Here is a 144,179-nt window from a genome sequence, read left to right as displayed (position 1 = left end):
ATGAAATCATCATCATGTATTGATCACATCTTTCCTAATGCTGCAGAAATTAGCTTGAAAGCAGTATCCAGATCCATCGGATGTAGTGATCACAATATAGTAGCCATATCTAGGAAAATCAAAGTTCCAAAGGCTGGGCCCAAAATAGTGTACAAGAGGTCATACAATACGTTTCTAGAGATTCCTATGTTGTTGCTGTAAAGAATATTTGTTGGTCCGTGATGTGTAATGAGGAGCAAACAGACATACAGACAAACCATACTAGTCTGAACTCAAAACCCCAACATAGAAAAACCCACATAGACTGCCCACCCCAACTCACGCCCTGACCATACTAAATAAAGACAAAACAAAGGAAATAAAGGTCAGAACGTGACATATATTGTGGATAAAGAGTTCCCTGCCTAACAGAACACAGAGTGTTTTTTAATGGAAACCTCTCCAACATAATCCAGGTAGAATCAGGAATTTCCCAGGGCAGCTGTTTAGGACCCTTACGTTTTTCAAGCTTTACTAACGACATGCCATTGGGTTTGAGTATCGGCAGTGAGTCTATGTATGCGGATGACTCAACACTATACACATCAGCTAAAAAAAAGCGATTGAAATGACTGCAACACTTAACAAAGAGATGCAGTTTGTTTCAGAGTGGATGGCAAGGAATAAGTTAGTCCTAAATATTGCTAAAACTAAAAGCATTGTATTTGGGACAAATCATTCACTCTACCCTAAACCTCAACTAAATATTGTAATAAATCATGTGGAAATGGAGCATGTTGAGCAACTGTCATGGTCAAAACATATTGTTACAACAGTAGGCCAGATGGGAGGATGTCTGTACATAATAAAGCGCAATTCTACCTTCTCAACAACACTATCAACAAGGCAGGATCTATAGGCCCTAGTTTTGTCCTACCTGGACTACTCTTCAGTCGTGTGGTCAGGTGCCACAAAAAGGGACTTAGGAAAATTGACTTCATCACTACTTATATTTATGAGAGGTGTTGACATGTTGAATGCACCGAGCTGTCTGTTTGAACTACTGGCGCACAGCTCGGACACCCATGCACACCCCACAAGAAATGCCACCAGAGGTCTCTTCACAATCCCCAAGTCCAGAACAGACTTTTAGAGGTGCACAGTACAACATAGAGCCATGACTACATGGAACTCTATTCCACATCAAGTAACTGATGCAAGCAGTAAAATGTCATTTAAAAAACAGATAAAAATACACCTTATGGAACAGCAGGGACTGTGAAGAAACACATAGGCAAAGACACATGCATACACACACAATAACAAACGCACTATACACCCACGTGCACATGGATTTTGTATTGTAGAAATGTGGTAGTGGTGGAGTAGGGAACTGAGGGCACACAGTCTGTTGTGAAATCTGTGAAAGTATTGTAATGTTTTTACAATTGTATAACTGCCTTAATTTAGCTGGACCCCAGGAAGAGTAACTGCTGCTTTGGGAGCAGATGATGGGGATCCATTTTTAACACATCGACTGTTTTAGACTTTTTTTAACCACGCAAATAAATAAACATTCAAACAGTACTGAGTGAAACTACAACAAAAACCTTTTGGAGTGAAAGCTGTCATCACCAGTCTCTCTATTTATTTGAAGATCCCTGGTTTGCTTACCGGAGGGGACATTTTGACCATTCTCTTCTGTGTATAGACACACACACACTGGCGTGCACATGCACGGTGTGTGCTTATTTTCATTTATTATGTGTCCCTTAAAAGAGCCTTTGGGTTCGTTGGGTACTAGTGCGGGCGTCTTGCTACTACGGGGGAAGGTACAGTGGAAGTGTTTAAATTATACATCTTTCCTACAATGGGCGAAGATGTAACATGCTTTTCCAAAAACACCATGCAAAGGTAACGGTCTCTAACTGCGTTGTTGTAGCATGTGTCAATACTGATAGGATCGAAAGAAAGTAAGCGCTGCTCTCAGCTAAGCTTTCTCCATTCAAATCTTTCTTTAACATTAGCTTACACATCAGACAGTAGCCTACAGACAGTAGCCTACAAGTAGCAAAATAGAACATGAAATACTGTATATTTCAATATGATTGAAATTGGCCTATAGCTTACTGTTTATATTTTAATGCAGTCGTTTAGGTTTTCATTTATACGTTGCTTATTTGTATCAATTGCAAAGACATTGGCACCTTTGTATGTGAGTCAACTTTGTTCTGAAGTTATCACATTCACAGACGGATAAACCATGTGATTCTATGTTTAGTAGAGATCTTCTGTGTATAGCTCCCATCTGTTTTCATAGTTATGCTGCCATTTCTAAAATGTGGGAATCTGTGTATAGCATTACTGGGACCATTTGTAAAGGATTTCGAGCACCTATCCATCAGATTTGTAAATACACTACATGACCAAAAGTATTTGGACACCTGCTCGTCAAGCATCTCATTCCAAAACCATGGGCATTAATATGGAGTTGCCACAAGAGCGTTATTGAGGTAGGGCACTGATGTTGGGCGATTAGGCCTGGCTCGCATTCGGCATTCCAATTCATCCTAAAGGTGTTCAGAGGATGTTGAAGTCAGAGCTCTGTGCAGGCCAGTCAAGTTCTTTCACACAATCCAGAGAGGATTTAGTACTGAGGAGAAACATAGCACTAGCAATTTCCCTGGATTGAATATTCAAACAGTTCTTTTTTGTTTTGCTTTGGGGAGGGTTCAGTGATTTTCTGGGGGGGGGGGGCAGAGAAGGGTAATGAGTTTTTTCCCTGGTTTACATTTGCTCTTGTGCTCGTCTTTTCTCTATAAACAACAGTTTGACTTCCAATATAATTTTTTACATTTAACTAGGCAAGTCAGTTAAGAACAAATTCTTATTTACAATGACAGCCTACCCCAGCCAAACCCTAAACTGGACTATACTGGGCCAATTGTGTACCGCCCTATGGGTCTCCCAATCACGGCTAGATGTGATACAGCCTGGAATTGAACCAGGGTCTGTAGGATGCCTAGCACTGAGATGCAGTGCCTTTGACCGCTGCGCCACTCGGGAGCTCCTAGTACATTTTAGAAAAATTTGTAAAGGTTTGGTATGGTGTGGCTATTTTTAAGCTTTAGTTACTGCAAGCCTTTGAGATGAAGGCGCTCCAACTGCCTCCGACAGTTGAACAATAGGTGAGGAAGATTGTTTCAGGCCTACCATAATTACTCATATAATCTAACGTTATAATGCTTATGTTTTATTTTTTTAAATTGTTTTTTAGGGGGTAGATCAGCTTTCATATTGCAGATAGATTGTAGCTTCAATCAATGTAATTGTCTGCATCACTTCCAATCCCCCATATATAAAAAAAAAATAATAATAATAATACATATATATATATATATATATATATATACATACACACACTTGTACATACATACACATACATACATATAAGTACATACGGTTGAAGTCGGAAGTTTATGAGCAACAAAGTATGTTCACCTCTAGGAGACAGAATGCGTCTCCTCCCTGAGCGGTATGACGGCTGCGTGGTCCCATGATGTTTATACTTGCGTACTATTGTTTGTACAGATGAGTGTGGTACCTTCAGGTGTTTGGAAATTGCTCCCAAGGAGGAGCCAGACTTGTGGAGGTCTATAATTTTTTTTCTGGGGTCTTGGCTGATTTCTTTTGATTTTCCCATGATGTCAATTAAAGAGGCACCGAGTTTGAAGGTAGGCCTTGAAATACATCCACAGGTACACCTCCAATTGACTCAAATGATGTTAGCCTATCAGAAGCTTCTAAAGCCATGACATCGTTTTCTGGAATTTTCCAATCTGTTTAAAGGCACAAACAACTTAGTGTATGTAAACTTCTGACCCACTGGATTTGTGATAAAGTGAATTATAAGTGAAATAATCTGTCTGTAAACAATTGTTGGAAAAATTACTTGTGCCATGCACAAAATAGGTGTCGTGTCTGACTTGCAAAAACTATAGTTTGTTAACAAGAAATTTGTGGAGTGGTTGAAAAACAAGTTTTAATGACTCCAACCTAAGTGTATGTAAACTTCCAACTGAAAACTGTGTGATGATAAAGAAACAATAAAACTGTCCTTCTTTAGACTAGTTGAGTGTCTTGAGCATCAGCATTTGTGGGTTCGATTACAGACTCAAAATGGCTAGAGACTATCTTCTGAAACTCGTCAGTCTGTTCTTGTTCTGCTACCAGCTCCGCCAGGGTGGTCCCTCCAGTCCTCTTATATACTGCTACCCAAAAAACCTACATAGGTGTGGTTCATAGTGTTTGTTCCTGCACGGCTGTTATCGTGCAGGCTACATTTCCCAAGAAACTGAGTAATGTCTCCTATCTTAACTTCTAGAACATATTCTGGGTATTCTGCCAATTGGTCTGATGAGGCGGTCACAGTCACATGATCGATTGAGAGGAGATGCCTACTGTGTGCAATTCAAGGCTATGTCTTCAGAAAATAAAATGTTCCCTTACAATGTCTCCAAGGTAGAGCTGCTTTCAATTGTCACACTTCTGATGCATTTCATTGGTTTCATACAGCAGGTCAGTGAACCAGGCCATGGTGCCTGGAGGATACTATTAGACTAGAGAGGAATGAATGAAACCACGTTGATAAGCTTTGGGAGGAATAGAGAGAACTCCAGTGTCGGCTTTGCCGCTTTAATACAGGCCATTTAGACCTGCATCCTCACACAGACACACTTACAGCCTCTTTCTTGTCTTTATATTGGTCAGGGCCAAATGTAACCTTTATTTAACTGGGCAAGCCAGTTAGGAACAAATTCTTATTTTTTTGACAGCCTACCCCTTCCAAACCCAGACAACACTGGGCCAATTGTGTACCAGCCAATTGTCTGGATGTGATACAGCCTGGATTTGAACCATGTACTGTAGTGACACATTTTTCACTGAGATGCAAGGCCTTAGACCACTGCGCCACTCGGAACCCCAAAGAGCTGTTATTGGGTAAGGGCAGTGATTCATGTATACATGAGGAATCATTATGGGAATATTTGATTAAAGGCTGGATTCATCTCCTAAACTGGATTAGGTAATAAAAGAGCCAGTGTCTCTGACTCCTCTCTCTCTCTCTCTACGGCCCACATCAATGGTCTCTCACTCGCTTGCTTGCTTGCGCTTCTCTCTTTCTGCAGCCCACATCAATGTGCTGATTCAGAGCATGCCACTCACACACACACACACACACACACACACACTAACAAGCAAACTACCCAGCATGCTTCATTCCGCAGCTGTGTCTCATCTGTACTGAGTGGGCAATTTGGGCCTGTCAGAAAATGTTTCCCTAATACAGGTAGAAGATGTTTGTGAGTGTTATCCAGACTGTATTTGAGCATTAATTAGCTGTATATCATGTTTTTGTTACCGTGAATGAAGTCACTTGAAAGTTGCATGCTTGAAAGAACCGAAACATTGACATAGTAGGAGTAGGAGGCCATAGGTAAAACTTATTCTAGAAATCATTAAACATGTCTCAACAATCAGGTTAAGTACACATCATTATTCCTAGTCTCATTCATTATGTTTCCAAGCCTTTGCATTGTTGCAATGTGAACCATCATGCAGTACCGTATGACCATGAGCTCATTCCACTCTTTCCTATTCAGAGGTATGGTCAGTCTATGGTCTGTCTGTTCTCCTGGGTGTCCTTTGGGCCTGCTCACAGTCATTCAGCATCTGCTTGTTGCGAGGGCAATGTACTGAATTTCTCTTTTCTCTCTGGCTGGAAATGGACCTGACTGGCTGCTGGAGTAAAAGCAAAGGCATTATCTCAAAAAACCTTAAAACTTCTTCTTCTTCTTCTTCTTCACATCATTCCACAACATGAGCATCACATGAGGAAGCCCGGAGATTCACCAGAGATGATTCCCTATCAGAGAAGTACAACCATATCTGCAGCACTCCAACAATCAGGCCTTTTATGGTAGAGTGGCCAGACGGAAGCAACTCCTAAGTAAACTGAACAGATCAAACCAAGATTTAACTATTTGGCCTGAATGCCAAGCTTCACGTCTGGAGGAAACCTGGCACCATCCCTACGGTGAAGCACAGTGGTGACAATATCATGTTGTGGGGATGTTTCTCAGTGGCAGGGACAGGGAGACTAGTCAGGATTGAGGGAATGATGAACGGAGCAAAGTGTAGCGAGATCTGCTACAGAGCGCTCAGACTCGGGTGAAGGTTCACATTCCAACAGGACAACAACCTTAAGCACACTGCAAAGACAACGCAGGAGTGACTTCGGGACATGTCTATGAATGTCCTTTATTGGCCCTTCCAGAGTCTGGACTTGAACCAGATCGAACATCTCTGGAGAGACCTGAAAAAAAGCTGTGCAGCGACGCTCTCCATCCAACCTGACAGATCTTGAGAGGATCTGCAGAGAAGAACAGGAGAAACTCCCCAAATACAGTTGTGCCAAGCTTGTAGCATCATACCCAAGAATTCTTGAGGCTGTAATCGCTGCCAAAGGTGCTTCAACAAAGTACTGAGTAAAGAGTCTGGAAAGTTATGTAAAATTTGATATTTCAGTTTTTGCTTTGTAATTGTGAGGCTTTGTGTGTAGATTGATGAGGGGGGGAAATATTGAATACATTTTAGAATAAGACTGCAATGTAACAAACTGTGTCAAAAGTGAAGGCGTCTGAATGCTTTCCGAATGTACTGTGTATGAGCACCTCCCCCCACCACCACCACCCCAACATGCCCATTTAGCATATTTGCTACTCTCTTCTTTTGATGATGATAAGAAACACGTCATGAGAAGGAAATAGATATTATATTAGTTAACTATTGATAAAAAAACGATAAATGCTTCCTTGTGGTCAGGGGTGTATATAAGTGTGCCCCATTCTCCAACAGAACAGAGCCTACCAGAGATTCATTACACAACAGGTAAGTCCACTATAGTCACCTCCGCCTACGTTCTAAAGTACTCAGTCTGACGCTGAATTTGTCTTAAGTCTCTCTCTCTCTTTCTCTCTATTTTTCTCAGGAGAGTATCACCATGACGATGTTGACCATATTTCTGCTTCTGAGCGCTGCCTTTGCTCTGGGTGATGCAAGTAAGAGGGATACACCTCATAGTTTCCACCATATTTTAAGTGTACTCCTTTTAGTTACAGCGCAGATAAGAGGTGTTTAATGATGTGTAGGTAGTAGAGGTATTCTTATCAATGGTTTGATTACCTGTTCACTCATCAGATGCAGTTTGATTATATCATTCTACACTTTAAAGAGCACATGAGTATGAATCTTTCCTCTGTTTTTGTCTCTCTTTGTTGTAGGAGATCTGAATGACACAGAGAATCAAATTATTGAGAATCTGATACGCAACCTGCCAATCGGTAAAATGCCTTCCTCAATCCCATATCAACAAGATTTCTGAAACCTGCAGAAAGCTATAATATCGTGTTGGTTTGCTAATGTTAATGGACTGATAACGCACAGATAGCTGTGGTGCTGTGTTCAGTAACATCACTGTTGGAACGCACTTTTGACTATTCAGATTGTGTTGATGGAACTAATCATTTCATCAGGATATTGCATGTTATCTCTTCCCCCTTACAGAGTCTGAGGAGATGGGAGCGAAGGAGAAGCGGGAACTACAAACCAGGAGTTCATCATGCCCACCTGGTTGGCACAGATATGGGACACACTGCTATCACTACGTCCCCATCATGGCCAAATGGCCAGAGGCAGAGGTACCTGTAAATGTCAATATTTAGGGCCAGATTTACTCATTCTAAACATCATAGAATTAGCTTGTTTAACCGGGTTGCTAAACTACAACTTGACATGCTATTTCTTCTCTTTATCTTAAAATTCAGAAACTAATGCAGAAACTTCCTATCTATCATCATTAATTCAATTTATACTTACAAATGACCAAACCCGGTCTCAGACTTGGATAACACTGGAGGCCCCTAAGGTCTCCACAGAGTTGGATAAAACTGACTTTAGTTTGTTTGTGCTCTTCATGTGGAACACCTTACGGAGCTCTCTGAAATTACATGTCCTGGTCCCACTTGGTCAGTTCAGAGTAAATATTGGAGACATCTATGTTGATAAATGTGTCTGTTGTTCATATGTTTTATAATGTATATTGTAGGTGTTTGATAGTATTTATGCAGGGCTCATCTGTAAAAGAAATCCCAGTCTCAGTATGACTTACCTGTCAAAATAAAGGTTATAAAAATAAAAAATATTCTACCTTTGTGTGATTCTCTCTCTCTGTCTCTTTTCAGCATTACTGTTTGCTATTGGGAGGTAACCTGGCGTCAGTGCACAGCCTCTCCCAGTATAACTTCCTTCGAACAGTCATCCTAAGTAGTGCCAATGGAGCCCAGCGCACCTGGATTGGAGCCAACGATGCCATCAAGGTCAGAAACACTCTGTTTAACACTCCTGAAACCTATACAGTAAGATGCATTGATTCATTTAGAATATAATTATAAATGCCTAGTGGTGCCTTACCCGAAATATAAGCTTGTTTTACTCCATTGTTTGTAAACAATGTAATTGTAAACAAACACTGTCGCTTCAAAACGTGGTTAAATCATTTTTATATAATGTATAGTGTCTGCTGGTTACACATCTGCTTGTATGCTCTTTAGGAGGGTCTTTGGCTGTGGAGCGATGGGTCCAGGTTTAGCTACCAGAACTGGGGCAAGGGGCAACCCGATAACTACAACTATGTTGCTGGGAACGACAACACGAATGGCCGTGAGCATTGTATGGAGATGAACCATGGAGGTACGATGCTGTCGCCAGAGCACTCTCCCTCACATTATTCATCAAACATTTTGATAGATGTAAAAATAAATTTTAAAGGTAATGTGTTTCCTTTCAAGCTACTTTAAAAAAAAAAAAAAAATCTTTCTCTGTATTACCCTCTTTCCCAGATGACTTCGGGCAGAATGATGCAGCCTGCTGGACGCAACTTCCATTCATGTGTTCCAGAAAGCTGTAATATCGACCGATTGGGAGAAAATTCATGTTCTAACGTTACTCCCCTGGTTAGTCTGTCATCATGTTTCGTGTACTTTTAGATTCTTGCTGATTTCATTCAGGTGATTGTATTGCCTTATCTTGATGATTGATGATTACTGATTATGTGAAGTGACTTTGGGTGTCTAAAAAGCGCTTAAAATAAAATGTATTATTACATCTGATATGATGTTTTTTATTGAATTCACAATGTTTGTCTCTCACGTGTACATTTCTGCCCAATAAAAACCAAGGATGTGCTGCTACCTTTTCAGATGAACCTCAGCGTTCTAAAATCAGTCGAGCAACTAGGTTTCTGCGCAACATTAGCAGCTTGCTAGTAGAAAGCCTGCAGATTTAGCTAGCTAGCTAACACCATTGGATGAGAAGCGAAAAAAAAAAACTAGCTAGGTATATTTCGCTATGGAAGGTTTTCATATGGCTGAATACAGTCATCTGTGCAAACTGCTGACCTGGACACTTGTGCGTAATCAGAGAACAAACAAATAATCTAGCGAACACCCTTGGCTGCTATTATAGCCAGTTAGAAACACCGAACTTTGGGGAAACTGCCATACTGCTAATTATAATACATGCACACACCAGTCAGACGCATTGCTGTTAGAAGATCCAGAGAAAATTCTAGTCCTTACCTTATGCATTAATTCAGTTTATTCCCTCCTCTGTCAATTACATTTTCTTCTTGTCGTTACAATCCAAATGTATGCTGAACTATTGACACTGTGTCAGGTTACTTTTCAACGTGTTCCTGAAAACCTCTCTATCCACAAGTAAAACGTAGCAGGGGTGCAAGTTGCACAGGAAGCATCCAGGTAAAACAACAACATCATAATGATCATTGCTTTCTTGCATGACGTGTGCGTCAAAAAGAAAACGCCATGCTTGCTAACACATTCCTGTAAAGCTTAGAGAGGATCTCATGTTAAATACTGTTGAAGTATTATGGCTACAGGTTCATCTGCCTCACCTAAAGCCCATTCTTGTGGGACGCTGCTATAGACCACCAAGTGCTAACAGTCACCATCTGGATAACGTGTGAAATTCTTGATAATGTATGTGATATCAACAGGGAGGTATATTTTCTGGGTGAATTAAATATTGACTGGCTTTCATTCAGCTGCCCACTCAAGAAAAAGCTTCAAACTGTAACCAGTGCCTGCGACCTGGTTCAGGTTAGCAGTCAACCTACCAAGGTAGTTACAAACAGCACAGGAATGAAATCATCATCATGTATTGATCGCATCTTTACTAATGCTGCAGAAATGAGCTTGAAAGCAGTATCCAGATCCATCGGATGTAGTAGCCATATGTAGGAAAATCAAAGTTCCAAATGCTGGGCCCAATATAGTCTATATGAGGTCATACAATAAGTTTTGTTGTGATTCCTATGTTGTTTATGTAATAATGTAATATTGTTTATGTAATAACATTTGTTGTTCCGTTGTATGTCATGAGGAGCAAACAGACGCTGCACTTGGCACATTTATGAAATAGCTTATTCCAGTTACCAATAAGCCTGCACTCAGTAAGAAAACGACTGTAAAAACTATTAAACTCTTTGTAAGTGTCTTATGTGTAACTGGTGTAGCGAGTCAGGCACAGGACAGCAAATATGAGTCATCAACATACTTTTACTAACAACAAATGAACAAAGTAACAGCACGAGCACACCATGACGGACCAAAAATACAAGAAACAATCACTCACAAATACAGCATGGAGAACAGGGGGTTAAATAATAAACAAGTAATTGATTGAGTGAAACCAGGTGTGATAAGACAAAGACAGAACAAATGGAAAATGAAAAGTGGATCGGCGGTGGCTAGAAAGCCGGTGACGCCGAACGCCACCCGAACAAGGAGAGGGACCGACTTCGGCGGAAGTGGATTGATGAGCAATTGAAGAATTGCATGGTTGAGAGGGATGACGCAAAAGGAATGGCAAATAAATCTGGCTGCACAACCAATTGGCAAAAGTATTGCAAGTTCAGTAATCGTGACTAAACTGAATGAAAAGAAGAAGCTACACTATCAAATAAAGATAAATGACATCAAGAATGATAGTAGATAGGAGAATGATAGAAGCACCTTAAATGAAATTTGTGGGAAAAAGGCAAACTCAGCTCAATCACTAATTGAATCAGATGGCTCATTCATCACAAAACCGACTGATCTCGCCAACTACTTTAATGATTTTTTTCATTGCCAATATTAGCAAACTTAGGCATGACATGCCAGCAACAAATGTTGACACTACATATCCAAGTATATCTGACCAAATGATGAAAGCCAAGCATTGTCATTTTTACGGCTGCTGTCCTTGTACAGGGATCAACATCAGCAGAAATTCAGAGTGACAACTAATAGTACTCAATAAAACTCAAACTTTCATTAAAACACACATGCAGGGTACTCAATTAAAGCTACACTCGTTGTGAATCTAGCCAACATGTCAGATATTTAAAATGCTTTTCGGCGAAAGCATGAGAAGCTATTATCTGATAGCATGCAACACCCCAAAATACCCAAAGGGGACGTAAACAGAATAATTTGCGTAGCCGGCGCTACACAAAACGCAGAAATAAAATATAAAACATTCATTACCTTTGACGAGCTTCTTTGTTGGCACTCCTATATGTCCCATAAACATCACAATTGGGTATTTTTTTCGATTAAATCGGTCCATGTATACCCAAAATGTCCATTTATGAAGCCCGTCTGATCCATGGAAAAGCACCGCTCCAAAACGCGACGTCATTTTTTTTAATTAAAAAAGTTGCCTATAAACTTTGACAAAACACTTCAAACTACTTTTGTAATCCAACTTTAGGTATTAGTAAACGTTAATAACCGATCAAATTGATCACGGGGCGATCTGTATTCAATAGCAGCACGTTTGGAAATGATGCTCCATTTTCTGTCTCTCCAAACATCCGCTTGCATGGTCGATAACAGGAAGTGCCTATTTGTCATCTGACCAAGGATTAACTTCAATGTAAATGCCAGTACTGGCGACATCGTGTGGAAGCTGTAGGCATTGTAAACAGGGTCCTATCTATTTTCTATCTAATACAGAGACTGGCGGAGTAATATTTTTGGTGAAAAGTTTTCCTTGGGATTTTGCATGCTAAACACGTTCTGTTATAGTCACAGACGTGATTTAACCAGTTTTATAAACTTCAGAGTGTTTTCTATCCACACATACTAATCATATGCATATACTATATTCCTGGCATGAGTAGCACAACGTTTAAATTTTGCGCGAGTTAAAAAAAAAACTGCCCGAATTCGCAGCCTCCTTAACAGGTTTGAGTGTGGAAGAAGTCTATCAATAATGACAAGCCACTGGGGTCTGACAACTTGGATGGAAAATTACTGAGGATAATAGCGGATGATATTGCCACTCCTATTTGCCATATTTTAAATGAAGCCTACTAGAAAGTACAGTATGTGCCCCCGGCCTGGAGGGAAGCAAAAGTAATCCACAACCTAAGAATAGTAAAGCCTCCTTTACTGGCTCAAATAGCCAACTAATCAACCTGTTACCAACCCTTAGTAAACTTTTGGAAAGAATTGTGTTTGACCAGATACAATGCTATTTTACAGTAAACAAATTGACAACAGATTTTCAGCACGCTTATAGGAAGGACATTCAACAAGCACAGCACTTACACAAATGACTGATGATTGGCTGAGAGGAATTGACTTCAGTGTGGCTTTTGACATTTTCGTTCATAGTCTGCCGCTGGAAAAACATTTATGTTATGGCTTTACACCCCCTGCTCTATTGTTGATAGAGAGTTACCTGCCTCACAGAACACAGATGGTGTTCTTTAACTTCTTGGTTACAGGGGGCAGTATTTTCACTTCCGGATTAAATGCATGCCCAAATTCAACTGCCTCCTACTCATCCCCAGAAGATAAGATATACATATTATTAGTAGATTTGGATAGAAAGCACTCTGACGTTTCTAAAACTGTTTGAATCATGTCTGTGAGTATAACAGAACTCATATGGCAGGTGAAAACCTGAGAAAAATCCACCAGGAAGTGGGACATCTGAGGTTTGTAGTTTTTCAAAGCTTTGCCTACTGAGTACACATTGAGATATGGATGATGTTGCACTTCCTAGGGCTTCCACTAGATGTCAACTGTCTTTTGAAAGTTGAATGAGGATTCTACTATAAAGGAGAGGCTCATGAGACCTGTTTGAGTCAGTGGTCTGGCATAGTGCCTCGGTCTTATGACGCGCGCTCCCGACAGAGTTCATTCCACACCTCTCATTCCAGTGCCTTTTCTGAAGACAAAGGAGTTCTCCGGTTGGAACATTATTGATGTTTTATGTTAAAAACATCCTAACAATTGATTCCATACATCGTTTGACATGTTTCTAAAGGACTGTAACGGAACTTTTCGAGTTTTTGTCTGGATGAAATGCTCGTGCCTCATGAAGATGGATTACTGGGCTGAACACGCTAACAACAAGTGGCTTTTTGGACATAAATGATGGAACTTTATGGAACAAATCAGTCATTTATTGTCGAACTGGGATTCCTGGGAGTGTCTTCTGATGAAGATCATCAAAGGTAAGTGAATATTTATGGTGTTGTTTCTAACTTTGATGATTCCAAAATGGCGGCTATTCCTCTGGCTGTTTTGGGTTCTGAGCGCCGTTCTCAGATCATGCTTTTTCCGTAAAGTAAAAAAAAAAAATCTCACACAGCCTTTGCATTAAGGAGAAGTCTATCTTTAATTCTGTGAAAAACACTAGTATCGTCACGTTCTGACCTTAGTTCTTTTATTATGTCTTTGTTTTAGTATGGTCAGGGCGTGAGTTGGGTGGGTTGTCTATGTTATTTTTTCTATTGATTTGGGATTGCTGTGTTCGGCCTGGTATGGTTCTCAATCAGAGGCAGCTGTCAATCGTTGTCCCTGATTGAGAATCATACTTGGGGAGCCTAGTTTCACTTTTGAGTTGTGGGTGTTTATTTTCTGTGTTAGTGTTGGTGCCACACGGGACTGTTTCGGTTTGATTACTTCACGTTTATTGTTTTGTTCATTATTTTATTAAAAAACATGAACACTTACCACGCTGCGCTTTGGTCCTCACCTTCTTCCATCACAGATGATCGCTACAAGTATCTTTTATCAATGTTTATTATGAGTATTTCTGCTAAAATCACTAGATGTTTTGGAATCAAAACATTACTGCACGTAAGGCGCCAATGTAAACTGATATTTTTGGATATAAATATGCACATTATCGGCCAAAACATACATGTATTGTGTAACATGATGTCCTATGAGTGTCATCTGATGAAGATCATCAAAGGTTAGTGATTAATTTTTATCTATATTTCTGCGTTTTGTGACTCCTTTCTTTGGCTGGGAAAATGGATGTGTGTTTTTTCGACTTGGCGGTGATCTAACATAATCATATGTTGAGCTTTAACTGTAAAGCATTTTTTAAATCAGACACGATGGGTAGATTAACAAGATGTTTATCTTTCATTTGCTGTATTTGCTGTATTTCCTGTTAATGTGTGAAAGTTACATATTTCAAAAAAATATTTTTGAATTTCGCACGCTGCCTTTTCAGCGGAATGTTGTCGAGGTGTTCCGCTAGCGGAACCCCTGCGCTAGAAAGGTTAAACCATTTTCCGGATCTTCTTGGGTGTCCCGACTCTCCTGTGAGGATCCAAAATATCAGGTTACAGTGGATCAGCTCTATAGAGCTCTTTATCTCCCGTAGAGGGAGAGAGGAATGGATGTGGGGGTTTTATGACACCTCACGTCGACCATAAACCATAGGCTGCAGACGATTCTTTTTGGGGCCTAGTTTGGGTGATCAGAATGTCTTTGTGTCTTATGGAGAGAATTGGACAACCAGAGACTTACATCGAACTACTCCCCATAGACCAGGCCTGGGCAAGGGCCGGCCCGGGGGCCATATGCGACCAGCGAACTGATTGAATACTTTCCGCGGAATCATGCTCAGATCACATAAAGAATTTGCAATAGTCAAGTTTTGAAAAATGTATTTGTTATTCAAATTAAAAGCCCAATGAATACTCACAGATGTGTAATGATTTAACTCCCACCGCTTGTGGGACATTTATTTTGAAGGCACGTATAAATAACAACTGCACGAGGACAGACATTGACTGACAGGCTGACACACACATCACAGTTACAAATAGTAGGTAGTTAGAAATTGCGCAAAAAAAATAGTTTTCAAAGATTTCAAAGAAAAGGAAAGTAGACAATGAATGTAAGGTGTTCTAGCAAGAGTGGACATCAACATTTTTATTTATTGAGGTATCAGAGAAAGCTGTGTGCTTAGTGTGCAAAGAGAGCATCGCTGTCTTGAAAGACTACAACTTGTCCCGACACTTCCAGGCGAAGCATGCAGAGAAATATAGGAATACATTAATGCTGACACAGGGATCTAACCAAAGAAACAGACAGATATAGGAGGGGCAATCAACATAGTGATGGAGTCCATGTGGGTCCAATGAAGATGCAGGTGCGCATAACGATGGTGACAGGTGTGCGTAATGATAGGCAGTCTGGCGCCCTCGAGCTCCAGAGAGGGAGAGTGGGAGCACAGGCAGTTTGTCTTACTGTTGGAAGAGACAGAGTCGGGTGTTGCAGATCTCCCCTACCACACAAACGTGAGATGGCTGTGTTTGGGGAAGGTGTTTAAAAGGGTGTGGGACCTGAAGTCAGAGATTGCTGAGTTTTTGCAAATGAAACGAAAACATGTTGATTTCCCTCAACTGCAAGATAAAGAATGGTTGGCTGATTTTGTCTTCACTGGGGACATCATGGCCCTCATGAATGAACTGAATTCCAAATGACAAGGGAAGGGCCTTTTTGCACATCAGATGTACAGCCTTGTCAAAGCCTTCAAGGGAAAATAACTCCTCCTGACCCGCCAAGTAGAAGACAACAATCTCACCCACTTTCCGACACTACTAGTCTGTTCCCTATCAGATGACCAGCGGGAGAAGTATACCTCGCTGCTGCGTGCTTTGAACGGTGAGATTTCTCATCGTTTTGAGGATTTCAAAGTGTTTCAAATTTACATGCAGTTGGTTTCCTCTCCTTTCACCTTCAATGTGGATAACGCTCTCATTGGCCTGCAAGTTGAGCTTATCCATCTTCAGTCTGATGCAGTGATTGGAGAACTATTCAGAAGGATGACACTGACGAGGTTCTATGCATCTCTCAGAAATCCTGTGCATTGCGACGTCAAAAACTATACCTGACTTCACTGCTTTAGTCCATGCCCATCAGTCTTCACTCCTCACACTGATTAAGTCGTTTAAATGTAATGTTGAGCTTTCTCTCTTTCTTGTGTTTTTGTGCATACCCTTTAACAAGAGTTCTGTCCGTGGTGCTGAATGCACTGTACTTTTCCCTCCGTGTAGTTCATTGCATGTTTAATAATGAAAATACCTACCAAAAGGAGAACATGGATGTGGTTTATGTCTTTGCACATTAAAAAAATAGTAAAATAAGTTGCATATCTGGACGTGATTTACAGTAGATATATCTGTCAACACAGTCATACACATGATGTATAATCCTGCGATATGATTCTAGCCCACGATGGAAAAAATATATTCTAATGTGGGCCTCCATGGAAAATAATTGCCCAGGCCTGGAGGAAAGGGTCTGAACACTTATGTAAATGTGATATTTCAGTTTTGTATTTTTAATAAATTTGCACAAAAAAAATGCTTTGACATTATAGGGTATTTATTGTGTGTAAACAACAATTTAGGCTGTAAAGTAACAAAATGTGGAAAAAGTCAAGGGGTCTGAATACTTCCCGAATGCACTGTATAATATTTACATTTACAAACTGTACTATATCCAATGAATACGTTTTATTGTAAATGTCATAGTTTGTAATAACTCACTGTAATAACTCATTGTTTATAGGTAAAGTAGTTTTAGGCCTTTCTTCAGTAAACTTTAAAGCACATTTTCATGTCTTTAGTTAATGGGTACAAATGAACTATTTGAAAGTACTTTAAGCTAGGCTGTTTGAGAATGTTTGAATCCTAAGCAACAGACCAACATAGCTACTGTAGTAGGTCAAAGCTGTGTGCTGGAAAACCTTGGTAGAGCATTGGTGAAGTACGCAATGTGGGTGTCATGTGACTTTTTTGTCTTCAGACCAATGCCTACTTCTCACTTAAAACATAGTATTTTGTTTGTAATATAAGTACATTGACTGATTGAATGTATTCAGAGGCATGGGATGTCTATTAAGTACACATATTTATGTCTTTGAGAAATGGGACGAACACTTCAAAGCAGAGAGGAGCTTTTGATTTGTCAGGATTTAGAGAAAGGCAACCCCTAACTGACATGATCAAATGTACTTTACACCATCATCTCTAGTGGAGGTTGAAAGGCAGAGCAGTAGGTAAGAGGCAAGGGGCAATCACATCTCTCATATTTACACTACTGAAATGGGTACAATGTTTTCAAACACATGAATTTATCAGGAACACATTAAATCCAGTGTCAGGTGTAAATGGACCATCTTTAGAGCTTTTTGAGACTCACTACGAAACAAAAGGCAGTTCCTTGTGAGCCACATGCAGAGATTGCCTGTTGGTATATTCTCTTTGTTGACTTGTCAAATACGTTTACCACACAATGACAGATTGAAGTTGTGACATCAGGGACCTACTATATTACCCAAGGGCCTTTTGTATTCTGAGGTCTCACGACTATGAAAAGCTTTCCATCGATTGGCAACAAACTAGCAGAGAGGATTTAGCACTGTAGAGAAATACAGCACAAGCCATTTCCCTGGATTGAACATTCAAACAGTTGGAAATTCACTGGGGGGATTGGTGGTCCAAAATAGGGGAGGGTTGTCCAACTTTTTTCTTTCCTTTGGGAAGAGTTCTGTGGTTTTCTGGGGTGCACAGGGAAGGGTTGTGGCTTTTTCCCTGGTTTACATTTACTCTTCTGCTCGTATTTTCCCTACAAAAATGGCTTTACTTACTTTTGATATAACCCTAATAAATTTTTGAAAATGTTTGTAAAGGTTTGGTATGGTGTGGCTATTATTAAGCTTTAGTTACTGCAAGCCTTTGATATGAAGGCAGTACACCCCGGCGCTCCAACAGACTCCAACAGTTGAAGACTGTTTCAGGCCTACCATAGTTACTCATAATCTAATGTTATAACGATTTACCCTCTTTCTGTACGTCTATATCTGTACAGCAGACACTGTAGCCATCTGACATAAAGTAATTCATGTCGGTGTCGTAGCAAGCGACTGGCATATATCTATCTCATGATAGCTTTTGAAGCTAAGCAGGGTTGGTCCTGGTCAGTCCCTGGATGGGAGACCAGATGCTGCTGGAAGTGGTGTTGGAGGGCCTGTAGGAGGCAGTCTTTCCTCTGGTCTAAAAAAAATATCCCAATGCCCCAGAGCAGTGATTGGGGACATTGCCGTGTGTAGGGTGTCGTCTTTTGGATGGGACGTTAAACGGGTGTCCTGACTCTCTGAGCTCATTAAAGATCCCATGGCACTTATCGTAAGAGTAGTGGAGTTAATCCTGGCTAAATTCCCAATCTGACCCTCAACCATCACGGTCACCTAATAATCCCCAGTTTACAATTGGCTCATTCATCCCCCTCCTCTCCCCTGTAACTATTCCCTAGTACGTTGCTGCAAATGAGAACGTGTTCTCAGTCAACTTACCTGGTAAAATAACGAATAAATAAATATCTCTCTGGGGCTAGGCCAAAGCTTCGCTTCCTTTAAGTTGGCTTTATACACAATATATACAAAAGTATATGGACACCCCTTCAAATTAGTGCATTCGGCTATTTCAGCCACACCCGTTGTTGACAGGTGTATCAAATCGAGCACACAGCTATGCAATCTCCATAGACAAACATTAGCAGTAGAATGGCTCGTACTGAAGAGATCAGTGACTTTCAACGCGACACCGTCATAGGATGCCACCTTTCTAACATGTCAGTTTGTCAAATTTCTGCCCTGCCAGAGCTTCCGCAGTCAACTGTAAGTGCTGTTATTGTGAAGTGTAAACTTCTAGGAGCAACAATGGCTCAGCCACGAAGGGGTAGGTCACACAAGCTCACAGAATGGTTGCAAGTTCAAATCCCCGAGCTGACAAGGTATAATCTGTCGTTCTGCCCCTGAACAAGGCAGTTAACCCACTGTTCCTAGGCCGTCATTGAAAATAAGAATTTGTTCTTGAACCTCCTCATCTTATTCCAGTGTGACCAGAGGGAGACCATAGTCACACAGTGGTAGGTGAACCTCCTCATCTTATTCCAGGGAGACCAGAGGGAGACCATAGTCACACAGTGGTAGTTGAACCTCCTCATCTTATTCCAGTGTGACCAGAGGGAGACCATAGTCACACAGTGGTAGGTGAACCTCCTCATCTTATTCCAGTGTGACCAGAGGGAGACCATAGTCACACAGTGGTAGGTGAACCTCCTCATCTTATTCCAGTGTGACCAGAGGGAGACCATAGTCACACAGTGGTAGGTGAACCTCCTCATCTTATTCCAGTGCGACCAGAGGGAGACCATAGTCACACAGTGGTAGTTGAACCTCCTCATCTTATTCCAGTGTGACCAGAGGGAGACCATAGTCACACAGTGGTAGGTGAACCTCCTCATCTTATTCCAGTGTGACCAGAGGGAGACCATAGTCACACAGTGGTAGGTGAACCTCCTCATCTTATTCCAGTGCGACCAGAGGGAGACCATAGTCACACAGTGGTAGGTGAACCTCCTCATCTTATTCCAGTGCGACCAGAGGGAGACCATAGTCAGTAAGCTGTCCTTCTCACCAGCCTTATTATCAGTTAAACATGGATTTAGAGGCCCCTAGTGTATGCTTCAGACACACATCCTCAGCCACTGTACAGAATACTGAACCCTGAGTGTGACTTTCAATATGGCCTCCATGAGAGTATCACCTATAGACGATATTTGAGTGTGAGCTATTAACCAGTGTGAGCTATTACTGCGTCCAACATCATCCATACCACACCATTCATTCCCATCCATTCATTCCCATTGTGTGTGTGTGTGTGTGTGTGTGTGTGTGTGTGTGTGTGTGTGTGTGTGTGTGTGTGTGTGTGTGTGTGTGTGTGTGTAAGCGTTTCAACCATGTTTGAAGACCGAAGGGATCCCCTCCAGCAGCCCAGCCTAGTCCCTGTGGGGAGTGTGGTCAGCAACCATGTTCCAGTGATATTATTGAGTTGATTTATATGTTGGGAAACACTGTGCACCCCCCCTAATAGAGCTTTAAGACAGGATGATGGAGAGCTCTTCTGGATAGACTGCGTTGTTGCATTTCTCCACCATTAAAAGCAGCTGGATTTATTGTCGCTCTGATGTGATGAATTAAGCGCTCAGGCAAATTTCGCTTGTGACCTTTTTCATTCTAATCAGCAAAGCAGGCGACCAAGTACGTATATCCACACTGATTCTGCAGAACAGGTGTGTTTGGTTCGATACAAGAGGCAAATCAACATCGGGCTTGGGTCACAGTTCCACATTTCACCTCTTTGAGAAAGCCATACTGAAAGCAATCAATGAAGCTATGGGACACTGTAGCCTGCCAAACAACATTCTGGTGATTTTAAGCCAATTAAGAACCCAAAATCAGCTCAGTCTATTTGCATATGGTCCACATGTACAATGCCGCAGATTGGCTGGGAGATCATTGGACCTGTCACGTTCTGACCTCTATTTCCGTTGTTTTGTATTTATTTAGTATGGTCAGGGCGTGAGTTGGGTGGGCAGTCTATGTTTTGGGGCATTTCTATGTTTTCGGCCTAGTATGGTTCTCAATCAGAGGCAGGTGTCATTAGTTGTCTCTGACTGAGAATCATACTTAGGTAGCCTGGGTTTCACTGTGTGTTTGTGGGTGATTGTTCCTGTCTCTGTGTTTGTTGTCACAGGATAGGCTGTATAGGTTTTCACGTTCCGTTTGTTGTTTTCTAGATTTAAGTTATTTCATGTATCGTTCAGTTTTCCATTAAAGAACATGAGTAACCACCACGCTGCTTTTGGGTCCGCTTCTCCTCCTACAGACGAACGTCGTTACAGAATCACCCACCACAACAGGACCAAGCGGCGTGGTAATGGGCAACGGAAAAAGCAGCAGCAGGAGCAGCAGCAGCAGCAGTGGGAGAGGCTGCACTATTTGGAGAGATGGACTTGGGAGGAGATTCTAGACGGGAAAGGACCCTGGGCAGAGCCAGGAGAATATTGCCGCCCAAAGGCCGAGCTGGAGGCAGCAAAAGCAGAGAGGCGGCATTATGAGGAACTAGCACGGCAGAGCGGATGGAAGCCCGAGAGTCAGCCCCAAAAATTTCTTGGGGGGGGGGCTCACAGGGAGTATGGCTACGCCAGGTAGGAGACCTGAGCCAACTTCCTGTGGTTACCGGGGGGCTAGAGAGACCGGGCAGGCACCATGTTATGCTGTGGAGCGCACGGTGTCCCCAGTGCGGGTGCACAGCCCGGTGCGGTACATTCCAGCTCCGCGTATCGGCCGGGCTAGAGTGGGTATCGAGCCAAGTGCCATGAAGCCGGCTCTACGCCTCTGGTCTCCAGTGCGTCTCCTTGGGCCGGCTTACATGGCACCAGCCTTGCGCACGGTGTCCCCGGTTCGCCTGCATAGCCCTGTGCGGGCTATTCCACCTCGCCGCACTGGCAGGGCGACCGGGACCATTCAACCGGGTAAGGTTGGGCAGGCTCGGTGCTCAAGAGCTCCAGTGCGCCTGCACGGCCCGGTCTATCCGTCACCACCTCCACGCACCAGCCCTCCGGTGGCAGCCCCCCGTACCAGGCTGTCTCTCCGGCCCATCCTTACAGGGGCTTCCTCCTCTCCAGCGCTGCCGGAGTCTCCCGCCTGTTCGGTGCTACGAGAGCTACTCAGTCCGGCGCTTCCAGAGCCTTCCTCCTCTCCAGCGCCACCAGTGCCGCTCGTCTGCCCAGCGCCGCCAGTACCGCCCGTCTGCCCAGCGCCGCCAGTGCCGCCCGTCTGCCCAGCGCCGCCAGTGCCGCCCGTCTGCCCAGCGCCGCCAGTGCCGCCCGTCTGCCCAGCGCCGCCAGTGCCGCCCGTCTGCCCAGCGCCGCCAGTGCCGCCCGTCTGCCCAGCGCCGCCCGTCTGCCCAGCGCCGCCCGTCTGCCCAGCACCGCCAGTGCCGCCCGTCTGCCCAGCGCCGCCAGTGCCGCCCGTCTGCCAGGAGCCGCCAGTGCCGCCCGTCGGCCAGGAGCCGCTAGTGCCGCCCGTCGGCCAGGAGCCGCCAGTGCCGCCCGTCAGCCAGGGGCCGCCAGTGCCGCCAGTCAGCCAGGGGCCGCCAGAGCCCCTCCGCCCAGAGGCGCCGCTGCCCCTCTGTCCCGAGCAGCTGCCCCTCTGTCCCGAGCAGCTGCCCCTCTGTCCCGAGCAGCTGTCCCTCTGTCCCGAGCAGCTGCACCTCTGTCCCGAGCAGCTGCCCCTCTGTCCCGAGCAGCTGCCCCTCTGTCCCGAGCAGCGGTCCCTCTGTCCCGAGCAGTTGTCCCTCTGTCCCGAGCAGCTGCTTCACCTCTGTCCCGAGCTGCCCCTCTATCCCAAGCAGCCCCTCTGTCCAGTGGGGTCATTGAGAGGGGTGGGCATGGTGAGTAAGCCACGGAGGCGGACAATAAGGCGGACTAAGACAATGGTGAAGTGGGGTCCGCGTCCCGCGCCAGAGCCGCCACCGCGGACAGACGCCCACCCAGACCCTCCCCTATAGGTCAAGGTTTTGCGGCCGGAGTCCGCACCTTTGGGGGGGGGTACTGTCACGTTCTGACCTCTATTTCCGTTGTTTTGTATTTATTTAGTATGGTCAGGGCGTGAGTTGGGTGGGCAGTCTATGTTTGTTTTTCTATGTTTTGGGGCATTTCTATGTTTTCGGCCTAGTATGGTTCTCAATCAGAGGCAGGTGTCATTAGTTGTCTCTGACTGAGAATCATACTTAGGTAGCCTGAGTTTCACTGTGTGTTTGTGGGTGATTGTTCCTGTCTCTGTGTTTGTTGTGACAGGATAGGCTGTATAGGTTTTCACGTTCCGTTTGTTGTTTTCTAGATTTAAGTTATTTCATGTATCGTTCAGTTTTCCATTAAAGAACATGAGTAACCACCACGCTGCTTTTTGGTCCGCTTCTCCTCCTACAGACGAACGTCGTTACAGGACCCCCTCAGCCAGATGACAACAGACTGATTGACCTGCGTTGACATTCTCGACAATGTCGGACTGAGCCCTCCACCCGCTTAAAGCCAATCAGCCAGAGATATGCACAGGCACATCTGAAGGATCTTGAGAGTTGAGACTGTAAGGGAGGGGTTCAGCTGCCCTAACAGGTCACCCCGTCTTGATCTGAAAACCAGCCACTCTGTAGAAGAGATGCGCCGGAGAGCACAGCCATGGCTCATTTCGAGAATTAAATTGCTTTCACTTAAAAAGGCCAGACAGTGTTACGAACCAAGCCCCTCGCAGTGTGAGATAAATTCATTTAGTCTATCCCAAAAAATGCAATAGAGTGATTACCTGGTTTGCGGCAAAACTTTTTGGGCCCCCATCGCTCCCCTACCGTCTGCACTTTTCCTGCTTTAAACCAAATATCTTGTTTGTCAATATTGTTCTGGCTCTCACCTTGCAGCCCTTGTGGGTACAACGATAAAACTGGAAATAAAATCGGAGTCCTGTTGTCACACTCTCCCTCTCTTAGAGTTTCTCTGAGTGAAGGGGCCTCTTGCCACTCTCAGGGTCTTCGGAGCTGGTCTGTGCCACAGGGATCGGATTTCTTATTTGTTGCATCAGTGGTTCGGGATGAGCTGAGAGTAGAGGCGTAGGAGGAAAGGAGAGGAGAGGAGGGGAGGACAGGGGACCTCCAGGACTAGCAGTGTCCCTGACCTTCAGGAACTTTATTGGCTTTCACAAATGGCTCTGCAGGGTGTCGTCTCCAGCAAGCCTCAGCCACTACTGGCCCGATGCCACCTCCACCACCACCACTAACCCCTTTAATGATTACAGCTATAGGCCCGGATTGTCATATCTGAAGCGGAGATGAGGCCTTTATAATGTGGACGCAGCACTTTTCTGTCGCATCTTGACTTTATCAAGACTTTACGTCTTGTTAAAACAATTCAAACACTTTGTTTTCAGCCTTCATATGAACCTGCTGGGTCTGGAGAGGCCTCCAATTCATTATTCTTTTTTTTACACATAATGACCTGAGAATTGCTGTTACTTTGACTACTACAGGTACAAATAGCTAGTCTTCTGGATGAAAGCCAGCCTTCTGTACAGCAGCAGAGAAAAACTAATATAGATTACTTTATCATTTTTGCCTGGTGACCTTTCTGGCTCCCCCCCCCCCCCCCCCCCCCCCCCCCCCCCTCTACTTCTCTCCTCTCCATGCCTTCTCTTCCACCTCTACCTCTCCTCACAATCTGTGTGGTTCTATTATTACCCATTATCTACCTCTCTCCCTGTCTTTGTCTACATCCCTTTCTCTCTCCTCTTTCTTCCTCCCTTTGTTTCTCTCACTCCTTCTCTCTAGTTTTCCCTCTCTCCATCTCTCCCACACTATCACTCCCCCTCCTTCCCTCTATCCCCTCCTTCTTCCTCTCCCTCTCTATCGCTCCCTCCCTTTCTCTCCCTCTCTCCCTCCCTCTCTCAGGAGAATTATTCATAGAGGCACTCTGAATAGGGTTTCAAGGTTAAGTGCCAGTGCGTTCGGCGGTCGTGGTGAGTTGTGTTCCCTGTGTCTGATCGCTGTACCATTGGGGGGGGGGGGTGTTGGATGGGAGACAGCCTATCACATCGTCGCACTACAAACAGGGAGGCCGTGCCTGGCCTGGAGTGAGAAACGCAATCACAGGTAATCAATAGGTTTCAATATGGCCCGCCGCAGGCTGGAAATGAAACTCAATTTTATTTCTCAATCTGGTGCATTTATTAGATGAGCGGATATTGATGGAGAAAATAGCCCTGGTGGTGCTCTGTCCAATACACACACCAGCTGGGTCTGGTTTATAGGCAGATTTCTTGAGCCAAGATGAGATGAGAGACTGTTTTTTGTTAATGGATGCTATACTGTAAATAGATCAATATACAAATACAATGTTGATGTATGCAAAACATCAATTAGATTAGATACTGTTATGGGATTTTTATGAATAATGATTAAATTATGTATACATCATGTATACATAAATGATGGGTTTCTGTACAGCACTTTGAGATATCAGCTGATGTACGAAGGGCTATATAAATAAATTTGATTTGATTTGATTTACATTTCATGTAGAATTCTAACTAATATAATTCTATCCTGTCATATGAAGAATGTTTGTCCATAAGAAAGAGGGACTGTTAGCAGGCAGGGGACTGTGGCAGACAACTTGGGAGCACTGTGAAACTGATAAAAGGGAAGGAAGTCTCCCCACATAGGGAGAGGAGAAACCTTGGGCTTGCAGTAGATTGTGTAACATGTTGCAGGATGTGATGAGCAATGTATGCATAGGAGAAGACTTGTAAACTATATTGTCATTGTCTGAGAGGAGGAGGGACATTTATGATGAAATGAGAAGTATATAAACCAACGTACAGGGTATTATTGTCACGAATTCCGTTTCCTGAGTCTGTTTTTTGCCTATGTTCTGTCCTGGAGAGTTTTTCCGGCGTCCTGGAACGCACCCTGTCTGGTTGCCGGGCAATGTAGCCAGTTGGGGTTTCTGATTACCCGCACCTGTATCCCATCAGCTATCTGCACACCTGGTCCTGATCATCATCTCTCCTCTTCATAAGCCCGGACCTGACATCCATTCCCTGCCGGATCGTTAGCCATGAACAGTATGTTGTGCCAGAGTATCAGCCTCAAGTTGGATAGAAGTTGTTTTGTTGTTTGTTACATATTGTTTGCCTTGAACTTACCGCTGTTTGTTCTGTCTTCAGTTACTCACCCGGATCATTTACCCCATTCCCGCCTGGTCGACAGAAGATTCCGCTTCCCCATTGGATCCACCTATTTACTCCCATCAACTCATCACCGCTACCCACTACACCACCTGGATATATCTACCCATTCACTTGTAAATAAATACTCACCTTTTTCCTACTCTCCTTGTCCTGGTCTGCTTCTGGGTTCGACTTTGAAGAATCGTGACAGAACGATCCGGCCAAGAATGAACCCAGCGGACCTGGATTCCGTTTGCCATGCCATTACCCAGCAGGGGAAGACATTGGGACAACACAAGACGGAGCTACAGGAGATAGCGGTTGCAATCCAGAAATTATCTGCTAGCTTGACACAGATCCAGGATCAGCTCAGTTTGCTGGCGATTCATTCACCACCTGTTTCACCCATTTCACCTGCCGTGCCTGATGCGTTTTCCTTCTGTGAACCCAAGGTACCGACACCTGATAAATATGAAGGGGATTTGGGAAGATGCCGTTCGTTTCTTATGCAGTGTGGGTTAGTGTTTGATCTGCAGCCCCATTCTTACGCCACTGACAAGGCTAGGATAGCCTTTGTTATTGAACAGCTGCGTGGAAGAGCTCTGGAATGGGCTTCAGCCGTTTGGGAACGACAGGGGACCTGCATGTCTTCATACCAGGAATTCACGGGAGAGCTGAGAAGGCTTTTTGATCATCCAGTCCGAGGTAAGGACGCAGCTAAACGTTTGCTCACTCTTCGCCAAGGAGCTCGCAGTGTGGCAGACTTTATGATCGAGTTCAGGACATTGTCTGTGGAGAGTGGTTGGAATGAGGAGTCACTACAAACGGCTTTTTACCAGGGGTTGTCGGAGCAACTCAAGGACGAGCTGATATCCTATCCAGAGCCTAGTGATCTAGACAGCTTGGTCACTTTATCTATTCGGGTAGATAATAGAGTCCGAGAGAGAAGGAGGGAGAAGCAGTGGGGCCCATCCAATCAATCAGCAACTCGGTTACCATTCGGTTCAGGAAGTGAACCAGAACGTATTGATCGTTATTCCCCACACGGGATTAGTGGAGGGGTCTTGCCACCAGATCCTGAACCAATGCAAGTGGGGCGACACGGGCTTACTAAGGAGGAGCGCCAACGTAGACGTGAGACCAACAGCTGTTTCTACTGTGGTAGCTCAGGACATTACATCTCCAATTGTCCACAGCGCTCGTTAAACTGCCCGGCTCGCTAGTTTTGGGAGGAATTTTAGCGAGCCAGATTCAACCTCTCCAGAATCCTGTCAGACCCCGTTTTCCTGCGACCCTTATGAATAAGGATCAGAGCTTAGAGATGAACGCTTTTATCGATTCAGGTGCCGATGGCAGCTTTATTGATGGCGACTTGGTGGAACAGCTGGGGCTTTCTAAGGAGCAATTGCCGGAAGCCATTGAAGCAACCACTCTGAACGGCAGTAGTCTGGCACGGATCACTATGAGGACTGAACCGGTTAAGATGTTGTTGTCGGGGAATCATTCAGAGTTTATCTCCTTCTTCATTCTGTCCTCACCCCATGTTCCTCTGGTTCTTGGTTACCCCTGGCTGAAGGAACACAATCCCTCGTTTGATTGGGTGACGGGTAAGGTAACTAGTTGGAGCATTGATTGTCATGCTAACTGTCTTAGGACTGCCTGTTCTCCTGCCATTTCCAGTCAGGTCAGTGACTCTGTTCCTCCTGATTTGTCCCTGGTTCCAGAAACATATAACGAGTTGGGTGAAGTATTCAGTAAACAGAAGGCTCAGTCCCTTCCTCCCCACCGACCTTATGACTGTGCGATTAATCTGTTTCCTGGAGCCTCCTTACCCAAGGGACGGTTATACAGTATCTCTCGACCTGAACGTGAGGCCTTGGAGACCTACATCAAGGAGTCTCTAGCTGCAAGTCTCATTCGGCCCTCGTCATCACCTCTGGGAGCAGGATTTGTTTTTTTTTGAGCAAGAAGGATGGCTCTCTTCGACCGTGTATTGATTATCGGGGTTTGAATGATATTACGGTCAAGAACAAGTATCCCTTGCCCTTGATGAGCTCGGCTTTCGATTCTTTACAGGGTGCTACGGTTTTTACGAAGCTTGATTTACGTAATGCTTATCATTTGGTTCGGATCAAGGAGGGAGACGAGTGGTTGACTGGGTTCAATACTCCGATGGGACATTTCGAGTACCAGGTGATGCCGTTTGGACTGACCAACGCTCCTGCTGTGTTCCAAAGTATGGTGAATGACGTTCTGAGAGATATGATTGGTATTTTTGTGTTTGTTTACCTGGATGATATCCTCATCTTCTCGAAGGAGCTTTCTAGCCACGTTCAGCATGTCAAGCAGGTCCTGCAGCGGTTATTGGAGAACCGTCTGTTCGTGAAGGCTGAGAAGTGTGATTTTCACGCCCACACGACGTCCTTCCTCGGTTACATCATCTCCAGGGGAGAGCTCAAGATGGACCAAGAGAAGGTTCGGGCGGTTCGGGATTGGGTCCAGCCCGGTTCGAGATTGCAGCTCCAGAGATTCCTGGGGTTTGCAAATTTTATCGGAGGTTTATCCGTGATTACAGCCGGGTGGCCGCCCCTTTAACTGTACTGACGTCTTGCACCAGAAAATTCTGTTGGTCTCCTGAGGCAGACCGAGCATTTCTAGATTTGAAGAGCCGATTCACCAACGCCCCGATTCTCTCTCAACCTGACACTTCCCGTCAGTTCGTTGTGGAGGTGGATGCGTCTGATGTGGGGGTGGGCGCCATCCTGTCCCAGCGTAGCTCCACTGACGGTAAACTCCATCCCTGCGCCTTCTACTCTTGTCGTCTTTCTCCAGCTGAAAGAAACTACGATGTGGGTAACCGGGAGCTTCTCGCTGTGAAGCTTGCCTTGGAGGAGTGGTGTCACTGGTTGGAGGGAGCGGAGCAACCGTTTGTGGTCTGGACTGACCACAAGAATCTGGCTTACGTGCAATCGGCTAAACGTCTCAACTCTCGTCAGGCCCGGTGGGCTTTGTTTTTTGGACGCTTCAATTTTTCCCTGACGTTACGACCTGGGTCAAAGAACGGGAAGGCGGACGCCCTGTCCCGGATGTTCTCCAAGACGGAGGAGAGTGAGGCCAAGACTGAGACGATTCTTCCCCAGAACGTTGTCGTGGGAGCCGTTACATGGAGGATTGAGGAGGAGGTGACGGCGGCTCTTCGGACACAGCCCGGGCCCGGTAACGGTCCACCCGGTCGGTTGTTCGTGCCTGAGTCGGTTCGTTCTGCTGTCCTTCAGTGGTCCCACGCCAGCAAGATAGCTTGTCACCCTGGTGTTGCTCGGACTATGGCGCTACTGCGCAGACGATTTTGGTGGCCTGCCATGGGAGAAGATACCCGGAGGTTTGTTGCCGCTTGTCCTGTTTGTGCACAGAATAAGAGTACCAATCGGGCCAGCTCTGGGCTTCTTCACCCCCTACCTATTCCCCGACGACCTTGGTCGCATCTGGCCCTGGATTTTGTCACGGGGTTGCCCTCTTCTGTTGGTAACACGGTTATTCTGACCATTGTGGATAGATTCAGCAAGTTTGCCCACTTTGTTCCCCTCTCCAAGCTGCCTTCTGCCACTGAGACGTCCGAGATACTGGTTAGGGAGGTGTTCAGGGTCCACGGGTTGCCCTGTGACATTGTTTCTGACCGTGGTCCTCAGTTTACCTCTGCTGTCTGGAAATCCTTCTGTTTGGCCATTGGAGCTACAGTCAGTCTCACATCTGGATTTCACCCCCAATCTAATGGTCAGGCGGAGAGAGCCAACCAGAAGATGGAGTCCACGCTGCGTTGTCTTGTCTCCTCTGATCCCACCTCTTGGTCATCTCAATTACCCTGGGTCGAATATGCCCATAATACCCTTCCTTCATCTGCCACTGGGATGTCCCCCTTCCAATGCCTGTACGGATACCAACCTCCCTTGTTTCCTTCTCAGGAGAGGGATCTTTCGGTCCCTTCTGTCCAGGCCCACATTCGTCGTTGCCACCGGACCTGGCATCGGGCCAGGAAGGTTCTCCTTAGAGTTTCTGACCGGTATCAGATCCAGGCGAATCGTCGCCGTATTCCTGCTCCCGCTTATACCATCGGAGATAAGGTGTGGTTGGCTACACGGGATCTTCCTCTACGGACTGAGTCGAGGAAACTGTCACCAAAGTTCATTGGTCCGTTCGTGGTGGAGAGAATCATTAACCCTGCTGTGGTCCGACTAAAATTGCCGGCAACGCTTCGAGTACACCCCACCTTTCATGTCTCCTGCCTCAAGCCGGTTCACCTCAGTCCTCTGTTGCCCCCTCCTCCTCGTCCTCCTCCTCCTCGGATGATCGGAGGTGGTCCTGTCTACACGGTGCGCCGCATCATGGACTCCAGACGGCGGGGTCGAGGGTTCCAGTATTTAGTGGATTGGGAAGGATATGGTCCTGAGGAGAGGAGTTGGATTCCTCGGCGTCAGATCCTTGACGATGACCTGCTTCGTGACTTTTACCACCTCCACCCTGGCACTCCGGGTAGTCCGCCCGGTGGCGTTCGTCGGAGGGGGGGTACTGTCACGAATTCCGTTTCCTGAGTCTGTTTTTTGCCTATGTTCTGTCCTGGAGAGTTTTTCCGGCGTCCTGGAACGCACCCTGTCTGGTTGCCGGGCAATGTAGCCAGTTGGGGTTTCTGATTACCCGCACCTGTATCCCATCAGCTATCTGCACACCTGGTCCTGATCATCATCTCTCCTCTTCATAAGCCCGGACCTGACATCCATTCCCTGCCGGATCGTTAGCCATGAACAGTATGTTGTGCCAGAGTATCAGCCTCAAGTTGGATAGAAGTTGTTTGTTACGTATTGTTTGCCTTGAACTTACCTGTTTGTTCTGTCTTCAGTTACTCACCCGGATCATTTACCCCATTCCCGCCTGGTCGACAGAAGATTCCGCTTCCCCATTGGATCCACCTATCTACTCCCATCAACTCATCACCGCTACCCGCTACACCACCTGGATATATCTACCCATTCACTTGTAAATAAATACTCACCTTTTTCCTACTCTCCTTGTCCTGGTCTGCTTCTGGGTTCGACTTTGAAGAATCGTGACAATTATGATTAGAGCTCTAGAGAATAAACGCTATTGGCTAATTTTGGTGGCTGGTCCCTGTCCATTTTATGCAAATAAGAACCTTATAAATTCTTAGAAATGGACAGAGTGTTTTAATTGAATTGGTTAATGAAAACATAATAACTAAATTAATCTAACAGATACTTCTCAGAAGAATCCTCACTCCCCACTGGTTGAATGAAATTTCTATGAAATTACATTGAACCAACATGGAATAGACATTGAATTGAATTCTGTGCCCATTGGGTCATCTGATGTCTGTATTTTACTAGTCTTTCCTCCTAACCCTTCAATCATATACCTGTGGACAGTCAAGGTAATCAAAGAAGAGACCTTCCTTCCATGTAGTGACTTGGTTAATCAAGAGTCACAGCCCCACAGCAGATGCTAGAAGTGAACTTCCATCCCACAGATCCCGCAGGGCCTATCAGGAGTTAACACGATTAAAGTGGATCAAGGCTGATTGTGCCTAATTCACCAGTTAAGTAATCAGGAATACTATAGCAGATGGTGCTCTTTTCTCCATCTACTATTGCTTTCTACACTTTGCTTTCATCCTCCTCTCTCTGTCTTCCCCCCCCCCCCCCCCCTTCCCCACCACCACCACCACACACACACAGACACACTTTCACTCACTCTATCAACCAAGGATGGGTCAGGGGGTCGAGATGTGTAGGTGGTGCTTATGTGTGTCTGGCTGTGCTGTTGGGCACTATGATATATGGTGTAGTTAACTATAGTGGTGGTGATTGTGGTGGTGGTAGTGGTGATGGTAGTGGTGGTGGAAGTAGTGGTGGTAGTGGTGATGGTAGTGGTGGTGGTGGTAGTGGTGATTGTGGTGGGGGTGGTAGTGCTGGTGGTGGTGATGGTAGTAGTGGTGGTGATGGTAGTGGTGGTGATGGTGGTGGTGTTGGTAGTGGTTGTGGTTTTGGTGGTGGTGGTAGTTGTAGAGTGGTGATGGTGATGGTGGTGGTGATGGTAGTGGTGATGGTGGTGGTGGTGGTAGTGGTGGTGGTGTTGGGGATGGTGGTGGTAGTGGTGGTAATGGTGGTGGTGGTGATGGTAGTTGTAGTGGTAGAGGTGGTGATGGTAGTTGTAGTGGTGGTGGTGGTGGTGGTGCATGTAACTGTAGTGGTGGTGGTGATGGTAGTGGTGATGGTACTGGTAGTGGTGGTGGTGATGGTAGTGGTGGTAATGGTGATGGTAGTGGTGGTGGTGGTGGTGGTGATGGTGGTGATGTTAGTGGTGGTGGTGGTGATCGTAGTGGTAGTGATGGTAGTGGTGGTGTTGGTGGTGGAGGTAGTGGTTGTGGTGGTGATGGTAGTTGTAGTGGTGGTGATGGTGGTGGTGATGGTAGTAGTGATGGTGGTGGTGGTGGTGGTGGTAGTGGTGGTGTTGGTAGTGGTTGTGGTTTTGGTGGTGATGGTAGTTGTAGAGTGGTGGTGGTGATGGTAGTGGTAGTGGTAGTGGTGGTGGTGGTGGTAGTGTTGGTAGTGGTTGTGGTGATGGTGGTGGTTGTGGTTATTGTGATGGTGGTGGGGATGGTAGTTGTAGTGTTGGTAGTTGTAGTGTTGGTTGTAGTGTTGGTGGTGGTGGTGATGTCAGTGGTGATGTTGGTGGTGGTAGTGGTGGTGGTGATGGTAGTGGTGGTGGTGATTGTGGTGGTGGTTTTGTTACTCCTTATCTCCACATTGTCTCCCTTTTGTTATGGGCTTTGAGCCGGTTCGTGACAGTAGTGATGGTTATGGTGGTGGTGGTGGTGGTAGTGGTGTTGGTTATTGTGATGGTGGTGATGGTAGTGGTAGTGTTGGTGATGGTGGTGGTGCTAGTGGTGGTGGTGGTAGTAGTGGTGGGGGTGGTGATGGTAATGGTCGTGGTTGTGGTGATGGCAGTGGTGGTAGTGGTGATGGTGGTGGTTTTGGTGGTAGTTGTAGTGGTGGTGATAGTGGTGGTTGTGGGGATGGTAGTGGTTGTGGTGCTGGTGATGGTAATTGTAGTGGTGGTGGTGATGGTGGTAGTGGTAGTAGTGGTAGTGATGGTGGTGATGGTAGTGGTGGCGTTTGTGGGGGTGGGGCTGGCTGTGGTGGTGATGGTGGTGGTGATGGTAGTGGTGGTGTTGGTCATGGTGGTGGTGGTGGTGGTGGTGATGGTAGTGGTTGTGGTGATGGTGGTGGTGGTAGTTGTGGTGATGGTAGTGGTAGTTGTAGTGGTGGTGATGGTAGTGGTACTGATGTTAGTGGTAGTGTTGGTGTTTGTGGTGGTGGTGGTGATGGTGGTGGTAGTTTTAGTGTTAGTGGTGGTGGTGGTTGTTGTGGTAATGGTAGTGGTGGTAGTGGTGGTGATGGTAGGGGTGATGGTGGTGGTGATGGTAGTGGTGGTGGTGTTGATAGTAGTGGTGATGGTAATGGTAGTGGTGGTAATGCTAGTGGTGGTGGTCATGGTAGTGGGGGTGATGGTAGTGGTGATGGTAGTGGTAGTGGTGTTGATGGTGGTGGTGGTAGTGTTGGTTATTGTGATGGTGGTGTTGGTGGTGATGGTAGTGGTGGTGGTGATGGTGGCAATGGTGGTGATGGTGGCAATGGTGGTGGTGGTGATGGTAGTTGTAGTGCTGGTAGTGGTGATGGTGGTGGTGTTGGGGATGGTGGTGGTGGTGGTGGTGGTGATGGTAGTGGAGGTGGTAGAGGTGGTGGTGGTTGTGGTGGTGGTAGTTGTAGTGGTGGTGATGGTGGTGGTGATGGCGGTGGTGGTGTTGGTAGTGGTGGTAGTTGTAGTGGTGGTGATGGTGGTGATGTTGGTGGTGGAGGTGGTGGTGGTGGTGATGGTGGTTGTGGTGGTGGTGAAAGTGGTGTTGGTAGTTGTAATGGTGGTGATGGTGGTGGTTGTGGTGATTGTGATGGTGGTGGTGATGGTAGTGATAGTGGTGGTGACGGTGGTGGTGATTGAGATGGTGGAGATGGTAGTGGTGGAGGTGATGGTGGTGTTGATGGTAGGGGTCGTGGTGGTGTCGGTGACTGCAGGGATGGGATTGGTTGTGATTGTTGCTGTTGGTTGTGGTATACTGTATTTGTTGTTTATATTGGTTGTGGTATAAAGCTACTTTACAAATGTTGCACGTTTCAGTCACGTTGTGGAATTTTAGCATTTTAGCTAACCCTTAATCCAATTCTCCTTATGTGCTATGTTCATTTCTATTATCCGACTGCGTAAATTCTCCTAACCTGCTATAAAAAAGTAAATCTATCCATAGTTGTATAGCTTACTATCTAAAACCGATGGATTTAGTGTTGTGTTGAGAGGAAGTTGGGGAGTATCTGAGCATTAAGCTCACCTATGATGACTGCATGCACAGGAACTGACCAGGAACCAGTAGCACATTAACCCTCCACAGCCCCTCTAATGGATCGACTGGTCTCACCACTGATACAGGATGAATTATGACCCTCGTTGGATGACGTACTGTATGATTCACAATGCCAAACTGAGCCAAACCATGCCGAGCTGAACTGGCCTGATTACGCATTCACCATAGCTGCTGTAACAATGCTGTAGAGGACAGTTAGAAAATGAAATATCAGAGAAACCACAGTGTACAGTTCGTTCGTTCGGGCCTATAAAGTGAATCATGTATAATGGTCCCCCTTGGTTTCACCACTGATCCAGGGTGAGTTATGGCCATGGTGGGATGACACACTGTATCTAATGTCTGAAGGGGACTCATCAGGTTGGGGTTTGTCCAACAGATACCTGTCTCCATCTTTAACCCAGCATGCATCTCTTTAGAAATCTAATCACACATTAAGGGGCAACAACCTTGAAATCCGAACAAGTCTCCCTTCATATGAACTCCCCATTACTAACATGTTGTCAGGGAGGGACACCAATATGGTGAGTTAGGGGAGGAGAAGGAGAAGGAGGAGGAGTGAGTTACCGATTTGAACTCTCTTCCTGTCCCGTGCTCATTTTCAGCATCAAATTACCTCGGGAGCGCATCACCGTGCAATAACTGTAAATCACCAAATGAGAAGAAATGATTTTGCAATTTCTAAAGGGCAAAAGAGCTCAGACGATGAATTACAAGGTAGGGGGATCTAACTGAAGCAAAAGACGAATTAGAAGACATCAATAGAAGACCATGAATAACCAGGCGAGGAGGAGAGCTGTCCACGGCCAGCAGACCAAAGGTTAATAGATAAAAGGATAGCGATCCCACTCCATGGGTTTTCAGTGACACCTGCTTTGACTCTGAATATTCAATTCATCCCTTTGACATGCTGTCAAAATGGAAATCTATCATTTGAATTGCAAGCAGTCAAGCAGTAGCTTTCATATTTGAGTGCGAGGGTGTTTGTGATTTTTGTCAAAGACAGGTGTTCTCTGTAGGCCGGGGCGGATGCAACTTGAGAGTGTTATTTTGGAAGATATTATGCGTCATTCTTTTCCTGGTGGATAGTTGTTATAGCGACTGCTTGACTAGTTGAGAGAGGAAGTGATTTGTACAGCTGAAGGAGTAAGCCACTGATGAGTATTAAGGCTAATTTTAATTCTCTCCATGATTTTAGTTCTTGGCACCTGAAATATTTAGTTAGTTATATCATTGTGCTAATTTTCTCCGCGGAGCAGTGAAGATCGCTTCTCTTGGGTATTTTGACAGCGCAGGAAGAAGCGATTTATCAACCACATTTTTATGATGAGATTATCCTTGCTGATTTATGCATGAAATACTAGATACGGTCTATGTGGTTTGGGTATTACATGGGGGAATGCAAATCAATTGGATGTGCAATGTAGTAAACTTAACGTCAAACCAACAATATCCCTCTACTAACCACTACTAATCCACTCAAATAATGAATGGATATATTTTCCCAATTTTTCCTCTATTTCATTGTCAACGTGACTTTGTATTTTCATGTTCTTTCTGTGGCTGGCTGAGTCTGTGGTCAGAAGTCAGTGTCTTAGCATCACCAGGCTCAGTAGTGTGTGTACTGCATAGCAGAGAGAGATAGGACACTGACTGACTGACTGACTGACTGACAGAGAGAGAGAGAGAGAGAGAGCGAGAGAGAGAGAGAGAGAGAGAGAGAGAGAGAGAGAGAGAGAGAGAGAGAGAGAGAGAGAGAGAGAGAGAGAGAGAGAGAGAGAGAGAGAGAGAGAGAGAGAGAGAGAGAGAGAGAGAGAGAGAGAGAGAGAGAGAGAGAGAGAGAGAGAGAGAGAGAGAGAGAGAGAGAGAGAGAGAGAGAGAGAGAGAGAGAGAGAGAGAGAGAGAGAGAGAGAGAGAGAGAGAGAGAGAGAGAGAGAGAGAGCTCAAATTAGCCTGTCTGATATCATTCCCAGAGACCGTTGGACTGTAATGATGTTCTTGTCATCTGAATTTGCATCTGAAGGGCCATTCTTCACAATCAAATCAAATCATATCACAGACACACACTCACGCACACACATACATGCACAGATACTGTATGTACACACAGACATGTACACACATACACACAAGCATGTGCACAAGCACTCATGCACACAAAGACAGACAAACAGACAGACATAGACGCACACACAGAGAGAGTCATACATAACATTAGACACACACACACACATTCCCTCAGGTGAGGGGATAACATAATGCATCAGCTGAGGGATATTGCATGAAACCGGAGCGTTTGTCTGGAACGTGATTACCATTTTGATGACTCTTCTCATTTCTTCCTCTGGATTATCTATGAGATTTTCCTTTGTTACATGTCTACCAGCTGTGATGAAAATCATGTTTTTTTTATGACGAATCCAGTGCCTTTTTTCCTGGTCTAGCTAGTCATCTGCTTTCTCTTTTGTGTGCAATAACTGGGGGAAGCAGAGAATTCAAATGCCAGTCACATCATCTGAATATCGCGGTTCAAAAGGTCACATGTGGGCCGAGCCTGGAGCTGAGCAGTAGTCTGTTAGTGTGCTTCAGGAAGGAATTCAAAGTTAGAACAGAACATCCTTCAGCAATACAGAGGAAGCCCAGAACATCCTTCAGCAATACAGAGGCAGACCAGAACATCCTTCAGCACTACAGAGGCAGACCAGAACATCCTTCACAAATACAGAGGCAGACCAGAACATCCTTCAGCAGTACAAAGGCAGACCAGAACATCCTTCAGCAATACAGAGGCAGACCAGAACATCCTTCAGCAGTACAGAGGCAGACCAGAACATCCTTCAGCAATACAGAGGCAGACCAGAACATCCTTCACCAATACAGAGGCAGACCAGAACATCCTCAGCAGTACAGAGGCAGACCAGAACATCGTTCAGCAGTACAGAGGCAGACCAGAACATCCTTCAGCAATACAGAGGCAGACCAGAACATCCTTCAGCAATACAGAGGCAGACCAGAACATCCTTAAGCAATAAAGAGGCAGACCAGAACATCCTTCAGCAATACAGAGGCAGACCAGAACATCCTTCAGCAGACCAGAACATCCTTCACCAATACAGAGGCAGACCAGAACATCCTTCACCAATACAGAGGCAGACCAGAACATCCTTCAGCAGTACAGAGGCAGACCAGAACATCCTTTAGCAATACAGAGGCAGACCAGAACATCCTTCAGCAATACAGAGGCAGACCAGAATATCCTTCAGCAGTACAGAGGCAGACCAGAACATCCTTCAGCAATACAGAGGCAGACCATAACATCCTTCAGCAGTACAGAGGCAGACCAGAACTTCCTTCAGCAATACAGAGGCAGACCAGAACATCCTTCAGCAATTCAGAGGCAGACCAGAACATCCTTCAGCAATACAGAGGCAGACCAGAACGTCATTCAGCAGTACAGAGGCAGACCAGAACATCCTTCAGCAATACAGAGGCAGACCAGAACCTCCTTCAGCAATACAGAGGCAGACCAGAACATCCTTCAGCAGTACAGAGGCAGACCAGAACATCCTTCAGCAGTACAGAGGCAGACCAGAACATCCTTCAGCAATACAGAGGCAGACCAGAACATCCTTCAGTAATACAGAGGCAGACCAGAACATCCTTCACCAATACAGAGGCAGACCAGAACATCCTTCAGCAGTACAGAGGCAGACCAGAACATCCTTCAGCAATACAGAGGCAGACCAGAACATCCTTCAGCAGTACAGAGGCAGACCAGAACATCCTTCAGCTATACAGAGGCAGACCAGAACATCCTTCAGCAATACAGAGGCAGACCAGAACATCCTTCAGCAATACAGAGGCAGACCAGAATATCCTTCAGCAGTACAGAGGCAAACCAGAACATCCTTCAGCAATACAGAGGCAGACCAGAACATCCTTCAGCAATAAAGAGGCAGACCAGAACATCCTTCAGCAATACAGAGGCAGACCAGAACATCCTTCAGCAATACAGAGGCAGACCAGAACATCCTTCAGCAGTACAGAGGCAGACCAGAACATCCTTCAGCAATACAGCGGCAGACCAGAACATCCTTCAGCAATACAGAGGCAGACCAGAACATCCTTCAGCAGTACAGAGGCAGACCAGAACATCCTTCAGCATTACAGAGGCAGACCAGAACATCCTTCAGCAATACAGTGGCAGACCAGAACATCCTTCAGCAATACAGAGGCAGACCAGAACATCCTTCAGCAATACAGAGGCAGACCAGAACATCCTTCAGCAATACAGAGGCAGACCAGAACATCCTTCAGCAATACAGAGGCAGACCAGAACATCCTTCAGCAATACAGAGGTAGACCAGGGTTAGGGTGACTATGCAGCTACTCACTGTTTCCTGTTAGAGAGGAAAACAAAATGTTACAGTAAACTGGAAAGCAGTGACAGTGCTGATGGAAAGTGAAACGTCCGCCATAAACAATGCCAATGTATTTACTGCCCTTGTAAAGAAATATGATGGAATACATTTGAACCCTGAATGCATAGTAAAATGAGTTGAAGGATATATGGCGGATGGCTAACTGACTGTAATTGCGCCTTAGCAATAGGCCTTTCCTTTAAAGTGTGTGTGTGTGTGTGTGTGGAGTAGTAAAGATAAGTTTATCTATTGTAGAGGGGTGTTCAGACGGCTGACATGCTGTATGGGAGTATTCCTTTTGAGGAAATCATTGCTGCCAGCCTGGCACTTGATGACCTTGTTAAATTCACTGGCACACTCTTGCCGAGAGACACGTGCGCAAGCGCACACACACACATGGATATATACACACGGATGCGCACAAACTCACACACGCACACTCAAATGTGCAGACCAGCCACACACTCGCATGCATACACGCTCCCACACACATATACACACACACACACACACACACACACACACACACACACACACACACACACACACACACACACACACACACACACACACACACTCACACCAGCCCCAAGGCAAGACATCTCAGTCCTCAGTGTTATCAGAAGCCACAGACAAGGAAGCTCTGTGAAGTAAACGGTCTAATCTACAGTCTACATAGATTTGGCTGTGTTCAAGGATCCTCTCGTGTTAATACACAGTTATCTATTTCTGCCTCACACAGCTAACCTTCGTGTCCTTTGATCAAGTAAAGATCGCAGAATGTTATAAAATCCCTCCTTTTACAGAAAGTACAACGTTTCCACCCACACTGTTCTGTGATCTGGGCATAATGATACACTCATCATTTTTGTAATTACAATCCCGAGGATAGATCTGTCAGATGGAAGTGAGTGTCCCTCACCTTGGCTACTGTACTGTAGCGCTGATATAAAAACAGCTCCTTTGAAACAAACCTAATTAAAAGAGAATGGGCTGTGTGGGCTGATGGGGAGTGTAATGAGAGAACCAGTGGTTGGTGGGGGAGATGGGGGTAAAAACAAGTTACAGTTTTTCTCAATTGCTAAAACACAATTTCTGAAACCTTGCTCCATTTCCTGAAAACATTAAACACAAAACCTCATCTTCAAGAACTATTTACATAACCTCTGACTCCTCTCGCAAAATGAAACATTCGCCTCAAAACAGTTTTACCTGTGTTCAAAATCAAACACGGCTCTCAAATCATAAACAAAGTGATCAAAATGATATACACTCTCAAGCAGTCAGTAAACAATACACCGAAAAATAGAAAACACATTGTTCAAAACATACAATTCTCATGGAGAAGTACATTTTTTATCTAAAAAAATATTCATATTTTCCGTTATTGTCTTTTGATGAACAAAAACATGTTCTATCATACTGGTTCAGAATTTATCAGAAATTACTACTCTGCTTTGCTCTTTGCAATTTTGTTTTTTGTTCTTCCTCCTCCTTGTACCCCTATTTTTACAGTACTGTACCCTGCATCTCACAAACTTCTCCTTTGTCTCTGTGATACTGTAATTCTTGTTCTTTGTTGATATGAACCTGCAACCAGTCAAAATCTATTGAGCAGTCAGTACTGTTAATAAATGGAAAGCACAATGTTCAGGGCCATACAGTTTGTCCATTGTACAGTATACAGCCTACAATGCACTGTACTACAGTATACAATACTAAAAGGGACAAAAAAGGAGTAAACGTGATCAATGTGCTTCTTCTTGTCTTTGGGCTGGGTCAGGCCAGAGGACTTCGTCGACATCACAAGCAATATTGTCCCTCCTGAGGCAACGGGGGAAGAAGCCTCTTGTGTGCTGTATCCAAACCCTGACATGATTCCTCACCTATATCACCACAGGCTAAATCCATGGCTTGCAGCAGATTTACTCTGGTGTAGAGTTGTCTATCATACACTTTCCATCTCCAAGAGGAGAAAAACTCCTCAATCGGATTCAGGAAAGGCGAGTATGGAGGGAGGTACAAGTTCATAAACTGCCCATTGATGTTAAACCATTCCTTACCTGAGCAGCTCGGTGGAAACTGACATTGTCCCACACTATCACATAGGTGGGAATGGGATTCTCATTTAGCTCTTGACCCTGCTGCTCTTGAACCTGCTGCTCAAAGAAAATATATCTTAGATTGGCAATAAATCTTAGAAGGTGCTGGGTGTTATATGGCCCGAGTGTAACATGGTGATGTAGAACACCATGTTTGCTGATAGCAGCACAGATTGTGACATTGCCACCTCGTTGACCAGGGACTTCAACAATGGCCCGCTGTCCAATCATGTTTCGGCCTCTCCTTCTCCTCTTTGTTAGATTGAAGCCTGCTTCATCGACAAAGATGAACTCATGGGGTCTGTCCAAGGATTCCAAGTCAAATATTGTCTGTGTAGAAACAGAATATACTGTATGTAGGATTTTGTAAGTCGTACAGAGACAGTGCTATACTGTAGAGTACAATTAGGCTTCTGATTCACATACATTGTACGTATTGAAGAGTAATGTCATTCACATAGTATGTGTTAGTACTGTAGACAATCTGGATTAAAGTAAATGTTTCTGAATGTATACTTACTTGCACATACTGAGCTCGCAGTTCTTTCACCCATGGTGAGTTGCACTCAAAAGGTACTCTGTATACTTGTTTCATTCGCATCCTGTTACGATGGAGGACACGGTCAGTTGTGGAAATGCTCACACTGTCGATTCCCTGGAAGTGTGTGTTGTCTTGTATCACTTGTTCCTGGATTTCTCTGAGTCGTATTGCATTATCTTCAAGGACCATGCCAACTATAACGGCCTCTTGCTCCCGAGTAAATATAGCTGTCCTTCCACCTGCATGTGGCAGCCTTGCAATTCTACAAAAAGTAGTTGTGCAGTTACAAAACATATTCATGCAGTCCAATACATACAGTGATTAACTTTACAAATGTCTATTGAAACAGCTGTATATAGTGTAGTACAGTAAATTTGCAATTACAAATATACAGTAGTATCCTGTACCTGTTCTCTTCTCTGAATGTCCTTACTGTGGTGGACACAGAAAATCGGCTCAAAATTGGGTTGCACTCTAAGTCCTGCTTCCCTCATTGTCAGTCCATGGACAAGAACATGGTCTATAACTGTTGCTAAAATTTCATCAGATATTTCCACTCTTCGTCCTCCTCTTCCTCTTTCTTGCCCTCCTCCTCCTCTTCCTCCTCGTCGCCCACCTCGCATACGCACTCGTCCTCGTCCTCTCACATTGTTTCTTCTATCCATTCTCAGACTTTCTCCTTCCCACCTTCAACAAATTGTTTGCTCTCTGAACTGGCTTATATTGGTTGTGTCGCATCATTTGAAACAGGTTAAATCAATTTTGAATGTTTGTGTTCAATCAATGACATGTCTTCTCTATTTGTATTTGATTGTTGCCACTTGTGTTTCCCAGTATGGATGACATGTGCATTAGAGTGCAGAATGTGTTTTGAGAATGAGAATGTGTTTAGAGTTCTGCTGAAAAGTCTGCAAATTGTGTTTTACCATGTGAAATGGTTTAAGGTATTGACAACAGACTTCATAATTAGCTAAATGAGTCCAGGCAACTGAGAACTTTGTTCAGCCAATGGGTTTTAGTGTTTTAGCAATTGAGAAAAACTGTAAAAGGTTCCTGTATTAGAAGAGAGAGAAGACCGTCTGACTGGTGGGGGAATCTCCAGTCATGGGAATGAGCCAATCAGCTTGCTCTCTCCCTCTGAGCCGCTTGGCAACAACCTCCTCGGCAAAGGCAAGCTTCTGTGTGTGAGGAGTGTGTGTGTGCGAGCGTGTTAATCATAGGACAGCCAGTACATGCCACACTCCTCTTTATTCAGGTATTGTATGAGAGCCAGCTGTTCAATGCACTCAGGTTAGACTAAACACACATGTGCGCGCACACACACACACACACACTTTAATTTGTGCTATAAAATGCATGATTCAGGGGTGACCACTTCCATCCCATGATTGACAGATAAATGGATGACCTCATGAATTTATAATGAAGCTATAAGTAGACATGGCATTATAGTCTGTATAGTTGGGGCCAGAATACACAATGAACATTTACAAGCTACGGTATAAACTGATGTCACAAGTCCAATACAGAAAACATAAAGAAGAATTGAACAAGATGATTCTTTTCTACCTGCAGCCAATACATATGCAAGATTCATAGAAGACTCTTGTAATAGCCGACGGACTGTTCATGTTGCATGTGTTGTATTAAAACCATAGAAGAGACATGCAAGCTGAGTCTTCTAAGGTCTCACACGCCATATCTATGAAGGAAAATCACCACAGCCCTGTATTCAACTCAAATCAGATGTATTTAAAAAGCCCGTTTTACACCAGCGGATGTCACAAAGCTTATACAGTATTCAATCGTGCTGCCACATAGGCATTTAAGTTACTGTAACACGTATACAAATACACCACTGACATATATTCAGCCGTACAAGATTCTTATATGACTTTGATTATTATTTTCCTTATGGGTTTATACTGTATATCCTTTATCGTGTATCCAGGTTAGTCCTATTGAGATACTGACATCTCAATTATACTGTATAAGGAAACCCAGGACAAGAGGAAGTATAATAATGTTTTTATTAACCAGTGTAAGGAGGCTACGAAAGGGTACAGAATAGTCTCACTCACCAGCATATTAAGGGAATGAAAGGGTGTTTAGCACATGATATAGGTAAAGTATTCAGTATTGGCTCCTGTCTCTCCCTTCCTGTCAGGGTGGCTGTGTTTTGGGCTCCTAGGCAATGTTTCTAAAGAGGAGATAAAGTCGGGTTCCCGCTGAGGCGTTGGCTCCACTGCCAGAGCGCTAGCTGGCTCGTGCTGCTCACTCACAGGTGTCTTCCAATGCACCCTGGCCTCCTGTATCTGGCAGATACACACAAACAGTTGTCAGCCTCAACGGGGGCCTGTGTGTGTCACTGGCCTCCATCATGGGAGAGAGGGGAGTGGATGGAGGGAGAGGGGGGTAGTGAGGAATGGGGAGTGTGTGTGTGTGTGTGTGTGTGTGTGTGTGTGTGCGTGTGCGTGTGTGTGTGTGTGTGTACATGCGTCACTGGGTGAACATCTAAGTCACACTGCCGCACAGAGTAGGAGCTACAATGCATCTGTGCCCAGCATGACAAATGCGTACAAAGTGGATTCATTCAACAAACTATTTCATTGGTCTGTTAAGTGGTTAAGTGATTATATCATCAGATTAAAACAAAAATGCACATATTTTCTTATGGCAAACAAACATTGTTTTCACAAATTCAGTGCAGTAGATCTGCGTCTGTTGAATGTTTATAGAAGGGCAAATGAGATGAATCAAATCAAATTTTATTGGTCACATACACATTTTTAGCAGATATTATTGCGGGTGTAGCGAAATGCTTGTGTTTCTAGCTCCAACAGTGCAGTAATATCTAACAAGTAATTTAATTTCTAAGTAATATCTAACAATTTCACAACAATACACACAAATTTAAAGTAAAGGAATGGAATTAAGAATATATATAAATATTTGGACGAGCAAGTCGGAGCGGCATTGACTAAAATATAGTAGAATAGAATATAATAAGGTATTACATCATATGATATGAGTAATGCAACATATGTAAACATTATTAAAGTGACAAGTGTTCCAATTATTAAAGTGGCCAGTGATTTCAAGTATATGTCTACAGGGCAACAGCCTCTAAGGTTCATTTTATTTTTTATTTCACCTTTATTTAACCAGGTAGGCTAGTTGAGAACAAGTTCTCATTTGCAACTGCGACCTGGCCAAGATAAAGCGTAGAAATTCGACACATACAACAACACAGAGTTACACATGGAATTAACAAAACATTGTCAATAATACCGTAGAACAAAAGAAAACAAAAAGTATATATACAGTGAGTGCAAATGAGGTAAAATAAGGGAGTTAATGCAATAAATCAGGCCACAAGTAGAGATACTGGGGTGCAAAGGAGCAAGATAAATAAATAAATACAGTATGGGGATGAGGTAGGTAGATAGATGGTGTCACGTTCTGACCTTTATTTCCTTTGTTTTGTCTTTATTTAGTATGGTCAGGGCATGAGTTGTGGTGGGCAGTCTGTTTGTTTTTCTATGTTGGTTTTTGTGTTCAGCCTAGTATGGTTCTCAATCAGAGGCAGGTGTCGTTAGTTGTCTCTGATTGAGAATCATACTTAGGTAGCCTGGGTTTCACTGTTGGTTTGTGGGTGTTTGTTTCCGTGTGAGTGTTTGTCGCCACACGGTACTGTTTCGGTTTTCATCACATCATTTATTGTTTTGTATTTCACTGTTCAGTTCGTTTTTAATAAATCATCATGAACACTTACCACGCTGCATCTTGGTCCGATCCTTACTCCTCTTCAGACGAAGAGGAAATCTGCCGTTACAGATGGGCTGTTTACAGATGGGCTATGTACAGGTGCTGTGATCTGTGAGCTGCTCTGATAGCTGGCGCTTAAAGTTAGTGAGGGAGATATGAGTCTCCAGCTTCAGAGATTTTTGCAGTTCGTTCCAGTCATTGGCAGCAGAGAACTGGAAGGAAAGACGACCAAAGGAGGAATTGGCTTTGGGGGTGACCAGTGAGATATACCTGCTGGAGCGCAGTGGGTGCTGCTATGGTAACCAGTGAGCTGAGATAAGGCGGGGCTTTACCTAGCAGAGACTTATAGATAACCTGTAGCCAGTGGGTTTGGCGACAAGTATGAAGCGAGGGCCAACCAACGAGACCGTACAGTTCACAATGGTGGGTAGTGTATGGGGCTTTGGTGACAAAACGGATGGCACTGTGATAGACTGCATCCAGTTTGTTGAGTAGAGTGTTGGAGGCTATTTTATAGATCACATCACCGAAATCGAGGATCGGTAGGATGGTCAGTTTTACGAGGGTATGTTTGGCAGCATGAGTGAAGAATGCTTTGTTGCAATATAGGAAGCCAATTCTAGATTTAATTTTGGATTGAAGATGCTTAATGTGAGTCTGGAAGGAGAGTTTACAGACTAACCAGACACCTAGGTATTTGTAGTTGTCCACGTATTCTAACGCAGAGCCGTCCAGAGTAGTGATGCTGGATGGGCGAGCAGGTGCAGGCAGTGATCGGCTGAATAGCATGCATTTAGTTTTACTTGGATTTAAGGTGCTAGTGATGGCTATTTAAAAGTCTGATGGCCTTGAGATAGAAGCTGTTTTTCAGTCTCACGGTCCCAGCTTTGATGTACCTGTACTGACCTCGCCTTCTGGATGATAGCGGGGTGGACAGGCAGTGTCTCGGGTAGTTGTTGTCCTTGATGATCTTTTTGGCCTTCCTGTGACATCGGGTGCTGTAGGTGTCCTTGTGGGCAGGTAGTTTGCCCCAGGTGATGCGTTGGGCAGACCGCACCACCGTCTTGAGAGCCCTGCATTTTCCGCCGGTGCAGTTGTCATACCAGGTGGTGATACAGCCCAACAGGATGCTCTCAATTGTGCATCTGTAAAAGTTTGTTAGGGTTTTAGGTGCAAAGACACATTTCTTCAGTCCCCTGAGGTTGAAGAGGCACCGTTGCTCCTTCTTCACCACACTATCTGTGTGGGTGGACCATTTCAGTTTGTCAGTGATGTGTACGTCTAGGAACTTTAAGTTGTCCACCTTCTCCACTGCGGTCCCGTCAGTGTGGATAGGGGGGTTCTCCCTATCCACAGTGGAGTAGTTTCAGAAGTGAAAGAAGCACCAATGTGATATTCCCAAGGCTCTCTATTTGTACAGTATAGTGCATAAAGATTCCATTCAGTTTAGTGGTAAATAACTGCCACCTGCTGGTGGAAAATAAAAACTACAGTCTGCTTGACATTACTCAGACATACTCTCAGAAAATGTTATTTTTTTATTTTATTATAAAGATGAAGACATGAACACACAGTTTATTTTAAACTAAACTGTTTAAAATAATTCCAAATACAATGCATTCCAATACCACCTATTATAAATGTAGATTATACAGCAGTACAGTACAGTATCCCTTCACCCCCATTATAATAATTTATTTGATTAAAACATGCTCTAAATAATCCACTGTATCATTCTCTCATCACATAACCTGTCATAACAGAACCTGGATGATATGGAAGAGGAGGAGGAGAGGAGAGGGACAGTCACAGAGCCATATCATCAAGAAATAAATTGTGCCATCAACCCATACAGGCTCTTTTGAGATAAGTGCTCTGTTCAAATAGGCCCTGCATCAAGCACAGCAGACAGCACCAGGACAAAAGTATTGTGTCTAAACCCTTTCTAAGAACTGCTTAGGAGGCTGACAATGAGTGACCGACCCTCTCTCTTTGGCAAGCATGCCGTTTCAACATGCGTTCTGTCTGTGTAAAGTGGACTATGAGCCACACTCTCTTGGGAGAGTTGAGCGAAAGACTGAAGAGAAGCGGTACCTCACTATGAGCAGTGGTTCTGGCTGAGGTCCAGGTACTGCTGAAGGAGAGTCTTCCACTGTCTCATCTCCTCCAGGTAAGTCCTCTCCACCTCACTAACGCCTGCTAACTCACCCATCCTAGATGCTGTCTCGACTGAGGACACAACATAGAAAGATAGAGATGATTGAAGGATTGCTTGAATGAATCAATAGGGTTATTAATATGTTGCATAGCATAATGTTTGCATAGCCTAAAGCAGGTAGGATTGGGTTTCTTGAGTGATGTAGGCCTATAGCATTTGAAATAATGTATGTAGGATATTGCTAGGTTACCCATGAGTAAGACAGCGTAGGCAGACAGCACCAGGATCAGCAGCAGAGCCAAAGTCGGGAGGATGAAGAGGATGAGGAACAGTCTGGGTCGAGGGTGAGTGTGTGATGTTTTACTGCCCTCCTCTACATCACTGGTGTGTAGAGTCTTGATGCGCTCCTCTTCGATGCCAACAGCACTGTGTACATTTACCAGCTGCGTCACACCACCCAGGCAGTCTGGGAGATTAATAAATACTTGAACCTTTTCTTCGAAGGGTTATCGTTGAGCTTCATGTTTTGTTTGTAGAGGTAGATGGAGACGCTGCCTCTGGCTCTTTTAGAACAAATTGTGTGTGTCAAGGAGCCTTATCTATGTCTTTTGATAGTACTTTGATTGATCCCTGGTAAATTAGTAGGAATAAATTCACAGGTGTCATGGACATATTTTTTAAACATATAATTAGGCATAATAATTATGGCTCTAGATTGCAGGAAAAATATGTTTCAGGTGTTTGAAAAATACTAAATTCAGCGAACTCCCCCTCCATCCTCACGTACTTTGTGCCTCCTCTACAATAATGGGTGCATGACGCCCCTGAATATATTTGTATGCTTTTGCTGCCCTAACCTGCTGCAGGCCCGTGCTATGATACTGATGATTTGTCGCCACAGATGGTTTAAGTTCTAACATTGTGGCTAGATAGAGTAGGCCTACAGCTCCATCTACTGGTCACGTCGGGGACAACAGTGCTTGACAACTGTAGCATTGAAGCTAAGCCTTACCCTAACCCTTTTCCAAAGCATAACCTCATTCTCCTAACCTGCCACTTTAATTCACCTAACCTGCCACGTTAATGATCCTAACCAGCAACGTTAGTTATCCTAACTTGCTTTGTAAACAAACCATACCATCAGTATCACCACACTGGCCATTGCTGTTGGCATTCTTACCTCTTCTTTCCTCAGCAGTGGGTGTGGTCTGAGAGCTCATTGGCTGTTCTGAAATCAACCAGAGGAGAGGACAGTCAGCGCCTACTACTATATCTATCCAGAACTCTTAAAGACCAATCACACTACCATAGAACATAAACCATGGCATTATAAAGACGATACAATTCATATACTGGACCATCATGACGGGAACATTTCTAACTCAATCTGGTATAACTGATTCCAGACAAACCATGTGAGGGACATTTTATTTCCTGGATTCTGTCAGATCTTCGTCGATGATCAAAATAAATACATGCCTCTCACCATGGGGGATTATTGATATGCCCATATTAATAATCAGAGTACACAATATGAATATCTGAGTACATACAACATGTACAGTACATTTTGCACATACAGTACCAGTCAAGTTTGGACACACCTACTCATTAAAGGGTTGTTCTATATTTTTATTATGTTCTACATTGTAGAATAATATTGAAGACATCAAAACTATGAAACAACACATGAACATATATTTTAGATGATCAATTCTTCAAAGTAGCCACCCTTTGCCTTGATGACAGCTTTGCAGACTTGGCATTCTCTCAACCAGCTTCATGTGGAATGCTTTTCCAACATTCTTGAAGGAGTTCCCACATATCCTGAGCTCTTTTCCTTCACTCTGCGGTCCAACTCATGCCAAACCATCTCAATTGGGTTATGGTCAGGTGATTATGGAGGCCAAGGCATCTGATGCAGCCATACCCTGGAAGTATGTTGGGACATTGTCCTGTTGAAAAACAAATGATAGTCCCACTAAGCTAAAAAAAAAAAGAAATGGCGTATTACTGCAGAATGCTGTGGTAGCCATGGTGGTTAAGTGTTCCTTGAATTCTAAATAAATCACAGACAGTGTCACCAGCAAAGCACCCCCACACCATCACACCTCCTCCTCCATGCTTCACGGTTGGAACCACATAGGCAGAGATCATCCATTCACCTACTCTGCATCTCACAAAGACCCGGTGGTTGGAACCAAACATCACAAATTTGGACTCAGAAGACAAAAGTACAGATATCCACAGGTCTAATGTCCATTGCTCATGTTTCTTGGCCCAAGCAAGTCTCTTCTTATTATTGGTGTCCTTTAGTAGTGGTTTCTTTGCAGCAAATCGACCATGAAGGCCTGATTCATGCAGTCTCATCTGAACAGTTGATGTTGAGATGTGTCTGTTACTTGAACTCTGTGAAGCATTTATTTGGGCTGCAATTTCTGAGGCTGGTAACTCTAATGAACTTATGCTCTGCAGCAGAGGTAACTCTGGGTCTTCCTTTTCTGTGATGGTCCTCATGAGAGCCAGTTTCATCATAGTGCTTGATGGTTTTTGCGACTGCACTTGAAGAAACGTTAAAAGTTCTAGAAATTTTCCGAATTGACTAACCTTCATGTCTTAAATGAATGATGGACTGTCATTTCTGCTTATTTGAGCTGGTCTTGCTATAATATGGACTTGGTCTTTTACCAAATAGGACTATCTTCTGTATACCACCCCTACCTTGTTACAACACAACTGATTGGCTCAAATGCATTAAGAAGGAAAGAAATTCAACAAATTAACTTTTAACAAGGCACCCTGTTAATTGAAATGCATTGAAGCTGGTTGAGAGAATGCCAAGAGTGTGCAGAGCTGTGACCAAGGAAAGGGGTGGCTACTTTGAAGAATCTCAGTTATAAAATATGTTTAGATTTTTTTCTAACACTTTTTTTGGTTACTACATGATTCCATATGTGTTATTTCATAGTTTTGATGTCTTCACTATTATTCTACAATGTAGAAAATACAAAGAAAAACCCTTGTATGAGTAGATGTGTCCAAACTTTTGACTGGTACTGTGTGTGTGTGTGTGTGTGTGTGTGTGTGTGTGTGTGTGTGTGTGTGTGTGTGTGTGTGTGTGTGTGTGTGTGTGTGTGTGTATGTGTGTGTGTGTGTGTGTGTGTGTGTGTGTGTGTGTGTGTGTGTGTGTGTGTGTGTGTGTGTGTGTGCCTGTGTCTGTCTGTCTGTCTGTCTGTCTGGTTTCTTGTTGATGAGGAAAGAAAATTATAAACTCTTCCTTCATTCCTTCACCGTATTTGTTCATGCTCAGTCTCAATACATAATTTCCTCCTTCTATCATATTTCCTTCTGTAAAAGAAGATTGATATCCACCGTCTTGAAACAAGGCCCATAAAAACACTTCACTGTGAGCCTATATGTGTACCTGCACCTCTCAGTGAATGTTTCTCTGACACAACCACAGCCCCACACTTCCTTTGTGCCTTGTCACTAAGGCAGAGAGCGTCAAGGCCAGAGCTGACTAATTATACCCAAGCGGAGGTGACACACTAACAGGTGGCTGCTCTCCCAGTCTCCCTAGAGACATGGACAGCCGTGCCACCCCTGCAGCCAGCCAGCACTCAGCTCAGTTCTGTTTTTTTCTTGCTCTTACAGTACCTCTGAAGACTAATTTGCTGCATCTGATTTATAGGCACCCAACACTCGCCACCATGGAGGGGTTCAGATTAGATATGCTGTATATGCTAGGAGTCACCTGGACATTGTGAAAGCAATGCATGCCTCTCCCAGTGTGTTTACATCCATCAGCGGGAGCTGACATTTTGTCAACACAGCAACACACACAACAGTGAGCCACTGAGAAGAAAACATGAGGAGTGAGGCGCTCTGTGACAATTTTTTTATTGTGATAGGCAGCAGAGCTGGCTGGCTCCAGTGCCAACTCTATACAGGGGTGGTAAATGCTATGGAGATGAACGTGGTTAGCATGAAAGTGGTTAGCATCCATCTGGAAGTGTGTCAAATCAAATCAAATTGTATTTGTCACATACACATGGTTAGCAGATGTTATTGCGAGTGTAGCGAAATGCTTGTGCTTCTAGTTCCGACAACGCAGTAATAACCAACGAGTCATCTAACCTAACAATTCCACAACTACTACCTTATACACACAAGTGTAAAGGGATAAAGAATATGTACATAAATATATATGAATGAGTGATGGTACAGAACGGCATAGGCAAGATGCAGTAGATGGTATCGAGTACAGTATATACATATGAGATGTATGTAAACATTATACAGTATTAAGTGACATTGTTTAAAGTGGCTTTTTTTTCTCCATCAATTTCCATTATTAAAGTGAGCTGGAGTTGAGTCAGTATGTTGGCAGCAGCCACTCAATGTTAGTGGTGGCTGTTTAACAGTCTGATGGCCTTGAGATAGAAGCTGTTTTTCAGTCTCTCGGTCCCTGCTTTGATGCACCTGTACTGACCTTGCCTTCTGGATGATAGCGGGGTGAACAGGCAGTGGCTCGGTGGTTGTTGTCCTTGATGATCTTTATGGCCTTCCTGTGACATCGGGTGGTGTAGGTGTCCTGGAGGGCAGGTAGTTTGCCCCCGGTGATGCGTTGTGCAGACCTCACTACCCTCTGGTGAGCCTTATGGTTGTGGGCGGAGCAGTTGCCGTACCAGGCGGTGATACAGCCCGACAGGATGCTCTCGATTGTGCATCTGTAGAAGTTTGTGAGTACTTTTGGTGACAAGCCAAATTTCTCCAGGTTGAAGAGGCGCTGCTGCTCCTTCTTCACAACGCTGTCTGTGTGGGTGGACCAATTCAGTTTGTCCGTGGTGTGTACGCCGAGGAACTTAAAACTTACTACCCTCTCCACTACTGTCCTGTCGATGTGGATAGGGGGCTGCTCCCTCTGCTGTTTCCTTAAGTCCACAATCATCTCCTTTGTTTCGTTGACGTTGAGTGTGAGGTTATGCTCCTCGGACGCGGCTGGGGATGCCGCCTGGGCCTGCAGCCTTGCGAGGGTTAACACGTGTGTGTGTGTGTGTGTGTGTGTGTGTGTGTGTGTGTGTGTGTGTGTGTGTGTGTGTGTGTGTGTGTGTGTGTGTGTGTGTGTGTGTGTGTGTGTGTGTGTGTGTGTGTGTGTGTGTGTGTGTGTGTGTGTGTGTGTGTGTGTGTGTGTGTGTGCACGTGCGTGCCATGACATGGTCACACCTGTTCTTAGGCTTCGATAGGCTGGATGCCTCTATTACCCTGGGGATACTAAATCTAACATGACTGGAGACTGGAGCATAACTAGTCGTTACTATCAGCTATTGCATGCTGTTCAGACTTTCAAGCTCTCAAAAGGTCTAGACAATATTGTCGTTCACCAAGGAAAGCACATATTGGTAATCCTAGAGAGGTTTAGTGAAGAGAAAGTCATTCAGTGAAACAAGGACAGCTATTGAGTCTAGACAAAAGTGAGGTGAGGTCAGAGAATGCATTCAATAGCCTGATGGAAGTTGTACCCTCCGAGGAACATTCCTTCTTCTTTGTATCTCAAACTGAATAACCCACAGATAGATAAAGAGCGTATATATTGTAAGATTCCACACAGCCTCAAGAGAATAGTGTCTGTGGACTGACTGACCTACAGTCTGCATGCATATGATGTGGGAATGAATATGACAATTCATTAATTAATAAACACCAACCTGTGAGTTTCAGCAGGTCCTTGGGGTTGGAGCACAAGTTCATCTTGTGGAGGTCGTTCAGTGATTCTGCCGAGTACAGTTTCCTCTCCTCGTCGAAGCAGTCCAGGTCTAGACAAATCTCTGTCATCGTCTCTGATGTTAGGGCCATCTTGAAGACAGGAAAGTCTCTCTCAATGGAGTGTTATCACAAACTTAACCAGAGAGCGCCAATTCCATGCCTTAAACATGAGCCCCTTCCATAAACTACATACTTTCAAAACAAATGGACTTCAAAATTAGTTGAATCCAAAAATAGTCCAAATTAAGAGGCGAACATTCTGTTTTTTTAAGTGAGTCTAAAAGCCTAGCTTTAGTAATGGGTGACCCAGTGGCCCCTGAGAAATGGGGCCAGGGCATGGACCCCCTGGGGAGGTATGTGGGGCATGACCCTCAGCAGGTCCACCCTGTCAGGGCCATGGAGGGAGAATGACAGTGTTAGGGCCATGGAGGGAGGAATGACAGTGTCTGGCATTGCCATCCCCTATATCCCTCCGTCAATCCCGATTCGTCTGACTGACAGACAGACAGCTGTGCCCTTGTCTTTTCCCCTGGGTCCCTGATAAATGACAGCTCGGAGGGTTTCAGAGAATGCTATTTGCCATACCAGAAGGGTCTCACGTATCGGAATTCACACATTAAAGGGTCAGTCCATGTCCATTAGCACACAGCCTTCACACCCATTAACACTGATACTGTAGGTCTATCGGTCTCTGGTTCCAAGTGCCTTATAAAGTGACACGTACAGTAGTCTGGTCCACAATCTGTATGTGGTTTACTCAATTCCGCTGAGCATCATTGTTATACATACATTATAATGCATGATAACAATAGACTGCAGAGTGAGTTCTCCAGAGCACACAGTAGTGATTTGGGGCCAGGCTAGTGTTGATTATGCACCAAATTGCACACAAGGACCAGTTCCACACAATAGGGCAGGTCAAGGGAGGATGTTAATCATTTGATAATAATAATCATAATTCAGTGTGTTTTTAAAAAATTGAATTACAGCTGCATAGCTAATGTTATTTTTTGGTGTACAAACACATTTTCATATCTGTATTGTACATACACGTGATTGTAAAGGTTTTGTATATTTTGGTTTGGTCCATCGCGGGTTATCTGTATTTCCGTACCCCCTTATTGTTCTCTTTTGCCTGACCTTCGGCTAGCTAGATATGTTGTCCTTGGCTCCGCAATTGTTCAATATAAAACCGTGGTAATGTTACACAATGTACTGTTATGCAACCATACGTTTTGTTACAATGTGGACAATATAAAGATGTATGTTAACAACTTTCACCGAGCTCGCTAACTAGGGTACCTATTGTAACTTGTGAGTACTTGGGACAATGTTTGAGTGAGTTTCCATGTGCTCGCGCAGGTGCCTGGGAGCTGTGACTGCGCCAAGGGCTAAAAAATTGTGTTGTCTCTTCGTGTGCAGGTATGTCATTTATTTTGTCCGATTTATGTTGCATCTCATTTTACATTGTATTGTATGGTGTGCTGTTGTGCACTGAATGTGTGCACGCAGCACCTGTTATTTATTTTTGGCGCTCTCTTTTGCCTGACCTTCGGCTAGCGAGGTGCCTGAGGTCTGTGACTGCGCCAAGGGCTAACATTGTGTGTTGTCGCTTCGTGTGCAGGGCAAATAAAAATAATCCAACCAGCAGACCTCCAGTTGTGGCTGCGTCCTACTTAAATCACAACACGCAGAAGGAACCACGCTACACTAGCAAAATCAACAGAAAGTGTTGATCATTAGCTAAACTGGTTTGACAACAAAGATACGTTGTCCCCCACCGTTAAGAATCACTGGCTGAGATTGCTAATTTACATACTGTTAGTCCTAATTGTAAAACTATCAGTTATATAGTGCCTGCCTTGCTCTACAGTTTTCTGTCAGCAAGTGTATTGTTTTTCTATCACTGTACTTACCAGTTTGCAGGAGAAAAATGAAGCCCGAAAGATACAGGATTTCCAAACTGGATCACAATAAACTTGTGTGGTTGTTACCTCAATAATCCCGGCGGATACAGTGTTATTATCACAGCATTGTGTGTGTGTGTGTCCTCCTTTTGCGTGAGGATCCATTTATCCCGACTAAATTTGTCTCGAGAGACAGAGCAGAGGATCGGGTTTCCAAATAGGCCCACTACTACCTGCCAGAACTTTAGATGGAGACCATTCCGTTGCCAACGTAAGTGGAAACCCTAGGCATGAAAGATGCATCTGACTATTTGTTCCCAACTTGGTGTACCGCTTTCATAGCCTAAAGTTCAAGGCTTTGGTAGACTAAAGGGATAGTTTACCAAGTATATGGACAAGGTATGACAGTCAATGGTACACTATATACAAGGTATGTGGACACCCCTTCAAATCAGTGGATTCAGCTATTTCGGCCACACATCTTCATAGACAAACACTCTTGCAGTAGAATGGCCTTTACTGAAGAGCTCAGTGACTTTCAACGCGGCACCGTCATAGGGTGTCACCTTTCCAACAAGTCAGGTCGTCAAATGTCTGCCTTGCTAGAGCTGCCCCGGTCAACAGTAAGTGCTGTTATTGTGAAGTGTAAAAGTCTAGGAGCAACAACGGCTCAGCCTCGACGTGGTAGGCCACACAAGCTCACAGAACGGGACTGCCATGTACTGAAGCGTGTACCGCTTAAAAATCACTCACTACCAAGTTCCAAACCGTCTCTGGAAGCAACGTCAGCACCAGAACTGTTCGTCGGGAGCTTCATGAAATGGGTTTCCATTGCCGAGCAGCCACACACAAGCCTAAGATCACCATGCGCAATGACAATCGTCGGCTCACTACCGTTTGGACTCTGGAGAAGTGGAAAAATGTTCTCTGGAGTGATGAATCATGCTTCACCATCTGGCAGTATGACAGATTCATCTGGGTTTGGTGGATGCCAGGAGAACGCTACCTGCCCAAATACATAGTTACAACTGTTAAGTTTGGTGGAGGAGGATTAATAGTCTGGGGCTGTTTTTCATGGTTCAGGCTAGGTCCGTTAGTTCCAGTGAAGGGAAATCTTAACGCTACAGCACACAATGACATTCTAGACGATTCTGCTCTTCCAACTTTGTGGCAACAGTTTGGGGAAGCCCTTTCCTGTTTCAGCATCACAATGCCCCCATACACAAAGCGAGGTCCATACAGAAATGGTTTGTCGAGATCGGTGTGGAAGAACTTGATTGGCCTGCACAGAGCTCTGACTTCAACCCCATTGAACATTGGAATGAATTGGAACGCCGACTGCGAGCCAGGCCTAATCGCCCAACATCAGTGCCTGACCTCACTAATGCTCGAGGCTGAATGGATGCAAGTCCCCGCAGCAATGTTCCAAAATCTAGTGGAAAGCCTTCCCAGAAGTGTAGAGGCTGTTATAGCAGCAAAGGGGGGACCAACTCCATATTAAATCCCATGATTTTGGAATGAGATGTTCGATTTTGGTCATGTAGTGTAACTACTGTATGGTGCCTATGTTAGCATGTTCACATCCAAATCATCTATAAATAACTTGACTCGCACAGAATATTTTGACACTTAAGGTAGATTTGGACATGAAGCACAAAAATGATTATATAGATACTGTTTATTTGCATTGGTGCAATATGTCATTTTGCAATTTGGTTGAACTGTCCCTTAAAGCTAGACTCCTTCGTTGCTACATCCAGTTTATACCCACTGCTTCTTGAAAAATAAAACACCTGAGCTTAGTTCAAATGTCATACTGCATCAGAACCCAAAATATAAGCTTGTTTTCCTCCATTTGTAAACAATGTAAAACACTGTATAGCCTCAAAACATGGTTAAAACAATACTTTTACTATCATTGATGGTCAGTCACTGCATCCACACCGCTGTCTGAATTTGAGAGTGGTTACATTTCCCGGTAACAATTCATTTGGATAGTCTTGTCTCTTGATGCTCTACAGACAATCAGTAACAGTTCAACTACCTACTAACACTAACGATGGGCTATCCAAATAAAGCGTGGCCCATTTCTCCATCCCCCAGCTTTGTACCAAAACAGGCAGGTGAGCACATCGCTTAAGGTCTCTAGAAATATATATTTTTTTATATACACTGCTCAAAAAAATAAAGGGAACACTTAAACAACACAATGTAACTCCAAGTCAATCACACTTCTGTGAAATCAAACTGTCCACTTAGGAAGCAACACTGATTGACAATAAATTTCACATGCTGTTGTGCAAATGGAATTAGACAACAGGTGGAAATTATAGGCAATTAGCAAGACACCCCCAATAAAGGAGTGGTTCTGCAGGTGGTGCCCACAGACCACTTCTCAGTTCCTATGCTTCCTGGCTGATGTCACTTTTGAATGCTGGCGGTGCTTTCACTCTAGTGGTAGCATGAGACGGAGTCTACAACCCACACAAGTGGCTCAGGTAGTGCAGCTCATCCAGGATGGCACATCAATGCGAGCTGTGGCAAGAAGGTTTGCTGTGTCTGTCAGCGTAGTGTCCAGAGCATGGAGGCGCTACCAGGAGACAGGCCAGTACATCAGGAGACGTGGAGGAGGCCGTAGGAGGGCAACAACCCAGCAGCAGGACCGCTACCTCCGCCTTTGTGCAAGGAGGAGCACTGCCAGAGCCCTGCAAAATGACCTCCAGCAGGCCACAAATGTGCATGTGTCTGCTCAAACGGTCAGAAACAGACTCCATGAGGGTGGTATGAGGGCCCGACGTCCACAGGTGGCGGTTGTGCTTACAGCCCAACACCGTGCAGGACGTTTGGCATTTGCCAGAGAACACCAAGATTGGCAAATTCGCCACTGGCGCCCTGTGCTCTTCACAGATGAAAGCAGGTTCACACTGAGGACGTGACAGACGTGACAGAATCTGGAGACGCCGTGGAGAAAACATTCTACTGCCTGCAACATCCTCCAGCATGACCAGTTTGGCGGTGGGTCAGTCATGGTGTGGGGTGGCATTTCTTTGGGGGGCCGCACAGCCCTCCATGTGCTCACCAAAGGTAGCCTGACTGCCATTAGGTACCGAGATGAGATCCTCAGACCCCTTGTGAGACCATATACTGGTGTGGTTGGCCCTGGGTTCCTCCTAATACACGACAATGGTAGACCTCATGTGGCTGGAGTGTCAGCAGTTCCTGCCAGAGGAAGGCATTGATGCTATGGACTGGCCCGCCCGTTCCCCAGACCTGAATCCAATTGAGCACATCTGGGACATCATGTCTCGCTCCATTCACCAATGCCACGTTGCACCACAGACTGTCCAGGAGTTGGCGGATGCTTTAGTCCAGGTCTGGGAGGAGATCCCTCAGGAGACCATCCGCCACCTCATCAGGAGCATGCCCAGGCGTTGTAGGGAGGTCATACAGGCACATGGAGGCCACACACACACACACTACTGAGCCTCATTTTGACTTTTTTTAAGGACATTACAAAGTTGGATCAGCCTGTAGTGTGGTTTTCCACTTTAATTTTGAGTGTGACTCCAAATCCAGACCGCCATGGGTTGATAAATTTGATTTCCATTGAGAATGTGATTGTCAACACATTCAATTATGTAAAGAAAAAAGTATTTAATAAGAACATTTCATTCAGATCTAGGATGTGTTATTTTAGTGTTACCTTAATTTTTTTGAGCAGTGTATAAAATCGATAGGTGTTGGTAGTGTTTGGGGTCCAAACTCCAGAGAAGCAGGAGCTCGTGGATATTTGACTAGTTACCTAATCATGCGTCACTGCTGTGCTGCGTTAGTGTTCTATTACAAGTCATACTTGTGGGAAGAACATCAAGTACTGTAATGCCGCAATATCTTCTTCCCCAGTCTGCTCCTCACTCAGCTTACACAAGGACTAAAGCGCATATCTCTGGAGGACCCATTAAAACGGCAACATTCTCTGAAAAACATGTTCAGCTGTGGCGTTGTGTCAACGTGACCATTTCATAGGCAACTGTAAAGCAGTTCCTCAAATGTGAAATCGGCTTCCAGGAAAATCTGAGAGAATAGAGTCAATTAGCCAGAAGTCCATTTGGTTGTCTGCTAATTGGTCTCTGCTCTTCTACTCATTTTGTGTGTCAGAGAAACCCATTACATAATATGACACACCTCAGCTTAACATGGGTCTTATCCTAACTGGTCTGCTTTAGGACTAAGTCATAACAATGATTGACTGGGTGATATGTACTGAAGATCAAGAAACACATTGAGACTAGTTCAGTTAGTATTTATTTGAGTTTCTCACATCCAATAGACATAAACTACACTGAGTGTACAAAACATTAACACCCCCGCTCTTTACATGGACAAACTGACCAGGTGAAAGCTATGAGCCCTTATTGATGTCACTTGTTAAAGCCTCTTCCACCAGTGTAGATGAAGGGAATGAGACGGGTTAAAGAGTGATTTTTAAGCCTTGAGACGTGGATTGTGTCATGTGTGCTATTCAGAAGATGAACAGGCAAGAGATTTAAATGCCTTTAAAACAGGGTATTGCAGTACGTGCCAGGCGCACCGGCTTGTGTCAAGAACTGCAACACCACAGGGTATACACACCGTTTCCCCGTGTGTATCAGGAATGGTCCACCACCCAAAGGACATCCAGCCAACATGACAACAGTGGTAAACATTGGAGTCAACATGAGCCAGCATCCATGTGGTAGACTTGTAGTCCATGCCCCGGCAAATTGAGCCTGTTCTGAGGGCAACTAAATACTAGGAAGGTATCCTAATGCTTGGTATAATCTGTGTATAACAAAACACCAGACAATAAACCAGGGCCCAAGGGGAAGTCCATAGGAAACGTTAACCAATTAGTGCATTTTCAAATATTATAACTCAATGTTAATGGAACACAAACATTAAAACAGAGCAACAAAGTCTACACCTCACATAACACTTTATTCCCTACATAGACACTGGCAAGCCTATGGGGAATAGAGAATCACTTGAGACAGACATGATTATTCATATTTACAAATACCAAACACTTAACTGGATAAATTAAGGATAGTAACAGTGATATTCAAGAAGGTTCAATTGATGGTTAATAAAAGAGCAGGTTGGACCCATTAAATCACATCAAAACTCCCCGACGTCAACCCTCTTGTCTCTGAACTTGTTCCTGGCCTTTGTCCGAGCCTTGAATGCAGCCGCATTGTAGAGATGCTGGAAAAGATAACCGCAATGTTAACACAATAAGACAGGTTTTTTTTTTGCGTTGGTATATCCATTTGAAATGGGCAAAGACTTAACCCAACGAGTCCAACCGCGACATGATTTGCACTTCTAGCCCCTTTTAAAAACAGTGTACGTTTCAGCTACTGACTGCTGGGTTGTACCATTGGATAAATACATTTATTCTGCATCCGTTGGTCTGCGTGATTAACGGAGGGGTGGGGTGAGCTAGAGCGGTGTTTGTGAGACATGGGCAGATCCCGAAGGGGCTGGGTCTTTTTACAAAAACTTCTGTAGAGTCCAAATGGTTTGAGCTAAAAAAAGAAAAATGGCATTTGTCAAACTCATGAACGCAACATTTTATGTCAACTTGTTTTGTGATGCACTTGTAGATCTGGTTGTCCTGAAAATAAAGTGGTAAAACACGTCATTGTGAGGCTAAATATAAAGGGCTGGACATTAAAGTCGGCTGAGACACCAGCAAAAACCGTCTCGAGACTGATCGGGTTAATTGAAAGAAAATGCACGTGACCTTTTCAAAAAAGTTAGTCGAGTTCAATTAGTCAAAGAAAGAAAAGTACGCAGTCTAGTAAGGATACTTGCCCTTTCGAAGCGGGAGATTTTCATGGACTTCAGTGTGGCCGCGTCAACCAGCATGGGGGGTCCCAGTTGAAACACGTCGCGAATAAACTCATTGGCCTGTAGGTGGTAGTTCATGCCAGAGCCCACAAACTCTCTGAAGGCGTCGTAAGTCCTCTTCCTCACCCAGCTGTCGATGGTCATACGCTCGGTGCTGAAGCGGATTGTCTCAGTCTGAAAATCTCTCTCCTAACACACACACACACACACACACGTCAGCTGAGGCAAGGCTACACTGTTCTGGATTCTCACAAGACAACAAAATGGGTAAACGTTATTGATAACAAGGGTAGATTAGGTTGGCAATGGCAACCAGTTGCCAACACAGGCACACAGAATTCTCACCATGAATCAGCAATGAGTCATCACATGAAATTCAAATTCTTTTCCCCAGACAGTGCTCATCTACTATTGTATAATCTGCCCGCTCACCTCCACAGCCTTGAGCACGTCCCTGAACACAGACCTCTGCTTCCTCTTGTCAGTCTTGGCACGGTGTTTGTTGCAGTCGGTGGCCAGAGAGTTGAGCTTGTCACACAGGGGCTCCCAGTCATCATACTCAAACTCCTGAGAACGTCACAACAGAGCATGGGTCAGTCATCACTCAAGTGTTTACAGATTGACATGCTATGCTGGCACTGCATTTCGGTAAAATGCCATTTTAATTCAGTACAGGATGGGGATGTGCACAGCCAGACGAATATCCAAAACTGACGTTAGTATTCCCCAAAAAATTGTATTCATTTGAGCAAAAACTACTTATAGGTAGGTATATTTTAACTGAAAAAGGCATTCTCTACATTAAAATAACCATGTGACATTGTTACATACAAGGATACCATGACAACAAATTATACAACACATTTAAACAGTTTATGAAGTGCCCCCATTAAAAAATAACAACTGTAGCCTTCACGTGTAGCTTGTTGGCTAATCAAAGCGGCTCCATGTTTAGCATATGTAGAGAGAGTTCACTAATGCAAGATGGAATAAAGTTACAGAATTATAAAAGTGACCAAAATGAGAAGGAGTAGGCTACAACGAGCAATTAACCCAGCTAGCTATTCAAGGCTACTCCAGCCAAAACAGGCTGAGGGAAGGCTATATGGGGATAAATAACAGCCAAGACTAGCTATCTAACCGGCACTTCCGCAGCACTTCTCAGGACAAAAAGTACACACCATTTTATATACAGACAACCAGTCAATAGCTTGGACACCTACTCATTCAAGGGCTTTTCTTTATTTTTACTATTTTTTACATTGTAGAATAATAGTGAAGACAAGCTATGGCATGACATATGGAATCATGTAGTAACCCCCCCCCCCCCCCCCCCCCCCCCCAAAAAAAAAGAAACGCACAAAAAAAGTGTTAAAATCTAAATATATTTTCTCTTTTGGATTCTTCAAAGTAACCACCCTGACTTGAACCAGCTTCATGGAAGTAGTCACCTGGAATGCATTTCAATTAACAGGTGTGCCTTGTTCAAAGTTAATTTGTGTAATTTCTTTCCTAAATGCATTTGAGCCGATCAGTTGTGACATGGTAGGGGTGGTATACAGAAGATGGTCTTTTACCAAATAGGGCTAAGTCCATATTATGGCAAGAACAGCTCAAATAAGCAAATAGAAACGACAGACATGGTTAATAATGCGGAAAATTTGAAAGTTTCTTCAAGTGCACTCGCATAAAATCAGAACGCACTATGAAACTGGCTCTCATGAGGACCGCCACAGGAAAGAAAATACCCAGAGTTACCTCTGCTACAGAGGATAAGTTAATTAGTTACCAGCCTCAGATTGCAGCCCAAATAAATGCATCAGAGTTCAAATAACAGACACATCAACTGTTCAGAGGAGACTGCATGAATGAGGCCTTCATGGTCAAATATCTGCAAAGAAATCACTACTAAAGGACACCAATAAGAGGAGACTTGCTTGCGCCAAGAAATGAGCAATGGACATTCGACAGGTGGAAATCGGTCCTTTGCTCTGATGAGTCCAAATTTGAGATTTTTGGTTCCACTTGCCGTGTCTTTGAGACAGAGTAGGTGAACGGATGATCGCCACTTGTGTGGTTCCCAAGAGAAGAATGGTGGTGGTGTGATGGTGCTATTCTGGTGACACGGTTTGATTTATTTAAAATTCGAGGCACACATATCTACCACATTCTGCAGCGATACACCAATCCATCTGCTTTGCACATAGCGGGACAATCTTTTTTTTCTTTTTTCTTCAACAGGACAATGGCCTAACACACCTCAAGGCTGTAGAAAAAGCCTGAAATGAGCAGGTGGGTCCAAACTGTTGACTGGTACTGTACATTTAGAATGTCCGGATATCCAACAAATTCATGATACTGGTCGAATAGTGAAATCCCCCCCCCCCCCCCATTTCCTAGTACAACAGGATTGAAAATCCAATAAGATTTGAACTTCCTAAATGAAATCTCATTGAATCTCCTGAAATTAAATGGAACTGAGCAGCACAGACCAAAGAACAGGTGAGCACTTACAGGGTCCATGTCCCTAGCCAGCTCAAACAGCAGAGCGATGGTCTCTCCTGCTGCTATCCTCATGTTGACGTCATCATTCTCCAACAACCGGGGTAGTTTGGGCAGGTGCCTGAAAGACAAACATTTCAGTCAAAAACAAGTAGACTTTCTATTTAAGGCTTCCCATCGCCATGATATTTCCTTCATCCACACTGGTAAGACAACTGGACAGGTAAGGACGTCAGGAACACACATTCACTATATTGTTTTGATCAGAAGCATCCAAAGACCTATAGACTGAAATGGACTGAAAGTCGTGTCCCAGAGAGACTTAGAGGTTCGAGTTAAGTACATACTTGTGTGTGACTGCTTTGACCTGGCTGCCTGTGCAGATTGTGAGCAGCAGGGCCCAGGAGAGGAGGGCGTTGGTGTGGAGCAGGGTGGTCTGGGGGTTGAGAGAGGGGCGACTCCCATCCTCCTTCACATAGGAACGCATGAACAAACTCTCAAAGCTCTCCATGGTAGCATACACATCCTGGATACCCAGAGAGAAAGAGATTCATCATTTATGTTTAACCAGGGTGTGAGATTGGACTATGCAGTCATTTTGAGAGAGGTCTTGGTTTCTGTACCTTGTTTAAAATGCTGAACAGAATAAATGTTAGACAGAATGTATTTTGTGCTGCTGAAGAATTTGGCAAAGTAGTTCCACATACAATCAAGCATAGTCACATTGGAACGTCAAACATAGCCACATACCAGGATGTCATCTTCCGCCACCAGAGTGCACAGGCCCAAACTTGTTGCACACTATAAAAGAAACAAAAGGCCACTTATAAACTAAGCAAATAAAGAAACATCCCTTTTTCAGGACCCTGTCTTTGAAAGAACTTGTAAAAATCCAAATAACTTCACAGATCTTCATTGTAAAGGGTTTAAACACTGTTTCCCATGCTTGTTCAATGAACCATAATCAATTAATGAACACGCACCTGTGGAACGGTCATTAAGACTAACAGCTTACAGACTGTGGGCAATTAAGGTCAGTTATGAAAACTTAGGACACTAAAAAGAGGCCTTTCTACTGACTCTGAAAAACACCAAAAGAAAGATGCCCAGGGTCCCTGCTTATCTGCATGAACGAGCCCTAGGCATGCTGCAAGGAGGCATGAGGACTGCAGCTGTGGCCAGGGCAATAAATTACAAAGTCCATACTGTGAGACAGGATGGACAGCTGATCGTCCTTGCAGTGGCAGACCACATGTAACACCTGCACAGGATCGATACATCCACACATCACACCCGCAGGACAGGTACAGGATGGCAACAACTTCCTGAGTTACACCAGGAACGCACAATCCCTCCATCAGTGCTCAGACTGTCCGCAATAGGCTGAGGGCTGTTGTAAGGCAGGTCCTCACCAGACATCACCGGCAACAATGTCGCCTATGGGTACAAACCCACCATCACTGGACCAGACAGGACTGGCAAAAAGTGTTCTCCATTGACGAGTCGCGGTTTTGTCTCACCAGGTTTGATGGTCGGATTCATCTCACACCAAGAACTGGCAAATCTGGTGCAGTCCATGAGGAGGAGATGCACTGCAGTACTTAATGCAGCCAGTGGCCACACCAGATACTGACTGTTAATTTTTACCCCCCCCCCCCCTGTTCAGGGACACATTCAATTTCTGTTAGTCACATGTCTGTGGAACTTGTTTATGTCTCAGTTGTTAAATCATATGTTGATACAAATATTTACACATGTTAAGTTTGCTGAAAATAAACGCAGTTGACAGTGAGAGGACGTTTCTTTTTTTGCTGAGTTTAGCAAACCAAACCTATTTTAATGACGGGGTCCAGGCAGATACTCACAGCTTGTCTGGCTTGGATGTTGGCTGCTCCATCCAACAGAATGTTCTTGAAGATGGGTTTGAGGGTCTTGAACACCTCTTCGCTCTCAACGCCTGAGCCCAGCTGAATACACAGCAGACAGGCCAGGGAGGCTGCTGCACACTGCTCCGGTCCTTTACCTGAGAGAGGGATTTGATTTATTAGGATCCCCATTAGCAACAGCTAGTCTTACTGGGGTCTGACAAAGCACACAGACAAGACTTTACATGCATTTAAAAAACAACAGCATGTGCACATCTATCAGTTAGACATACATGTCAGTACATACACAACAAGTAGGTCACATGGGGGAGAGGCATTGTATTTGTTTTTTGAAACAAAGTGCGGTTCACTTGCGCTATATAAGATGGAAGGGAGTTCCATGCACTCATGGTTCTGGATAATACTGTACATTTCCTTGAAATTATTCTGTACCTGGGAACTGTGAAAAGACCCTTGGGGTGACCCTTGTGTGCGTTTAAGTTGCCTCTGCAAATAATTGGGAATTTCAAACACATGAATGTTTCTTATAAAAACAAGTGACGCAGTCAGTCTTTCCTCAACTCGTAGCCAAGGGAGACTGGCATGCGGTGTCCCTAAACCGGGACAGTTGTTGCTCAATATGCGACTAGAATGACATTGCAAACAGCCAACTTTCCTGGACATCGACATGTCTTATGAGCAGAAAGCTTAAACAAGTGTTAATCGAAATGCTGTGTCCAATTTACAGTAGCTATTACCGCAAAAAAATACCATGCTATTGTTTGAGGATAGTGCGCGACAACTAAACACTCATCACAGCAACTGGTTTGATACATTCACCTCTGAATGGTAGCTCTTGCTCTGGTTTGTCATCCTGGAAAATGTAGCATAGTTGTTTGATAAAATCAATTTTGGGTTCTACTGTTTGACCCCACTGCCACCTCACCCACCCTGCCCAGCCATCTAGATGAGAAGGTTAGTGTCTTTTCTGTAGGGAAGCTAATGAGCCATCGTGTATGAAATTCTTCGGAGTATCCAAACTCGCCATATTATTTTTGTATGTTAACTATAGTTATGTATGAACGAGCGGGGCGGCAGGTTAGCCTAGTGGTTAGAGCGTTGGGCTAGTAACCGAAAGCCGAAATCTGTCGTTCTGCCCATGAACAGGCAGTTAACCCACTGTTCCTAGGTCGTCATTGAAAGAAAGAATTTGTTCTTAACTGACTTGCCTAGTTAAATAAAATGTACATGTATAACTTGACCATTTCGGCACATTTGGGCAAACTCCTGGCAGACCGGATACAAAATAGTGTAGTGATGTAATCCTTTACTGGATCAGTCTGAAATTGCACACACTGCTGCCATCTTGTGGATATCTAAATTACACCTAAAATTCTACATCACCATCTGGCAGCTTGCATTTCAAAGATGCAAACAAAAATAGAAAACACGTGTTTATCTTTTACCATATCTAATTTGTTACATTCTCCTACATTAATTTTACATTTCCACAAACTTCTAAATGTTTCCTTTCAAAAGGAATCAAGAACATGCATATAATTGAATCAGGTCATGAGCTGAGGGAGTTAGATGTGTTATTGTAGGTGTTATTTTAGGCAGAAATTAAAATAAAAAAGGTTCCAATCCTCAAGGTTAACTAGGTCTTTTGTTGCAACACTTGACCATATGACTGGACAATCAAGAAAACTTTTAATGGCCACGTATTCCAAAACAGACTGCAACACTTAAGGTTTTCAGTGACTTCATTAGCTGTGGTTGATGATGCGTATATGGTTTAGCCAGCACACATGGACACATGCTTTGTTTAATGCCAGGTCATTGGTAAAAATAGAAAAGAGTAGCGGGCCTAGAGAGCTGCCCTGCGGTACACCACACTTTACATGTTTGACATTAGAGAAGCTTCCATTAAAGAAAAACCCTAGAGTTCAATTAGATAAAACTGAATCCACAATATGGTAGAGGATGAAAAGCCATAACAAAATTCAACAGGTTATGGTCAATAATATCAAAGGCTGCACTGAAATCTAATAGTACAGCTCCCACAAACTTCTTAATATTAATTTATTTCAACCAATAAGTAAATTGTGTCAGTGCAGTACATTGAGTTCCCTTCTCTATAAGTCTTAATTTGTTCACAGAGAAGTAGCATTGGATTTTATTTTAAATTGCTCAGCACTGGCAGCCAGCCGATTGGTCTACTGTACCACTCTTGGGTAGCGGAATGACTAGCTTCCATCCAGACCTGAGGACAAAGACTTTACTCTAGGCCCAGATTAAAGATATGACAGATAGGAGTACCTATAGAGTCAGCTACCATCCTCAGTAACTTTGAGGGGTTATAGTAACTACTGGACCAGAACTAAAGATTCAAACACTCAATACAATGTGGGTCTGTATTGGTATTCGGGGAATATGAAGCATGAATTGGTGAAAGCCTGTAGTAGCGGTAGTAGCTAACCTTTCTTGAGACAGCGCTCAATGCTGTCAGTGATGGTCATCCTCCTGTCTGAAATGAACTCGTACAGGATCCTAGTTGCCATGGCAGCCTTCAGCCCATCCAGGGCTCCCTGTCTGGTCTTGGCACTGTCAACGAGGTAGGAGAACAGTAAAGATTTAGGCCTAGTGTCTGCAGTAGCTTATGTAACTGCTACACAATTCAATTATCAGCAGCAATCTGTGAATGGAAAGGATGACGTCTTGTTGCATTGTGTTCATTATATAGCATCTCAGGTTTCGTCGACCCAGTCCTAGGCCTCTGGTTCCATCTCGTCTGAAAGTGAGACAGCTAACAGAGAAATAGCAGGTAGATCGGTTTCCCACAGTGGTTTAGACTTGCCTCTTATCCACAGTGCTGTCAATGAAAACCTTCAGCTTGTACTGTAAATCCTCCTGGGCTGTCTCCTCACCAGCCTCCCCTCCTACACATATGAAGATGAATAGAACACAGCCTGAGAAATACAGAGTTGTACTAGGCTATTCCCTTTGTAGATTGTATTCTTTGAACCATTTAAGATAAAAGCATAACATAAAAGGGCTGTAAGGCATTTATAACTTGACAGGTCAAAAGGTAGTCCTTTAAAAAAAATGTACTTGCCCTTTGTTGTTACTTTATGACTGGGATACAGGCAAGCATATGTACACACAATCACATACCTTCCTCTGCCACACTCATGGCATCACTGAAGCTGCTGCAGCGGCTGAGGGTCTCGATGGAGGCATCCTCATCACTGAAAGGCTGCACAGCTCCATGCTGCCCCCCTGAAATGATTACATGTCCCACGCCCGACCCCCCAACAAATCATACATTAGGTCATGGTAGGTACAATGTGTGCATTTTACTCCAGGGGCTTAACTAGTACACTTCCATGCAATCACAACGCATAACTTTATACTTTTTATGGGATATGCAAAGTCAAGGGCTCCCTAGTCTTCTGCTGAATGTGCAAACAGCACAGCTCCTTGGGTGGGTAGCTGGCCAGGCAGTGACATAATCTAAACCCAGCTGGTGCAGTTTATTATGATAAGACTGTTCCCATCTGAGAGGGAGGGCCACACACTGTCTGCTCTGCAGTGTGTAAACGTGACCATGTTCACGTGGCAATCCATTGCTTCCTTTTCAGACCATAGCAACAAACTATTCTGAAAAAGGAGGCAGACACCACCCAAATAGCTAGTCGACTAACACGATCCTGCTTTATAGCATAGCTGGCCCTATAAAACGTGTGCCAGCAATGTAGCTAGCTTGCTGTAATGTGAATAACTAGTTACCGAGCTAGCTAGTCCAGCGAGTGTTACATAACCATGACGGGATTAGATTAATCTGTCACGGTCAAGCATGTGTTACACTGGGTGAAAGTTGACAGCATTAATTTCGGAACCGGGCCTCCCGGGCGTGAGCCAGGTGCCCCGTTCAAGGTCCAGGGCGAAGTTCAGTAGTAAACGTTAAGCACGTGCAGTTATGAGTAAGATTCGGTGTCCCACCTTCAAAACCGATTGCTTTTGATAACGTAGTATCTGCCTTCCCAGTGAAAACTAGTTCAATGTAAACGTATTTTATGGAAAAGCATGTTGTACGTTTCCGGACGATGCACCATGCTGCCTTGTTCAAAGCATGAACCCCCTCCCCTCCCCTCATCATCGTTTTTGGCCGCTGACGTCACGGCAGGCAAGTTTGTTAAGAAAAAAACGTACTTTCAATGACGGCCAGGAACAGTGGGTTAAGAACGGCCTTGTTCGGGGTCAGAACGACATTTTTACCTTGTCAGCTCGGGGATTCGAGTGTGCAACCTTTCGGTTACTAGACCAACGCTCACTATGCTAACCTTATCTGCCGCTCAGCATAATCGAATCATCCCATTATTTGACCTGATCGACTGTCGATCTCACTCAAATGTTGTGGCGTCCTTCCAAATAAACTTCGTGTCCTCAAAACAACCTATCCTTTAACAGGAAGGGAGCCAAAGAGAACTCGCTAAAAACTAACATATGAGCAACACTGGCCAACGGACGTTAGTTGCTAGGTAACGAATTCGTTTCAAAAGTCAGTCTAAAAAATAAATATACTGTAATCGCGGTTTCGGGGGTCGTTTCTATAATCACAATACTCATACAATAATATCGGCAAACAATCTGATGTTGAAGTTAATTAAAATTATTTTAAGAGAAAGTGAGAGTTCTTTGTCTGGAAGCTCTGATTTCAACGACAAAACATGGGCAGTGATGCCACACTTTTGTAGTTCTGTTAGACATTACCGGTCGTTGAGCTCAACACGCTGTAAGAATGTACAGAACTACAACTCCTACAACGCACAAAACTCAAACCACGAGAGTAGGCCAAAACAACCCGGTCTGTAGCGAGTCTACTTACCCCTGGAACTCCTCTTCTTGGACCTTGGCATTTTCGTGCGGATACGTATGAAAATATGAGCAAAAATCAGCCGATACACGACCAGTTTTTATTAAACTGTCTCATAAATTGACAATCTTCCCGTGGCACGGTAGAGAAAAAGGAATTAAAAGCGATCCTGGAGAAAGACTGTTGGCGAAGACGATACATTTTCCCTCAAAAAAAAACTAGGGTTGCGTTAATGTGGTGAGGTTCTAAGTATTTATACGACCGACGTCACATGATCAAATATGGGTTTACCCCTGCACCACCGACCAATCATGTTGTATAAGTGTATGACGCGGATGTGATTGGCATCTCTTCGCTGTCTGGGGTTATGTTTTCTGTGGTCATGTTCTTTGATAGCCACATGAGGGTGCTGCTACCCTGTCCACAAAATCCCTGCCGTATCGGTCGTTGCTCTAGATTTCTTTGAAAGTCCAACTGATGTCACCCTGTAAAAGTTGAAAATTGTTTAAGGTTAGGTAAGGGTTATGGTTAAGTTTAGGGTAGGGTAGGGATGTCCCAAGGATCCTGGATAGCACTAACCCTGATGAAAAAAGCACTATGCCTGGCCTAAAATCCTCAGTGCTGAGGTCTTCTGACTGGGTGGACAATGATGTACATAAAGCAGTGGAGGTTGCTGAGGGGAGGATGGCTCATAATAACATCTGGAACGAAGCCAATGGAATGGTATTTGATACCATTCCACTTATTAACACTCCAGGCAATACCACGAGCCCATCCTCTAAAATTAAGGTGCCACCAACCTCCTGTGGTCATCTGCTCATAGATCTCAGGTTTCTTCACCAGCATGTCTTTGCCCATGCAGCTGGGGTCTCAATTCCCAGGAAGGTCTCTGGAGTGAGCATCTTCCTGTGGACTTTGGAGGCTGCGCCAGTGCCTGATTGCCATTGGAGGCAGTGGCCACGCGGGTGTCCAGCAGGCTCTTCATCATCACATCAATTTCTGTAGTCAGGTCCTTTGTGCGGGTCTCTGGAGACGCCATGAGTCCAATGCAGGCGGCTGTGACCTCGGAGCTCAAACCTGGACGTCCAGCACCCTTCTTCTTCCCATTCACGACAGTCCCCAAGAAGCCCAAACACCATCTTGTTGATGTTATCAGCAGGGCTCTCTAGGGGCAGGGCAGGGGAAGCCCAGACCAGCCTCTCTCTCCTCAATGGACTTATCAGCCTTCTGTAGCATTGAGTCAAGGTTGATGCTATAGCTATCCATGTCTAATGGATTTATGAAAGACAATCGGCGATGGCGGACTTTTATACATTTTGGAGCGTGCGTCATAATGGAACCCCAAATGACATCATATTACTTTTTGACCACATTGTCTGCTGCTTGCGTGTTTAATATTATACAATTATTTTTTTTGCAATCTGGCGTGCGGGATGTTTAAACAAAATATTTGCTATCAAAGAATCAGTGCTGAAACACTATAGCGGGTCACTGCCAAGCATAATTAAATAAAATAATCCGAATTTCAGAATGTGGGGGTCCCCCCTGTCCCCTGTGAAAGTTGTGCCCCTGTGCTAAACTGTGCAGAAACCATATGAAAAGGGTTGGTGACCATAAAATACCTATATTCATGTTCTATCGACCGTTAGGCCTATGTAAAACAGTTTGATTGCACTTACCAGCCAGTTGTCTTCTTCTCCGTGGATCTGACTGTATCACTGGTTGAAGATAAGTAGTACTTCAATCGCCAACAACCCACGCTACATACACTAGAGCATGGGCCCCACTTTGGTTTTAGAAGTGTGTGGGGGGGGCATAACCTGTCAGGGGGACCTCCCCCAGAATGTTTTTGGGCATCTAAAGCAAATTTCCTGCATTTTTACACAATCCAATATGCCTTCTCCATTTAGAACAAAAAGTAAGCAACAATGCAAACAGTCATCAAGCTAGGTAAGAGATCTGTATTAAATATGTTTAGGTGATTAATAAGACTGAACTAGATCTAAAGTAATTCAATAATAGATATTGTGTTGCACCTTTAACCAAATGCCTAACAAATGAGCAACTCTTGAAAAAATACAAATACTTTTTATTGGCTTTATTAAGATATCCTCTATATTACATTTTTGCCAGAACGACCAGCCAGCCCGAGTCGCCTGCATGCCCGACCCCCACCAGTCTAGTCAATGACTAAACTCTCTCCCAATACAATTTCCTTCCCAGTGTACACCTTAAATTGCTTTAATTCCAAGGGAAGGTTTGGAAACAAAACTAAAAACCCACATACACCTCAAATATACATTAATACACAGAAACAGCAAATCCTCCATGTATTTAAACTCATACGACTAATAGTACTGTAGAGCTCTTTTTACTTGCACACAATATAGCTGGGTCGCCCTGTACCTAGGGGTCCACCACCCTGCAGCGCCCCAACCAAACACACCCCACTCAACTTTAGGATCTTAGTGAAACATTTAATATTGGTGTTGGGTGTGTTAGGCCAAGGCCAGAGTGACGGCAGAGGACGGCAGACCACAGGACGGCAGACCATCAGGGCCAGGACTGAGTACCTCAGCAGCTAAATAGGAATCTCCCCTGACGTAGGCATGTTTTCAATACAGACTCCTTTAGTCGTAGGCCGTCATTGTAAATAAGAATCTGTTCTTAACTGACTTGCCTAGTGAAATAAAGGTTAAATAAAGAAATAAAGTTGTACTGTATTCCATATAAGGCATCCAGGCCTTGTAAAAGTTGCCCAGTATACCCTTAATCTGGTAATAAATCAAATCTGGTGATACATAACTTGACATTGTGGGAGGATAACCAACATTTCCAAGCAAACACAAACAGAGAGAAGGGGGAATCAAATCAAATTGTATTGGTCACACACCTGATTAGCAGATGTTATTGCAGGTGTAGCGAAATGCTTGTGCTTCTAGCTCAAGACAGTGCAGTAATATCTAACAAGTAATATCTAACAAATTACACAACATATACCCAATACACACAAATCTAAGTAGGAATGAATTAAGACTATATGCATATGGACGAGCGATGCCAGAGCGGAACGGACTAAGGTACAGTAGAATAGTATAGAAAACAGTATATAGATATGAGATGAGTAATGCAAGATATGTACATATTATTAAGTGACTAAGATACGGTAGAATAGTATAGAATACAGTATATACATATGAGATGAGTAATGTCAGATATGTAAGCATTATTAAAGTGACTAGTGTTCCATTCCTTAAAGTGGCCAGTGATTCCTAGTTTATGCCTTTAGGCAGCAGCCTCTAATGTGCTAGTGATAGCTGTTTAACAGTCTGATGGCCTCGAGATAGAAGCTGTTTTTCAGTCTCTCTGTCCCAGCTTTGATGCACCTATACTGACCTCGCCTTCTGGATGATAGCGGGTTGAACAAGCAGCGGCTTGGGTGGTTGTTGTCCTTGATGATCTTTTTGGCCTTCCTGTGACATCGGGTGCCGTAGGTGTCCTGGAGGGCGGGTAGTTTCCCCCCGGTAATGAGGCATTAAGCTAGGTAAGAATCTGTAGACACGCAGAGATAAAAGAACATAGTCTTTGCCAGAATTCAGCCAGCCTTCACAAGACCATAGCATATGCAAATATGTCCCCTTTTGTGTTTTACAACTTCAGCAGAGGAATTACATCTACGGATGGCCTTAAATTGCAGTAATTTATGTCTGAGATGATATGAACATGACTCGGCATCCAAACACATCTGCATCCATTCATCATCAATAGCTTCTACCAGGCCTTCCGCACATTTTTGTTGTACATGTTTTGTGTCATCAGGAAAAGTCTCTATCAACCCTTGATACAGTTTGGAAATCAACTTCAGAGGTTTGTCAGACTGCTTTAAAATAGAATCAGGCTTGTCCAGTGTTTCCTGCACAGAGAGAATAAAGTGTATCTGCACAAATTCACCTCACCTACATCAGACTTGTCTTCCCCTGGCTGCCTGGCCCTGCTGAGACTGTGATATGGCCATTTCCTGGAGAGACTCCTTCCCCTCCAGGAGACAGTCAAACATGACGACAACAATGTGGTGCTTTTATTCTTCTCACTTTGCTTGGTGAGGTAGATTGCTGCTATAACTTGATGACCCTTAACATACGTAACCATTTCCCTGGCTCCCTTGTAGAGGGTATCCATTGTTCTCAGTGCCATGATGTCCTTGAGGAGCAGCTTCAATGCATGAGCAGCACAGCCAATGGGTGTGATGTGAGGGTAGGACTCCTCCACTTTAGACCAAGCAGCCTTCATGTTCACAGCATTGTCTGTCGCCAGTGCAAATACCTTCTGTGGTCCAAGGTCATTGATGACTGCCTTAAGCTCATCTGCAATGTAGAGACCAGTGTGTCTGTTGTCCCTTGTGTATGTGCTCTTGTAAAAAAAAATGGTTGAGGGGTGGAGATAATGTAGTTAATTATTACTTGTCCACAAACATTCAACCACCCATCAGAGATGATTGCAATACAGTCTGCTTTCTCTATGATTTGCTTGACTTTCACTTTTTATTTATAACTAGGCAAGTCAGTTAAGAACAAAGTCTTATGTGTAATGATAACCTAGGAACAGTGCCTTGTTCAGGGGCAGAACAACAGTTTTTTACCTTGTCCGCTCAGGGATTCGACCTAGCAACCTTTCGGTTACTGGCTCTAACGCTCTAACCACGAGGCTACCTGCCGCCCCAGAACTCTATTGAACTCTGCATCCAGCACATGAGTAGATAAAGTATGTCTTGTTGGATGGGTGTATGCTGGGCGAAGAACATTCAGAAATCTCTACACAAATCTAATACACATTGCCTGTGAGCATCAGAGGTGAACCAGTTGCATACACAGCTTGAGCAAGACATTCATCACCTATAGGCCAATGCCAGTGTCGCTGTCATCATTCTCGCTGCTTACCTAACCTGCGAGATCAGGTGCGAGTGTGATCTCAAAATAGAGTAGGCTATAGCCTATGCATGGGTGGAGAAGCACTGTCAGTTATCTTTCCAATGAAATGTACTTCCATAATAGGCCTATGATTAGACAATAATTTATTACAACAGAATGAGTCACAACAAAACATGTTAGAACCATGTATGTGTGTGGTAGGCTAACTGACGGTACTTGTCACAGGGGAAGACTCCAGATGATGAGGCATATTTCCAGGAGAACATACTATTGCTTGCCTCTTGACATCGTTTCCTGTGTTTTGATTGATTTTGTGTTGTTGAGTTGGGGCTAGAAGATAAATAGTTGTGTGGTTGAATATCATGGGTGCCTGCTAAAACTAACGCAGGGGATTACCTTAGGGAATAGAATATTATCGTTGCCCATTTTGAAGGTGGCTAACTTGAATTGCTCTATCCAGTCTCAGATAGACTTTTATCAGTCATAGACTATACCTGCAATATAGTCACAACCTTTACCCACTACACCAAGCAGGTTGCTATGGCCTGTATAGAAAGGGAACAGACTGGCGAGCAGGTATATTATGTATTGTATTTGTAAGGGGATACATTTGATAGACATTACGAATATTCCAATCCCATCAGATTGTACAATTGTGTCCTAATATCTGAATAACTATCAATTTAGAAGAATAGATTAAATAGAAGTATCATTGCTTTGTTTTTCTAAATAAGCTGACTAGCTGTTATCACTGGGTTGATGTGTACCTATTTGGAGTTTCTCGCATGTAGTTAAAAAAAACTCTGTCATTCCAACAGACCAATTTGGTTTCAATTTCGACCACATTAAAACACTGCTCTGATGTTTACGGAAGACACTTGGAGTCAGTCCGACATAAAGCAAGCAGAACTAGAGTTTTAAGAATCAGAAGAACACTCGCTCATTCACCGCAAATATATAATTTAAAACTTCGCCAACTGGCGCAGGCGTAGTACACGTAAGTAGGCCTAGCTTTTTATTTGATAAATAAGTAAGTGCCGATTTAATAACTTAAAGTTTGTTAAAACTTTGTCATCGTGAAAGTTTTACTGTCCAGTTTCCCAGTCCTGTTAATGGACTGATAATATTTCAGAGATATGGTTGTGTTTGTGAGAAATCTTCCTAACGGGAATTTCGCATTAATATGAAAAACGTATACTAAAATATGAAAATACTATATGTAATGTTTCAAAGTCGATATATATCTTAGCTCGATATATATTCCGGATTTGGAAGAAAGGTGATGTGTTCAACAGTGAGCCTGTCAATTTGCCTTAATTCTCGCACAGCATCCGGCGTAATTGACGCGGTGCTATTTGCCTGATTTTTTACCTCTTTTTTTTCTTATGGCCTCCATTGAATTATCCTCTCCAATAATTTTTGAGCGGATTATGTTAGAGACATGAGGTTTGGGCCAATGGTTTTCCTAGAGGAGTATCTACACAATTAACAATTCATTTTAGCCGTTGATCAAAATATATGTTTTTGATTAGACACCCTACAATTTATGACATTCGGGACAAAATATGTTGTATCTAAATAATAATTATTTTATTGCATATCCCACGTGCTTTGCTCAAGGGCACCTTGGCGATTCAAACTAGCAACCTTTCAGTTACTGGCCCAAAGCCCTAACCGCTATGCTACCTGCCACCTTTGATGTAATTTGTCAAACTGAGAAAACAGTCACAGGACAAAAGGGTCTTCCCATGTCTTCCCATTTTTTGGCATCAAAATTATGCCCTTTACCACTACATGAGTGTTGCTGCTCTCTAGAAGCTGGTTTTCATGTTTTTGCAATGAAAATGCTCATTTTCCATTCCCAATGTCCTGTTAGGGCTGACTGTGCATTGCACTCTTCCAGGAAAGTATATGTTTATAAACTGTTTTTAAATTGCATAGGAGAACTTACACATCAATATTGTCACTTGTGCAATGGAGGACGCTGCAGCTATACACTCACTTCCTGCTGTGGTTTGTTTGTTTATTTTTGTTTAGGGAGATGGCGAACAGCAATGCCAAGCTGTGTGTGTGTTTTGGGTTCATTGGGGAGATGAGCTGGAGGAGGATGGAGCTTCAATCCTGGGGACCTGGAGACTGACAGGGAGGAAGGTATAAGGCCGACTCAGCCGCCATACCTGGGTTGTATTCATTAGGCACCAAAATGGAAGAAAAGGGACTGAAAATGGGAGGGACTACCAGAACTTATCTAATAAGGATCACTCGTTTTTATTTTTTACGAATATGACCCTGAACTCCTCTTTGGGTTTTTAAAAATGTATTTACCCCTAACCCATCTCTGCCTTTCAGATGCTATATACAGACTGGTGGTGCTGATGCTGAGAAGAGTGGGAGACAAACTCAATGAGGAGGTGAAGTATGGCAGGAAATATCAGTTTCTGTAGGTAGAGCCAGTGTGATTGTGTAGTTCTGTCTCTGCCCACTTGGTGTCACTCTACACACAGATAATAGTAATCTATCTGCAAGACTGGAGTTGTGTTTAAAACTATCTTATTTTACCAGGCAAATCAGTTAAGAACAAATTATTATTTTCAATGCCGGCCTCGGAATAGTGGGTTAATTGCCTTGTTCAGGGGCAGAATGACAGATTGTCAGCTCGGGGATTCGATCTTGCAACCTTTCTGTTACTAGGCCAACGCTCTTACCACTAGGCTATACTAACCGCACCAACTGTGCTATTTGTGGCGTCAATTGAGAAAATAGTATGCTTATTGGTCATAGTATGGATATAGTTCCCGGATGTTGTACTAAATTTGCCAAAATATGAAGTATACACATCGAGGACACCGTTTACGTACTTTAAGGCCCATAATGCAATTGTTCCGGAAATGGGCGTGGCTCAGTGTTTTCAGATTTGAAGAACATGGCGCAAAATATGCAGCCGAAGTACACATAATTATGACACATTTTAAGAAAATGTTGAGCAATGTAATACAGTAATTACTTTTCAAATAAGTTACCTTACACGTTATGTTGGCTGACAATTTGTTAGCTACGCTGTCCTTATCATTACAGCATGTACCGGTATGCTAGTTGGCTACTTATACATCAAACTTGCCAGTATATTAACTATAGGCTATCTAACTACCCGTGTCATAGGTTTATTGACTTGATTATTCCCGTCATTCTTTGTTCAGCTAAATGTTATAGTCGTTTTGCGTTCTCAATGGATATTCGGGTGCTTTTGTAAATTCGCTCTGGCTATCTACTCTGATTTCGCCTGAGTAATGTTATACCTCAGAGCAGAGTGCAGAATAATGACTTTACGAACGCTCAACACCGGTTGAATATGGTCGGTGTCAGTAAACCTCGGCAAAAAAAAAGCGTTATTAAATTGTTGCCAGCAGCACATTTAGTCACCAACGCTCTGGATAACATGACAACTGCCTAACCAGCTGTGCTAGGGTGAGTAAAATGGTCAGTGGTCTCATTTGTTTCTGGAAGTAGCTGGCCAACGTTAGCTTGATTGCCGTTGTAAGGTCAGAACGCTCAAATCAACCCTACTCCTTGTCCCTAGCGTCCAGTGTGCACTCCGAGAGTGAAACGCTCTGAATTTACGAGCCTACGCTGGCACTCCAGATTGAATTTAAGAACCCATCCGAAATTGTAAAATGTCTAACTAGTCATTTGTTATGCTAACAAGCTAGCAAGAGGTTGCATAGCAACAGCATCAACTTCCCGTAAACAGGCGAATAGCTAATGTCCTCAACTGAAAGGATACTGTTAATTTACAGTATACTAAAACGAACTATAGTATATACTCATATATAGCATGTAGTATTTACGCATTAAGTATGTAGTATACAGTATGTTAGTATGTGTATTCGAAACACAGCTTGGGTTTTAGTGATGGCATGTTTATAGTGGTTGTTCCCCTGTCCTCCCCTCACAAAGAGAAACATGGAAGAGATGGTGGTGCATTCATTTTTCATCACACAGTCATTCACCCAGAAAATACTTGTTGGGATGGGGTGTAAACTTTACTGTCCTTTATCCTGTCAGGTCCTGAAGGACGCCTCACTGTCCTCAGCTGTTTGGCTTCTATGAGAGGACCATCTCTACCAGCACTCATGGGTCACCCAAGGCCCAAATCGCCATGACTTGATAGGTAATCATGACAGTTACATCAGAATGTTTTCAGCCCATTTTTAAACACTAATGGGCAGTTTCCCAGACATATATTTAAACCGAGTCCTGGACTAAAACGCATGCTCAAGAATCCCAATTGAAAGTGTTTTTTACTCCAGGAATACGCTTAATCTGAGTCTTGGAAACTCCCTGTAAGTGCTTTACATTGTATGTGGCTAAATCACCAAGTGGAGTACCACAAGCATGTATACCCATTGGCGTAAAGCAGCCATTTTGTGTCAAAAGTCTCAGCCTTCTCTGCTCCACCAGGTGACCAGTCGCCTGTAAGCGGTGGACAGCCTCCCTATGAGCCGGGTGCTGGGCTTCGGAGCCAAATACCTGCAGGATCACTTCTCTTCCTGGGCCAGACAGCAGCGTGGATATGTACGTACAAACAGATGTATATTGCTTATAGTACTGGAGTTCCACCTCCTTGATCCTATCAATGATCTACAGCCGACAAAAATATCAATGCTATTTTGTGAGATGTCGAGCAACGATCAATAGTTTTAATTTCTCTCTCAACAGGAGGAAGCTTTTGTGAATGATGATGATGAGGAGGAAGTCGACTGAGCCAGAGGGATTTTCCCCCATTCTATACCCCCATTGTCTTCTTCCCGGTTATCCACTCTTTTCCCAAAGTATGCACTTGTGCATTTTCTGTCATGGATCAGAATTTGATATGTGTAATTATTGGCTAAAGGGAGTTTCCACCATTGTTAAATCTATGACGGGAAAGGTGGATAATTGGGATCTAGCTCTCTAACCCTAGCCCTAACCCCTAGAGAAGTTTCAACTCAGGGTAATGTATTTCTATTATTGCATGCCCAATTAAACATAGCTTTTGCACAAAGAAACATGTACATAGAAATATAGATGACTGTCTTCCAGAGCCATATGATATGAGGGAAACTGTTCATCTCAAGCCCCATTCCATCTTATGAATTATAAATGTATATGATATAAGAATGTATATGAAAGTACAGTATTCAGGTGTTTTTGTTAAAATATTTTAATTGGGACTATAGGAATGTAAAAAAATAGACAAATCTGTTGAATGAAACATTTACTTGTATTTTACATTCTATTTAGTTATTTACTTTTTTTATTGTAAGAATAATGATGATGAGACTGATCAGTTTCACCTGTCCTTGTGCTTGTCTCCTCCCCCCTCCAGGTGTCGCCCATCTTCCCTATTATCACCTGTGTTCTCTGTCTTGTTTGTTGCCAGTTTGTCTTGTTTGTTCAAGCTTACCAACGGTTTTCCTGTCAACGCCTACTGTTTCCAAGCCTTGCTTTGCTAGTCCCTCCTGGTTTTGACCGATGCCTGACCCTGCCTCCACCTTTGCTCCACCTCTGGATTACTGAACCCTGCCTGACCCTGAGTCTGCCTGCCGTCCTGTACCGTTGCCTAACCCTTGATTTTTGACCCCTTCCTGCCTTGACCTGTCTTTGCCTGCCCCTGTTTGCTACAATAAACAGGGTTACTTGATTCTTGAAAAGGCTATACTGTCAGATCCAAATACTGTTTACATAAAGCAACATTACCAAAGATGTCAACATTGCAGACCTCCAGGACGTCTTCAGTTGATCCAGAAATGGAACCACTATATGGTTAAATCATGACTGGACCAAAGACTTGGGCAGCTACTGTAGCCTACGTATACTGTATGGAAGTGCTATATGGTCAAACAGTAATACTGTGTGCTGAACCTATGCATTGGAATATCTACCTTGTTTAATAAGAACAATTAAACAAATTCCATGTTATGATTATAGTGTTCAATGTTAACACTGATTTAGACAGCTTTGTGACTGCTTGATTTGTTATTAATTTTTTGAATACAAATAGATCTACTGGGCTCCTGAGTGGTGCAGAGGTCTAAGGCACTGCATCTCAGTGCTAGAGGAGTCACTACAGACCCTGGATTCGAATCCAGGCTGTTTCACAACTGGCTGTGATTGGGAGTCCGCACAATTGGCCCAGCATCATCCGGGTATGGCCGGTGTAGGCCGTCATTGTAAATAAGAATTTGTCCTTAACTGACTTGCCTAGTTAAATAAATAAAAAATACTTTAAAGACTCCTAGCATTGTGTGAAATTATTTATGACCAACATGGTAATTATACTGAAATGCAATCTCAAGATCATCATGCACAGCATACCTGTACAGATATTGTGTACAGGTATGTCACTCATGGAGGGAGGGGGGATTTCTTGGGGTCTGTACTGAAATGAACCCAACCCCATGTCCTGCACCTGCTCAACCTGCTTACAAGACAACAGGAAGACCCACAAACAGGCCAGAGAGGACGCAGTGTCATCTATTCACATAATGTGGATTTCAACATGCAGGTAAACACCTTGTTCTGTATCTCACCTGTCAAACGCCCAATACTCCGCATTGCTGTCGCTTGTGTGCTCGAGAGTAATGTAACACGATGCACCAAAGTAGGAAGTACTCACCGATGGCTCTGGATTTCGTTAATAAATCAGCACTGACACAGAGGACGAAGACGGTGGACTATAGTCGAGGGGAATTGTTCAAACCGCCCAGGGTGCACCATTCGAAAGTCAATGGAGTCAGAGCCGTCCGGAGGCATATCTCTCCTCCAAGTCGCAGTCTGGAGGGCATCGAGGCAGTCTGGAGCGAGAGAAGAGCAGGCTCGTTACCAAACCTTGTAGAGAGAAGACCGGAGCCGGAGAGCAGACCGGGCCCGGTGAAGGTGATGAACCCCTCCGAGAACGGCTGCCCTGGCCGCGGCAGTAGGAAAAGGGGTTTCAAGCCCCCGGATGTGAGGACCATATTCTCCCAAAGTGAGAGAAACCCCCGGGCGAGGGAGGAGAGGGGGGAAGGACACACTTTCTACCTAGGTCTTTCAGGCGCATGGTGCGATGTGTGCTGCGAGTACATCCTCCGCTTCTCCCTGATGTGTTCAGGTGAGTTCTACTACTGTGTGATGTTTCAGGTGAGATAGTTAGACCGTCTCAACTCCAATATCATCTACTACAGCAGACAACATACTGGTTAATAGATAGCCTCATGACATACAGCTTATCAATATAATGACTTAACTGGAGAAACTGCCTTATGAATCTAGACTTTCTTGCAGGCTTTATACAATCGGTATATAAACACATACAGTGCTTTCAGGAAGTATGCATACCTCTTGGCTTATTCCACATTTTTTTTGTGTTAAGCCAGAATTCTAAATGTTTTTTTTTTAATCACCCATCTACCCACAATACCCCGTAATGACAAAGTAGAAACTTGTTTAGACATTTTTGCAAATGTATTCCAAATGAAATACAGAAATATCTCAAATACATAACTATTCACACCCCTGAGTCAATACTTTGTAAAAGCACCTTTGGCAGTGATTAAAGCTGTGAGTGTTTTCTGGTTTCAGTCTTAAGAGCTTTCCACACATTGATTGTGCAACATTTGCCCATTATTCTTAAAGAAAAATATTCAAGCTTTGTCAAATTGATTTTTGATCATTGCTAGACAACCATGGGAAAAGTCAAAGGGTGGAAATAGTTTCTGTAGGCTGTACATGTTCAGAAAGGCATGGCTACATACAGACTACTCCTACACAGGGCCAGGCTCTATACACACACACACACACACACACTCACACTCACACTCACCATGCTGATAAACTGGTTTGAAGGGAAAACGCAACCATTCCTGTACGTTCATACAGATGCTTTCCTCTCGACTCAGCTCTCTCTGCATTCTTCCACTGATAGTCACTCACTCACCCCCTCAAGCTAACGTCATAGGAACCTGTTTACTGTCGATTGATACAATATATTCTTGTTGTTACTCCTATCATTGCTGCATTACTCCCCACTGGGCAACAACTGGTTGGATCAACGTTGTTTCCACGTCATTTCAACCACTAAAATCTATGTGATGACGTTGAATCAATGTGGGAAACAGATTGGATTTGCAAGAAGTCACCAACTTAAGGGCATTTCTTTTAACCTAAATCCGAGGACATGGTGGCATTTTGTTGTTGATTTCACGCTGAATTCACATTAGTTGACAACTCAACCAAATGGAAAGCAAAACTAGACCTTGAACTGACGTCTGTGCCCAGTGGACCATCACACGGGTAAAAGCATTGCTTGCAGGTTGATGGTTTTAAAGCACCTCTCCACATTGTCTTGTCATTCTGCAGTGGTCTGATGCAGTTGCTTACAGGCCTCTGCTGTTGGCCTATGTTACATTAAGTTGTGGGCTTGTGCAATATGATGGTCAAATGTCCAGTTGTGTCTTAACTGGACACCGAGTGGGTAAATGCATATGCTGTCAAATATTTCCTCCTCTACACATCTGGCATAGAATGGGTAATAACCCAATCATGATTAGAACCTTACTTTGGCCAGTAGATCCCTAACCTGGTCTTTAGAACCCTTACTTGGCCATTAGAACTCTAACCCTCACAGGTTCTGCGTTGCTGTCCCCTGCCCTATGTAGCAGTTCTAGAAGTCTTTTATCCTTGGCTAACTAGCTGAATTCCTTCTGTTAACCCAAATGTGACATCGGGCTGTAAGGACAAAGGTGACTTTCATAGCTGTCTACTGTGTCCACCTCAGCCCCACAGTGAGATTGGACTCAGGTTGCAGCAGGTTATCCGGTGTGGGAGGGAAAAATAACCAGCAGTATGTTCTGACCACTTAGTGAATGTTTAATGGTGTTGTGAAGTTTTCTGCTCTCGCACTTAGTTGACTCCCTCCCTGTGGGGTTCTGTGTCGGGGGGGAGGAGCTATTCAATTATCACATAAGATCAAAGGCAATTTTATTGGTCATGTTACACATATTTAGCAGATGTTATTGCGGGTGTAGCGAAATGCTTGACTTCCTAGCTCCAACAGTGCAGTAATATCTAACAATACACACAAATCTAAAAGTAAAAGAATGGAATGAAGAAATAAACATTTTAGGACGAGCAATGTCCTATATATACAGGTCATTCGGACAGTATACAGACCCCCTATCTTTTTCCCACATTTTGTAATGCCTTATTCTAAAATGTATTAAATAGTTTTTCCCTCATCAATATACACACAATAACCCACAATGACATCACAATAACCCATAATGACATCACAATAACCCATAATGACATCACAATAACCCATAATGACAAAGATAAAACAGGTTTTAGATTTTTTTGAACATTGATAAAAAATATGGAAATATTACATTTCCGTAAGTATTCAGACCCATTACTCAGTACTTTGTTGAAGCATCTTTGGCAGCGATTACAGCCTTGAGTCTTCTTGGGTATGACGCTACAAGCTTCACACCTGTATTTGGGGAGTTTCTCTCATTCTTGTCTGCTGATCCTCTCAAACTCTGTCAGGTTGGATGGGGAGCGTCGCTGCACATATTTTCTGGTCTCTCCAGAGATGTTCGATCGGGTTCAAGTCCGGGCTCTGGCTGGGCCACTCAATGACTTTCAGAGACTTGTCCCGAAGCCACTTCTGCATTGCCTTGGCTGTGTGCATAGGGTCTTTGTCCTGTTGGAAGGTGAACCTTCGCCCCAGTCGGAGGTCCTGAGCACTCTGCAGTAGATCTCTCTGTACTTTGCTCCATAAATATTTCCCTCAATCCTGACTCCCAGTCCCTGCTGCTGAAAAATATCCCCACAGCACGATGAAACATCCCCACGGTAAGGGAAGGGGTCTGAATACTTTCTGAATGCACTGTATGTGTGTGTGTGTGTGTGTGTGTGTGTGTGTGTGTGTGTGTGTGTGTGTATATATATATATATATATATATATATATATATATGTATATGTATATGTATATATATGTGTGTGTGTGTACAGTACCAGTTTGGACACACCTACTCATTCAAGGGTTTTCTTTATTATGTTCTACATTGTAGAATAATAGTGAAGACATAAAAACTATGAAATAACACATATGGAGTCATGTAGTAACCCATAATAGTTTTAAACAAATTTAAATATATTTGAGATTCTTCAAAGTAGCCACGCTCTGCATTGACAGCTTTGTATACTTTTGGCATTCTCTCAACCAGCTTCATTAGGTAGTCACCTGGAATGCATTTCAATTAACTGGTGTGCCTTGTTAAAAGTTAATTTGTGGATTGTCTTTCCTTCTTAATCCGTTTGAGCCAATCAGTTGTGTTGTGACAAGGTAAGGGTGGTATACAGAAGATAGACCAAGTCCATATTATGCCAAGAACATCTCAAATAAGCAAAGAGAAATGACAGTCCATCTTTACTTTAACACATGAAGGTCAGTCAATGCGAAAATGTCAAGAACTTGGAAAGTTTCTTCAAGTGCAGTTGCATAAACCATCAAGCACTATGATGAAACTGGCTCTCATGAGGACTGCCACAGGAATGGAAGACCCAGAGTTACCTCTGCTGCAGAGGATAAGTTCATTAGAGTTACCAGCCTCAGACATTGCAGCCCAAATAAATGCTTCACAGAGTTCAAGTAACAGTAACACATCTCAACATCAATTGTTCAGAGGAGACTGCTACAAAGAAATTACTACAAAGAAACCACTACCAAAGGACACCAATAAGAAGAGACTTGCTTGGGCCAAGAAACATGAGCAATGGACTTTAAATTGGTGGAAATTTGTCCTTTGGTCTGATTTTGAGATTTTTGGTTCCAACAGCTGTCTTTGTGAGACAGTGAACGGATGATCTCCACTTGTGTGGTTCCCACATGAAGCATGGAGGTGTGATGGTGTGGGGTGCATTGCTGGCGACACTGTATGTGATTTATTTAGAATTCAAGGCACACATAACCAGCATGGCTACAACATCATTCTGCAGCAATACGCCATCCCATCTGGTTTGCGCTTAGTGGGACTATCATTTGTTTTTCTACAGGACAATGACCCAACACACCACCAGGCTGTGGGACAATGGGAGAAACTCCCAAAATACAGGTGTACCAAGCTTGTAGCGTCATACCCAAGAAGACTTGATGCTGTAATAGCTGCCAAAAGTGCTTCAACAAAGTACTGAGTAAAGAGTCTGAATACTTATGTAAATGTGATTTTTTTTTCTTCATTTTTGATATATTATCCAACATTTCTATAAACCTGTTTGCTTTGTCATTATTGGCTATTATGTGTAGATTGAAGGAAACAAACAATTTAATACAGCTTAGAATAAGGCTGTAACCTAACAAAATGTGGAAAAAGTCAAGGGGTCTGAATACTTTCCGAAGGCACTGTATGTATGTGATGGGATGTATAGACATTATGGACAGTACGCAAATAAAATATGTACTCTATCTGAGGAATACGTAGGATACAATAGTATATGTACAGCAATAGTTGAGTAGAATGGACCTGACTAGAATACAGTGTATGAAATGGGTAAAACAGTATGTAAACATTTTAAAAGTGACTCGTGTTCCATGTCTATATACATAGGGCCTATAAGGTGCAGGGTTGAGTAACCAGGTGGTAGCTGGCTAGTGACAGTGACTAAGTTCAGGGCAGGGTACTGGTTGGAGGCCGTCTAGTGATGGCTATTTAACAGTCTGATAGCCTTGAGATAGAAGCTGTTTTTCAGTCTCTCGGTCCCAGCTTTGATGCACCTTTACTGACCTCGCCTTCTGGATGATAGTGTGGCTCGGGTGTGCTCGACGATCTTCTTGGCCTCCCTGTGACACCGGGTGCAGTTGATACAGACGTTGATACAGACTGACAGGATGCACTCAATGGCCCACCTGTAAATGCCTGTTAGGGTCTTAGGAGCCAAGCCAAATTTCTTCAGCCTCCTGAGGTTGAAGAAGCGCTATTGCGCCTACACCAAACTGTCTGTGTGGGTGGACCATTTCAGGTTGTCAGTGATGTGTACGCCGAGGAACTTGAAGCTTTCCACCTTCTCCACTGTGGCTCCGTAGATGTGGATGGGAGTGTGCTCCCTCTGCTGTCTCCTGAAGTCCACGATCGGCTCCTTCATTTTGTTGACATTGAGGGAGAGATTATTTTCCTGGCACCACTCCACCAGGCCCTCACCTCCTCCCTGTAGGCTGTCTCGTCATTTTTTTTGGGGGGGGGGGGGGGGGCGTCAGGAAGTCCAGGACCCAGTTGCACAGGGCGGGGTTCAGAGTCAGGGCCCCAGGCTTGGAGGGTACTATGGTGTTGAAGGCTGAGCTGTAGTCAATGAACAGAATTGTATCATCCATGGTTCTATTGGGGCGGTGTTTATCCCTGTCATTCACACTTAGCTGGCCAGAACCGTTTGGCCCAAATGGTCAGCTCGGCCTGTGGGCCTGTGCCAAATTCTTTTACACGGAGAGGTGAGAAGTTGGTGGAGTCAGATTAGACACGGAGGAGAAGGTGGATTAACATGACCATTCAATCACCATGGGGGAATGTTAAAGACCTGTTTTGCTCTTGGGTGAAGAAATAACTTGTTGTAAATGCCCATGAAAAGATCAGCTTTCATTCTCCACCTATGGCTGTGTGTGTGTACTTGCGCATGCCTGCCTGCCTGCCTGTCTGTCTGTCTGCCTGCCTGCCTGCCTGCCTGAGCGCATGTTTTCTCTAGCGCCCAGCTGCTGTTTGTGCAGGCGCAGTGACAGTGTGGCTCCAGAAGACACTGTGACAGGTTAATGACCCATCACAATGACCACACACACTTTATGTTTTACTGTCCTTCTGGGGATTTCAGGTAACCACGAGGATAGTAATGCACACTCACATGGGGGTGAATGCGGGGCTACAGTAAGGGGAGGGACTAGCCCAGGCCAGACATGACACAGAAAAGCCAGACGGGGCAGGATAGAGAGAGAGGGGGAGAAAGAGGGTATAGAGAGGGGCCAGAGTGAAAGACAGTCCAGAGCTGGGATTTGCAGGACTGGGGCGACCTTATGTTGGATATGCGCAGCGCTCTCTGCAAAATGGAGCCCAGTGTGTATGAGTTGGAACCTGGGTGTGTGACTGAATGAGCAATGGGGATGGCTAAAGAATTTGGGAGGACTCTGAGGAGATTATCTGGTTTCTTCTTCCGTGTTCCCAAAGTGATCCGCCGCTCGGGACGCCTGGAACTAAGCCTGCTTTGGAGGAACTCTGGTAAGTGAGTGTGTGTGCGTGTGTGTATGTACATTTGTATATGTGAGTGTGTGTATGTGGGCCTGTGTTTAGCCAAACCCAGAGCATGGTGGTAAGGCAGACAGAGGGTTTGGTGTCACTAAGAGGCCATGACCTGAGATATAATACAAGTGTATGCACTGTACATACTGTTCCTGCACTGTACACACTGTTTAGGGCCCTACAGTTCAGGTCCTTCAGTGTTCATGTTCTGTAGAGACCAGCCACAGATGCAGTGTTGTGTCCACAGACAGACCACTCAATGTCATCGCTGACCTGCCATGAAACATGCGAGACTCAGCACAAACACTTGGTGTGGAAGGCAGGCAAACAGACAGACAGACAGACTCTGCAGAGAGACCGTAAGAGAGGGAGAGTGGAAGAGAGATGGAAAGATATGCGCGTTCTGTAATTGTGTGTGCATTTCAATTAGGTGTTTAGCAGCCATGTGTTGAAAAGGCTCATAAGTGCTGAGTGAATGGGTTTAGTCCCGTAGCTGGTTCTATGGGAAACAGATTACTGTTTACTGAGGAAAACAACACTACCACAGTGGAATGACAACCCTTCCGTCTCTTCCACTGACAGTCAGCACGGTCTGAGACCACCTGCTGTCCTGGCAGTGTGTTTTAGGGCAGCATGTTGTAAGTGGGGGCCTGAGTGGAGCCGGTTAGGAATGAGAGACATGGATTTTAGAATTGAAGTCTCCAAATGTAGAATGTGGAATGTAGAATGAAGTTAAGAAGACACAATGCCGCTTCAAAAAGGAGACGTATTTTCTATTGTCTAGAGACAGCGCAGGAACAAATACAACACACCACCTGTCTGGACAAGCCACACGCATCCACAGTTCTCCAGCCTCAGACCATTCTACTCCTATTACAGTCCAGTACTAAACAGTGTTGTCCTATGACAGGTATTGTGTTGCTGCATCCAGAGCCTTGGTGTCATAAACTGCTTTAGTAAATGGATCGCGCCGGCCCATAGCCCAGATAAAGCTATTGTACCTACTGAAACATGAGGCTTCGCTCAGCTTTGATTACAGGATTAGAAAACGATCTCTCTCTCTCTCTCTCTCAATTCAATTCAAGGGGCTTTATTGGCATGGGAAATGTATGTTTACATTGCCAAAGCAAGTGAAATGGATAGACAAAAGTGAAATAAATAATAAAAAGTGACCAGTAAATGTGACACTCGCACAAGTTCCAAAATAATGGAGACATTTCAAATGTCGTATACAAAAAAAGTACATATCCAAAAAGTACAAAAGGGAAAATTAAATAAACATAAATATGGGTCATATTTACAATGGTGTTTGTTCTTCACTGGTTGCCCTTTTCCTGTGGCAACAGGTCACAAAGCTTGATGCTAGTAGCCGGGGACTTTAATGCAGGGAAACTTAAATCCGTTTTACCAAATTTCTATCAGCATGTTAAATGTGCAACCAGAGGGGGAAAAAAACTCTGGACCACCTATACTCCACACACAGAGACGCGTGCAAAGCTCTCCCTCGCCCTCCATTTGGCAAATCTGACCATAATTCTATCCTCCTGATTCCTGCTTTCAAGCACAAAATGTAAGCAGGAAGCACCAGTGACTAGATCAATAAAAAAGTGGTCAGATGAAGCAGATGCTAAACTACAGGACTGTTTTGCAAGCACAGACTGTAATATGTTCCGGGATTCCACCGATGGCATTGAGAAGTACACCACATCGAATATTGGCTTACTCAATAAGTGCATCGATGACATCGCCCCCACAGTTGACCGTACGTACATACCCCAACCAGAAGCCATGGATTACAGGCAACATCCACACTGAGCTAAAGGCTAGAGCTGCCGCCTTCGAGGAGTGGGACTCTAACCTGGATGCTTATAAGAAATCCCGCTATGCCCTCCGATGAACCATCAAACAGGCAAAGCATCAATACAGGACTAAGATCGAATCGTACTACACCGGCTCTGACGCTCGTCGGATGTGGCAGGGCTAGATGGAAAATTCACAATGCCGCAGGGCTAGATGTATTACCAGGAAGTGTACGGGGAGCATACACTGAACAACTGGCAAGTGTCTTCACTGACATTTTCAACCTCTCCCTGTCCGAGTCTGTAGTACCAACATGTTTTAAGCAGACCACCATAGTGCCTGTGCCCAAGAACACTAAAGTAACCTGCCTAAATGACTACCAACCCGTAGACTCATGTCTGTAGCCATGAAGTGCTTTGAAAGGCTGGTCATGGCTCACATCAACACCATTATCCCAGAAACCCTAGACCCACTCCAATTTGCATACCACCCCAAAAGATCCACAGATGATGCAATCTCTATTGCACTCCACACTGCCCTTTCCCACCTGTACAAAAGGAACACCTATGTGAGACTATTCATTGGCTACAGCTCAGCGTTCAACACCATAGTGCCCTCCAAGCTCATCAATAAGCTAAGGACCCTGCGACTAAAAACCTCCCTCTGCAACTGGATCCTGGACTTCCTGGCAGCTACTGACTGACCGGCGGCTCTGGCAGCTCAGGACAGGAGGGAGACTCTGGCAGCTCAGGACAGACGGGAGACTCTGGCAGCTCAGGACAGACGGGAGACTCTGGCAGCTCAGGACAGACGGGAGACTCTGGCAGCTCAGGACAGACGGGAGACTCTGGCAGCTCAGGACAGACGGGAGACTCTGGCAGCTCAGGACAGACGGGAGACTCTGGCAGCTCAGGACAGACGGGAGACTCTGGCAGCTCAGGACAGACGGGAGACTCTGGCAGATCAGGACAGACGGGAGACTCTGGCAGATCAGGACAGACGGGAGACTCTGGCAGCGCTGGACAGGAGAGAGACTCTGATAAGCGCTGAGCTGGCGGGAGCACCTGTAGGGAGGAGACAGAGAGACAGCCTGGTGCAGGGGGCTGCCACCGGAGGGCTAGTACGTGGAGTAGGCACCGGATAGACCGGTCCGCGGAGGCGCACTGGAGGTCTCGAGCACCAAGCCTGCACAACCCTACCTGGCTGGATACTCTGCGAAGCAAGGCCAGTGCGGCGAGGTGGAATAGACCGCACTGGGCTGTGCTGGCGAACCAGGGACACCATGCGTAGGGCTGGTGCCATGTACCCCGGCCATGAGGAGACGCACTGGAGACCAGATGCGCTGAACCGGCTTCATGGCACCTGGCTTGATGCCCACTCTAGTCCGGCCGATACGAGGCGCTGCTATGTAACGCACCGGGCTATGCCTGCGCACAGGGGACACCGTGCACCTCACGCCATAACACGGTGCCTGCCCGGTCCACCTCTCTCCACAGTAAGCAAGGGGAGTTGGCTCAGGTCTCCTACCTGACTTAGCCACACTCCCCGTGTGCCCCCCCCAAGACATTTTTGGGTCTGCCTCTCGGGCTTCCAACCGCGCTGGCGTGCTGCTTCCTCATTCCACCACCTCTTGGCTTTCGCTGCCTCCAGCTCTGCCTTGGGGCGGCGATATTCTCCCGGCTGTGCCCAGGGTCCCTTGTCATCCAAGATCTCCTCTCATGTCCAGGAGTCTGGAGATCGCTGCTGCTGCTGCTGCCCGTTATCACGCTGCTTGGTCCTTTGGTGGTGGGTGATTCTGTAAGGGCTTTCCTCTTCCTCTTTTGAGGAGGAATAGGAGAGATCGGACCAATGTACAGCGTGGTAAGTGTCCATTTTAGTTTATTAAAACTGAACACTAAAGAATCCAAAATAACAAAGTGACTGATACAATCGAAAACCGAAACAGTCCTGAAATGTGAAACAAACATCCAACAGGAAACAATCACCCACGACTCAAAAGTGAAACCAGGCTACCTAAGTATGGTTCTCAATCAGGGACAATGATTGACAGCTGCCTCTGATTGAGAACCATACCAGGCCAAACACAGAAATCCCAAAACATAGAAAAAAGAACATAGACAACCCACCCAACTCACGCCCTGACCATACTTAAAACAAAGACATAACAAAAGAACTAAGGTCAGAACGTGACACAGAGGAAGGCCCTAAAAATTGTCAAAGACTCCAAGCTGTACCGGAGCGCCAAGTCTAGGTCCAAGAGGCTTCTAAACAGCTTCTACCCCCAAGCCATAAGACTCCTGAACATCTAGTCAAATTGCTACCCAGACTATTTGCATTGCCCTCCCCCTCTCTCCACACCACTGCCACTCTCTGTTGTCATCTATGCATAACTTTTTAATAACTCTACCTACATGTACATATTACCTAAACTAACCGGTGCCCCCCTGTATATAGTCTTGCTATTGTTATTTTACTGCTGCTTTTTAATTACTTGTTACTTTTATTTCTTATCCATACTTTTTTAAAACTGCATTGTTAGTTAGGGGCTTGTAGGTAAGCATTTCACGGTGACTAATACAATTTGATTTGATTTCATTGCACACTGTGGTATTTCACCCAATAGATATGGGAGTTTATCAAAATTTGACTTATTTTCTAATTCTTTGTAGGTCTGTAATCTGAGGTCAATATGTGTCTCTAATATGGTCATACGTTTGTAAGGAGGTTAGGAATTGCAGATCAGTTTCCACCTCATTTTATGGGCAGTGTGCACATAGCCTGTCTTCTCTTTAGAGCCATGTCTGCCTACGGCGACCTTTCTCAATAGCAAGACTTTGCTCACTGAGACAGCCAGCTCTATATACTACACACAGACACATGGTTAGACAGCCAGCTCTATATACTACACACAGATACATGGTTAGACAGCCAGCTCTATATACTACACACAGAGACATGGTTAGACAGCCAGCTCTATATACTACACACAGCTGACACTGGCTAGGCTCAGGGGCGAGTGGTGTTGGTATGCATTTGTTTGTGGAGTGTGTTGTTGTTCTGTGAGGGAGGGAGTGAGTGAGTGAATGGAGTGAGTGAATGGAGTGAGTGAGTGAGTGAGGAAAGATGCTGAGTTGCGCTCTGTTCTCCTCTCAGCTCCACTGATTAAGTCTGATCAATTGGTTTTGTCTGGCTGATTACAGGAAGTGCTATTATCAAAGCATCAGCACAGCTATACTACACACACACACGCACGCACACACACACGCAGGCAGCACTCCCCACAGGCCCAGGAGACTCCCAGGGGGGGGGGAAAGTGCTTGACTCATCAGACAGACAATAAAAATCATCATCATCAGATGTCTGTATTTTGCAGTTGTGTAAGACATGGAAGCGTATTTATTTCTCCTCACTGGGGTGAGAAAAAATCCCCTCTAAGTTACAGAGGGTTAGAGAGCGTTAGGGCAGGAAGCCTAGCAGACGAGCTGACCACCCTCTTTGTGTGCTGGTGAGTGAGCTCAGTGAGGGGCATCCCTTGCCCACACATTCTCTCACTCACGCACGCTCAGACTCACACACTCTCTCTCTCTCTCCTTCCACCTCTCCCCCGCTCTTCTCTTCTACTGTCGGTGTGTCCATCACTGTGACCCACTGAGCCTCCATTTGACAGGCAAATCACCCACTCAGCACTACCATACAGAGAGAGTGGGAGACAGAGAATGAGTGAGTGTTTGTGAGAGAGAGAAAGAGCGAGAGAGTGGTAGCTGCTAGGCAAATTAGTCTCTGGTCTGGGCTGGCGAGGGAGGTAGGGGTATCCCAGTCAACACAGGCTATTGTTCCTGATGCTTGTTGTGCCTATGTGTAAGAGAGTGAGTGCGTCGAAGCTGGGCCTGTTGCTACTGGCCAGTGGTGGTACAGTGTAGGAAGTGGTCAAGGAGTATTGGTTATCAGACAGAGCAGTGAGGGAGAGCTTCAGAGAGAAGAGTGTGCGAGGCAGGAGGGAGATGGTGTGCTGGTCGGGGATGGGAGCAGCCATCTGTAAACTGTCGGTGAAGCTCAGCCGGCAGGTGAAGCGGAGGACCTCGGGTAAGTGAGACACACGGAACACACACACACACCACGCTGTTCCTGTACACCAGGTGCTAACAGTGAGGGCTTGCTGGATGTTCTGTACACTGCAGAGGGACTGTCACGGTGATGTGCAACGTGTTCTGTGTTGTTGGCCGTCTCTCCCTGTCTCTCCTCCACGACGAGTTATTTCTACGTGGGCCGCTGGATGCTGGCCAGGCCCGGCGCAGAGAACGAGAGGAGAAAGAGGAAGAAAGAGAGCACATATTAGAGATTCCTTCAACCTTTATTGTTGCAGTGTGCACGGCAGGAAGTTTCTGTGTCACTAGACTTTTCCCCGGCCTGTCAGATCGATCCGATTGACTGTCAGCGGAACATGCTCCTCTTGCTCTTCGCCATTCCAATGCATTGTATCGTGTTTACATTTTGGTTGCACTTGGAATAGTTAGAATAGTAGCCTTGTTTCACTTGACTTGAGCTGAATGTTGATAGTTGAATGGTGACTGCGAATAGTTGACTGAGCTGAAAGTTGAATGGTGACTGTGAATGGGGTTGGTATGAAGTGTTTGCATACTGTGGACAACCTCATTTCCTTCCTGTCCTCTCTCCAGACACAACACAGCCTCACCTGGTTATTGCTGTTGCTGGAGACCCGAGCCTGGGATCCCAGGGAATATTTGCGTAGCCATTTGGGGTTGCGTTCTAGACTAAAGATGTTAGCGGCTGGGTTATACGTTAGTTATTTTGTTGTGGATGAGACTCGTTAGGGGTTGGCTGCGTATTTAACATAGTACCTGTGACCTGGGTGAATCCACGGGTCTCTGTTAATGATCACGCTGCTATTGAGTCCACACAGATACAATACTTTAAATCCTCCTGGCAAGGAAGTGGCAAGAGTCTTCAAGAGGTGTAAGAATAACTAGGAGTATGAAATGAGGGTATTTGGTGCCGTGTTAAACACTGTCGGCAGCAGCGTTGGACCGCTCTGTTGACACACGTCGAGAGAGAATACAGCCTCTATGAGTCTGCAAGGTCAGGTTTTTGCAATTGTTTAACAAGCTCCTCTCTTCCTACTTCAGGGTGTAAGTACACTTGTCACCCAGAGTGTCGAGAACGAGTGTCGTTGGACTGTCACCCCGGTGGTCCTGGTACCGTTGACACCCCCCTCAGCCAGGACCACCTCAACGACGAGACACAGCCCACTGTGAGTACCCGCCTCCTCTCTCACTCCCTGTGTGTGTGTGTGTGTGTGTGTGTGTGTGTGTGTGTGTGTGTGTGTGTGTGTGTGTGTGTGTGTGTGTGGTCTAATTAAAGGGTCAACACTTTGTTCCTTGAGATGTGCTGATATTGTATTCTGTGATGGTCACATTAGCACTGCATTTAGTGTATTTCACCACAAGGGGGCGTTAGAGTGCATGGAATGAGTATTCACCCTGCCCGTGATTACAGTGAGGGACTGAGACGTAGTTCACTAATGTACCACCAGATGGCGCTCTCTCTGCCTCTATACTGTATCTCTTGTCCATAGATCTCTTGGCGGGAGTGAGTGAGTGTTTGGGGGATGTGTTGCTTGGGGGGGGGGGGGGGGGGGGTAGATAGCTTGGCTCTGAATACTCTGATGATATTATACAGAAGGGTGTGTGTTTGGGATTAACTAGGTGGTGCCAATGCTTTGAAACCAGCAGTCCATGTCATTGTCCATATAATAGCCCTGGAGTCATTGTTTGTGTGTGTGCATTCAAAACGACCTGGCCCTGTAGCCCGCCCAACAGCAACATGAGCCGGCTGCCATATATAACGAGTGGTTGTGTTGGGTGGCCTCACACACATTTCTGTCCTCTGTGGTCCCAGGGGAATCGAAAGGTGTGTGTGTGTGGAGGCCCTGTCCCTAAATCCCTGAGCCTTGGTCAACTTCACGAACGCAGGCATGCACACACACACACACAAATACTACTCTTGCGTTGTGATGGTATGGATGGATGGATGGAATGAGTGAGGGCATTACACACCTCTGTGGATCATATTTAGCATGTACATTTTCTATTTATTTAAATAATGCAACTGTCAGGGATCTTCAACTCTGTCAAAACAGTCTGGCTTCAATACTGCAGTGAAACAGTTTAGTGTTGAGATGTTAGCTCAGCAGAAACCTGGGACCAGTGCTGAACAGTGCTGCTGAGACATGCAGATCTCTGTCATGTTGTTGTTTCACAGTGTTGTGTTTATGTTTCTGTGTTAATCTGTGGCTGAGTGTGTCTCTGTGTGTGTGTCTCTGTGCGTGTGTCTCTGTGTGTGTGTGTGCGGCTGAGTCAGACAGCGGGAGATATTGTTGGGTTTTGACCAAACTCCCCCATGTGACTGCCCAGAACCAGAACTAGACTCATATGTTCAGATGATCCTTTACTATCCTTATATAAAGCACTCTGAACCTCCCAGCAGATTGTAGCTCTATCTCTGTCCAACTCTGCTCTGTGGTCTGTGGTTGAAACTCTCCTGGAATGGACTCAGATAATGATATGAAGCCATGATACAGTTTATTTACTATCTGTCTCGGTGAAGGAAATGGAATCAGAGAGTGGATAGATGGATCTTCTCAGCCTCTGTTATACCCAGAGGACACAGACACAGGAAGACAATGAGCTCCTTATCCCAGTTTAGAAGAGTCTGCAATAAACTAGGAATAGAGAGGGCCTCTACAATATTACTCAGTAACTATCATGATTAACACCGAGTGGCTGGCTGGCTGGCTGGCTGTCCGTCCCTCCCTCCCTCCCTCCCTCCCTCCCTCCCTCCCTCCCTCCCTCCCTCCCTCCCTCCCTCCCTCCCTCCCTCCCTCCCTCCCTCCCTCCCTCCACTAGCAGATGAATCACAGACAGCTGGTTAGCTGATGAAGTTCACAGGAGTGAAGGAATGACACTGACTCAATATGGCTGCCAGCCAACACATGTTGACATTTATAACTAGGGGTCAATTCAACGTGGTGGAATCCTACACACTCTGTAACACACCCTCTGAGTGAGACAAGCTCTGGGACAGCACTCAGTCATGACGTGCAGGAGCGCAAAGTGATTAGCTGATCGGATAGATCAGTGATTGCATTAAGCAGTGGTTGTTCCGGTCTGGAGTTTGTCACTGAGTTGACTATAACAGAGTAATACAGAGTCTGACCCAGAGCTCTTGCCCTGTCATGGGCTAACTCTGTCACTGGGCCTGAAACACAATTCTTGGAAATGGCAGGTCAGTGTCACTGTACATTTTTCACCATAGAGACATGATTCACATGCAGTCTACATCTCTGTCAGAGCTAACTGGAGTTCGATACACTGCAAGATCTCACTAACTCAAACATGAACTCACAAAAAATTATGCACGAAGACAGCTGGGTACATAATTTGTTAGTTAATGTGTAATTAGTTAATGTGTGATGTAGTTAGTTCATGTGTAGTATGTTGAGCTGTAGAGAAAGTTGTTCTGACTGAGGGGATGTGCTTTCTGAGAGACTGACCACGCACAGTGCTGGGAGTGACCTCTGCACTCTATATGCCCATGTCCATTACTGCACTCTTATAGGCTGAGCCATGCCTTCTGATAGGCTATCTAGCCAGACAGGCAGTAAATAATAGGGCCACTTCCTGTTCCTGAACGATGGGAAAGTCAAACACAGGGACCTGGGGGAAAACAGTCGTTAGGAGGACAAGAATGTTGATGTATTCCCTCTGGGCTTCATTGCTGCTCGTTAACCCCAAATGTTAGATTAGGAACACCTGCATAAGTTATTGATCTTTAACGTTTGACCTTTGAGATGTCACCTCTGTTAATATTGTGCATTCTTCACAAACCTTCACAGACCTCTTTATCTGTGGGGGAATGACCAGGGACTCTACACCTCTCTGAGATCTCAGACTAAAGGGAGTCTCCCTCATTCCCTTCCCTCTTCTCCTCCTCATCGTGCGTGGGGTAATGTAGTACGTCCTATAGGGTTGCTTGCGTCATGCCATAGGTGTGCTGTCCTACCTGCTTTTGTCCGTTTTTCTTCCTTTTCTTAGCAGGGTTTCCTTATCTTATCACTCCTCTTAAAAACATAAACTCTGATCTGAAGACCTACTGATTACTAAGCTATGGGCCAAAGGGAAAGGATACTGTAAGTATATACAAGAGGGCAGGAAAAAGCTCTGCATGGATCGAACAAAGCTTTAGACCTCATGCTGAATGAAGATTCCTCAACAGCACACTGTGCAGCCAACAGAAATTGCCAACCGTTTCCTTGGTGACCCCAAATGTTATATAATATCATGTTGAGTGGAAATAACCCTGAACTCTGTTACGACTCTGTTTTTCACTTTCGCTATGTTAATCACTAACAGGCTGCTCTGCCACATTCGCACGGCTCTAGTTCTAAAATAGAACGGCCCACACTCCTCCGGCAACAGAACCCAACCGCTCAGCAGAATGCCTGGTAGAGTGCCTGGTTCTCCAAAACCGTTCTCCAACCCAGAACATGGAACAAAATCCACTAAATCATGTATTGCGTAACAGCTCTGTTCTATACGATTAGTAACCTAACCTCAACTGCAGGGATGTTGTGAAACACAGTTAACCAGTTTGGGTAACCAGGTCACACCCGGTCTTGATTTACTCTAGATGTTGATGTCGGAAAGTCAGTTTTTTTTTGTTACATGGTTGTTGTGAAAGAGCGGGGTCAGAGTTCAGCCCAGATTGGTTCAGCGTTTTACTGTTTTACAGACAAGGTGTTCCGGCTGTCTTAATGTTCCCTCTCTGTGTCAAACTGGGCAGATAAAGATGTACGATAACAACTTAAAACCACTAGAAATCCCCAGGCTTTCCCCATACCCCAGCTACCTCTGACAGACAGCGTTTCCCATCTGTCACACAGCCAGGAGTGGTGGGGGCGGAGTCAAGCTCAGAGAGCAGAGGATAATGGGGGAAACCCGAACTTTATTGCGGTAACCAAAATAAACGCCCAAAACAACAGGCGATAATCAAAAGTGTCCAACCCAAAACTGGGCACAAACAGACATGTTGTGTTCCCTGCAACAAACCTTGACTAACAGAAAACAAGCCCGCACAAAAGCAGGCGGGCCTAACAGGCTTAAATAGTCCTGAACCAAAACTCAAACAAGAAACAGGTGCAACCAATAAGACATAACAAACAGAAAAGGAAAAGGGGATCGGTGGCAGCTAGGAGACCGACGACGACTGCCGAGCGCCACCCGAACAGGCAGGGGAGCCACTTTCGGTGGAAGTCATGACACTATCAGCAGACATAGAGGACATGACTGTCTGTAGAGTCCCAGAAGACTCCCTCGAACCAGTGTACTCTATTTAGCTAGAATGGCTATCACTACTAGTCAATGTTCAGTGGTCTTCCCAGTCCCTTACGGTTCCAGCGTAGTTCCCCTATCATTCACAGCCCTAAGAAGCCATGTCAATAAAATAAAACCTTATGTCGAACCACAAGACAGAGGGGCCTCTGTGCCACAATCACAGTCCCATCAAAATCCCATCAACATCACAGCCCGATGACTTCCAGGTCAGCCTGTAAATACATGATTCATTATTGTTTCTTATCTGCACCTCCTTTCCCCTGTCTCCCATCGTCTCCCCTCTTTCCTGCCGGTCTGTAGTGAAATCAGTGAGTCACTGTGTTGTTACCTGAGGGAGGAGAGAGAGAGAGCCATGTTGTTGACAGAGCCAACAGCTAATCAGAGCCTGCGTCTAATCCAAGTGGGACGAGGGGACCATCTCACCTGATGTTTTATGTTGCCTGTAGTGGCTGTATGTTTTAACAGTAGCGTCGCTGTGCTTCCCCCTCCTTGTCTGTAGGTAGTGTCTGTGCTTCCCCCTCCTTGTCTGTAGGTAGTGTTTGTGCTTCCCCCTCCTTGTCTGTAGGTAGTGTTTGTGCTTCCCCCTCCTTGTCTGTAGGTAGTGTTTGTGCTTCCCCCTCCTTGTCTGTAGGTAGTGTTTGTGCTTCCCCCTCCTTGTCTGTAGGTAGTGTCTGTGCTTCCCCCTCCTTGTCTGTAGGTAGTGTTTGTGCTTCCCCCTCCTTGTCTGTAGGTAGTGTGTGTGCTTCCCCCTCCTTGTCTGTAGGTAGTGTTTGTGCTTCCCCCTCCTTGTCTGTAGGTAGTGTGTGTGCTTCCCACTTAATGTACGGACAGAGTGGGGCCCTGATAATTCTAAGCCCTGTGTCCATCTAAGGGCCAGACAAAGGAGCCACAGTTAGTTACTGTATATGGGACATAAGGTGGGGAGAGAGCAGGTCTATTGTCACTCTTTAAGCAAGTCCTGACCTGCCTATACTATTATACCTGTGAGCAGCAGCTGTTCCTGTGTTGTCTGCGGTTATGAGTCGGATAAAGTTGCCCCTATACATTTATTCAGGCTATGTTTTGTGTTTCCTCATTTAGGGTGAGGGAGCTGAACTTAAATCTGTGCCTAATGGCTGATCGTAGGGTAGCCTATGGTGTGGTATGAATTGTGTGTGTGTGTGTGTTTACGTTCACGATGCTGTCTTGAACGGTATCTACCCACATCATCTCGGCCTCCGCCTCTGCTCCACTCCGATAAGCTTCCACTGTAAATGGCACACATTCATCACTGATAAAGGTTCAGGTGAAAGGGGTATAGAAACATGTTCAAAATAAACGTTGAAAGACTTGAGATTCAACTTGATTTGAGAAAACCAGAGAGAGTGTGGTGAAGTGAATAGTGTTGACCTGGCTCTGTTTTGGCAACAAAGAGTGTAGAATGATGGGCGGCAGCTCAACTCCCCAAAGAGTAAATGTGTTACCCAGTAGAATAGTCCCCTTTGATCTCTCCGGGGTCAATGTTGCGTGCCAGGTTCTTTACCATTTGAAGCGCAAAATGGAGGGTGGTTTGTGTAGCTCATAAAACAGTTAAATGAGATACAGTAGCCTGCACGTAACTCAGAACCTTTTTGTTGATGTTGTTAATAAAGTTGTGAAAATTGGGTAACTATCGTAGCAAAGGTGGTATTATATTACAGAAGCAGAGTATCCGTATCCAAGCATTCCTATGGTGTTTGCTCATGAGTGAGTGGAGCGTCTTGGCTGTCAGAGTTGTGTGACTTACTGTGCCTCAGAGGAAGAGAGGCAGCAGATATATTACAACATGCACACTCACACACACTCACTCCAGTACACTCAGAGCCTCAGGAGAAACACAGGAGGAGTCCAAGCTGAGTCACTCAGGCTTTACTTGGCTCAGTCAAATGGGTAGGGACAGGTATCCACTACTATTGTGGTGTAATCTAACCTCATATATGGCCACAGGGGTTTAAAGTTGATCCACATAGAATGGGCCAGGGTGTACTCCATATACAGTGCATTCAGAAAGAATTCAGACATCTTGACTTTTTCCACATTTTGTTACGTTACAGCCTTATTCTAAAATCGATTGGAAAAAAAACTTTCCTCAACAATCTACACACGATACCCCACAACGACAGAGCAAAAAACAGTATTTTAGAAATGTTTGCACATTTATTAAAACTAAACTGAAATATCACATTTACATTAGTATTCAGTCCCTTTACTCAGTACTTTGTTGAAGCAACTTTGGCAGCGATTACATTCTCGAGTCTTCTTGGGTGTGACGCTACAAGCTTAGCACACCTGTATTTTGGGGAGTTTCTCCCGTTCTTCTCTGCATATCCTCTCAAGCTCTGTCAGGTTGGATGGGGAGCATTGCTGCACAGCTATTTTCAGGTCTTTCCAGAGATGTTCGATCGGGTTCAAGTCCGGGCTCTGACTGGACATTCAGAGTCTTGTCCCGAAGCCATTCCTGCATTGTCTTGGCTGTGTGCTTAGGGTCGTTGTCCTGTTGGAATGTGAACCTTGGAATGTGAACCAGGTTTTCATCAATGATCTCTCTGTACTTTGTTCTGTTCATCTTTCCCTCGATCCCGACTAGTCTCCCAGCCCCTGCCACTGAAAAACATCCTGCTGCCACCACCATGCTTCACCGTAGGGATGGTGCCAGGTTTCCTCCAGGTGTGATGCTTGGCATTCAGGCCAAAGAGGCCAAAGAGTTCAATCTTGGTTTCATCAGACCAGAAAATCTTATTTCTCATGGTCTGAGAGGCCTTTAGGTGCCTTTTGGCAAACTCCAAGTGGGCTGTCATTTGCCTTTTACTAAGGAGTGGCTTCCATCTATCCACTCTATCATAAGGGCCTGATTGGTGGAGTGCTGAAGAGATGGTTGTCCTTCCGCAAAGTTATCCCATCTCCACAGAGGAATTCTGGAGCTCTGACAGAGCACCAATCAGGTTCTTGGTCACCTCCCAGACTAAGGCCCTTCTCCCTCGATTGCTCTGTTTGGCCAGGCGGCCAGCTCTAGGAAGAGTCTTGGTGGTTCCATACTTCTTCCATTTAAGAATTATGGAGGCCACTGTGTTCTTGGGGAACTTCAATGCTGCATAATTTTTTTGGTACCCTTCCCCAGATCTGTGCCTCGACACAATCCTGTCTCAGGGCTCTACAGACAATTCCTTCGACCTCATGGCTTGGTTTTTGCTCTGGAAAAAGAAAAGGAGACGCGCACACTCTAGGAGCTCCGATGCAATAATTGAATAACCTTATAGCCAACGTTTCCACAGACAAGCTATCTTCGTCAGGGTATAATGACATACACTGCGAGTCACTAGTTTATATAGTGTCAAAGGACACACACTCTGTAATCATGGTCGGGTGTGGCCTGATATCATTGGTTAATTCTCAGATATAAAAAGAACATACAAAAAACATAAATGAATAGCAAGCATAGAGACAATTTGGCTACATAGGCATACAAATATTTACAATGAATAGCAAAATCACAACAATCACAAGAATGACTTCAGATCAAAGTCTACGTTGAGACCGAAGGGAGCAAGGGTCTTTAAATGAATGATCCAGGCAGCCTCTCGTTTTAACAATAAATTGTCGAGGTCACCCCCTCTCCTGGTTTTTGCTCTGACATGCACTGTCAACTGTGGGACCTTATATAGGCAGGTACATGCCTTTCTAAATCATGTCCAATCAATTTAATTTACCACAGGTGGACCAATCAAGTTGTAGAAACATCTCAAGGATGATCAGTGGAAACAGGATGCAGCTGAGCTCAATTTCGGGTCTCATAACCAAGGGTCTGAATACTTTTGTAAATAAGATATTTTAGTTTATTTTATACATTTGCAAAAGTAAAAAATAAACTGTTTTCACTTTGTCATTATGGGGTATTGTTTGTAGATTGAGGATTTAAAAAAAAAAATCAATTTTAGATTAAGGTAGTAATGTGAAAAAGGGAAGGGGTCTGAATGCTTTCTGAATGCACTGTAGACAGTATACTGAAAGTAGCTATCCATCACTCTTATGAGTGAGCATTCCTCATCTGTGTTTTACCTCAAGCACATTTGATGTCATTACTCACAGGAATATTTGTTGTACTTCCTGATTTAATAAAACAGGGTGAGTTATTACAACAATGACATCATTCTAGATGATAAAGGTAGGGGAACTCAGACTCCCACACTCACTTGAAAAACCTCCTTAAACAAACACCTTTGTAGAGACTAGGCAGGTAAACCTGAAGTAGAGAGTGTCTGTTTTCTCACAACTTTTTCTCCACATACCAGACTTTGTGGTGGAATTCTCATTTATGGAGTCATTTATGGGACATTCCTTACGCCTCCCCGACCTCACCCATTCACCTCATTGCGCCCTTACCCCTTTCATCTCACCACCTCACCCCCTCTTCACCCACACCTCTTCTTACCCCTTCACCTATAACTAACTAGACCTGCAGCATGTAAACAAGCAGTGCTGAGAACCTTAAGCCCTTGCCTGCAGAGGAATGTGGGTAATGTCTGCCAAGGGCTGTGGCTCTCAGGCAGAGAGACTACAGGCCCAGTGACCACTCTCTCTCTCTCTGTGTGGAGACCAGGAAGGGGGGTGGAGTTCATGCCGAGTGTCCATTGTTTTACACCAGGGAAGGGAGAGTGAGGGGGGTGGAGCTGAGAATGAGTTTCCATGTGTCTGAGACATTCTCCGTGCTGTTTTCACACACTTCCAGTCACCTACAGGAGCCGATCTGTTCCTTCCTAAGTCAGTACAGTACTACAGAAATACAGGCCAAGGATGCCGCAACTAGTGCCCATCACCTCACCTGACCAGAAGTTGTTGGTTAGACAGGGTTCTAGTGGACACAATAGTTTCTCCTTAACATACAGGTGGGCAGTTGGCTCTGAGACTGGACAGTAGAGAGGCCAGCTGTATGAATCTTCCCTGGCCAGGCTGTGGTGTGGTTGGAGGGTTTGGCTGTTCCTGTGCTCCTAGGTTACTTGTAGGTCGCCTCTGCACTCTGGGTTTAAATTAGGCCTGTCCCTCCCATAAACCCCCAAGAAGCTACAGTATGTGTTGGGTGTGGTCAGGATAAGGGTTGTACGCCTTATTCACTACATGTGTTACATACATTTGACCCAGTAGCTGAAGTTGTAACAGCCTTTCCAGTGACTGGGTGGGCTAGTTAGTTGTGTGTTATTAGTGTGTAAAAAGAACAAGCCACACAGGAGGAGTCATGTAGAAATGTACTCAGAAAAAAGCCTCAGGCAACTAAAATCCTTTTAGAAATGAACTGCATGCGCTTTTCATTGTGGTTGTTAAAGCATTGTAGCTCTGCTCTCTGAGAATTGCAGTAATGGGTTCCATTTGTGGGCTGATGCAAGACAACTTTATCAGACGCTACAAACACCACCACAGAGTTAAAACATGAATTAAGCCATATTACACATTTATAACCAAATAAACCCAGGAGACAGCTAGCCTCCCCACAGTCAAACACCAAATGTGTTTTCAATGTGTTTATTGATACTTATACAACAGGTTATCTGACACTGCATGGGGTGGTTGTCGTAACAGCAGCATGGGAAGCTGCTGCTGAAATGATTAAATTCCATTTGAATAACTTTATTGACTCGCTGTGATCAGCGCCAGTAGGAGAGAAAGTCAACCCACACCAGTGAATGAGAGTCCGTACCAGAGAGTGATTTCTCCCTAGCTAGAACCCAACCCAGCCTCATGGCTAACAGAGGGCCTCCAGGTGGAACAAGGCTTTAATTTGTGTGTTTTTGATTCAGCTTTTCCTCGTCCAGGCCAAACGTTTACATAACCCAGTCTGTCCTCCGATGGAACAGATATGGACCCCAGGTCACTATAACCAATTGCTTGACCAGTTTGGATTGAAAGGTGGGAATGCAGTTGAACCGGAGTTTTCGCGTAGAGTTCTCACATCCCATTTCCTGGTTACTGATGATGTCATGTCACCTCTGGCTACGAGCACCTTGAACTGTGTGAGGGTGGCTCACAGAGGCCTATGCAGAGCTTCGAAAGCTTAGAAATAGCTTGTGACATTCTGATTTTATATATAGGTTATATGTGGTCGTGACAGATCGGCAGGTGTTATTTGCATACACACGACACACGCTTAGACACACACACACCGCCACCACCATCAAGGGCCACGGGAAATGTTAAAAGGTTGGTCCGAGCGAACGCCTGCTGTTCCACCCATTCATCTGGGCGTATGTCAGTCTAAAGTATCTTGATGCTGTATTTTTAGTTTAGTTGGTCCTGGAGCTCTGGTAAAGCAGCATGTTGCAGGGAAGGACAATAAGAAAGCTAGCTTCGCTGTGCTGCATGTTCATTGAGGTAAGTGGGAAGCAGATGTTATGTTGTCTCTTAAGGATGTGTGCATTTATGGATTCATATGGATTATTTGATGATGAGTGACTACGGAAAGAAAAGTATGAGGAGGCAGGAGGAGAGAAGCAAGCAAGAAAGAAAAAACTATGGCTTTCACTTCACTGGAGTGAATGTAATGGTTTATCTCTACTTATTCTATCGTATTCAACAAATCAAAGGGGGACCACGGAGAAGCCGGTGGAAAGTGTAGGTTGGGAAGAGGCAGAGGAGGTGCGACGACGCGAAAGAGCAAGAAAAAGCCCCGCTAAGATCAGAGGCTTGTCTCCTGTGTATACACCTTCGTTTGAGGAGTACATGCTGCACATACTTCCGTCTCCGGATTACAAACCAAGGCATCTTACTTATAGGTCTTCATGCTCTCTTGGGAACCTTGAGGATCTTGAAATGGAGTCAGTCGGCAGTGGCGAGCACTCAGAAGTTGAGCCGGTCCAGGATGTAGTGGGCCTACCTGCGGCAGCAGGTGTGGTAGAGTCTTTCAACGTTTGCCCTGAGAATCCTACCAGAAATTATTTTGGACCGTTAGGAGTGAGATTTTTTAGAAAGGGTTTAATCCTGCTTTTTGGCCGACCCATATTTTGTGTCGAGCTGGGTAAAGGACAAACTGGGAATGGTTACATCTGTGAAGTTGTCGAGTAGTGGAATTGTTTGGATTTTTTTATGTGTCCGCCTCCCAGAGGAAGTGGGCGCTTTGAGTCACGTGGCTCGGGGTTAAACCCGTGGTGTGCTTTGCTCTCCGGAGCAGGGCGCCGCTGAAAGGGGTGTGGGGTAGCGTTGAATGTAGAGGTGGATCAAATGAAAATGAAGAATCCTAGTGTTTGTGACTTCCGCCATTTGGTGAGACATAGACACGGTGGCAATGGCAAGACTGAAAATACTATGTCTGTTTTGTTAAGCTTTGATCCTGAGTTTCTATCTGTTAACCTTAGGTTATTTTTGCTATTCTGTGAGGGCCTATGTTTAGAACCCGCTACGGTGCTTTAGGTGCCAGAGATTCGGACACGTTGCAGCAGTGTGTAGAAGGGAGATCCCACTATGTGAGAAATGTGCATGAGGGCATAGTCAGAGGGAGGGTACAGTTGGGATAGAGAAAGCACTGTGTGTCAACTTTGGTGATGCCCATGTAGCTGGGGATACGAAGTACCCTGTGAAACAGAGAGGCTGAGATTACCAAAATTCTAGTGGGGCAGAAAGTTTCTTATGCTGAGGCAGTGAAGAGAGTATTGGATACCCCAAGGTTGAGTCATTTGACTAGGAGCCTCCAAGTGAGCAGGCCTGAAGAGAGAGAGCCAGAGAGGATGAGTTTTAGTAAGGTTGGATTTCTTGCGGTTATAGCCGTGGTGATCAACTGCACTGCACTGATGTAGCAGACACCACCGAAATATAGATGTAGTAGTTGCAGTAGTAGAGCAATATTTGGGTGTGAGAGATTTTAGTGCAGAAGATCTACAGGAAGTTTTGAGAGAAGGGGTTCTATCCATCCTGCCAAAGTAGTGGGATGGGGTGGTTGGTTTTTGGGGATAGTGTATAGTTGCATTCTTATATGGTGACCAAAATGTGCAATCCGCACTCCGACCTGCGTAAGGCAGCACCACAGCGTCTCGTCTGCCGGAAAACCACACGAAACAGAAGAAGAAGAAGAAGAAAAAAGTCAAAGGTGATTGGATAAGGGACTTTCGACGAGTTCTAGTAGGCGTGTCTACAGAGCTGTTGACAGCCAGCGGCTGGATAGCTGCTAGAGTGTGAGGACTGCTCAGTAGTTGGTGGAAGAGTGAACGTTGGAAAGTATTCGGGCTTTTTGCGGTTCAAAAAACAAGTTTGAGAAGGTGTAACCCACTTTATTTTCTAGTTGTTGCTTTGCGGCTGTGGTCTGCTATTCGTTTTTCATTCGTTTTTTAATGCTGACAAATTTGAAGATATTAGTTTTATCCTCTAATGACGTGGACTAGCACCATGAGTAGTGGTTACAGTAGTTTAGAGGAGGACTCCGAAGAGTATTTTTTCACTGCCAGAACATCGTTCTTTAAGAAGCCTTCAGGGAAACCAACCCAGTGCAAGGTAAATTAACTTGAATTTATGCCAACGTCTCACCTGGTAGCTACTGTGTTTTGTCGTATGAAGTTAGCAACCTGTTGCTAAACGGCTAACGTTAAGGAGCTACCAGTTTCGCATGCAGTCTGCTCGACAGTATTTTCAACGTAACAAATGGCAGGCAGGCTGGCTAGCCATTCCATTAGCTACCGTTAGCTATCAATTATTTGCTTAGGCTAAATCCATATTGTTTTGCCAGGCTTTATTGTTTAGATTTGAATGGAGCTAATCTGATGGTCAGCAATTATACCCATAATCTGAGTGGCACGTGCAGCTAATATATTTCTGAACCACGTGGAATCATACTTTGATAGGATAGCCACTTAAGGGCCCCTAACACTTCATATTTTAAGCTATAGGCAATAATTCAAGTGTATAGTTGCATTTTATACAGTGGAAGAGTTGGTTATTTGGAAACGTACATGCCACAGGAGACCTCTAGTCCCTGATTTGGTTAAAGCCCATGACTTCCTGACTGGGGTATGGAACTCATAAGTAAGGTCCGTTTGTGCTCATCAATACTGGTTTGTCGCTCAGACTGAAGACTCTACATATAATGTAACAGTTATTGTCCTGTCACACACACAACTGCATTCACTAGGTATGTGGTGTGTGAGCTTGCAAACTCTTCTCAGCCTGACCTCTCATATTTCCATATGATCTTGACAATCATATTCCATTGCCCGGGTGCGGACAATGTGGCCCATGCAACACACACACTATGCCATGAAGGGCTTTGCCAGTAAGTATAATGCTGTCTGCCCCCACAATGGTGTTATTGTGGGTGAAATGTCAAGCATAGTAGCTCCTCTAGTTAACCCTCCAGCTCAAATCCTGCTGAATGGGGTTCTGTTCATCAAGCACGTGTGAATTACTTAATGCATTCTTTTAAATGTACTGTACTTCATGGTGACATCAGTTATGCCACTGCTGCTTGTTTCAAATATGATTCATGGGCTTAGATAACTCAATCCTTTCCCTTCTGACAGCACCACCACCAACATACAACAGTTAGGCTACCAGTTGATGATAAACCTCAGAGGGTCTAGTTAGGCTAGTTCGTTACTTCTCCTGAGTCATTCCATAGCAATGTCTCCCCTTGAGCAATGGTTTTTGTGGTGATTTAGATTCTGTCGGCCTTGGCCCATGTTTAATCAAGAGTGCCTGTTCATTGTGGTGTGTCTTTACAAGTCGAAGCTTCAGCTTCAACATGCCTCTAGTCTTTCTGTTTACCCCTTAGCACCATGGACACTCGGGGGAAATGGAGTCTCAAAATGCTCTGACCCTGCCTGGGCTGCTGGGAAACAGCTGCAATAGACAGACAGCTTCTGAGTGACGGGGCCTCATAACCCTCCTCAGCTAGTCTCTGTGTCTCCAGAGTAGCTAGCTAATACTGTGGACTACTGAGTAATTCACAGCCTTCTCTCTGTGTATATGGGAGGAGAGGACCCTAGTGAGTCTGTAGTGGAGCCATGTCATAGTTATATTGATGTATAGTACATTAATCATAGTAGTAGGTGTTTAGTATAAGAGTTTGTGTATTAGTTATGGTAGGGTTTTAGTAGAGCTGGGTTGGAGCCAGTGAATCAGTTGGCTCCAATCTAACATGGCAGCTTTGTAGGAGGAGAGGGCTGCTGTTTGTTTCTCTGCTCCAAAGTCAACAACAGCAGACGCTTTCATAAAATGATCACCACGCATTATCTCCTGACAGTCTTCCTGTATAAAACTCAAACTATGGGCTGCCTTGGTCACAGAGAGGGCTGTTTGTTGGGTTGAGTGAAGGATAAGCGGTCCCCATCTGTGGTTTGTGTGTTTTTGAGTGCTGTACAACAGTAATGCATTTCAGTCTTTCTCCTTGAGTGCACTCTGTTTCCAGATGGAGAGGAAGGGAGAGAAACAGCTTAGTATTGGTCTTCCTCAGACATCAGAAACATATGCTCTGTCCAGACCAGAGGATTCCCCAGAATACTAGAAGGGGATGGAATCACACCCATGGTTTCCAACAGTTTCTGTGGTAGATACAGAAGCTGCTTTAGCCTCCCTTCCAGTCTCTGTTGGTGGGAAAAGGCCCCTTTTAGTTGATTCTCAGTCCTTTTGGCTATATTCCCGTGAGCGTACAGGAGAGGGGCATTGATGGCAGAGGCAGTGCCCCCACACCAATTCAGGTAGGCTGGGTTTGACTTGTCTATGACATCACCTGACTGCATGGTGTGCAAACCCCATGTCAGGAGCTTAATCAACCACACAATCCATTAACACACCCTCCCTCACGTGTCTCTCCCCCTCTTCCAACGCCACCCCAGTTTCCTCAGCTATTGTTGCAGTTCCTAAATGTTCTCAGTTTTGTATCCGGTTCTCTTTCTGCTGCCACTTTCAGTCCAAGTTGTGCATCATTACTAGAGCTGGGACTAACTTCCTTGCCATTTTTAGTATTGTGGCAAGGAAACACAACATGAAGCGGATTTAACTTTGTTAGGAAATCAGCCCTAATGTTGGAAATAAGCAGCATTATGTTGTCATTCAGTCACATGTATTTATTTTCCAAGCTATAGCACAGACTACTTTACATACAGCAGGTTTTTAAAGGACCAAAGAGTTTGGTCTGCTTCGTGTTTTCAATTTTGCCATGGAAATAATATTGCGATATTTGTATCGTCCTGGCCCTAATTATTACAGTATCACATTTACCACAGTTCCTCCATTTTGTCCTCTTTGTCATCTTGCTGTAGGACTTGCATGTTTGTTTACATTTCCTATGTACAACAAACCTGTTCTCCAGACCTGCTCTTCCTCCTGGGCTGTACTGTGCTAGCGTTCGCTTAGCACTAGCTTTTGGGGAGTGGAAAGGGTCTGAGTGAAAGAGAAGACCTCCAGGAGCCCCAGCCAATCTCTCACTCACAGTGGAACCTTCAGTCTGCTGTGAGTTTACATAACGGCAGCCAGACCTCTCCAGACGCCTGTTCCAGAAGGAGAGCTCTGTCTCTGCTATTCAGAGACGGGGTGTCCATTTGTTTTACTGCATACTGACATCTCTTTTGGTGTGTGTCTGAGCTATAACCCTTCTGACTTGAGACTTCAGATCTTCAGTTTGTAATTAACACGGTGTGTGTGTGTGTAACTACTTAATGTCCGAGCGCGGAGTGCCTGTGTTTAAACTGGCTGGTGCAGTTACTACATTTGTCCCGTCATCAGCCTTTTGTGTCTGTTTCGATATGGCGTGTTGATAGGAAACTGAATAGAATGATTAAGCTTAAGCAGTGGCAGAGGGCTCAGGGCACCACTTGAGGTACAGACTGTTTGAAGAGGAGTCCCTGAAGCTTTATATTCACAACATAGCCGACCCTCAACACCGATCAGCTCAACTCAGCTGTTTGTGTGTGTGTCAATGGGTGCAATGCAGGCCTGTTTCCTTCCTGCTGTGGTGAGTTTTGTTCTGCTGCAGAAAGGAAAGAATGTCAACAGTTTCTCTGTTTTCATACTTCAGCTAAACCGAGCAAGGCCCACACAGCACACTCTACCAATCCACCTCTCGCAGCTACTGATAAAAAATAAAAGAAAGAAAAGACTGATATGGAAACATCCTTCTTAGTTTAGAAATGCAAAACGGGTCCTAAGTCATCTAGCCTACATATCAAACATGTTGAAAAAACACTGCTCTGGAGGTGGGTTTTACTGCAGGGAGTTGGTATGGGTTTAGGCTACTTTATGATCAGTCTTGCTCTGTTATGTTGCTCTAGCATCACCTGTCTGCACGTTACTTAAAGCCCTTTTATAACTGTCTGCTGCTCTAAGTGTTCTGTTCCAGAGGAAACAGCTCTCGCAGTCTAAACATGCACGCAGAGCAGGCTCCTTGGTAATATGATTACCTTTCGAAGACTGCCTGCGTCATGAAGCAGATGAGGTGTTTAACACTGGACCCGTGTGGGTGTACTCGACTACTCGTGCATGTACAGCCACATCAGTCATGGAACGGAAGCACTCGATGCTAGATCAAACTTCCAGATCTACTGAACTGTATCACATGGTCATGTCCCATCCTAGCAAGACCACAGAACAGGTGGTCTATAAGACACACACCACTTCACTGTCTGTGAGAGAATCCCCCTTTTCTCTGGACAACAAACTGTCATTATCCTGAATAATGCCCTGTAATGGAACTACTGAGGCCCAATATGAGCTGATTCTTACTCATAGGTCCCAGAAGACACCTGGTCTACAGATGGATATTACACACTAGGAAGGGCATCCAGGTGGTCATTTAACTGATGGGTCGGCCACCACCCTCTCATTTCCCCTGACAAGGTTCAGAGGTCAACTTGTATAGATCAGAGGGTTGTGGGTCACTATCCTCGTGGGTCCCTGCCTGCTTATGCTGTTTCTGGGAACAGTTAGAGAAACTGGCTGTGGCTGTAATTACTGTACCACCATCACACACACACACTACACATGTCTTCACACATTACACACTACGCTCAAGCTCCACACACACCACTGCACACTATGAGAGCGAGAAGGGGAGAACATACCAACAGTATAGAATGTATTGGGTCTAGTATCTACTAGCTACATTTTAAATGTATCAGCTGAACATTCATGCCACTTGTAGGTCCATGTAAGAGGGAGTGTAACATGACGTCTTGACGAGATCACAAAGCCCTGACAACAATCCTATAGAACATTTGTGGGCAGAACTGAAAAAGCATGTGTGAGCAAGGAGGACTACAAACCTGACTCAGTTACACCAGCTCTGTCAGAAGAAATGGGACAAAATTCACCCAACTTATTGTGGGAAGCTTGTGGAAGGCTACCCAAAACGTTTGACCCAAGTTTTAAAAAATTAAAGGCAATGCTACCAAATACTATTTGAGTGCATGTAAACTTCTGACTTACTGGGAATGTTATGAAAGAAATAAAAGCTGAAATGAATGTCAGGAATTGTGAAACTGAGTTTAAATGTATTTGGCAAAGGTGTATGTAAACTTCTGACTTCAAATGTACATGTAGGTAGGGGTAAAGTGACATAATAAACAGTGAGTAGCATCAGTAAAAAAATATATATTATAAAGTGTGGGGGGGGGGTGTCAATGCAAATAGTTCAGGTAGCCATTTGATTAATTGTTCAGTAGTCCTATGGCTTTGGGGTAGAAGCTGTTAAGGAGCCTTTTGGGTCTAGACTTGGTGCTCTGCTACCGATTGCCATCCGTGGGCTGTATCCACTACCCTCTGTAGCGCCTTACAGTCAGATGCCAAGCAATTGACATACCAAGTTGTGATGCAGCCGTTCATGACGCTCTCGATAGCGCAGCTGTTGAACTTTGAGGATCAGGGGACCCATGCCAAATCTTTTCAGTCTCCTGAGGGGGAATTGGTGTTGTCGTGCCCTCTTCACGACTATCTTGGTGTGTTTGGACTGTGATAGTTTGATGTGGACACCAAGGAACTTTAAGCTCTACACCCGCTCCTCTATAGCCCCGTCAATGTGAACGAGGGTGTGTTCAGCCCTCTTCCTGTAGTCCACGATCAGCTCCTTTGTCTTGCTCACATTGAGGGAGAGCTTGTTGTCCTGGCACCACACGGCCAGGTCTCTGACCTCAGCCTATAGGGAGGTCTCATCGTTGACTGTGATCAGGCCTACCACTTGTTGTCAGCAAACTTTAATGATGGTGTTGGAGTTGTGCGTGGCCTCAGTCGTGGGTGAGCCGGGAGTACAGGAGGGGACTAAGTACACACCCCTGAGGGGCCCTCGTGTTGAGGATCAGCATGGCGGATGTGTTGTTACCTACCCTTACCACCTGGGGGCGGCCTGTCAGGAAGTCAGGATCCAGTTGCAGAGGGAGGTGTTTAATCCCAGGGTCCTTAATTTAGTGATAATCTTTGTGGGCTCTGGTGTTGAACACTGAGCTGTAGTCAATGAACACCATTCTCATGTAGGTGTTCCTTTTGTCCAGGTGTGGAGTGCAATTAAGATTGCGTCATCTGTTGCTCTTTTGGGGCGGTATGCGAATTGGAGTTGTCTTGGGTTTCAGGGATGATGGTGTTGAGGCATAACCAGCCTTTCAAAGCACTTGGCTACAGTGCTACGGGTCGGTAGTCATATAGGCAGGTTTCCTTGGTGTTCTTGGGCACAGGGATGAATTATGCCTTTGGATGGCGATTGTGACGATTGGCGATTGAAAAACAGATCAAGGTGCAATAACTGGAGTCTTTGAGCCTTATTATCCCTCTCTGAGACTTAGTCACAGCCCCGCTATGGCTGGTTGCTACAGTCACTGCACTGTATAGCTATAGCTGCTGGTCTCCGCCCTGGCTAGTACTGCAGCTGTGTCTGTGTGATTAGTGAGAATGCTTTGTCTACGACTCCTGTCGGAACAGTCCTCCATCAGCCACACCATTCATCTTGCACTCCATTCATCTCACACTCCATTATGCATTGTACCACACATGCCAGAGATAGGCCTGTTCAGGTTTCTATTGGAGCTGAGAAGGGAATGAGCCTTGGTCTGTCGACCTCTGTCATGTCCATGTGGTATGGGTTTATTCATGGTAGGAAAAGCAACCACACACCCCCGTCCCATTCCCACAGAGTGTGGACAGTTTGCTAAATGTGACTTGTGTAACCCTATAGGGCCTCTGTGCTGTGTTTCTGCACCTGGTTAGTGCCTGACTGAGTGGTCTTAGCGTGCGTTTACTGAGATACACAACCATGCTATCACATGTTCTTACTTCTATTTTGAATGGATTTAATTGAGCACTTGTTCAGTTTGACATGCTCAGGGTAAAGAGAATACTGTCTGGTTCTCAGAACAGGACTGTTGTTGTATGCTACTGGCAGTTATATATCTAATCACACTTGTGTGTGTATTTATATGTAACAGACAGACCGGTTGATGTAATGATTGTCACAGGAGACTAGACTATAGTCAGTTAATGATGAACGACTGCTGGTTAGCTAGCTGCCTTTAGGCAAATATTAACAGACCTTCAGTTTCACTATGAGAGGCTTGTCAATGTCTCAACTCTCCATACTCTAGGTTGAAAGCCTTTCATCAATGTTGATTTTAAAGTAGTGCTGTTTTGATCGTCAGAGTTGAGTCTACAGTTGTAGAGTATTAGCAAGTTTTGACTGCTTTGTAACAGTTAGTACAGTAGTTTGCCCACAGGTTCAGGGTTTGATGTGACAGTCTGTACCATGCAGCCAAGGACCTTAAATTAATTTTCTGCTGCAGTTTCCCTGCAACCATGCTGACTGAGTGGGCTAGCCTTGTGCTGTTGCGCTTGTTACGCTCTCTGCAGTGGGGTTCCTGTCTCTCTTTGCTAAGTGAGGGTTACAGACATGATAGTGGGTCAATGCTACTCCCCATAGACTAGCTCTACAGGCTAGCTCCCTACCGATTCATACTTCCGTGGCAGTTTTCATGATGCGTGCTGTTGGAGTGTTAGTCAGACAAGTCTACTTCCTCCCAGAGTGAACCACATAGTATCACATCTGCTCAGTCATCCCCATATTCCACATACTGTGTGTGTTCTATTGTGTTCCTGTCTCTTGCCACATACACACCTGTTTTTATTATCCTCAGTGTGTTGGTCTATAGGAATGTTTTCCATGTTACTGTAATCCGATCTGTCTGAAGCCAGGCCTGTTATGTCTGAGATGGAGATTCACTCTAGAGAGAGAAGTGAATCAGAAAGACCGAAACAGTGCTATTTGTCACGTCTTACCATGAAATGCGTACTTACCAAGCCCTTAACCAACAGTGCAGTTCAAGAAGAGTTAAGAAAATATTTACCAAATTAACTCAAGTAAGAAGTAACACAATAACAATAACAAGGCTATTTTCAGGGGCTACCGGTACAGAGACAGTGTGGGGGTACAGGTTGGTTAGTTAATTTGTATATGCTAGGTAGGGGTGAAGTGACTATGCATAGATAATAAACAGCAAGTAGCAGCAGTGTACCAAACAAATGGGGGGGTGAGTGCATCAATGTAAATAGTCCGGTGGCCACTTGATTAATTGTTCAGCAGTCTTATGGCTTGTGGGTAGAAGCTGTTAAGGAGCCTTTTGGTCCTAGACTTGGTGATCCGGTACCGCTTGCCGTGCAGTAGCAGAGAACAGTCTGACTTGGGTGACTGAAGTCTGTCAATTTTATCGTCTTTCCTCTGACACGCCTATTATATAGGTCCTGGATGGCAGGAAGCTTGGCCCCAGTGACGTACTGGGCCGTACGTACTACCCTCTGTAATGCCTTACGGTCAGATGCCGAGCAGTTGCCTACCTGGCAGTGATGGACCCGGTCAGGATGCTCTCTGGTGCAGCTATAGGTCTTTGAGGATCAGTGGACCCATGCCAAATCTGTTCAGTCTCCTTAGGGAGAAAAGGTTTTGTTGAGCCCTCTTCACGTCTGTCTTGGTGTGTTTGGACCATGTTAGTTTGTTGATGTGGACACCAAGGAACTTTGAAACTCGACCTGCTCCACTACAGCCCCGTCGATGTTAATGGGGGCCTGTTCGGCCTGGCCTTTTCCTGTAGTCCACGATCAGCTCCTTCCTTGCTCACATTGAGGGAGAGGTTGTTGTCCTGGCACCACACTGCCTAGGCTACATACTATCGCGAATGTGTGTATTGTGTGGACTTCTCCCCCTGTGGGCCTCTCACATTTGGCTGACAACATGCTGACCCAGCACAGTGGTTTGAGGCATGATGAGTCTTCCCCAGGCAGTTAATGTGAACTTTCAATCATCCCTGTCTCCCTAGGTAACATGTCTGTGGTCTGCAGTGCAGGGTCCAGGTTTCCAGAGCCAGCTAATAACACTCAACAGTGGAAGTATGGGTTATTGTTGGCCTGGGTTCTCAAAGGACTGGCCTACGGTTCTGTTCTGGGAGGTGTCTTTCAGTGCTGTGACATGTTCTATTGCCTCACACACTAAAATAGCTACTGATGAACAGGGAAGTCTGCCTTTCATCATGTAACATTTCACCACCCCATGCTTAGTCTCCATTGTTGAAATGCACACACACAGTGTTGGGTAACCAGCTTTTCAGATGGAAGTGATTGGGGAGGATGGGGTGTGGTAAAAGTCTGAGGAGGTGTGAGGAAGTAGAACAGTCTTGTTATTGGACTATAGCAATGTATTTATTATAGGCCTGGGCTACATGCTGCAGTAATGAGTCCTGTCTGCACCAGTCAGTCGTACTCCGCACACTGATATTAAGCTTATATTTCAGGAGTCTTAGAAAAACAACTGTGCTGGAACATCCTGGCAAGAAGCCACTTGGTGTTGAGGGGTGAAGAGTTGAGTTATCGGCACTGTTTTGTGTGGTGAAGCTATACAGCTGTGGGAGAGCTGTGTTGGAGGACTGTACTTGGGCTGACCCCGTTTGGGTAATTAGCTTTTGGTCAATCTAAGATATATATTTTTAGTCGAGCGGTTACAATTAAAAAATAAATAAAAACTTATTTATGGAACTTATTGACTGAAGCCTGTCGGGGGACTAATCCATTGCGGAGGCTGCGCCGATGGCTCTTCAGTAGTACATTTACAGTTAATTCCCATAATTTCAAATCTACAATGTTTGGTTACTGTAATTTCTGTTAATGGATTCAAAATATTAGACTTTTACAGTTTTCATTGTCGCAAACAACATGTCAATGAGCGCACAACCTAGGCTACACTTGTGAGAAACACGTTTTGGTTTGTTTCATTCTGTTTACGAGTTAATATATTCATTGTGGTTTTTTTTGGAGCGCTCCTGTCAATGTTGAGTAAGGACACGCATCTGATTACGCATTGAATAAGTCCTCGGCTACCTGGCAAATGTAGACTTATAAATGTGCTTGTTTGGGGATCTGATCGTATTTCTGTCTTAACTCACCACTAATGAGCTGTGGCGCTTCTCAGTCATTTTTTTTCTTCACCTCTAACAGCAAGTAAACAGTCTGTTTTTACATCCATTGAGAATTGTTCCTCAATGTAGCCTTTTTGAAAAATCTTTCCAGCTCTCTCCCTTTTTAGATAACCACTCAGCATGAAAAAAATAAAATACATCTGATCCGGTGGAAAGCAATAAAATAGGCCTACATCTGTGTCTGTCCAGAGCTCACTGGTGTGGGATAACTCTGAGGGCCCAGAATATTTTATACAATGCCGAAAGTTCGTTAGCACAAGCTTCCTGCTGGACCAAGTTGATAGCCAATATGATAGATTTTTTTAAATCAGGATATTTTCTTCCTGCAGGCTGCGATATTTTTATTTATTGGCTTTATGTAGGTTATTTCCACATAATGGCAGTAGAAGTTACTTTTCATTTAGAAACATACTTTTATAAAATGACTAGATAGTGATTTTATTCATTGTCTATATATGGAAAAATACATTAAAACATTTATATATAATCTTGGTCGACCGAGAGTTGTCCTGTTCTTTCGAGCAAATGATTGGTCAATGTTTGAATGTATTTTTCCATACATAGACAGAATAAAATCACTCTGAATATTTGAATAAAACCACTACATATGCACTGAGCTTGTCTGATGCTTTAAGCACACAGTTTGATTAAATAATTAAGACACACAAATGACTCGAGCCCAATGGTCATGGTGTTAATTTTTTTAACGACGACAGTGTTTAACTGGTGCACGTTGTCTCGCACGCCTCCCTACTGCAGTGAAAAGGTAGCACAGCAAGTGTTTATTGCGCTGTCTGTGCTGAAGCTGCAACATTATTTCATCCATTTAGTTTCTTGTTTCTGCCTGAAAAGTTGTTACTGAAATCCCTAATTTGTTTAGGAAAAACATTCCCTGTTCCATTAACCCTTGCTCTTTATGTGAAACGTGTAAGAATTGCATGCATGTGATCAACAGGCTATAGGTCAGGCCCTATCATAATCCCATACATTTCTTATATCAAACTCCAAGGAACATGTAATGTTGACAGTAAATGTTTACTGGTTGTTCAGGAGGGAAAGGGGAAGTCGGATCAGTAGAAGACATTTGACTTAGTTGTGGAAATGTTGTTTGGCACACAATACTCAGACTATTGCTGTTAGATTAAAGCTCCCTGTGTGATGACATGAACAAATGAAAGATTGATTGATAGACACAGTAGCCTATTGAAATGGGCCCAAATAAGTTACGGTATTAAGACTAACTAAACAGGACACGCTCTTAGGCTCACAGCTCGATGGTGGTTATACAAGGATACTATACAAAGCCTACTAATGATAATAGCATTACTTATTATGATGATCATAATAATAATTGGAATAATAACAAGGAGCTCAAGAAAAAGAAGGGTGCAGGAGCGAGCGCTGCCTACATATTATGTGACAAACAGGTGCTGTCAAGTTATAATATTTTTCTGCCTGTTTGGAACAGTGTAAACAACACTAAATAATACATTCCAAGTAATACCAGTCTCTTCTAATGAAAAAAATTGTATAGCAAAGATGTAAAATTACTTTTTCCAACATTTTGCCCTTAGATGAGGCTTGGTGCTCCCAGAATCAGTAGGCTATAATACAAACAGGCAACAGAAGCAAAATCAGTCTTATTTCTGTAGATGTACCAGTCAAAAGTTTGGACACACATTCATTCCAGGGTTTTTCTTTATTTGTCTTCACTATCATTCTACAATGTAGAAAATAGTACATCAAAACTATGAAATAACACATGGAATTGTGTAGTAACCAAAAAAGTGTTAAACAAATAAAAGTATATTTTCTATTTTAGATTCTTCAGAGTATGACAGTCCATTACTTTAAGGCATGAAGGTCAGTCAATCTGGATAATTTCAAGAACTTTGAAAGTTTCTTCAAGTGCAGTTGCAAAAACCATCAAGCGTTATGATGAATGGCTCTCATAAGGACCACCACAGGAAAGGAAGACCAAGAGTTACCTCTCTTGCAGAGTTCATTAGAGTTACTAGCCTAAGAAATTGCAGCCCAAGTAAATGCTTCAGAGTTCAAGTAACAGACATCTCAACATCAACTGTTCAGATGAGACTGCGTGAATCAGTTCTTCATGCTCAAATTGTGAGACGCAGAGTAGGTGAACGGATGATCTCTGCATGGTGGGGGTGCTTTGCTGGTGACACTGTCAGTGATTTTTATTTAGAATTCAAGGCACACTTAACCAGCATTGCTACCACAATTCTACAGCCATACACCATCCCATCTGGTTTGTGCTTAGTGGGACAATCATTTTGTTTTTCAACAGGACAATGACCCAACACACTTCCAGGCTGTGGAAGGGCTATTTGACCAAGGGGAGTGATGGAGTGCTTTGCGATTGAGTTGGACCACAGAGTGAAGGAAAAAAGGGAACATTAAAATAACACATCCTAGATCTGAATGAATGAAATATTCTTATTAAATACTTTTTTCTTTACATAGTTGAATGTGCTGACAACAAAATCACACAAATTATCAATGGAAATCAAATTTTTCAACCCATGGAGGTCTGGATTTGGAGTCACACTCAAAAATAAAGTGGAAAACCACACTACAGGCTGATCCAATTTTGTAATGTCCTTAAAACAAGTCAAAATGAGGCTCAGTAGTGTGTGTGGCCTCCACTTGCCTGTATGACCTCCCTACAACACCTGGACATGCTCCTGATGAGGTGGCGGATGGTCTCCTGAGGGATCTCCTCCCAGACCTGGACAAACGCATCCGCCAACTCCTGGACAGTCTGTGGTGGATGGAGCGAGACATGATGTGCTCAATTGGATTCAGCTCTGGGGAACGGGCGGGCCAGTCCATAGCATCAATGCCTTCCTCTTGCAGGAACTGCTGACACACTCCAGCCACATGAGGTTTAGCATTGTCTTGCGTTAGGAGGAACCCAGGGCCCAACCGCACCGTACCTAATGGCATTCAGGTTACCTCTGGCGAGCACATGGAGGGCTGTGCGGCCCCCCAAAGAAATGCCACCCCACACCATGACTGACCCACTGCCAAACCTGTCATGCTGGAGGATGTTGCAGGCAGCAGAACGTTCTCCACGGCGTCTCCAGACTGTCACGTCTGTCACCTGCTCAGTGTGAACCTGCTTTCATCTGTGAATAGCACAGGGCGCCAGTGGCGAATTTGCCAATCTTGGTGTTCTCTGGAAAATGCCAAACGTCCTGCACGGTGTTGGGCTGTAAGCACAACCCCCACTTGTGGATGTCGGGCCCTCATACCACCCTCATGGAGTCTGTTTCTGACCGTTTGAGCAGACACATGCACATATGTGGCCTGCTGGAGGTCATTTTGCAGGGCTCTGGCAGTGCTGCTCCTTGCACAAAGGTGGAGGTAGCGCTCCTGCTGCTGGGTTGTTGCCCTCCTACGGCCTCCTCCACGTCTCCTGATGTACTGGCCTGTCTCCTGGTAGCGCCTCCATGCTCTGGACCCTATGCTGACAGACACAGCAAACCTTCTTGCCACAGCTCGCATTGATGTGCCATCCTGGATGAGCTGCACTACCTGAGCCACTTGTGTGGGTTGTAGACTCCGTCTCATGCTACCACTAGAGTGAAAGCACCGCCAGCATTCAAAAGTGACCAAAATATCAGCCAGGAAGCATAGGAACTGAGAAGTGGTCTGTGGTCACCACCTGCAGAACCACTCCTTTATTGGTGGTGTCTTGCTAATTGCCTATAATTTCCACCTGTTGTCTATTCCATTTGCACAACAGCATGTGACATTTATTGTCAATCAGTGTTGCTTCCTAAGTGGACAGTTTGATTTCACAGAAGTGTGATTGACTTGGAGTTACTTTGTGTCGTTTAAGTGTTCCCTTTATTTTTTTGAGCTGTGTGTGTGTGTATATATATATATATATATATATATATATATATATATATATATATATATATATATATATATATATATATATATATATATATATATATATATATATATATATATATATATATATATATATATATATATATATATATATATATATATATATATATATATATATTTATATATATATATATTTTTTTTTTAATTAATTGTCCTCCAATAAGCGGTATCAAAAAATCATAATCGTTCGACCTCTAATTTTTACATTGTAGAATAGCGAAGACAAATATTCCCAGTTAAGAAGTTTTAGGTTGTAGTTATTATAGGAATTATGACCCGTCGACTATTTCTCTCAATACCATTTGTATTTTATATTCAGTTGAAGTCGGGAGTTTACATGCACCTTAGCCAAATACATTTAAACTCAGTTTTTCACAATTCCTGACATTTAATCCTAGTAAAAAAATCCCTGTCTTAAGTCAGTTAGGATCACAACTTTTATTTTAAGAATGTGAAATGTCAGAATAATAGTAAAGATTTATTTCAGCTTTTATTTCTTTCATCAACTTCCCAGTGGGTCAGAATTTTTTTATACACTCAATTAGTATTTGGTAGCATTGCCTTTTACTTGTTTAACTTGGGTCAAATGTTTCGGGTAGCATTCCACAAGCTTCCCACAATAAGTTGGGTGAATTTTGGCCCATTCTTCATGGCAGAGATGGTGCAACTGAGTCAGGTTTGTAAGGCCTCCTTGCTTGCACACGCTTTTTCAAATTGTCTATAGGATTGAGGTCAGGGTGATGGCCACTCCAATACCTTGACTTTGTTGTCCTTAAGCCATTTTGCCACAACTTTGGAAGTATGCTTGGGGTCATTGTCCATTTGGAGGACCCATTTGTGACCAAGTTTTAACTTCCGGACTGATTTCTTGATGTTTCAATATATCCACATTTTCCCACCTCATGAAGCCATCTATTTTGTGAAGTGCACCAGTCCCTCCTGCAGTAAAGCACCCTCACAACATGATGCTGCCACCCCTGTGCTTCACAGTTGGGATGTGTTCTTTGGCTTGCAAGCCTTCCCCTTTTCCCTCCAAACATAACGATGGGCATTATGTCCAAACAGTTCTATTTTTGTTTTATCAGACCAGAGGACATTTCTCCAAAAAGTATGATTTTTGTCCCCATGTGCAGTTGCAAACCGTAGTCTGGCTTCTTTATGGCGGTTTTGGATCAGTGGCTTTTTCCTTGCTAAGTCGTTTTTCAGGCTATGTCGATATAGGACTCATTTGACTATGGATACTTTTGTACCTGTTTCTTCCAGCATCCTCACAAGGTCCTTTCCTGCTGTTCTGGGATTGATTTGCATGTACAGCCAACTAGCGCAGAAATAGTTTTGCCACGTCGTCAAAACAATATGATACGATAAATCTTCCCATAAAAATCCAGATATGGAACTCACACTTTTTTCTTAGCCCCCCTTCCCAACCCCAGATACCTCTCTCTCTCATATGTTTCAGACTTGGTGTGGAGCAGTAGACTACACATGGAGCACAGACTTGGAGAAACAGGCACATCCCAACTCCCCAAGATTCAGATTTTCCAATCTCCAGTGTTTTCATACCTCCGCTAGATAGGGGGTCTGTGGAGATCTCTATCAGCAGTGTGTGCATTCCAGGCCAGGGGCCTGTGGGGAGAGTCAGCAGTTCTACCGGGGTGGTTTCCATTCCTCTTTCTCTTTGTTTAGCCCAGAGTTTGTCCAGCTCAGTATTTTTGTTTTGTGTGTGTTCAGCAGAGGGTTTCAGTCTTGACCTCCTTACTCACCCTCAGTAAAGCCACTTTCAGTTATGCGTGTCCATTGACACCACAGGAGGCAGAATGGACTCTCTAACTCTGAGCCCACTGAGCAGGAGTTCACCTCTGTTCTGTCCAGTGGGACGCTAAGGGATGGATCACTCCTGCTGCAGTCAATGGAGTGGTTTAATCTTTCCCACGTTATTCTGTGTGTTTGTGCATGCAGTACTGGGTCAGACTCAGGTCAGTAAATAGCAGCTGGAATCCCTCCAGGTCAAAATGAGTACTGTGCAGTTTGTAGTGTGGTGTCAGGGAATTGGCTGTGGTATAGTGGTAGTATAGAATCTCCAAGTGGCTTTTCACTGGATGCGGTGTATTCAGTGCTTGGTTTATGTCTACAGAACCTGCATTAGTTGAGGAATGTCCACGTCTGTTATGCGGAGGAAAGGTGTGGCTGCTGTGGATTTCCCCTCTAAGCTGAAGAGGAAGTCCCACACAGAGGAGCGGATAGTTGCTTCATCACTATAGCACTGAGTGAGACTGGTCATGGATTCACAAACTACCATAACACAAGGTCGAACTGCTCTTCCCTGAATCTTTATCTAGAACAATATCCATGCACACACATCCAGATGTAGGTTGTCAGGGGTGTTTAGTCTATTTCCAGCTTTTTTTTTAGCTCGTTTTATTTTCTGCTTGAGAAGCATGGCTGTCTGGCTCTGTAAACGGATAACATCAGTTGTGTGTAATCTATATTAGTCAGGCGAGGAACCGGTTTGTTTGACTGACTGCGACTGACGCGAAGTACAGCCTATTCTCTCTCCTTTGAACACACCAAACACATTACACCTCACACTAGAGTTCGACCGATTAATCAGCATGGCAGATTTCACGTTTTCATAACAATCAGTAATTGCCATTTTTGGATGCCGATTACATTGCACTCAACGAGGAGACTGCGTGGCAGGCTGACCACCTGTTACGTGAGTGCAGCAAAGATCGAACGAAAATTGCTTCCTAGAATTACACTTATCTTGTAAAAAAAACAATCTTAACATAATCACTAGTTAACAACACATGGTTGATATGACTAGTTTAACTAGCTTGTCCTGCTTTGCAAATAATCAATGCGGTGCCTCTTCATTTATCATTGAATCAGTCTACTTTGCCGAACGGTTGATTTAACAAGCGCATTCCCAAATTTTATTTTTATATATTTATATTTAAAAAAAACGTCTGATTAATCGGTTTCGGCTTTTTTTGGTCCTCCAATCGTTATCGCTGTTGAAAAATCATCGGTCTACCTCACACACATTGCTTCACACGTTAAGTGACACCCGCACACCTCTACTTAACCCTGCACTGAACTCGTAACTCTACTAAGGCTTACTCAAAGCACTCAACCCCAGAGCCACTTTACTGCACACTGACCCACAGCTATCCCACATTGCTCGGCCAACTGACTCTTCACCCTAAAAAACAGCTCCCCTCTCCTCCCTCCTCCTTATACCTCTGCCACCCCAGCTAACCCTGCCTGCCCACTTCAATCAGGGTACAGAGGGAGAGTATAGGCTTGTCGTTACTTTAACAGAGTCTAATCCGACTGGCATTCATTAACCTTGATGCTGCAGTAACTACAGTGAAGAGAGTGGAGAGGTTAAAAACGACAGGTTGAACTCTCAGGGACAGTCCTAAAATCTGTTCTGCTGTGTTTCTGCTCTCCTCGCCGGCTGCAGTGTAGTGGCCCGTGGCTAAAACAAACACTGTGTGGGAGGGAGAAGGCTGTTTTTTGGGGGCATTACCTCATCAGGACATTTGTTTTGCCTTTTGTCTCACGCTCCGGCTCACTGGTGCTCCTCCTGTCTGTATGTACTCAAATACACTCCCTTTTGCATACTCTGCCTCTGAACCCAAAGTAATGATACCGATGTACGTTTGTTCAAGACCACAGTCATGAACTGGCTTGGCACTGCGCCATCTGTTGTAGTTGATCATGACCTCTGTGAGGTTCTGTTTGAAACAGAGGTAATCCTATAGAGCTGGTCGTGATGGCGATCAGGCCAATCAACCAACTCTCTCTCTCACGCAACCCCTGAGTGGTCATGGCCCATGCAATAGCGGCTAGCAAGTGTTGTCATAACCAACACCAACCTCTCTCTGTGGCTACCCATAATCCCCTTGGTCTTACTGTGAGCCACTTTAATCAGCTGTGACCTGTACGACCCGGTAAAGTACTTCAGGGATGACTAGCTCTATCTGCCGTGACTACAGTGTGTGTATAAATACATGGTGGATTTGGAGGCTAAAGCCCCCCAGATTGTAAGGTTGTTTTTTTGTTGTTTTTTTGTTGTTTTGTCATCTTATGCCATGATTTTGCCGTACCTGACAATTGTAAAGTCGTAGGTCGTAAACGATTGTCGGTCGTCTTGGCTCGTTCCGTGTGACCTGGTCTACTTCTGACGATTTAAGTACCACTACGTCCGGTCGTAGGCTCCAACAGTTCTGTCAGGATCAGATTTTTGGGGGGCATTTATCGTGTGTGTGGCTGGTGTTACGAGCTGATTTCGGTGACTGACCAATAGGAACACAACCAGCACTGATTTATGCACACAATAATACGATTATTGGGAATAGTCAGAATAATATAATAGTTTGATTTAAATGTTTGCATGCTGTGCAATAAGGATTTCCCTAATAACCCTCTTTACATGACCCATCTGAAATCAGACTACCTGATGAGATTTTGAAAAATGCACAATCGCTAATCAAAATAAATGTTCTACCACAGCGTCAATGTTATTTTGGGGTTCTGAGTTTGGACGTATGATGTTTGTGAAGAATATGCATACTTTCAGTAAGACTGAATCTGACGTACTGTTTTAAGGTCTTTATTTATTAGTGCAGAGCCACTTTCTCCTATGCATATCAAGAGGCCTTGATATGCTGTCATGTCTGTGTAGTGCTAACAGTGCCGTTGACCTAATATTCCTGTAGTGAGTCACTGGGCTCGACCAAGCAACAGGTCAATGGCACCTGTTTTGGCTCATACACTGCAACCCATAGTCTCATGAACCTACTGGGTTACACCATGGGCTAGGTGGAATTGACCTCCAGTTCTCCACAGTGCCACCCAGCCCAATCCCCGGTCAGTGAAGACATCTGGCTGCAGCAAGAGTCTAAACCCCAGCATTAGACCACATCCATTGCTAACCGTAACAGTAAGGAGCTCTGTACTGTTATTTTATGAGCCTGTTTTCCTCTGTGGTAGGCAGTAAAAAAAGTCCATCAGAAGCATGCCTTTTATTGCCTTGATGTTGACATTAAAGAAAACTAGTAGGTCAGGAATATGGCCCCTGTCTCCCTGAGACTAGGCTATTAGAACCATACCACTCCACTATCAATGTTATTGCCTAAGGTGGACTCTTCTGTGTGTATGCGCACGTTGGCACCCTGGTCTCTCGTGCAGTGTGGCCTTATAAGGTGTCCAGTGCCTGCTAGGTCTTGCCAGGATACTGAGTGTGGTTTAGGTTTGTTTTTAGTAGCTAGGAGCCTTAGAGAGCAAAGCTCTATGCCCATGTAAGAACACACAGCGCTGTGTGGACTTTGGACCGTCAGGCAGGCACACACACTGAGGATGACGTGTCTGCTATGACTGCTTGATCCAGGGTGATATGGAGAGGAAGCTATCCATTAAGAAATAACTAAAATTCAGTTCTCATTATCGACAAACTCGGAAGTCAGATCCTTCTGCTTTCTAGGAGTTAAAACGTATGTGTACATGTGTGTGAAAGTCACAGCCTTCAGTGGTATGACTCATCTCTCTGGATCTGGGGAGCACATTCATTACATGACTATGACCTCTCTCCCTGGGTTGGGCCTAGCACACTTCTGTCCTATGGTGGGATGAGTCATCTGTGTGTGTGCGCGCAAAATCAACATGAAATACTCTGCTCTGGTGGACATTCCTGCAGTCAGCATGCCAATTGTACGCTCCCTCAAATTGAGACATCTGTGGCACTTGTGTGACAACTGCACATTATAGAGTGGCCTTTTATTGTCCCCAGCACAAGGTGCACCTGTGCAATGATTATGCTGTTTAATCAGCTTCTTGATATGCCACACCTGTCAGGTGGATGGATTATCTTGGCAAAGGAGAAATGCTCACTAACAGGGATGGAAACAAATTTGTGCGCAAAATAACATTTCTGGGATCTTTTATTTCAGCTCATGAAACCAACACTTTACATGTTGCGTTTGTTTTTGTTCAGTGTATGTATTTAACGGAGGCCCAGATATAGTTTTAAAAAATTAAATACAAATGTTAATTGCGTGGGGCGGCGGACATTTTCTACATGATTATTCATTGGAAGAACTGTATAAAACATTTTTTTACAAAAATGCCCAACCGCCATTAAAATACTTTCCTTAAAATGAAATGTTGCTAAAAGTAATTAGGAAAGAAGTGACTGGCGCTCAACCAATGTGAGTCGGTTCAACCCAAAAACAAATATAAAGAGGTTCTAAAAGTAAATTAAGTAAATTTAAAATCATCTGGAACTAAGTATCTCAATAAATAACACATATGCAGTATGTCAAATCAGGTAATGCCAAATTCCAGTCTGCAGTTTTGAATAAATTTTCCTCAGTCATTAGGGAAGTCCTTGTCAATAATTAAGTCCTTGTCAATATCAGAAGGAAATAGAAGGCACGTAGGTGTTCCTTAGTCGTAGCTTTCAGTAATAGGGTCATAATATTTTGTAGCTTAAACTGTTAAAGCGCTAGAGCCAACTTCATATGAAGAAAAAAGAATGAACTGGCCACGTAGGCACTAGAAACCACACTACAGACCACCCCACCATAGTGCTTGTCATTTTAACGATCATTGATTGATCAATTGATCAAAGGGCTTGTATAAAGTAATAATCTGGCTGCCAGTTGCATATCCCTGATCTAGGGCCTCCGAATGAAGGTCAGGAAAACACTCTGTGGCAGGCCCAGGGCTGGGTGTGCGCGTGTGTGTGCTTATACTCTTTGGTAAGATCAGCTGATACAGATAGCAAATGTCTTCAGGCCAAATAACATGTAATAACACCACTTAACTCTGTTTTTGTCAATCAGGATGTTGTGCAGGAAAGGGAGTTACGGACTCATCTCAGCAGAGAGGAGATCAGACAGAAGGTCGAGCTGTACAACAACTCCTCCAAGGACCACCTCAAAATGACGCTGGCAAGTGACCTCTAATCCCTGACCCTGTCCACTTACCCTTAACCCAACTCCTGTATCAGACACTAGGCCTCAGTTTATCATCCCATGTGACCTAGCTACCCACTTTGACCCCTCATCCCTCAACTAACTTGAATGACTGTCCGGCTCTGATGGTTATCTCTGGCACAAGTGTGTGCGTGCGTGGGTCGGCCAGCCTTCAGAGCTGAGCTGAACCGTAAAGGCTCATTCTGCACTCATGTTTTGTCATCTATCCCCTCCTGATCCACAAGAGACGTGACACTCACGTTTGCTCGCTGCATGCTTCCACCACAACTCCTTCCTTTACTAATGATTAGGGGGATTGAACAGAAGCTCTTGAGTTGTCCTGACCCACCCTGTTATGTAGAAGAGGACCAGCTCTAACTGTCTGCTCATCAATCTGCGGGCATGATGGTGGCACACAACACATGTTCACCAGACTAGCTGTCTGGAACAGGCCTGCCTGAGAGATTTGTCCCAGATGAATAACTGTAACGTACCAGTAAAAAGTTTGGACACCTACTTATTCAAGAGTTTTTCTTTATTTTCAGCTCAATTGAAGACCTCAAAACTATTAAATAACACATATGGAATCATGTAAACTCAGCAATAAAGAAACGTCATCTCACTGTCAACTCTGTTTATTTTCAGCAAACTTAACATGTGTAAATATTTGTATGAACATAAGATTCAACAACTGAGATGTAAACTGAGCAAGTTCCACAGACATGTGACTAACAAATGGAATAATGTGTCCCTGAACAAGGGGGGAGGGGGGGGGGGGGGGAGTCAAAATTAAGTCAGTATCTAGGGTTGCCACCACCTCCATTAAGTACGGCAGTGCATCTCTTCATGGACTGCACCAGATTTGCCAGTTCTTACTGTGAGATATTACCCCACTCTTCCACCAAGGCACCGGCAAGTTCCTGGATATTTCTGGGGGGAAATGGTGGTATTGTCATGCTGGAGGGTCAGGTCAGGATGAGCCTGCAGGAAGGGTACCACATGAGGGAGGAGGATGTCTTCCCTGTAACGCACAGCGTTGAGATTGCCTGCAATGACGACAAGCTCAGTCCGATGATGCTGTGACACACCACCCCAGACCATGACTGACCCCCCACCCCCAAATCGATCCCGCTCCAGAGTACAGGCCTCGGTGTAACGCTAATTCCTTTGATTATAAACGCGAATCCTACCATCACCCCTGGTGAGCCATAACTGCAACTCGTCAAAAGAGCACTTTTTGCCAGGCCTGTCTGGTCCAGCGACGGTGGGTTTGGCATTGTTGCCGGTGATGTCTGAGGACCTGCCTTACAACAGGCCTACAAGCCCTCAGTCCAGCCTCTGTCCGCAATAGGCTGATAATCTGAGCACTGATGGAGAGAGTGTGCGTTCCTGGTGCAACTTGGGCAATTGTTCCCATCCTGTACCTGTCCCGCAGGTGTGATGTTTTGATGTACCGATCCTGTGCAGGTGTTGTTACACGTGTTCTGCCACTGCGCGGATGATAAGCTGTTCGTCCTGTCTCCTTGTAGCGCTGTCTTAGGCATCTCGCAGTACAGACATTTCAATTTATTGCAGTCCTCATGCCTCCTTGCAGCATGCCTAAGGCACGTTCACATAGATGAGCAGGGAACCTGGGCATCTTTCTTTTGGTGATTTTCAGAGTCTGTAACAAGGCCTCTAGTGTCCTAAGTTTTCATAACTGTGACCTTAACTGCCAACCATCTGTAAGCTGTTAGTGTCTTAACCACCGTTCCTCAGGTGCGTGTTCATTAATTGTTTATGGTTCATTGAACAAGCATGGGAAACGGTGTTTAAACCCTTTACTATGAAGATCTGTGAAGTTTTGGATTTTTACAAATTATATTTTAAAACAGGGTTGTGACAAGGGACGTTTCTTTTTTTTGCTGAGTTTAGTAACCAAAAAGTGTTAATTCTTCAAAATAGCCACCCCTGCCTTGATGACAGCTTTGCACACTCTTGGCATTCTTTCAACCAGCTTCATAAGGTCACCTGGAATGCATTTAAATTAACTGTTGTTCCTTGTTAAAAGTAAGTTTGTGGAATGTCTGTCTTAATGCGTTTGAGCCGATCAGTTGTGTTGTGACAAGGTAGGGTTGGTATACAGAAGATAGCCCTATTTGGTAAAAGATCAAGTCCATATTATGGCAAGAACAGCTCAAAGAGAAACGACAGTCCATTACTTGAAGACACGGAGTTCAGTCAGTCCTGTTTCTTTAAGTGAAGTCTCAAAATCATCAAGCGCTATGATGAAACTGGCTCTTATGAGGACTGCCACAGGAAAGGAAGACCCAGAGTTACCTCTGCTGCAGTGGATAAGTTCATTAGACTTACCAGCTTCAGAAATTGCATCCCAAATAAATGCTTCACGGAGTTTAAGACGACACATCTCAACATCAACTGTTCAGAGGAGACTGCGTGAATCAGGTCTTCATGGTTGAGTTGTTGCAACGAAACCACTAAAGGACACCAATAAGAAGACTTGCTTGGGGCAAGAAACTCAATCAATGGACATTAGACCGTTGGAAAGTTGTCCTTTTGGTCTGAGTCCAAATTTGAGATTTTTGGTTCCAACCGCTGTGTCTTAGAGACGCAGAGGAGGTGAAAGGATGATCTCTGCGTGTGTGGTTCCCACCGTGAAGCATGGAGGAGGAGGTGTGAGGGTACTTTGCTGGTGACACTGTCTGATTTATTTAGAATTCAAGGCACACTTAACCAGAATGGCTACCACAGCTTTCTGCAGCAATACGCCATCCCATCTGGGTTTGCGCTTAGTGAAACAATCATTTGTTTTTCAACAGGACAATGACCCAACAGACATCCAGGCTGTGTAAGGGCTATTTGACCAAGAAGGAGAGTGATGGAGTGCTGCGTCAGATAACCTGGCCTCCATAATCACCTGACCTCAACCCAATTTGAGATGGTTTGGGATGAATTGGACCGAAGAGTGAAATGGTGGTTTTCCAACAAGTGCTCAGCATATGTTGGAACTCCTTCAAGACTGTTGGAATTCCAGGTGAAGCTGGTTGAGGGAATGCCAAGAGTGTGCAAAGCTGTCATCAAGGAAAAATGGCTACTTTGACAGTCTAACTGTTTTGGTTACTACATGATTCCATATGTGTTATTTAATAGTTTTGCTGACTACACTATTATACTGCAATGTAGAAAATAGTACAAATAAAGAAACCCTGGAATGAATGTGTCAACTTTTGACTGGTACTGTATTTATTGACTTCTGAGGGGTCAACGTTCAACCACTGTTCTTTGATTCAGATGTCATGCTATCAGACATGTCAGTCTCATCTAAAACATGCAGTCAGGCAGGCATAATGACTACTTCTGTCTTCTTTAGAATGTCTTTCTTTGCTCCCACACCCATTTTATTCTCTCCTCTCTTTGTGTCCCTGATCTGTCCATCTATCGCAACCACAAGTAACTCTTTTGTTCTTTCTCTAAAGAAACGTAACGGTGTGGGTGCGTTTTAGTCGTGGCAGTCAGCTGATTTGAGTTTCAGCTCATCGCCTTTAATGACTCTCTCACACGTGCGCGGTGCTGTCCCATCCGCAGGTGGTACGTGAAGTAATGGGCTTAGAGAGAGGCCCACAAATCTGGGCTCCATCTGCTAACTTGTTACCCCCCCTAAACATGCTCGCTTGTGTACATTTTCTGTTGCCCTGAAGTATCCTGACCTGTCTCTCTCTCCCTGTAGAACCCCAGTGGTGTGTATACAGGGTTCATCAAGGTGCAGTTGGAGCTGAGGAGACCCATCACTGTACGAGGAGGTGGGGGAGGAGAGGAGGCCTTCTACCTCCCCCAGGGGGCGACTAACACTCTTCACATCAGCTCCAACAACACCATACGACAGGTGGGTCTCTCACACAGTTACGTTCAACCTGCTTGCAGTGATTTGTAGAAAATGGCTATAATTATATATGAACGCTGATGCTAGTCTTTACCGTGAACGTTGATTTATCAGGTGATCCAGGCCCTGTTGACCAAGTTCACCGTAGCTGACAACCCTGCTAAATATGCCCTGTACAAACGCTGCCGCAGGGAGGAGCAAGGTAAGTGTCTGTCTTTCTGGCTATAGGAGAGACTAGCTGGTTTGTCATGCCATAGATGCCAGACTGTGTTAGCTGGCAGGATGGCATGCATGCCAGAACTGGGCTGGTGTCTGAACATGGTGTGTGTGGAGTGTATTCATGAGTGCGAGTGTGTCAGTATCTATAGGGTCAGGATGTGACTTTCTAGACTCCTCGCCCTCATGTTGCTGAATGCCACAGGGCTGTCCCCACACACATTGTTTCATCCCTGTGTCTGGAATACCCTGGCAGGGCAGAACACACACACACACACACACACACACACACACACACAGCATGTCCAGCAGCAGCTGCTCTCCAACCCGCCAGCCTGTGGAGAGAAGGCCCCAACTGGTTTCAGTACAGGTTATAGTAGCGCCTGTGTCTTGGTCTTCTCTCCCCCACCTACTGTTACTACAGTTCTTCCTGTGTTAGGGCTCTGCTAGATACGATTGATAGGGCAGATCACTGGTGGGGTTCAGCCTAGACCTTAACCCGGGTTTGAGACCCCCAGCAGACGAGCAAAGATGGATCAGTCCCTGCTCCCTATACCACAGAGCAGGAGATTAGCCCCTCTTACTGAAGACTGGGTGGGGGTCGGGAATAGGAGTGCAGGTAGGTTATGGTTTTGATTGTGAATAGGTCAGACTTCCAGCCAAGTAGCAGTGCTGACTGCAGTCTGTCACGGTCTGTCTAATCTCTTCTCACACTGTTGTGTAATCTGACAGCTCTTCATTATGTCAAGGGAAATGCACACACGCTATCCCCGACCTCTAGGACAGTGTGGCTCAGATGCTAGCTCTGACGTCGTGGTGTTTTCCCCTCTGTAAATGAAGAGGGGAGGGCTGAGCCTGTTAATGAGATGGTCTGTCTAGACAGAGCCATTACTGTGGTCCAATTAAAAACAGTTTAGTTCCACTAGCTGATAAATACCCTCAGACAGATACACAGCAGCACCCCCTGGGTGGAGTAGGCCTAGGGGGGGGGGCATAGACTGTTTGTAATGGTCAGGATTTGTACCGTCAAAACTGACCCTAGATCTGTTACTGTGACGTATGAGGAAGGGTAAATGTTTGCATGTCTATGTAACGTATGGTGATGTCAGAATCCGGTGTGACATGGAATGCGGTTCTCTCCCAGTCCTGCTGAGATGGACGGTTAAAGTACTCTACTGCCACGGCACCATCTGTTACATAGCTGGTCTCTTTCACCAATTGGGTTTTAATAGGGTTAGGTATAGGCTGGCTAGGCCTAGCAGGCAGGAACCTCCACTGTAGAGGGACAGGCTGGGAACATGTGCTGGTGTCTCTGGATAAGGAGCATGCAGGAGGGTTGAGGGCTGCCTGGTGACTGACTCTCGTGAAAGACTTCTGTCTCTGATCTGACAGGGCTGCTGTGGTTATTTACCCGTATGTGTGTGTGTGCATTTAGTTTGTGTGCTCTTACCCCATTGGCATGGAGCCAGGACTTTTATCCAGGGTTGTTTTCCATGCACACACACCACTTTGGCCTATCCCCAGTTTCCCAAGCTCTCATTAGTCAGTGTTTTACAGCACGTCTTCCCCTGACTCAACACTGAACCCTTTTGTAGAATGTCCAATGATCATGCCTTATAACCACTGCATATTATGGTACTGATGTTCTAGCTTGTGTGTTTTTCCTCCTGCAGTGTACATGTGTAAGCTGTCGGAGGGAGAGCATCCGTTGTTCCTGCGTCTGCTAGCAGGTCCCAACACCGACACACTAGGCTTCGTCCTGAGAGAACAGCAGACTGGCGAGGTCATGGTAAGACGCACACGGAACTCCCACACACACTAAACACACACTCTCACTCTCTGTATTAACCGTACTCCTCTCTCTCTTCCAGTGGGAAGCGTTCTCCATCCCAGAGTTGAGTAACTTCCTGAGGATGCTGGAGAAGGAGGAGACTGAGCGGGTGTGTTCCGTGACGCGTCGCTACGACAACTACAGACTCAAACTGAAGGAGGCCATGAGCGCAGCAGGGGGGCCGGGGTAACTACTGCCCCTGGAGGAGAGGAGGAGAGGGCTGGGAACCAAAAGCCAGTCTGAGGGACACTGAGGGGGAAACTGGTCCAACCTGATTCAGAAACTGGAGAGACAGACAGCTGGAATTAACTCCAGATTGCACCAGTGGGCCCTGTGTGCAATACACTGGATGGACAATAGAGGGGAGCAGAGGGCAGTGGTTCCACTGCAGTCAGCCTGGACTTCATTCAGGAGCACTCAAGTGACTAGCTCCATGTCTTTACTGAGTAGGCCTACACCCTGTGTGCCATGTTCACTCTTCTGTTCACTCTCTTCCCATCCTTCTGGGATCCTTCTAGTGCATTCTCTGTAGTTGTTTTTATTATTTTAGAATGACATTTTTGAACGTGAATGACTCAAACCCCAAAATAATTGATTCAATTTATTTGTGCTTTCTATTTAATTGGATGCGTTGGTTTGTACATATTGTCATTTTAATTTATGTGGGTGACGCTTTGTTCTGTTTCTTTGCTGAAATGGTTTTATTGTGTTCTATGAAGGTGTGGCAGCAATCCAACTCCTACAGGGACCTAGTGAGCTCATTTATTTCTCACAGGGGCGCACTGAAAACACATTGACAACAAAGGCTAGACTGTTTTATGGAAGTGACTCTGTATTTTAGGTAACTGAGCGATAGAGAAGATGAGTGATTGTATTTAAACTGAGGGTTGTGATGGTCTTGAAAGGAGAAGAATATTTGGTGTAGAGTCTGAGAGTCACAAGCTGTTTGGGGTTTAGAGGTCAGAATGGGCGTGTTACAGCTTGTGACCAGACTGACAGTTAGTGGAGTTTGAGCTGACCTCTGGACATGCCGTGAGAATGGAAAGATTTTGGGAAGTTGACTAATGGTTTTAGAGGAGGTAGAGAAGAAATGTAGAAAGCTGTGTAAGGAAAAACCTGAGAAATTAAATGGATGTGACAAACGAGGGTTTTTGGAGTTCCGTGTTAAGAGATTGTTGATGCCGAGAAAGTTCAGGGCCTAGTTTAAACCACCTCTGTGCCAGGCCTGTGGCCACAGATAACATGTTTAGGAATAGCAGCGAATGACAATGGCTATATTGTTCCTGTTCCTCTGGTATTCATTTAACATGGCTACATCTGTCCTAATCTGCTGTAGGGCTGGTAAGATAAATGCTTTAAATCAGCCTTCCATTGCACCAGCGTGTGAACTCTGAACCCTGAAGCAAAGCTGCATGTGACATGCTCTCTGCATGGATGTGCTAACAGACCAAAGAAACTAGTCCGTTATCGTGGAGATGAAGTCACATGACCATGTGTTCATCAGTCTCCTAGACTAGGAGAGAGGCTAGAACTTGTTGCTCTGAGAAGTTCATTTGAACCGAGACTGTCCATCTATTGCAAAGTACAATCATTTCAATGGACAGAGCAACAAGTGAGTGCATTTTGGGCCATCAACCCTTAGCACCGTATCAAAACAACACTGACCAAATGCAAGACTATATGTTGAATTGGCATGTTTAAAAGCCTTGTTGTTTATCAGTACTATATGACGTTTTTCTGATGGTACTGCATTATTTGCCATGTTTATCTCTATAGAAGAGTAGTGGTGTGGTTATATAGCCCCACCTTATGGATATATGCTGTAACTGTCCTCTCGGTCTTCACCTGCATCAAACTGTTTCTCTAAAGCCTGTTGGTGATATGATGTGCTGTTGCTTTCTCTTTTTCTGTTCTATAACTGAAGATATTCTAAAATGTTTAGATTTATTTTAGGTTTTGCCTGGTGCAAGCTCTTAGAGGCCTCGTAAAAATTAAGGGAAAATGTTATAGCTAGAGTTTATAAGGGGTTACACACCCTGAACTTAATTTGTTTAATCACTGTGTTAATGGAGTTAGATATGGTAAAATAATCTATCATATTTTAGATCCTAAAGCCATTATTTTCTTTGTAAGCCCTGCTAAATGGTGTTGCAAAGCACAGTGTTACATTGACAGATACCACTGGCCCTGTGTTAGCAAGTTAGAGGTCTGCACATCTCAGCATCAGGGCTTTGAACCAGACCAGTTCATATCTATCTCCAGCGCTCCTATCGGACCAGTTTACTGTCTACTGAAGCTTCTGGGCACTTTACCTTTTAATTCAGGGATTTTTCTTTTCTCCATTTACCAGATGCCGATCTTCCACTATTCTAATTCTAGACAATGTTTCATAATTAGGCCTTTCTTATTGAAATACGAGTGGCTTTTATGAAAGATGTTAGGTGTTTCTAAAACTTGATATTTATACAAGCTCCTGTATGATTTGTTAGACTGTGAAAGTTGGTTTATCTTCAATTTGCATCATGTTATGGGCGGTGCTGTCTGGTTGGCTTTTACGTCTGTAGGAATATGACTGCTAAGGTAACCCATATAAATATACTATAATGCATGCATTATCTACTCTAATGCATATAGGCCTACTATGTGGCCTTCATGGAACCGTAGGCCAGTACTGTTGAACTTGGAAATGTATGAACAATTTATATAGATATTCGTAAACTAGATAGATACGTAACTCTATTTGCCAAAGATCGCCCCCCCCCCCCCCCGTCTCTTCAGCTATGCTCTTGTAATGTTCTATGCTGCAGTGCTATATGCAGAGACTGTAAGATCTATACCTGGAATGATTCTGCTGACAGTGTTAGTTATGGTTCAGTACCAAGATGTGGATGAACACAGCAGCTATGGGCACAGCTTGGAGGAGACCGGATGCAACTAACATGTTATAATGAAAAAGACTTTGCTATATTCTATTTATATTATTGATGATGCAGGTTTATTTTTGTAGGTAACTGTTTATTTTTGGATTGTTACCAAATGTGGCCTTTACTTCTCTAAAGGACTGAATTCATCTATTAAAGTTTAAATTGTACAAAAAAAAAAAGAGTATTGGTGAATCCACTGTTCTGGCCACTGAATCGAACATGCAGAACTATAATAACGAGACCTGACTGCGCTCCTAAAGGGGCAAGCACCAGTTGCTACATAAGATTAAGTATTCGTCCACGATCCAGTACACATAGCCGAACTGGGGGTAGCTCATTCAGGTGTTGCAGTAGAACAAGGGCTGTGCAGCATAGCAGGAGCATCTGCAGCAATAGGTCGACAAGACAGCGGTCGCCCAGGTGTATGTCATCTGCTCATAGATCTCAGGTTTCTACACCAACATGTCTTTGCCTGTGTACCCGGGATCTCAATCTTCAGAGGGTCTCTGGCGTGACCTTCTTCCTGTGGACTTCGGAGGCTGTGCCAGTGTCAAGCGGGCTCTTCATCCCGCATATCTCTGCATTCAGGTCCTTGGTGTAGGTGGCTGTGACCTCCAGAGCTCAAACCTTACAGGTCCTGCTCTCCTTTCTCTATGAGACCGAATAACATCTCGTTAATGTTATTGGGAGGGCTCTCTAGGGACTGGGCAGGGGCCGGCCAGACCATCATCAATTGTATGCATTTAATCACTTTCAAATTAATTTACAGAGCTATGGATGTTTATAACAGACAATCCATGATTATACATTTGTTTACATCGACCTTGTTTACAAACATTGGAGTAAAGCAAGTTTATATTTGGGGTTCTTACAGGACAGTTAAAGGGCAACTCCACCACCTATCAACTTAATTTGTATTATTTCCTGCACAATACCAGTGTTAATATGTGAAACGGCGCATTTCTATGTTTTGTTGAAAAAGTGATTTTCAAATGGTGAGTTTTGCGGTGGCGGGGAGCATGAAAATACCCTCCCTTGAGCTAGAAACTCTTTGCAGTTTTTTTAAAACTTTTAATCCTACCCTGTAATATCACAAAGAATCTTTTTTTTTTTAGGACTTTATCTTTTTTTAAATGGATAATAGAAGCACACCGTTTACACATACAGTATGTAGACACTGGTTTGATGCCGCAGATGTTGAATATGAGGTTAACAAATGGCGGAATTGCCCTTTAAACTAAGCTCATGAAGCATTTATAGGTTACGTTCTTCAAGAATCAATGGGTACATATCATTCATAAATCCAAAAATGGATGTAGACCGAAATTGTTGCTTTTGCGTAAAATTGTTCAAAGGTTTTACTGACTTACAGTTCATATTAGGAAATCAGTCAATTAAAAAGAATTCATTAGGCCCTAATCGATGGATTACATATGACTGGCAACACTGATCTGTTGGTCACATACCTAAAAAAAAAAAATGGTAGGGGAGTGGATCAGAAACCAGTCAGTATCCGGTGTGACCACCATTTGCCTCATGCATTGCGACACATCCCCTTCGCATAGAGTTGATCAGGCTGTTGATTGTGGCCCGTGGAATGCTTTCCCTCAACACTTCAATGGCTCTGCGAAGTTGCTGGATATTGGTGGGAACTGGAACATGTCGATCCAGAGCATCCCAAACATGCTTAATGGGTGACATGTCTGAGTATGCAGGCCATGGAAATGTGTACAGATCCTTACGACAATGGGCCTCAGGATCTCGTCAAGGTATTTCAAATTACCATTGATGAAATGCAATTGTGCTCATTGTCCGTAGTTTATGCCTGGCCATACCATAATCCCACCGCAACGGTGGGACACTGTTCACAGCTTTGACATTAGCAAGCGGCTCGCCCACACGACGCCATACAGGTGGTCTGTGGTTGTGAGGCTGGACGTCCTGCCAAATTCTCTAAAACAATGTTGGAGGCGGCTTATGATAGAGAATTGAACATTCAATTGTCTGGCAACAGCTCTGGTGGATATTTCTGCAGTCAGCATGCCAATTGTCCGCTCCCTCAGCTTGAGACATCTGTGGCGTTGTGTAACGAAACAACACATTTTAGTTGCCTTGTATGGTCCTCAGCACAAGGTGCACCTGTGTAATGATCATGCTGTTTAATCAGCTTCTTGAAATGCCACACCTGTCAGATGAATGGATTATATTTTCAAAAGAGAAATGCTCACTAACATATGGAACATTTCTGGGATCTTTTATTTCAGCTCATTAAACATGGGACCAACACTTTACATTTTTGTTGAGTGTATCTATATAACATTTAACAGACACTTTTACCCATAGCAACTTAGTCATGTGTGCATAACATGTTTAAGTATGGTGGTCCTGGGAATTGAACCCACTATCCCGGCGTAGCAAGCGCCATGCATTACCCACTGAGCTACAGAGGATCTTCATTTATAGAATTGTAGGCTGTAAGACTAGAGGATCTCCTATCTAAAAACACTGACCCCTAGTGGTCTGAATTTTGCCTTTGACCTCGGGCAATTTTTATGAACAAATATGAACATATCCTTTCCTCAGCTTGCACTTAAGATGTTACCTTTGTTGATGATGCTTATGCATTATGTCTCAACCACAAGACTACATGTAACAAAGATTAAATTAAATGGAAACATTGAAATACACTATATATACAAAACAGTGGCGGTCAGTGCCATTTAAGATGAGGGAGGGGGATTTTTGTTTTTCATGACCATGGCCTTATTTCTATTACAGTATATTGGATGACTCTCATTCATATTCCATTCACCCAGTTCAATGTGATAGGTTTAGGTTACTACATGATACTCAAATGTTCCCCTATACCTGTCATGAGGTTGCTACAACCAAGCCTATGAATGAAAGTTTACAACGTAGGTGCACACAGGTCGACAGGTGACATTCAATACCGCCTTTCACACTCTTGCCTACATCAAGCTGATCTAGGGTGTAATCATTAGACCAACAGTTGCAAACAAGTGTTTCTATTGGACAAATTCTGATCCTCGTTTTTGTTCCCTTTGCTTCTGTTTTAAGAAACATTTTTCAACAGAATCGACAAAGAAATACATCCCTGATTACAAGTAAACACTGTTTGCTTTGATAGCAGCCAAGTTGTATTCCTTCTCGCATCTCTCCTCCTCTCACCTCTTCCCTTCACTTGTGGACTTCAATGCACAACACATCAGCTGTATGTGACCTGCCGAAAAAACCTTTCCAAGCCAAACTTCTACACACATTGTTCTCACCATATTAGCTAAAGTAACGTCAAAGTCAGCATAACTAATAGAACTAACCTGTTAGTAAACCCGCTACAATCAGTAACGTTACAGTGTACAGTCAGTAAGCAGTTACACCGGTGGCAATAAATTAGTAATACCAAAAGCTTACCTTGACTTGGAAGAGTTCCAGTGTTGTGTTGGAAAGTCATAGCCAGCTAGCTAACAAAGCATCCCTCTGGTTGAGAAGGGTGTTTCAGGAGGCTAAACTAGCTAGCAGCATTTGCTAGCTAAGTAAGTGAAACTGGAAATAAATGACAATCTCTCTATTTCTCTCTTGCGTCTCCTTCATTTTGGAAGAAATTAATTTGTTCAAAACTGTTCAACTATTGTCTTTCTCTGTCTTTGAGTCAGCTATTCACCACATTTTATACACTGCAGTGCTAGCTAGCTGTAGCTCATGCTTTCAGTGCTAGATTCATTCTGTCACATTCTGACCTCTATTTCTGTTTTGTATTTATTTAGTATGGTCAGGGCGTGAGTTGGGTGGGCAGTCTATGTTTGTTTTTCTATGTTTTGGGGCATTTCTATGTTTTCGGCCTAGTATGGTTCTCAATCAGAGGCAGGTGTCATTAGTTGTCTCTGATTGAGAATCATACTTAGGTAGCCTGGGTTTCACTGTGTGTTTGTGGGTGATTGTTCCTGTCACTGTGTTTGTTGTCACAGGATAGGACTGTTTTGCGTTTTCACATTTCTTGTTTTTGTTAGTTTGTTCATGTGTAGTGATTTATTAAAACATGAATAACCACCACGCTGCGCTTTGGTCCGCTTCTCTTCCTCCTACAGACGAACGCCCTTACACATTCTCTGATCCTTTCATTAGGTGGACAAGGTTAGTTCATGCTGCAAGAGCTCTGACAGGCTGGAGGACGTCCTCCGGAAGTTGTCATAATTACTGTGTAAGTCTATGGAAGGGGGTAACAACCATGAGCCTCCTAGGTTTTGTATTGAAGTCAATGTACCCAGAGGAGGACATAAGCTAGTTGTCCTCCAGCTACACGATGGCACTGCCCTACAGAGTGCTGTTGGGGCTACTGTAGACCTTCTTTGCAAAATAGTGTGTTTTAATCAATTATTTGGTGACATGATTATAAACTGCTCAAAAAAATAAAGGGAACACTTAAACAACACAATGTAACTCCAAGTCAATCACATTTCTGTGAAATCAAACTGTCCACTTAGGAAGCAACACTGATTGACAATAAATTTCACATGCTGTTGTGCAAATGGCATAGACAACAGGTGGAAATTATAGGCAATTAGCAAGACACCCCCAACAAAGGAGTGGTTCTGCAGGTGGGGACCACAGACCACTTCTCAGTTCCTATGCTTCCTGGCTGATGTTTTGATCACTTTTGAATGCTGGCGGTGCTTTCACTCTAGTGGTAGCATGAGACGGAGTCTAGAACCCACACAAGTGGCTCAGGTAGTGCAGCTCATCCAGGATGGCACATCAATGCGAGCTGTGGCAAGAAGGTTTGCTGTGTCTGTCAGCGTAATGTCCAGAGCATGGGGGCGCTACCAGGAGACAGGGCAGTACATCAGGAGATGTGGAGGAGGCCGTAGGAGGGCAACAACCCAGCAGCAGGACTGCTACCTCCGCCTTTGTGCAAGGAGGAGCACTGCCAGAGCCCTGCAAAATGACCTCCAGCAGGCCACAAATGTGGATGTGTCTGCTCAAACGGTCAGAAACAGACTCCATGAGGGTGGTAATGAGGGCCCGACGTCCACAGGTGGGGTTGTGCTTACAGCCCAACACCGTGTAGGATGTTTGGCATTTGCCAGAGAACACCAAGATTGGCAAATTCGCCACTGGTGCCCTGTGCTCTTCACAGATGAAAGCAGGTTCACACTGAGCACGTGACAGACGTGACAGTCTGGAAACGCCGTGGAGAACGTTCTGCTGCCTGCAACATCCTCCAGCATGACCGGTTTGGTGGTGGGTCAGTCATGGTGTGGGGTGGCATTTCTTTGGGGTGCTGCACAGCCCTCCATGTGCTTACCAGAGGTAGCCTGACTGCCATTGAGATGAGATCCTCAGACCCCTTGTGAGACCATATGCTGGTGCGGTTGGCCCTGGGTTCCTCCTAATGCAAGACAATACTAGACCTCATGTGGCTGGAGTGTGTCAGCAGTTCCTGCAAGAGGAAGGCATTGATGCTATAGACTGGCCCGCCCGTTCCCCAGACCTGAATCCAATTGAGCACATCTGGGACATCATGTCTCGCTCCATTCACCAATGCCACGTTGCACCACAGACTGTCCAGGAGTTGGCGGATGCTTTAGTTCAGGTCTGGGAGGAGATCCCTCAGGAGACCATCCGCCACCTCATCAGGAGCATGCCCAAGCGTTGTAGGGAGGTCATACAGGCACGTGGAGGCCACACACACTACTGAGCCTCATTTTGACTTGTTTTAAGGACATTACATCAAAGTTGGATCAGCCTGTAGTGTGGTTTTCCACTTTGATTTTGAGTGTGACTCCAAATCCAGACCTCCATGGGTTGATACATTTGATTTCCATTGATAATTTTTGTGTGATTTTGTTGTCAGCACATTCAACTACGTAAAGAAAAAAGTATTTAATAAGAATATTTCATTCAGATCTAGGATGTGTTATTTTAGTGTTCCCTTTATTTGAGCAGTGTATTAAGTATAGTTGTACCTTTATTTAAACTAGGCAAGTCAGTTAAGAACAAATTCCTATATTCAATGAAGGCCTAGGAACAGTGGGTTAGCTGCTTTGTTCAGGGGCAGAACAACAGATGTTTACCTTGTCAGCTCGGGGATTCGATCTTGCAACCTTTACGTTTACTAGTCCAATGCTCTAACCACTAGGCTACTTGCCACATAATAATACTTAATAATGATAACTTTTTGAATGTTT

At 44.4% G+C, this 144,179-nt stretch overlaps 4 protein-coding genes and 1 long non-coding RNA gene across 9 annotated transcripts; 3 read left to right on the top strand and 2 right to left on the bottom strand.

Moving 5' to 3' along the window:
• Positions 1 to 7,030: 7,030 nt before the first annotated feature.
• LOC110490847 (ladderlectin-like) lies at positions 7,031 to 9,204 on the top strand. The gene is made up of 6 exons (XM_021564283.2): positions 7,031 to 7,100; positions 7,323 to 7,382; positions 7,606 to 7,739; positions 8,283 to 8,417; positions 8,652 to 8,790; positions 8,940 to 9,204. The coding sequence occupies exons 1-6, from the start codon at positions 7,043 to 7,045 to the stop codon at positions 9,005 to 9,007; spliced, it is 594 nt and encodes a 197-aa protein (XP_021419958.1). The 5' UTR covers positions 7,031 to 7,042; the 3' UTR covers positions 9,008 to 9,204.
• A 34,410-nt stretch (positions 9,205 to 43,614) lies between these two features.
• Positions 43,615 to 55,538, bottom strand: LOC110490228. The gene is made up of 6 exons (XM_021563497.2): positions 55,210 to 55,538; positions 53,236 to 53,383; positions 48,708 to 48,755; positions 47,778 to 47,993; positions 47,464 to 47,598; positions 43,615 to 43,916 (listed from the first exon to the last, which is right to left on the bottom strand). The coding sequence occupies exons 1-5, from the start codon at positions 55,363 to 55,365 to the stop codon at positions 47,468 to 47,470; spliced, it is 699 nt and encodes a 232-aa protein (XP_021419172.1). The 5' UTR covers positions 55,366 to 55,538; the 3' UTR covers positions 43,615 to 43,916; positions 47,464 to 47,467.
• Positions 55,539 to 59,488: 3,950 nt separating this feature from the next.
• On the bottom strand, positions 59,489 to 70,580 carry LOC110490226 (interferon-related developmental regulator 1). The gene is made up of 11 exons (XM_021563496.2): positions 70,348 to 70,580; positions 68,634 to 68,738; positions 68,317 to 68,398; positions 67,939 to 68,063; positions 65,460 to 65,617; positions 64,345 to 64,395; positions 63,942 to 64,120; positions 63,607 to 63,715; positions 61,525 to 61,659; positions 61,057 to 61,281; positions 59,489 to 60,444 (listed from the first exon to the last, which is right to left on the bottom strand). The coding sequence occupies exons 1-11, from the start codon at positions 70,376 to 70,378 to the stop codon at positions 60,358 to 60,360; spliced, it is 1,287 nt and encodes a 428-aa protein (XP_021419171.1). The 5' UTR covers positions 70,379 to 70,580; the 3' UTR covers positions 59,489 to 60,357.
• A 7,389-nt stretch (positions 70,581 to 77,969) lies between these two features.
• LOC110490225 lies at positions 77,970 to 81,529 on the top strand. Of its 2 annotated transcripts, XR_005036108.1 has the most exons (5): positions 77,970 to 78,728; positions 79,326 to 79,431; positions 79,722 to 79,835; positions 79,980 to 80,092; positions 80,629 to 81,529. It is a non-coding gene; the product is annotated as an uncharacterized LOC110490225 (long non-coding RNA). The 2 variants fall into 2 exon arrangements; XR_005036107.1 differs by having other exon boundaries at positions 79,980 to 81,529.
• A 357-nt stretch (positions 81,530 to 81,886) lies between these two features.
• On the top strand, positions 81,887 to 138,140 carry LOC110490224 (ras association domain-containing protein 3). Of its 4 annotated transcripts, XM_036944498.1 has the most exons (8): positions 81,887 to 82,392; positions 88,491 to 88,541; positions 95,507 to 95,631; positions 128,991 to 129,098; positions 132,850 to 133,005; positions 133,117 to 133,204; positions 134,892 to 135,007; positions 135,090 to 138,140. In XM_036944498.1, the coding sequence occupies exons 1-8, from the start codon at positions 81,894 to 81,896 to the stop codon at positions 135,237 to 135,239; spliced, it is 1,293 nt and encodes a 430-aa protein (XP_036800393.1). In that variant the 5' UTR covers positions 81,887 to 81,893; the 3' UTR covers positions 135,240 to 138,140. The 4 variants fall into 4 exon arrangements, with proteins under 4 accessions (XP_036800393.1, XP_021419169.2, XP_021419170.1 ...); XM_021563494.2 differs by lacking the exon at positions 88,491 to 88,541; XM_021563495.2 differs by lacking the exons at positions 81,887 to 82,392; positions 88,491 to 88,541; positions 95,507 to 95,631 and adding an exon at positions 107,867 to 108,259.
• The last annotated feature ends 6,039 nt before the right edge of the window (positions 138,141 to 144,179 follow it).

This window comes from Oncorhynchus mykiss, chromosome 15 (genome assembly GCF_013265735.2).
Source record: "Oncorhynchus mykiss isolate Arlee chromosome 15, USDA_OmykA_1.1, whole genome shotgun sequence".
Classification (NCBI taxonomy): Eukaryota; Metazoa; Chordata; class Actinopteri; order Salmoniformes; family Salmonidae; genus Oncorhynchus; species Oncorhynchus mykiss.
Note: the sequence above shows the minus strand (reverse complement) of the source record. Positions and strands in the feature narration are given on the sequence as shown.

What these genes read in the sequence shown, in the direction of transcription:
- LOC110490847 (XM_021564283.2), top strand. Translation starts at nt 7,043, where the DNA reads ATGACGATGTTGACCATATTTCTGCTTCTGAGCGCTGCCTTTGCTCTG. An exon ending in CTTTGCTCTGGGTGATGCAA is followed by an intron (nt 7,101 to 7,322) that starts GTAAGAGGGATA and finishes TCTTTGTTGTAG; the next exon opens with GAGATCTGAATGACACAGAG. An exon ending in GAGCCAACGATGCCATCAAG is followed by an intron (nt 8,418 to 8,651) that starts GTCAGAAACACT and finishes TATGCTCTTTAG; the next exon opens with GAGGGTCTTTGGCTGTGGAG.
- LOC110490228 (XM_021563497.2), bottom strand. Translation starts at nt 55,365, where the DNA reads ATGGATCCTCACGCAAAAGGAGGACACACACACACACAATGCTGTGAT. An exon ending in CATTTTTCTCCTGCAAACTG is followed by an intron (nt 53,384 to 55,209) that starts GTAAGTACAGTG and finishes CCTGTCTTCAAG; the next exon opens with ATGGCCCTAACATCAGAGAC. An exon ending in CTACGCTGTCTTACTCATGG is followed by an intron (nt 47,599 to 47,777) that starts GTAACCTAGCAA and finishes TTGTGTCCTCAG; the next exon opens with TCGAGACAGCATCTAGGATG.
- LOC110490226 (XM_021563496.2), bottom strand. Translation starts at nt 70,378, where the DNA reads ATGCCAAGGTCCAAGAAGAGGAGTTCCAGGG. An exon ending in ACATCCAAGCCAGACAAGCT is followed by an intron (nt 64,396 to 65,459) that starts GTGAGTATCTGC and finishes TTTCTTTTATAG; the next exon opens with TGTGCAACAAGTTTGGGCCT. An exon ending in GTCAAAGCAGTCACACACAA is followed by an intron (nt 63,716 to 63,941) that starts GTATGTACTTAA and finishes TTTGTCTTTCAG; the next exon opens with GCACCTGCCCAAACTACCCC.
- LOC110490224 (XM_036944498.1), top strand. Translation starts at nt 81,894, where the DNA reads ATGCACCAAAGTAGGAAGTACTCACCGATGGCTCTGGATTTCGTTAAT. An exon ending in CTTCTCCCTGATGTGTTCAG is followed by an intron (nt 82,393 to 88,490) that starts GTGAGTTCTACT and finishes GTGTTCCCAAAG; the next exon opens with TGATCCGCCGCTCGGGACGC. An exon ending in CCTGCTTTGGAGGAACTCTG is followed by an intron (nt 88,542 to 95,506) that starts GTAAGTGAGTGT and finishes TTCCTACTTCAG; the next exon opens with GGTGTAAGTACACTTGTCAC.